The sequence below is a fragment of the Cydia pomonella genome, chromosome 21 (genome assembly GCF_033807575.1).
Source record: "Cydia pomonella isolate Wapato2018A chromosome 21, ilCydPomo1, whole genome shotgun sequence".
Taxonomy (NCBI): Eukaryota; Metazoa; Arthropoda; class Insecta; order Lepidoptera; family Tortricidae; genus Cydia; species Cydia pomonella.
The window spans coordinates 7,315,323-7,459,501 of NC_084723.1; the positions used below are offsets into that span (position 1 = coordinate 7,315,323).

Genomic DNA, 144,179 nt, shown 5'->3' on the forward strand with positions numbered 1-144,179 from the left:
TTTTTAGTAGATAGATAGATACATTATTTATTCATACCCACAACATACATGGCATTGGCATCAAAACAAACAAAAAAGAAATCAGATGATGGCGACTGTACCTACGACTACACTCTTTAAATTTCTTCCTTCCTTCCTGTGGCTGCTGTATAAAAAGATCAAAATTATTTCAGATCAAAATACAAAAAACCCATCGATTTCCCTGAAGTAAAAACAAAATAAAACTAAAAAAACTACTAAAACTAATAAAACTATACAGCAGCCACAGAAAGAAATTTCGATTTTCGTTTTCGCGATATGGCCTCCGAAATCCTATAGTAGCTATACGTATTTTCCTTAGTTCTGGCAACGCGAAGCCGAGCGCAATCGGGCTTCTGAGGAATATTAAAGTTAGAACTGCACTAAAGCGGCATTTTAAATGAGGAATAAGTTATCGCAAGTTTTTCTGTTATACGGAGAACGTGAAGCTATAAATATTGTGCAATAAAATAGGTACCTAACATGTTGTACAGTCAAGGTATTAAATATCGGCACGGACAAAGTGCCAAAAATATGTATACACGCCCTTATTGCCCATACATTAAGGTAGTGTGTACATATTTTTGGCACTTTGTCCGTATCGATATTTAATACCTTGACTGTACGGTCAGTGGCAAATTTGCAGTAAAGGCCGCACATACGTAGATTTCAACTAATTAGGCGGCCAAAACTCGCTATCCGAAAAAAAAACTAATGATAAGATAACCATTTACTCAGGTAGTAAACAGTTCCGGGAATACAATGGGCACCCCCTCCCACCCTTCGTAGATGCGCAAGAGCTTCCCTCAGGTAGTCGGAATTCGATAGTCGCTTAACGTGTACGTGTCTGTTCTCGGCGCTCCTAAACTTACAACTTTTGTAAAATTCATATTTGTTTTTTAACTACTTATTTTCGAGTGTCAGTGATGGATTGCAGTAATTCAGGTAAGAACCTATGTTTTTTAATAGTAACTTTTTTAGTTTCTACTGCCTTTGATAAACTTTTAATTTTTCAAAGATAGCTCTATCAATAAGTCAGATTTTTTGTGTTTCTTACAATTAAATATGTCTTTTAACTAACTTAAGGGTCCGTCCGAGCAATGTTTTCTTTATTTTTCTATACTTTACTTATTTTTCTATCATACCAGTAAAAAATTAGCCGCGGAAACCCGCGCGTTTCCCAAATAAGAGCATTTGAATCTTAGGGGTCGAAATTGAGAAAAATAGCACGTTAGTGCTAAATTGTATTAAATCTAATTATTTTTTGTTTTAGGTCCGTCTGGTACCTCGGGTACTAAAATAGTGACTCGGAAGTACCTGTTTCAACAGGTACAAAGACAAAATTTACCAAGTTTAAGGGAAAAACTCGATTCGTATGAAGATTTTCTTTTGATACGTTATGGAGACACCGAAAATGCTAAAAAGTGTTTGAAGCAAAGGTATTCTTATATCAAGACCGAATTCATGAAAAGATGGATGAAAGCCAGTAAACACGAAGAAGTTTTCCTAAAAAACAACCGAGATTGGTTAGAAGGAACTTTCGAGATTCCGATAGAATCGGCCTCTCGTCAAGGTAGGCCAGCAAAATCTTTCGAAGATTTAAGTAAGCGAAGCAAAAGAAGAAAAACGGAAGAAGTCCGCGCGACTTTGAAGCATGACGTCATCATCCATGCCGCACAATCTGTTTTACAAAACACTGGGCAAAGGAATGCTTCAAAAGTTCTCAAAGAAATTACTAATTCGCCGACACGAGCCAGCAAATATAGATCTGCCTATTCTAAAGTGAATAACGACGACGACATGTTACCTCCACTGACGCCTCTGCAAGCACTTCAGATGTTCGTGGAAGCTGATCTTTCAAGACGGCAATATGACATAATAAGAGCAACAAACCCAAAACATTTCCCTTGCTACGACTTGTTGCTAAAGGCGAGACAAGAATGTTATCCACCAGAAGAATCCATGAATGTCACAGATACTTCGGCTTTTATTAACATCAGACCCCCTGATCAGCTCAAGCAGACAAATCAAGAAACCTTGTCACAAAGCATTCCTACCTGAAACTATAGAAATGTTGATGGCTGCCAAACCAAATACTTCTAGAGATAGCCAATAATCTTTGAATTCTCTCAAAGTAAAATATGTGTTTAAGTAGTTTTATTTGTAATAAGTATATATTTAAGATATAGATATATATGATATTCTACCATATTTATGCTTGTAACTAATAATTCATACGACGTTTTTATTTTGTTGGTAATTTAAAAAATAATTTTTATTTTTTGTATTTTATCGATGTAAATATGTTGCATAATCAATAATTATATTTTTTTCGGATCAAGAGGAGTTTATTTTAATTTCCTATTGTACGTATAGCTATTTTCCAGAAAAAAATATTTTTGGCCGCCTAAATAATTGAAATCTACGTATGTGGGCCGCCCCAGGCCCTGTAGTATCTAAGTCCTAGTCGCCCCTTTCTCAGCACCAAGTCATTAAATTCTTTGAACACTCAAATGACTCTTTGATTTGATTTTTATCAAAGATCAGTCAAATAACCTAGTTCATTTCACGTTGATACGGCTATTGGAAAGTTAGGAAGTGGATGTTGGCACAGTATAAAAAAAGCGGCCAAGTGTGAGTCGGACTCGCGCATGAAGGGTTCCGTACCATTTGAGACGTATTAAAAAAAAATCTACTTGCTAGATCTTGTTCAACATTTTACCACTTTGGAAGTGTCTCTCGCGCAAACTATTCAGTTTAGAAAAAAATGATATTAGAAACCTAAATATCATTTTTGAAGACCTATCCATAGATACCCCACACGTATGGGTTTGATGAAAAAAATTTTTTTTTAATTTTATGACGTATTAAAAAAAACTACTCACTAGATCTCGTTCAAACCAATTTTCGGTGGAAGTTTGCATGGTAATGTATATCATATATTTTTTTTAGATTTTTCATTGTTATTTTAGAAGTTACGGGGGGGGGGGGGGGGGGGGGGGCACACATTTTACCACTTTGGAAGTGTCTCTCGCGCAAACTATTCACTTTAGAAAAAAATGATGTTAGAAACCTCAATATCATTTTTGAAGACCTATCCATAGATACCCCACACGTATGGGTTTGATGAAAAAAGATTTTTTGAGTTTCAGTTCTAAGTATGGGGAACCCCCAAAATTTATTGTTTTTTTTCTATTTTTGTGTGAACATCTTAATGCGGTTCATAGAATACATCCACTTACTAAGTTTGAACAGTATAGCTCTTATAGTTTCGGAAAAAAGTGGCTGTGACAGAATCGGACAGACAGACGGACATGACGAATCTATAAGGGTTCCGTTTTTTGCCATTTGGCTACGGAACCCTAAAAAAGTACTAAAGATAGTTTATTAATCAAGTAGGCATATTACAATGCGCTTATGAACGTCAAATAAAGCTACTAAATGTTGACTTCATATTTGATAAGTTAACAGGAAGTTGTTATCCACCTCCTGGCTCCTGTCAGGTTTTTTTTTCATGAGCCACATTATCAAATAAAACGTAGTTAATCTCGATTTAACTCACAGGCCTCACAGCCATTATTCTAAATTAAGTAATCCCAAATCTTCTCACTAGCACTAGGAATGGCTATCAATACTATTATGTATCGTAGAGTAGAACCTTTGGCCCTAACCGTGGTTATTTATAATTAGTCTGAAAGGTGAATGTGTGGGCGATGCTAGGCCGTGTATTTTGGGAAAGGGCTATTTGTGGCGGAATGACGAAAGTAGGGCGTCTTTAGAAACCATGTCATTTGATTAAGTTGGATGTAAGCAAGCATTTGCGATGTAGGTTATTATTATTACTTGCACAACGCATTGTGATACAACGAGGAAATGCCGCCAGGATCCTTGGTACAATACGTCAAGGGCCTATTTTAGATTTAAGCTAGTTATAGTAATCCTCTGTATATATCCATTATGTATATTTTTATTGTAAAAAAATACATTATTAATTTATTACTTATTACGCAAAATGCGATGATAAAAGGCTTTTGAAGTTAACTGGTGAAAAATGGTGTTTCTATTAAAAAAACAATTGGTAAAAGAGTGTTACAGTTACCCTAATAACCATAGAGAAATAAGTAACATAGAGTGCTCACTCCATACATCAGTTTTGGTACCGAAACGCTTATTATTTTCGTAGTCAACATCTATCATCGAGTAGCAGAATTATCAGTACTGAGGGCCTACCGCGAACCACGTTCGACGTGTTGCCTCCCTGTCACGCTTACGTACGTAATTTACAAGTGCGATAGAGAGGCAACACGTCGAATGTGGTTCGCGGTAGGCCCTCTGGTACCTGGAAAATTACATCCACATGTAAACGGGCCCGAGTCAGAGTATTTTTCTGTTTCACCAAATATCAGCACAATATTTGTCATGTGAAAAATACTTTGTCCATAATTGCCAAAAAGGTTCAATGTTTGATATTTTTGCATATGAACCATTTTTTACATTTTAAATATTGTTAACGATGTTCTGATATTCCGTAAAACGGAAAACGATTATCAGGCCGGAAGTCAGACCCGATTAGGCCCCATTTAGGGCCAATTACATCCACACTTCGGGATATCTGACCCGAGGTAATAATAGAAGTAGTAATTGGCCCTAAAATCCCGCATATAAAAAACAGCGCCTACGAACAGAGAACCCGACTATCGGGTCATTGGCACCGAATGTGTTAAGTATCAATAACAGGTATATCTTTGATTGTGTCAGACTTTTTTCTATCATTTATAATTATAAATACGTCGCCTAAACTACGACATTTTTAATAATAATCAAACCTCAATAAACATATTTGAGTTAGTTTTGGACTTGGGAACTTTTGAACTATATGGCCATCATCATCAGGCCTTGTACATCTTTACACATGATTTAAGCAGCATCTATGATCTAGCGACAGAGCCGCTCGTGGCTATACCGGGTGTTTCCTGTAACACGAGCAAATAATTAAACCATCTATCGTACTCCTAAAACAATATAACTTTTGAATATCAACTTTAAAAAATTATGAAATCTTTAGATTTGAACTTTTTCATACAAAAATATTATTTTCAATGTACGCTGACATCAGTGTGTTTGACGTTGCTTGTCACGCTTTAAACATAACAAAATTCGCAATACATTGCGTCTTAGAATTAACTTCAATGTATAATAAACATCAAAACAAGTTATTTTTCAAAGTTGTTGAACAAATGTTGGTCAGTTTGAGAGGTACAGCCTACAGTTTAATTTATTGCTCCTGTTACACGAAACACCCGGTATAACCCGATTCTTGAACGGCAAAATCGCCCACATTTATGACAAGTAAAATGAGAATTCGCACCGAGGCGACCCTCATCGCGCATGTGTTTTATTTCCCGTGTCTGAAAACTATAGGGACCGTGCGCGTTGGAGGGTCTGCCATCTTGTGGTCTGAATCGGAACCATAAACAGGCACATTTACACGTCAAGTGTTTTCTTGTGCATAGTAGGTTCTGCCATCTTGTGGGCTACATCGGAACAATAAACATCACATTTACGCTTCGCGCCAAAAATCTGACAGCTCCTGTGCTTCCTCCTACAGGTCATGCACGCTCCCTATAGGCAGGTAAATAAAAACTTCACTTTAGCTAATAATCTGACATTTATTATACACGATTAAAATATGTAACGGATTATCACTTACTCGTTTTGTGGTCACCGGATCATGTTATCCAATCCTATATTACAAGCTAAACAGTAAGGTACCTGAGGGTTTACTAACAATAACTTTTACAAAATTTACATACACGTAACATTACTTATACTTAATCTAACACCATTGGTTACAAAAGTGGAATAGGGTTTAAAGAGTTATGTTAAAAATATAAACGCTTTAATATTATTAAAATAGTATTTCTAACATCGCTACTTAGCCTAGGTATTTTATTGAATTCTGTTTGGGGCAGGCATTTGTGTCGTCCTGTGTAAAAAGAGACTCGCATTTATATTCCGTTAACAATGGATTTTTTTATACAGCCAGGTCCCTTTTTATCTAGCACGACAAATTTATTTGCAGTCACGTATGAAAGACTAAAACTAATGGCCGGTTGCTACCCACGTTAGAAGTGGGGCTGTAAAGTATTGAAGATATAAGTAATTAAGAGGGAAGAATAGCTTTGCGATCCAACCGAGATAACGGTACTTTTTCTATGAAATTCCATTTCGGGAGAAAACGATAACCAGATAACAGTTATCACCGTACCCAAGCTATGTGTAATACTATAACCATGATTGTTAAGAGATTTTAATGTCGAAGAAAATGCAGTGTAAAATATATCCTGTTCAAAGGTTAGGTATAAAGTCGTGTATATATTTTTTTTATGTAATAGACCGCAAACGAGCAGACGAGCCACCTGATGGGAAGCAGTCATCGCCGCCCATGGACATAAGCAACATCGGAGGAGCCACTTATGCGTTGCCAACCTTTGAGAACCCTAAATACCTGCTTCTTGAAGAACCCCATGTCATAGCGCAAGGGAAACACCTATATAAAATATTTCTGGCACTTCAATCGTGGCGATGTTTTCAAAAAAAAAAAATGTAATTAAAGGATAGATTTGAAAAATCTGCGACGCGAACTATACCGATGTAAGCAAGTGACTGCAAATAATACTGCCTAATATAGTATGAAATAGGTATAATTATGCATTGATAACAATTTTAAATATTCATTTATTAGAGAGCTACCTATTACAATGGAAAACTTTTTATAGAATCATTAAATATTTTTTGTTTATCAGTCAATATTGAAGAATTACACCTATTCATATTTAATAATTATAATCAACATAACTATATTACATATCCAACAATCTAGGAGATACTAAAATATGTATTTAAAACATAGTTTTGGAATAAACTTTGAATGTGATATAGGTAATAGTGTTCGTAATATGGTAAATAGCAACATTATGTCACTTTTGTGACATGTCACTAGCAACCTTTAGACCAGGGAGTCTATTCGACTCATTTACTTACGGTAGCAATGTTGTCACTTTGACGAGTCGAATAGACCTCAAGGCCATATTTCAACAAAGAGAATTTGAAACAGAGATGGATTGTTAAAGCAAATCTTGTAGCCACAGTAAATTAACTGCCATCTTTCGAGACATGGTTAAACCTTTTAGAACGCCATTTGACTTTGATCCTTATTTTTTCACTGACATGTGATAAATTTGTTAAATATCAAAATGTGGTGGCAACTTTTCGAGCGATCGCGCTATATCTTTGGCCCATGCTCGGCAAGATGGCGCCAATTTAACACATATCAGTGAAATAATAAGGATCAAAGTCAAATGGCGTTCCAAGTTTTAATTGTGTTTCGAAATATGGCAGTAAATTTACTGTGGCTACAAAGCTTACTTTGACAATCCACCTCTATTTCAAATTCTCTTTGACTTCACTAATGTAAAAGTGTTTCGCCGTACATTTTAAGGTCGTTAGTAGTCGAACCAGACTATGATGGACATGGTTACGATTAAACGGACACTTAGAAATGTAATAATCACGTCCATCATACCGTAGAAAAGACAAACGTTAGTGAAGAGGTTTGATATTATATCCCCGTCTATTAGGATCACTTGCAGCATAAACTGTTTTGTACAGTCAGCGTCAAATACTCTGTAGCAGTCAAAGTGGCCAAATAGTTCGGTACACCATACTAAATATATGGTGTACCGAACTATTTGGCTACTTTGGTTGCTACAAAGTATTTGACGCTGACTGTACATAAAATAGTAATGTAATCCAAGTTAGCTGATCTATCCTTTGAAATGACAGTACTGTTATACCATTTCAAATAATATTGAAATATTACATTACAATTCATTAAAGGTGTGACATTGGCTTGATCAGGTAAATGTTTTTAGGACGTAATAGTTTCTTTCAAAACAAGATGGTTATGCTCGTACAGCGAATCATGTTTTAGGTACAGAATAAATGGCCGCAAAAAAACGCAATCGTTTACGGATGGGAGTGTTGTCATTTAAAAAACCGTTGGAGTCGGAGCGCGTCTTACATGGTCAAAGGAAGTTAGACCTTATGTTTCAAGAGTTATAATTATACTATAGTATACCATATTAACATACATAAAGCCTATTTTAAGAAACATAAGGTCTAAATTCCTTTGATCACGTAAGACGCGCCCCGACTCCAACGGTTTCATGAGAATACTCGTATTGTCATGCAATCGTTCCATTTTCGACCTAAAGGCATGGATATAGGGTATGTTTCACTTCGACGCGACCTATTTATTCGGCACGTAGTTTCCATCACCGGTAGTGCGGCTGCGCGCGACGGCAGCCCTGCGCGATGGATCGGAAGCACTCCTCGCACACGCGCACGGGCTTCAGCTGCCCGAAGCGGGGGAGCGGGATGGAGTTAGAGCTGCACGATGCGCAGAATACTTTGCCTGTGGAAAAACAAAATTTGTTTGTATGGAGATTACTTCTTGTCAGTAGCAGTCTTGGGTTTGAGAGAGTCGAAAATGAGGGCTAACGCTTTTAATTTCACCGCTAGGGGCGCTAGGGTCGACGGAGGTCTTTCAAAATGTCAAATGCATAGTACTAGGGGCGCTAGCGTCGACGGAGGTCTTTCAAAATGCTGTTCTGCTTTTTGAACGAAATCTGCTGTCGCGGGGTGAGATAGCTTCATTCGGGGCGGAGTGGAACGTAGCTATTCTGTCTGAAGTATTATTACTTATTCTGTGAGTGAGTGAGAGGGGACGAGTATTAAGTAGTGATATAAATACCGCAGTTTCTGCAGTGGTGGCGGCGGCGGAAGGCGGTGAAGGGCGCGAGGCAGCGCATGCAGGCCGGCGCCGCGATGTCGGGCACCCACTCCGGCGCGCGCTCCACGCGCTCGCGGCCCGGACTTTCTGCGCGCTCCCTGCGAATAATAACATTATAAATACACTAAACTCAACACGGATCCCTTTCTTTCGCATAATTATCGAAAGTCGTAAGGGCTTGTGCACAAATTACGCGAGGTTTTTTTCGGCTACTTTTTGACCCTCCCTCCCCCTTGGTGATATTTGGTGAGGTTCTTGGCTCCCCCCCCCTCCCCCATAACCTGTCGTGTATTTTTATAGAGCAAATCTTGTTTATACTCGCTATTTTGAAGTGACAAGTGAAGATTTATGCTTAACGAAACCGAGAAAAAGTATGTACCTTCTTACTTACTTCAACTTAGTCAAAATTCCTTTTTTTTAAACCTCACACTACCGAGTCCTAAGTAGGTACCAAAAAGTGTCATCAAAAAACCTTAAATAGGTGGCGCTACAATACCTAGAATACTTAAACAAAAAAATCAAATCATAGACAGCGTACTTCACTCCGTCAATAACGCCTAGTTTCTTAGCTACTCTAGCGCTACTCTGGAGAGATTTGGAACTATTATTTATAGCTGACAGCCGGACACTTTTGCAACAATTGTACCATAAGAGATTTCACTCCCTTTAATTTCACACTCCATAATAGGCAGCTAGTTAATTTCACAATAAATATAATCCAACCTGATCGTGAGGTCCCCCGTGGACACGGAGGGGTGCAGGGCGGGCCGCTCGGCCGGCTTGTCCGTCTGTCGGTCCGCCGTGCTGCGCGGCCGTCTGTCTGAACCCTCGGAGGGCGTGTCCGATGTGCTGTCCGCGTACACCTCCTCGGCGGAGTACACGCTGTCGAATGAACTTCCTGAAATGAGATAAATATGTCTAATAATGTCATAATATTCAGGTTTTTGGGCACTTAGTAAAATACCCGTCAGCTGTGGCACCATTTCGCGAAATGGTCGTTCGAATAGATTTCGAGTATAGTACAGCAACGCGTTTCGTGCAATGTTACGGCTATCGTGGTGGTGATGGTGTAGCGTCGTGTCGCCTTTTACGCTGTACAGTCAGACTATGCAGACAGGCCAAACGAGTCATGCCTGGCGTCAATGGAAAGCTCACAAAGGCGCTCCTTCAAGAAAAAATTCGATTGAGTATGGTAACCAGTGTCATAACAGGTCATGGACTATTTAACAAACATCTTTTTAAAACAGGTGTCACAGAGGGTTCCCCGAGGATGCATGGAGACAGAAGAAACACAGCCCTCACGTGGTGCTGGATTGCGGCGGAGTGACCCCATACAGGGCTAAACATCTCGGATCCCCGAGATCCTACTCAACATCATAGGTTTGATAGGATTCCTCGAGGAGCTGGACTGGCAGGACTAGCCAACCCCTACATGTCACGCAAAATTGGCGCCAGTCGTCGAGTTGCAGAAAATCGCTCGAATACAATACAATACAACAGTCAAACTAATGAAAGAAACCGGCCAGGTGGGTGTCGGGGCATAATGCAGATCCGACACGTCCGGCGTCTGATTCATATGAAACACTTTAGTGTAAGGCCTGAGTGGACGCTCGGAGCGGAGCATCCGGCGGGGCGTGCAGCGGGGCGTGCAGCGGGGCGAGTGGCGGGGCGTGCAGCGGGGCGTGCAGCGGGGCGTGCAGCGGGGCGTGCAGCGGGGCGAGGGGCGGGGCGGGCGAGCGTGAGATAGAGCGTCCACTCAGGCCTTACACTAAGGGCCAGTTGCACCAAACCATCTGCTAACGTAAGCACAGTTCGCTAAATTTTAACGCTTACGTGGGGGTCTTAACGATTGCTAAATAAAATGCGTTGCACCAACTATAAAATAACAGAATGTCGGCGCTAATCGTGTGGCCATACTATGAACGCGTTCCTACCAAAAATTTTATGGTAGAATTATTTTTTCATATAGCAACCCAGTCATAAATGTCAAAGTTGTCAAATTTTTCAACAACGAGAAAACTTGTAGGCGCGAACTAGTTTCTTTTCAGGTTTTAAATCTAAATATTACACAATTTATACCATGCCAATCTTGAATATATTTATGATTATATTAAGAGTCCTTATTCCTACAGACGAGCGTATTTTGTAAAATGCTTCCTTTTTCATTCAAGATTACGACGTAACTATTAGTATTTATTCAAAAACTGATAACGTACTTAAATAATCGTTTCCTAAACTAGGGGCTCCAACAGTTCAAATTTTCATTTTCTCTTTTAAACCTCTTTTTTAATGAGGTTTTTTGGGAGTCTTTTCCAAATTTTGCAGTGAGATGTGGCGTTTCGGTTCTCAATTTTGCTATAAACAAGAATCATTTGGTACATGAATGACTACAATTTGATTCAACATATCTCGTACGAGGGGCTGGTTTGATTAACAATCGAAGATTCATTTGAAAAAACTGATAAAATACCTTCCGAGTTTTCTTCATTTTTTTGGCGAAAACAGGGTTTTATTATATTTTATTTCCGCAAATTGTACGCATATTTTGCTTTAAAAATAATATTATAGCAAACTGTAACTTTATGTTAACCTATAAAAAAAAAATCGTAACTATGGGACCTACATTGCCGTAAATTTATATTTTTTTAAAACACGTATAAATCACGCAGCAGCGACGCCCCGCTCTCAGTCCGCGCGGAGCGCGCTTAGAGGACGGACCTGTGCTCGATTGTCGGGCATTCGTTGCGATCGTAATCAGCTACGGAATTCCGAGAAGTGCTATATACTGCGATTAGAAAATCTTAATAAAAGTTCATTTTTTAGACTCGCTTATTGATGGATTTTCAGTGTTACTTTTTTTTTAATACTAAGTCGGTGGCAAACAAGCATACGGCCCGCATATGTACGCCTGCAACTCCAGAGGAGATACATGCGCGTTGCCGACCCTAACCCCCTCCCACCCCTCGTTGAGCTCTGGCAACCTTACTCACCGGCAGGAACACAACACTATGAGTAAGGTCTAGTGTTATTTGGCTGCGATTTTCTGAAAAACGCATTTTCACTTGAAATTACGTTAGGGTTTGCATTATTATTTTTGACCCGGATGAAGTCCAAGTTCTCATGATGGAGTCAGGAGTTGGTCACCAGAACTCCTAATCTACTAATTATAATCCCATCGTGTTTGGGCTCAAAAGATTTGCCCTGACGAACACCATCGATCTAGATGAGGTCCAGGGTCTCATGATGGAGTCAGGAGTTGGTCACTAGAACTCCTAATCTACTCATTATAATTCCATCGTGTTTGGGCTCAACAGAGTTGCCCTGATGAGCACCTTCAATCTAGATGAGGTCCAGGGTCTCATGATGGAGTCAGGAGCTGGTCACCAGAACTCCTAATCTACTCATCATAACTCCATCGTGTTTGGGTTCAATAGAGTTGCCCTGACGAGCACCATCAATCTAGATGAGGTCCAGGGTCTCATGATGGAGTCAGGAGCTGGTCACCAGAACTCCTAATCTACTCATCATAACTCCATCGTGTTTGGGCTCAATAGATTTGCCCTGATGAACACCATCTATCTAGATGAGGCCCAGGGTCTCATGATGGAGTCAGGAGTTGGTCACCAGAACTCCTAAACTACTCATCATAACCTCATCGTGTTCGGGCTCAATAGATTTGCCCTGACGAGCATCATCAATCTAGATAAAGTCCAGGGTCTCATGATGGAGTCAGAAGTTGGTCACTAGAACTCCTAATCTACTCATTATAATTCCAACGTGTTTGGGCTCAAAAGATTTGCCCTGATGAGCACCATCGATCTAGATGAGGTCCAGGGTCTCATGATGGAGTCAGGAGTTGGTCACCAGAACTCCTACTCTACTCATCATAACTCCATCGTGTTTGGGCTCAATAGAGTTGCCCTGACGAGCACCTTCAATCTAGATGAGGTCCAGGGTCTCATGATGGAGTCAGGAGCTGGTCACCAGAACTCCTAATCTACTCATCATAATTCCATCGTGTTTGGGTTCAATAGAGTTGCCCTGACGAGCACCATCAATCTAGATGAGGTCCAGGGTCTCATGATGGAGTCAGGAGCTGGTTACCAGAACTCCTAATCTACTCATCATAACTCCATCGTGTTTGGGCTCAATAGATTTGCCCTGATGAACACCATCGATCTAGATGAGGCCCAGGGTCTCATGATGGAGTCAGGAGTTGGTCACCAGAACTCCTAATCTACTCATCATAACCTCATCGTGTTCGGGCTCAATAGATTTGCCCTGACGAGCATCATCAATCTAGATAAAGTCCAGGGTCTCATGATGGAGTCAGGAGTTGGTCACTAGAACTCCTAATCTACTCATTATAATTCCAACTTGTTTGGGCTCAAAAGATTTGCCCTGATGAGCACCATCGATCTAGATGAGGTCCAGGGTCTCATGATGGAGTCAGGAGTTGGTCACCAGAACTCCTAATCTACTCATCATAACTCCATCGTGTTTGGGCTCAATAGATTTGCCCTGATGAACAACATCGATCTAGATGAGGTCCAGGGTCTCATGATGGAGTCAGGAGTTGGTCATCAGAACTCCTAAACTACTCATCATAACCTCATCGTGTTTGGGCTTAATAGATTTGCCCTGACGAGCATCATCAATCTAGATAAAGTCCAGGGTCTCATGATGGAGTCAGGAGTTGGTCACTAGAACTCCTAATCTACTCATTATAATTCCAACGTGTTTGGGCTCAAAAGATTTGCCCTGACGAGCACCATCGATCTAGATGAGGTCCAGGGTCTCATGATGGAGTCAGGAGTTGGTCACCAGAACTCCTAATCTACTCATCATAACTCCATCGTGTATGGGCTCAATAGAGTTGCCCTGACGAGCACCATCAATCTAGATCAGGTCCAGGGTCTCATGATGGACTCAGGAGTTGATCACCAGAACTCCTAGTCTATTCATCATAACTCCATCGTGTTTGGGCTCAAAAGATTTGCCCTGACGAGTACCATCGATCTAGATTAAGTCGAGGGTCTCATGATGGACTCAGTAGTTGGTCACCAGAACTCCTAATCTATTCATCATAATGGTAATTTGATGGTGCTCGTCGGAGTAAATCTATTGAGCCCAAACACGATGGAGTTATGATAAATAGATTACGAGTTCTGGTGACCAACTCCTGACTCCATCATGAGACCCTGGACTTCATCTAGATCGATGGTACTCGTCAGGGCAAATCTTTTGAGCCCAAACACGATGGAATTATAATGAGTAGATTAGGAGTTCTAGTGACCAACTCCTGACTCCATCATGAGACCCTGAACATCATCTAGATTGATGGTGCTCGTGAGGGCAAATCTATTGAGCCCAAACACGATGGAGTTATGATGAGTAGATTAGCAATTATGGTGACCAACTCCTGACTCCATCATGAGACCCTGCACTTCATCTAGATCGATGGTACTCGTCAGGGCAAATCTTTTGAGCCCAAACACGATGGAATTATAATGAGTAGATTAGGAGTTCTGGTGACCAACTCCTGACTCCATCATGAGACCCTGGACTTCATTTAGATCGATGGTACTCATCAGGGCAAATCTATTGAGCTCGAATACGATGGAATTATAATGAGTAGATTAGGAGTTCTAGTGACCTACTCCTGACTCCATCATGAGACCCTGGACTTCATCTAGATTGATGGTGCTCATCAGGGTAAATTTATTGAGCCCAAACTCGATGGAGTTATGATGAGTAGATTAGGAGTTCTGGGGAGTTCTGGTGACCAACTCCTGACTCCGTCATGAGACCCTGGACCTCATCTAGATCGATGGTGTTCGTCAGGGCAAATCTTTTGAGCCCAAGCACGATGGAATTATAATGAGTAGATTAGGAGTTCTGGTGACCAACTCCTGACTCCATCATAAGAACCTGGATGGACTTCATTCGGGTCAAAAATAATAATACAAACCCTAACGTGATTTCAAATAACACTGAAACTCTATAGCACTAATGTGCGCAAACGACTGGCATCTTGACTACGCAGCATGGGTGCGTAGCCACCATGCCAATCGATACGACAACGAAACACTATCTGTCTCTCTCTCGTACTAATATGCACAAACGATTGGCATCTTGGCTGGGCAGCATGGGTGCGTAGCCAACATGCCAAACGTTTACGATACGACAAGGAAACACTATCTGTCTCTCTATCGCACTAATATGCGCGATCGATTGGCTTCTTGGCTAGGTATCATGGGTGCGTAGCCAACATGCCAATCGTTTACGATACGACAACGAAACACTACTCTCTCTCTATCGCACTAATATACGCAAACGATTGGTATTTTGGCTAGGCACTAAGCAAGTGTGTGGCCAACATGCCAATCGTTTACGATACGACAACGAAACACTATCTGTCTCTCTATCGCACTAATATACTTTATTTATACCTGCAGTCATTTAGTAACTTCTTCATTTTCCATTGGTGTGAAAGAGACAGAATAAAGAGCAAGGGTTATAGTACACTCTGTAGTCTGTACACTTAGTAGTAGTGTACATAAAAAAAAAACTACTGTGCATATACAATAAAATAAAGAGTGCCCATATGATATCATATGACACTAAAATTAATGTTGCTTGAAATTATATTGAAAACTATCAAGATTATTCTAGTCTGCATTGAAACGCGCGTCGCGTTGCCGGCGCTCGCGTACCGAGCGCCAACGCCATCTATCGAGCGTTATTTCGTGAAATCGGAGAACGCTCCAAGGATTAAGGGCTCTTAATGGCACATTAAATTAAAGTGAAACTGCTGACTACGATTGTTCAGTGTCCAAGTGCTTTCCAAGCTGCAATACCGAATTAAACAAGGAGCTGCATTGCCCGGTAAGTTATCTTATTCGTTTAATACGTATCCCTAACTACTTTCAGAGCCCTAAGCACAAGGAATTACCTACGCTACCTACAAATACCGACAGTTGGGGCAACATTTCCAATTACATATATTGTTGACACAATAATACATAACTGTTAGTTCTGTTAGTAGCAGATATTCAAGTTACTTTTGTACTTTAATTTAAACCTGCTTGATCTAAGCATTTTCTTTTTGCCAATGGTTGAAACGGATCACAATATATTTTTATGCACAATAATTTCATGTTACTTTCTTTTCAGGTTTGATATACACCATTTGATATGGAATACAAGATGAAAGTTACACACAAGTGAATCGATTCAAGAAATCAAAGAATCATACACTAGATTAACTGGAAAAACTTGTTGCGAAAAATAAAGTATTATAAATGATATCTGAATTTAATTTTTGATAATAAAATACATTTTTAGTTACCTTATCTTACTTTATTTTCTATCTTACACTAAATCCTTTTTAGGTAGTGACTAATGGAGGTAAAAGGTTATCCGGAGAGAAATCAACAACTCATTGACATATAATATATTATTTCACAATTATATTTAAGTGCCTACTTATTATATTTTCTGTCATACTGGTGACTTCACTTGTTTATTCCAACTATTATTTATTTTTTTCTTTATTGGGGTAATCATGATATAAATCATTTATGAAACATGGATGGGCTGATGAAAAACTGGTATGGGGAAAACAAATAAAATCAATCTGAGGGCCTTTTATTATGACTGATTTTAGAGCTATTTAGGTATATTAGGTTTTAAATGATGATGAATAGGGATTGGTGGGTTAATATGTAGGTAGGGTATTGTCAGTAGTCAGTCGTGTGTATAATAAATGTGTAGTCAGGTTTAAAAATAATGGGTTTACACATTCTCTAAAGTATGTTGTAATGCTCTTTTGCAAATTAAGACCTATGGATTATATTTTTACTAATTAACTGTTATGTTATTTCCAATACATGGCTAGGGTTACATACAATTGTTACATTGTAATTTATTTATATGCGACTTCACTGTATGACTGGTTGAATACAAGTAAAATTCAGGTGACAGAAGGGAGGCCATATTATATTTTATCTAACCCAGGTATTGGCTGTTATATTTATAAATGTTATCCAGTATGAAAGGAAACAATTAAGATTGTTTATTGTTTATTCATGCAACACACAAGCTTAAGATGGGCAGCTCTTTATCATTTGTCACCATGCCTGTCATGTTCTAACAAGTATGTATGTGCAAAAGTGACAGGCATAGTGACAAGTGGATAAAAATGGAACCATGCTGCCACTGCAGGTTATACCTATTAAACTACTCAGTTGTTCTCATGTATATTCGATATTTCCAGAAGAATTACTTTATTAGGCTCGGAGGCCACTATTGTATAGACACAGTAAGAGATCCTTTGGCGTAGTATCAAGGTAAGTATGTCAGGGTATGCCGAGGCATCCCTCACACAAAAAAATGCTAAGAACATCTGGCATTTCTAAGACACTGGTAAACCTGAAAATTCCAGAGGGATACCTTGACATTCACAAGCAGAGCTCAATGTGTAGGGATGCCTCGGCAATATGCTGAAGGACGCCCTGCCATGCCATGTCGCTAACGGGTGCGGGACCCTATAATAGGTATAATGTAATAATTGAAGATAAGAGATACCCAGGTAGCCCACACTCAAAATAAATGTAGATTTTTGGAGCTCTTAATTGTTAAATCTAATTGTAACTTCGTATTCTAATAAATATTAATTTAAATATAAATATCACCATAAATAAAACTGTTTTAGTTAATTACTTGCAAAGTTGTTGTTTCTAGGGTTAATGAATAAGATATGTTGTAAAAGCAAATAAAACACAAGCAAGTATGTATGAATTGAAGTATTATAATCAGTTTTACATTAGGTACACATTTTGCCCACTTATATATAACCTATTATGCCGACTGGTCTGGAATTGTCCAATACATTTTCTTCGCACTAAAATACTTGATTTCATATGTAGCATCTTGTTTTATGTGATTTTATAGTTATAAATATAGTTCACTTCTCTTCTGGGTTACGATTTTCAGAGGCCGACTTTGTATATGTTTATAGTTGTCATCTCGCTGTTTTCGAATATCATAGTTAGTCCACTAATATTTCCAAGGGATATAACATTCTTATCTTGATTCCAATAAACAGAGAGCGTTTTAAATTGATTTTAATGACCAGTCTGTCGATAAATAGTGTTCATTACATGCCGTCGAGTTTCACTTTATGGGACGTATTTGTTAACCTGTGATAGCATCAATCTGGTCTTATCCTCAACTTAAACTCATTCTGCACTCGATTTCAATTTAAAACACACCTTTTCTTCGAATATCCGGAACAAATTAATGTATTTTATGAAACACAAGTAGTCTCGCAACTAAAATGACATTTAAAACCATTATGTCAACTATCACACGTTTTTGCGTTTAGATATTTCCACCTTTTTATTGTTATAAATATATTTTTAATAATTTACATTACTTTTTACTCAAATTATTTAATAATCAAACATAAATTCGTGAAATACGGACGATTTCCAAAAAGCGCCGCCATATTTATCGAACGACTTTGCTGTTAACCAGTGCTCTGCCACCGGTTAAGGGCAGCGTAACTTTTTAACGGACACATAGCGTGGTGCAACCCAAATATGCAGTTAGCATTCGCTAGCGCCATATTTACACATGATCAGTACATCAAATGGGCATGGTGCAACTGGCCCTAAGAGTAGCCACTCACCGTTCTGAATAACCTGGTCCTCCGTGGCCGCGTATTCGATGTCGCACTTGTCCGGCATCGCTTCGGGTTCCGGATCCGGTTCCGGCGCGTCCGGCGTCTGGTTCATGAGGAATACGGACTTCAGTATGTTCCGTAAATCCGCGGCGAAGTTCGTTTGGAGTTGGTCCGCGACGCCAGCGATGCAGACGAATAGGCGGTGGATCAGGTCTTCGCTTGATCTGGAAGATGAAAGGAATATTAGTTTTAATTATGTTGTACAGTCGCCATCAGATATATTAGAGCGGCCAAGGTGCTCAAAAATATCTGAACACACACTAACGCCTTGACAATAGAGGCTTGTTTAGATATTTGTGAGCTCCTTGGTGGCTCCAATATATCAATGAATTTTGAATGAAAACCTTAATTGTGATAATATGAAATAAAATTTAAATTTTTAAATTAATACATAGACTTTAATCTTCATACACCACCTCAGGCTTCATTTACAAATCGATCCACGGCCTCGATGCTTCGGACATGACACGTCTAGATACTCTAGAAGCTCGTACTTCACGCGGCAATTTTTTTCAGTGAGTACTTATTGAAGATGTCTGTTTATTTTTTGCGTTACCTATGTGTATGAAAACTATCTTACGTACTTGAACTTGCCCCTCGCCTGTTGTCTCGCAGCGAGCTCTTGAGCTTGTAACGCCAACGCGATCTGCTCATCGTCCGCCGTGCTGTAACAACATGACATAATATTAGATGTGGTTCACAATATAATCAATACTGCGATTCATACATCTGTACTGCCATTGTCTCAAGAAAATAACCTACATATAAGGCAAAGATAGATGAACACAGTGAGACTAGTAAAGAAAATAGGCGGCGAAATCAAAGCAAGCTGAGGTTCACCCAGCGTAACCAGTGGGCCAAGATAAGATAATCTTTATTGGTAGCGTACTGGTACAAGTCAAAAAACAATTTTGTACAACAATCATACAAATTCCACATTACAGAAATGTGGAGATAATGCCCCGGGCGACATGTTTCTCAACCACATTGTGTATTATTAATTTTCTCAAACTTGCAATGAAATGTGGACATGACTTACTTCAAATTAGGTCCGGAAATACTACATATCCAGTGCGATGAATGAAGATGATATATAAAGGAATTACATACAGCCTTACACACCAAAGCCTTGTAAAGCAACCTTCTTTGTTTGTAAACGTCAAATTGTGACACGTCAAGACGTTCAACCATCCAATGGTAGTAGATTCGTAATTTGTTTTTAGCTGTACACTTACAAATAAAACAAATTGACCACACTTTTTTCTTTTTTTTTTTTTTCATTGCAAGTTTGAGAAAAGCACTATACAAATCTCGGCGAGAAACAGCCCAACCCTTCGTTTCCCGGCCTCTATAGTAATGCACTATTAATGGAATATTCTAAACACATATTACTTTAATACAACTTATACTGACCTTTCGTCAACAAAGTGATCCAAGTTCAATCTCAGCGGGCTCTGAGCCTGCGCGGACCGGTTGTCCAAGATCACGGTCCCGGGCGACCACATTTTCTTCTTCTTCTTACTTTTACTCGTCGACTTTCTTAACCGTCTCTCTTCTTTCTTCTGCCGCGAACTACTAGGCGAAGAATTCGACATGGAATTATTGTCTTGAGTAATATTTACATCTGCCACTATGTTTCTTGCTAACTCGTTTATAACCTCCTCCGCAATTCTTAACTCTTCACATTTTGTATTTACAGCTGTATCCTCGTCACTTAACCTATCTGTATTTACATTAATCGACGATGACGCTTCGTTCTTTTGAGTATCTTGCTCTTCATATTTAATGTTAACGCTAACATCACCGTTATTTACACTGGAAAAGGAACTTTCTAATGTGTTACTAGCTTTGTCTTCTTCCGTTTTTAATACCCTGTTCTGTTGCATGAAGTGGTTTTCTTTTATTTCTTTGTTTTCTGTGTCTGGGGATCTATCTAAGCTAGTATTTTCAGTACTGACACCAGAATCCACAGGCGATTCGTGATCGCTCTCATATCCAAGCATGAACTTCACTTTATCTTCATCATTATTTTCTATGTGAGTTTTCGCTGATGTGAAACTATTATTGTCATTTGCAACTTCATTGTTATCAATGAAATTCTGTCGGAATTCTTCATTAGTTAGTAATAGTGAGCTTAGATTGGCGTTAGCTATACATATGTTAGTATTTACAATGTCAGCATCAATATTATCCGGTATAATTAAAGGGAGATCCGTCGATATTGCACTTTCTTCTTCCTGATTGAAAACTGCAGAATTATTATGTGAGAGAGAAGCTAATACTACGGGTTCGTGGCTTATAGCGTTCGGTATTAAATATCCGTGACTAGTGGAAGGCATGCAGCTTAGTTGTTCATTCTTAGGCCCGCTGAAGTAAGGCTCAGTCGGTTCGGTGGATATTAAAGTGGGGACATCGTTCGTGGAGAACGAATGTATTTGGTTATGGTCTAGTATGTCTACGTCGCTAACTATTGAGGACAATCTATCGGCTATTTCCGTGACTTGCTCGTTAAGGGAGGTCACCAGGTCGTGGTCAGGTAACTGTCGGTTGGAAGTTTCGCCCGAATTGCCCGCGTTGATGACTAACGGGTCGAACATCATGAGGCCGTTGGTGGAGAGGTTTCGTAAGGATGATAAATCACTGCTTTCCGTTCTGCTGGTTTTTCGGGTCTTAGCGTCAAGGAAGTCGTTCTGGAATGTATCTATGCTGGCGGTGTCGGCCGGGGGTGGTGGGTCGGAGGGCTGTTCGTGGGGCGGAGCGGGGTCACTGGCCGTGTCCAGTCGCCGCAGACCGTCGATGATGGGCGTCATCACTTCTATGTAGTCCGGCAGGTAGTCGCTCTCGGTGATGGTAGGCTCGGTGGAACTGTAAAAAATATTTTAAGTTTGGAATTGATTCAAACTTTAAATGATGGTTTATCAGTGTAATCACCGGATTACTTTATCCAGTAGTATGTGGGGTACAGGTAAACTCAAACCAAAAGTAATAAGTTTTTGGCAAAAATTTCATTTTATGTACAAGCTTTTATCGCTGACTGTACTTTTTTTTCCACAGGCAACTAATACTCACCGAGCAAATTCTAAAAACTCCAAACACAATTAGGTTGCGTTGTTTTATCACAGAGTTCCTATGTCCACCTCTTGTCTCCATCATCAGATCAGCTTGATGGTACCATAATATTGCATTGTCACCCGACTTACATATGTATGCAAATTTTCAGCTCAATCGGAAACCGGGAAGTGGATCAAATTTAACTTGCAAGATTTGATTACAAACAGACAATGGTCAGGTGAAAGTAAATAAAAGCTTGTAAAAAAGGTCACACTGGATAGCATTTTCCGGTTGCTGTGTCTCTTAAAACGCTTCCTCTTGGTAACTGCTATATCGATATCGATGATTTCTAAAAGGCCCAAATCATCAATGCACAAAACGGCCAAGCTAAATTGGGACTGGGATGGGTACGTCTGCCAAATCTGCACTAGGGAAAAACATTACGGAATGGGAAAACTCGAATCACGTATCAAACATATCCTGCCGGCGATGGCGGATACAACTGGAAACCTTCTGAAAGGAATGACCATTACTGAAGTGAGATAAGTAGAGAAATTGGGGAAGGCTTGGCCCAGCAGTGGCATACTATAGGCCTCAAATAATATTTTTAATCAAGTAGCGTCAACGAGACTGTTGGAATGCTGCTACATACGTCTGCGTATAGAGGTCGCGACAATGCGCGTGGTCCGCGTAGAATCGAGACACGAACTCGCCGATGTCGGGGTACTGGCATGAAGGGTCCTCCGAAGGTTCTGCACCTGTAAATATGAGGAAAACCCTGAGTAAACCGGGCATATACTTAGTAATAAAGCCTAGTTTACTGTATTGTTTAGACGTCAGAAGCCACTTAGGAGAAATTCTCATTGGTACAGAGTAACCGCTCGAGGGCTATACTATAGGCTCCCGCCGGTCTAGTGTCCACAGGAGACAACGTATCTTATGAAGGAGGTCATGCCTCCGCACTAATGACTCCGATGATGTGTTTCGTCCTTTTTTACGGGATAAAGCGTATACGTATTCAATGGAATAAAATAAAGCACTAGAAAGAAATATCATCAACTTACCATGCGGTATCTCCAACCCAGCTAAACTGGAGACATCTTCGTTGGTACAGAGTAACCGCTCGAGGGCTATAAGCTCCCGCCGGTCTAGCGTCCACAGGAGAGAGCGGATCTTGTGAAGGAGGGTGCGGAATGGACGGAACATGTCTGACATCTCCTCTGAAATACATAGAAAAGCTTTTCGTAAAATCAGTGTATTACGTCTAGGTAGGAGACAAGAACACAATTAGGTTCTATTTTCTAAGGAAAACAAATTTCCATCACTCGTATTTGGGTAAAACTGTCGTAGAATTTAAGATTTGAGGCATATCGTTGATACCAAGCAGAGTTCCCTACGCCGGATCTTCACAAAACAGAAGTTCTTTTTCTTTTCTTTACACATCGGTGCACATTTTTGACATTTTAAAGTTTATTATGACACGCCTGAATTGAACATTAACTAATTTTGACCTGGGACGTCATTCAAGTTTCAAAATAGCACAACCATTGTGAGTAATTCACATTCATTCGATATTTACCAGTCGCTTTTCGGTGAAGGAAAACATCGTGAGGAAACCGGACTGATCCCAACAAGGCCTAGTTTACCCTCTGGGTTGGAAGGTCAGATGGCAGTCGCTTTCGTAAAAACTAGTGCCTACGCCAAATCTTGGGATTAGTTGTCAAGCGGACCCCAGGCTCCCATGAGCCGTGGCAAAATGCCGGGACAACGCGAGGAAGAAGAAGACAACCATTGTGAGTAATTATATGTTACTCCATAATGTGTCATACGAAGATTAAACTTTTTTGCCAGATCATCTCACAGGCAAGTTTAGCATTTTGATTTTAGGATATCAATTCCATTAGCAGAATTGACTACCTATGCAGAATTTTCGGAACATACCTGGTGACTTGTCTATGCTCAAAGGCCCGCTCGAGTATATTAATAGCCCGCTGACGATGGCGAGCCGTGGCACGGCGAACATCAAAGCTGGGTCGTACGAGTCCACCTAAATCACACAAAATTGGGTTACTACAAAAAGTCTAAATATGTTTTCCGTTGAAATTTATTGAAAAGTTCATCCTCATGTTCTTCTCGTTTTGATAGTGAAAAAAGGGTTGTCAATGGCACCGTATCCTTTAACCTTTTGACGGGCAAACTTTAAAATAGAAGTCTGGTCTGGTCTTTAATCTGGCAAAACAGGGTTCGATTTTCCATAATTTCTGATACTCGTAAATCCATTAAAGGGTTAAAACTAACGGCAGGAAGTTTGTCTGCTTCTATACTTTTGGCCAAGCCTGTCTAGACCTTTGCGTTTACAAACCTCGTTCTAAAAATAAGACCAACCTGTTCCTGTGTAAGAAGTGACTGCTTCAAAGCTCTCCTTAGACTCTCCGAGAACAGTACGCATATGAGTTGTTGTGCTTCGAACTCGTGAGGGGTCTTCACGTTCACCATGGCGCTCACGTAGCAAAGCTCAAACTCTGCAAACAACCTGGAAAAAAGGGAAAAAAAAATGTTTAGCCAACCTATTTCATGGCCAGCATGACTGATGATATAACTGACAGCTGCGGCGGCTCTCTTAAAACTGTGACATGAGTTTCACCTAGTTATATTAAGATTCTGAATGAAAACTTTCATCAACTAATAAGCGGTGCATATTTTTGAAATATTCCAAGTCGACATGCAATTTCGGTTGTCTTGCTTGTATGGTGATAATAATTTCCTGATATACTTAGCTAACTACGAGGGCTTCGTCACCCCAAAATATTGGTGTTTTGCTCTATTTTGCACTTCGAGTCAGTTGGATATCCCAAGGCCCCCAAAGTCGAACAGATCCAGTATCTTATGGTGGTGACGATTCTCAGACAGGAGATCCAATCTCCGAAATATTTGAGGGCTACATCGCTCCAATGGTATCAAGTTCTAGGTCGACCAATGGGACGTTTACCAGGACAATCTCTTTTCACAACACAATCCGTCTACAAAGCGACACATCTCGGGGTGTCCAACGGAGACGTATGGCTTTGATTGGTATTGATGTACACACTTACTTGTCAAATATTCTAAGACTCTCATGCAGCATGTCATCCTGCTGCGACAGAGCCAGGCCTCTGGGTCGCAAGCATTGCTCTCTGAGCAACGACCGGACGGTCTCCAGGCTTCTGGTGAGAGCTTTGGCCAGGGGTCGCATCGCGGCTGATTCTTCCTCGCGATTCATTATGGATGAACCGGCGGCTAGACACTGGAAATAGAGAAATATTCAAAGTTAAAAACTGAAGTGATACTTCGACTCGTCAAGCATCTGGAGGGATAAAAGTCATCACGAGAAAGATATAAAGTAAGGAATTAGGTATGAATGCGTAGGACTTTACGAGGAAGGCAAATGAAAAGGTGGATTGTGTGTGAGACTGCACGCAGTAAGTGAATAATTCATTCATTCATTCATTCATTTCAGTTTAGCTGTGCGAGGCAGGAAGTTTCTGAAGAAACGCACAGTTGAGGACTGCCAAGTGCAAACCATCTAAGTAGTGAAGATGGGAATATTGTGTGTGTCCATGATTGATTCTCGCCACGTGCTGGTCTATGATGTGTGATCATGAGTGACCTGACTAAAAAGAGCTGTACTAACCTCCGTACCGAACCACAACTGACTAGCCAAGTTTTCCTGGAGCACGTAAGACTCGCCACGCGCTCATCACCGAGGACCGGATCTATGATCTTTGGTTATGACTGACTAAGAGAAGCTGTTACCTCTGCACCGAACCACAGCTGGCCAGCCAAATTGTCCTGGAGCACATCCTCTGGAAACTTGACGCGGAAGCCTCTCGCCACGCGCTCGTCGCCGAGGAGCTGGTCCATGATCTGGCTGATGATGTTCAACACTCGATCCTGAAACGGAAGTTTAAGAATTAATACACGTTTGTTGTTTTGGTGCATTTTTATGAATATAGAAACAACAACTACAAAATTAAAGTATGATTTTCTCACTAGATCTATTTTGGATCTACAGACTGGATCTATCAAGAATGAAGGGATATGAAGAGTCCAGACGAAACAACAGGCTTCTATTAAGAAATAACGTTTTTATGACGTTTAACCTTCTTAGATTCGTTTAAAAACGTAGGCTACAAAAACTAATAATGGACACCTCATTCAGCAAAATCGTCTCATAGTTCTGATGCTACGATTGAAAACAAGACGACACATACATAGACTGCTAAAACCCTTCCTTTTGGATTTGCCATAATCGAGTAAAATGTGCATTTATTACTTACTAAACGGCGAGGCGCGACCTCGTTAGCGAACGGGGTGGTTGGCGAAATGCCACGGCACGCACAACCTTTAGGGGTGACTTGTCCGATAAAATAACAATGCTATGGAATTTCATAAGGGGTATTTTTTGGCCGACTACTCAAGGTTTAGGTTGATGTATGGCATAAACGGTTTGACAGTGTGTATTAATATAAGAGGTATGTCAAAAAAGTAAATGGTCTTAAAAAACACTGCTAATATTTTTTATACTGTAACGAGCTATGCCTACGAATCTGCGCGGTGTCGTCCAACTTCTAAAATCTAAATAACTACCTAGCCTAAGTCTAAACCCAGGACTGAAGCGTTCGATTCAGAGGTGTCGCCGCTCATCACATTTATAATATAGTACGCATGTTGCTGTATTGTAGAGACAAGTATGTTAGTATAGGTGTAAAGGGTATTAAATACCAAGCAAATATGCAATGAAATACATTGTCAAACAAGATAGAAACAAATGTATTCATATTTTACTGTACACAATGCTCTCTGAACTAAGATACAGCACATAGTTGCCTCTATTGGCCATGAGTCATACCATTCACATAGTCGACTGAGAATAAGCCTTATTAAAAACACATAAGGCCTATGGTTATTTATTGAGTTGCCACGATAGCCACGTTCCGTACTAGCACGTGTAGTATCACAATGCCAGTCTGTATGTCAGTCGAAAAGGTATTTTGAAGTAAGTAAAACACGTCACATAAGACCTTTTTGCGCGGACGTGTGTATCAATCATATGGGACGCAATCTTAACCTCATATCTTCTAGTTAAATTCTAGCAATTTCAACTTTGTTCCGAGAAGTTAAAGTTCAATCTCCTGGTAATGGTTAAAACATGATGAGGTGTAGTAAATTAGTCTTGTTTATTATATGTAGATAACAAACAAATGTGTCGTACTTAGTAAAAAGAGACGTTAGGGCGCTTGGAGATGTTGCCATTATTAAAACCCATTTAAACGGCTCGAAAACTTGCATGCAATATTCGATACATTGCTAACTAAAGCTAACAATGCATTCAGTCGATCGGCCAAATACCGCGATGTAACAAAAATCTAAATGGAGCAAGTCTTAATGGGGCTTTAATATTTAATACAAACTCTACGCTTCTCCACGTTGGCGCCTCTTGCTCTAAGTCACTTTTTAGACTGAATCACAATAAAATATTAGCTTTGAAACAATAACATTACAATTGTATTTAAATTAACAGCATTCGTACGAAGCAATGTCAACCGAAATGTATTTATAATAAAGTCGTTTATTTTAAGTGTAAAAAAGAGTTTGTGCAAGACATAAGTGGTATAAATTAATTATAAATGTTGAATGTCAAGTACGACACACGCTACTTTTAATTGGCGACATGGTAATCGTATCATAAATAAACATAAGTAGGTATGGCAAATGCTTAGCCACTTAATTGGTTGAAATCAGGTGCTTTTCTTTTGTTTGTAAATACTGTAGTAAATAGTAATTAAAAGTGGATTAAACATTTAAAAATAATTTTAATTAACATTTCGGTTTCGGGGCGATCGTCCACTATCGTCTTAAGAAACACAGTAATGGTGGCCATGGCCATAACCTAATCAATATAAGTACTTAAAATGATCTGTAGACTTTATTATCAAGACATTAGCGAAAACCTATTTCACCACGCTGACAATATTGACACGTGACACTTTTCTGTATATTTCCGGGCGGATAAAAGAAAGACAATACGTAGAGTCAGTAGATATTTACTTATTGGACCACCATGTATGGCAAATTGGCATTGCAAGGTAACAATTGTCTCAGTGGTGAAACAGGGGCCTGGCCATACGAAGAAAAAGTGCCATAAAGGAGGTAGTTAATGACAAAGTGACTGCATTTTCTCGGATGTTTTGAAAAAAATTGGGAACGGATTCTTATTTTGCACCGAAATAATCTCCAATATCATGTGAAACTAAAAACCTTGCAACATATTTAAAGTCCTGCCAATTTTCTTCCCGGTTCCATATTGGGATATCCACCTACAATTTAGGAGGGATTTGTACTTTATTATATTTATATATAGAGTTAGAGCCGGCGTAGCTTTATGTGACGCTCATAAGCGCATTGTAATATGCCTCCTTGGAATATAGACTATCTTTGCCTTATCTTAAAACTGGAATAGTACAGTAACTATATTGGCTGCACTGGCTTTTCAATACAACTACATATATTGAAAAGCCAGTGCAAACTTTCTACCGTTTGTGTCCAACGTTCAAGTAATTGGAAAGCTGCAGAACAGGTGCGTTTTGTATTAATTCAATGTTCCATTTATCTTCAAATAGGCTCTACATTGTATAAAACAAACGACCATAAACTATATAGAGTATAGGCCCGATTCGAAGAATGATTAAGACACATTTAAGATCTTGGAAAGATCTTTAAAAAATAGATAACTAAACGACATGTCAAAATTGACGTTTATTTCGATTCCGCTGTAATCCCAATATCTATCTACGATATTTCTAACGTCAAAGTACATACGACATATAAACGATATCTAAATGAGAACTTATAAACCAGAACTTATCGTTATCGTATCTCAATCTTCGAATCGGGCCGTTAATCATAAACTTGCTTGCTTGTCTATTGTAACAAAAATTACGCGGTTTGAAAAAATAGTGACTCAACCAAACAGCTGTCTGTATCTAGTAGGGATGTTGACTGTATTTAAAATAAAACATTACACACCACGCTCGAAATAAAGCACTAGAAAATGATCGAAGAATTGTGGACCATTATTAAATAAATCAGAAAGAACTACATATAATGAATAGGTAACTTACCGTGATGTCACATGTATGTTTCATACAAACTATGGAGTAGGTATTATAGCTAATCGTTATATGACAATTCGAAATAAGAAGCTGATTTTATTTATCAGTCAAACACCCTATTTCTTATAATGGTCACCACTATAAGCTGTTTGGTATAGAATCAATGTTTTAATCTAATTCTTAATGATAATAATGATCGCCTTCCTCCCAATATTAGGAACTGTACCTATACAGACAGATGTTTATTACCGAATCACTGTTTCTTCAAGCCACGCAATGTTTAGCATGATGTTGAACAAGTTTACGTTAGGTACACCAAACTGTGTTTATGGTAACGTCTGTGTTTCGAATTCAGTCACAACTATGACTCAGGCAGTAAGAGGTATATTTTCGTACTATATTGAGATAGGATCGAAATCCTTGTGGTTGCTCTTGGTCGCTCTACCGAAAAGACAACTATATGGAGTTATGGTCGAAAGCAGGCGAAGGTTGAGCCAAATTTGGTAACATAAAGGGCCGGATGGTATAAACGCATAAGGTAGACCATAATTCTGTTGCCCAAAGATTGGTCCCTTCAACCTTATTTAAAGGTAACTTCCTTAGAAAAATCTGGGCATATGACTGTACTATAGGGAGTCATTAAATTGTTTACCATATAGCTAAAGATTTTCTACTGTTTGACACCAAGAGACGGATGCATAGTTTCGTCTTTCACAACAACGTGACTAAGATAAGTCTGGGACATAGTTAATTTGCTATTATATGATAAGAAAGTTAAGTTATTCCGCTTTCACACAACGATTCCAATATTGCTAATAAATTTTGCATATATACAGATTGCAATAGCCAAGACAAACTGAAATGAACCCTATAGAATTTAATGTTATAAATGAGTAAGTAATTAAGTGTAAAAATCCCGACCTTTGAACATGATTTAGGATCGTCTAAATAAACAGGCCCTAAGGCAAGTGTACACGCTCGTAAGGGCCTTATAGGATAAAAATAAATTATATATTATTTCCGAAATGGACTTTTTGCGAAAATTTGCGTCTTTGAGAAAGTTTGACTTAATTTAAGCTCAGGAATGCACCCTTAAAATAAACGAAATAAATCGGAAAGAAAAAGAAAAAAAAACACGATGTAGAGTGAGTAAACAGGTAAATACCAAAATAAAATACGTACAAACAGCAACACTCTAAACTGACTACCGTAGATCTTACGAATCTTTTGCAATATAATAAGATTTATTTGTGAGTTAACAGTGTGGACGATTGTACACCTGTTTAAAAAATATCATAAGAAAGCGAGGATTTGATCCCGCGACAGCCAAGACCTTTGAACGTTTTATGAGTTAACCTTAGCACAGCTTTGTCTAGATTAATCTAGTTCCAATCTAGATTTAAAAAAAAAGCGGCCAAGTGCGAGTCGGACTCGCCCAGGAACCCTTCATGGGCGAGTCCGACTCGCATGACATATAAAAAAAAACTACTTACTAGATCTCGTTCAACATTTTACCACTTTGGACACACATTTTTTCACTTTGGAGGTGTCTCTCGCGCAAACTATTCACTTTACAAAAAAATTATATTAGGAACCTAAATATCATTTTTGAAGACCTATCCATAGATACCCCACACGAAAAAAATTTTTTTTTTTTAATTTTATGACGTATTAAAAAAAACTACTCACTAGATCTCGTTCAAACCAATTTTCGTTGGAAGTTTGCATCGTAATGTATATCATATATTTTTTTTAGATTTTTCATTCTGTTATTTTAGAAGTTACAGGGGGGGGGACACACTTTTTTTCACTTTGGAAGGTTCTCTCGCGCAAACTATTCAGTTTAGAAAATAATAATATTAGAAACATTAATATCATTTTTGAAGACCTATCCATAGATACCCCACATGTATGGGTATGATGAAAAAAAAATTTTTTTTTAATTTTCATGACGTATTAAAAAAAAACTACTTACTAGATCTCGTTCAAACCAATTTTCGGTGGAAGTTTACATGGCAATGTATATCATATATTTTTTTTAGATTTTTCATTCTGTTATTTTAGAAGTTACGGGGGGGGGGGACACATTTTACCACTTTGGAAGTGTCTCTCGCGCAAACTATTCATTTTAGAAAAAAATGATATTTTAAACCTCAATATCATTTTTAAAGACCTATCCATAGATACCCCACACGTATGGGTTTGATGAAAAAAGATTTTTTGTGTTTCAGTTCTAAGTATGGGGAACCCCCAAAATTTATTGTTTTTTTTTCTATTTTTGTGTGAAAATCTTAATGCGGTTCATAGAATACATCCACTTACTAAGTTTGAACAGTACAGCTCTTATAGTTTCGGAAAAAAGTGGCTGTGACAGAATCGGACAGACAGACGGACATGACGAATCTATAAGGGTTCCGTTTTTTGCCATTTGGCTACGGAACCCTAAAAACGTGTTTTACAAAACAGGTCAGGCATACTGTAGTTGATAACTTACAATGTAAATCGACTGCCCGTTTTACTCGCGCTTTACAAAGAAATGATTAGGATCAATTAGATAAAGTTATAGAGACATATTTTTATAATTCTAAGTTGGAGAGGAAAACGAAATAACATACCAGACAGTCCATATCAAAAGGGACCTTATGACGGTCGGCGGCAGTCGGTTTCTGAATCTTAAACATTGAAGAAGAAGAAGAAGAGAAAAATTAAAATCGCTATTCTTCAAGAAAGGCATAAATAGTCTTGAGGAAATCAATATATGTTTACTTCTACAAAAGGGTATGACGTATTTCTAACCAAGAATAATGTCAGGGGTTACGGAAAATACGCGATGCGTCAATAAACAGGATTTGCTAACGTAAAATGTCTCAATAAGCGCGTAGACATGAAACGCAGTGGCGATATGAGATGACGTATTTAGACAAATATTTTGTTTATAAGTTTGTGCATTTTTTGGCAGAAGGAACGATTTTGGAAAATTCCCGGAAATCTATAACGGGACATCTTACACAAATCTACCTAGTCCCACAGTAAGCTCAACAAGGCTTGTATTGACGACGATATATATAATAGATAGATAAAGATAAATACATAGAAAACATCCATAGCTCATGAACAAATAAGTCAAGAACAAACCTCCTCCTGCTTCGTAGGCAGGATTAAGCAGGATCACTCCCGATTAGGCTACAACTGTTTTCGTCACATCTAGGTAACATGTACAGTCAGCTGTGTAGAGATAGTTAACCTCCTCTGCATACAAACTTACCGCCTGTACATTTTTTAAACGAGAAATTTGCGAAGTCGTTAACTCGCCTTAATACCCCATCAGGTCTGTAACTGACGATACCTCAGCGTGTCTCAATAACTCGAGTTTGAATGAAATCCGTCGTAACTTCAGCATGACGTCAGAGACACTGACCTCCGCAACATTCAGTTAGTAACATCAATTCGCGTACCATTCAGCGGACCAAGGATAACGAGGCCTGTTGCAACTGCAACGAATACCATCTTTATGTTAATTTGTGTTTTTTTTTTTCAACCTTAGATTCAATGACTGTACATCATGGAATGCAAGGTTTCCACTGTTTAAAGTATATGTAACGAGCAGATTTGTTAAAATATCTTAACACGCGCTCTATGGATCGTGTCATTCACGAAGACGCGTGTCTTAACTAGTAATAACATGTTATTAAAACTTAGATTAAAAGTGGATGACACGAACTGTAACACTGAATGAATGAAATTTTAACACTTCAGTCTTTTGTGACAGGGCGAATACGCCATCGTACAAAAATTATTAGAGAATCGCACAACATCAGTGTTATACATACGAGTCACACACACACACATCGTTCACATATACAGAATCAGAGTCTATACACATCATTGTGTTCCAGAGCAGTTTAAAATATATATTATTTTTTGTAACCACGGCAACGTGGTACAAGAAAAACTTGCAATTTATCCAAACTGCATACATTCATTTTGAACTTTCCGTCATATCGTTGCTAATCGAACTGAGATTCTGTCAATCTGTACTGTATTAGACAATCTAACGCCGCATGGTGAAGTGAGGTAATTTAATTCAGGGCGGAATGAAGCGTGTCTGTTCAGTGTGAAATACTATTACTTATTCGTCTGTCGACAATACAAACACGAGTGTATTTTAAACAGTTTTTTAACTAAAGTTGTCAAAACAAGTTGTGAAACGGCAAATACCATAAACTATTCGAATAACTTATTAGATCAAAAAGCAAAACAAAACAGACTCTCTTTTGCATTTAAAACATTAAAGGATGATGTCACCAGCGCTCGCCCGCACTAATTTCCATAAATGAAGCGAAAATACGCAAAACCGCTTACAGCTCTGCCGGTTCTACTTAATAAGTACATTAATACTAAGAATTAGAGAGGAAATCTATGGAGGAAACCTTTGTATTATTACTATTACTAGAATCTGCCTGCAATCTGTTGTTGTGTGATCACATTTTCAATATTAGAATGATATCATGTCTCTGTAATTTTTAGGGTTCCGTGCCCAAAGGGTAAAACGGGACCCTATTACTAAGACTCCGCTATCCGTCCGTCCGTCTGTCACCAGTTGAAATTTTCACAGATGATGTATTTCTGTTGCCGCTATAACAACAAATACTAAAAAGTACGGAACCCTCGGTGGGCGAGTCTGACTCGCACTTGTCCGGTTTTTTATATAGCTATTTTTGATACGAATTGAAGATTTTAAAAAGCTGCCAGAAGCGTCCGGCGCGTACCAATGAGTTTGGAACTTATACTGTACAAAACATCATTTGATATGAGTTGTTCTGTGAAGAAAAACTTCGTGAGGAAACTTGCATACATCTGCAAAAAAAATTACAAATGTGTGTATGTAGTTAGGGGCAAAGGCTGAGGGTCTGAGGGGTTACGGGTATTCCGAACGCCGAATTCTTTGGACATATTATTGACGAAGGGACTCTTTACGTTTTGATGATATTTCTGGTTGTTCAGTAGTAGTCAGAGAGCTCTACTAGACAACCAAAAATATAATTCAAAATGTCGAAACACTTCGTCAAAAATGTGTTCCAAGAAATTAGTGGAACGAAAATATTGACCCTGAGACGACATTCATACGATACGTAGGTTCGTAAGATTTCATTTGGTAAGATAAATTACTTCGACACACTTGAAAAACAGCAACATTCAGTCCATAGTCGCATAAATGCAATATCTGTATCATGACGTCACTCCGAACTCCATAACCGTTTAAAACGAAAATACACGAACCGCTTATGCTCAAGGATTACGAGATCGCTTGCATCAATTGTTTATTTACATCGGAGGTCGAACGCTTAGTGATGACACATTAACACCATTCAAGTGAAAAGTGGTATGGAGCTAAGTTGTGAATATTTTTGTAGAACATTGCGGTTCTGTAAAATATTAGGTTCATCTTAAAATTCTTCTGTTATTGATTTCACGGTCTTTGGTATCCTCTTTTACCATAAGTCAATGCTGTTATGTCGGTTTTCAGATTGGATGTGGATCGTGTGTGCTGCTTCGGTGTTGGAGCAGGACATCACTATTACGTGCATAATGTTGTTTCGCCTCACACACCAGAGCCGTGTGCGAATCCGCATAACCATAATTCTCCTTTTGTAAGTAATGTGGAAAAATGGAACAGATTGTGTTATATTTGACGATTTAAAAATGCAAAGTAAATTAAATGGTTAATTATCTTCCAGACAGACGTTGTTTATCATTTGGACATTAATGTCGCCACTCCTATTATATAGTTAGTGTTTCAAACACGCAATACACAAGGGTTTATTTGAATGTCGATGGCGGTACACTGTTTTGGCAAATTCTATGGCTACTTCTGCGATTGGAAAAGGTTCAAACGGGATAAAGCATCGGCCATACGTTCTCTCACGACATTGGCGCACCGTTTATGCAGCAAACAAAACAGCAACGCACAAGACAAAGCAGTGTAGTCCCGGTGGTGTCAGTCATTAACTTATTAAAGATTGCTGGGTCCGTTGAATGAGGAGAGCTCCCAGCAGAATAAGTTAACGTGCTTTACCTATTGGTTACCTGTCGTTGTAATTCACTTACCTAAGTAACATTTTACATACCGGTTTTTCACTTGGGACAAACCAGCCATTATTTAAAAACAGGGAGCAAACAAGGTCACATTCGGGCATAGCAATGAATTAATCTTGTTATACAATTTACATTTTTTAAGCAGATACCGTTAGGTTTTACCAGGTTATCTTATGGGAATTGGAAATACCATTAGGTCCAAATAAAAAAATCCCTTAATATATGGACTAGATGTTTAGTCGGTCAAGTTCATGTAGTTATTTTACTAGCCACACTCCGCGTAGTGAAATTATAGGTCATATACTGAACAACTTTTATTATGGTATCAATACCGAAATCGCGAAAAAAAATTGGCTGTTTCATACATTCCGGCTGATGTGATGCCGCTGATTTCCATGGGACAGGCCTATTTTTTTTTCGTGATTTCGGCATTGGTCCCATAATATAGTACATTACGATACAAGTGCGAAAAACAGGAAATTCGAAACGAGTGGCGATAAATTAAAACACGACCGAAGGGAGTGTTTTAAATCGACACGAGATGCGAATTACTTATTCGCACATGTATCGTACAACGTTTTACAGTACATATGGCGCTTTAAATGTTCGACACAGTAACGTAATATGCTAATTTTCGCACAAGTGCGGTAAAGTAGCACCATATGTACTGTAAAAAGTTTTTCAGTATGACCTATAAATTCACTGTGCAGAATATGGCGGGTGAAAATAAATTCAGCCTATATAAAAAGTTTTTTTAAACCACAAGGCAAAGTTTGTGGCATTATTTCTGTGTGTCATCCAATAACCATTATAGCTATTTTAGTAGTTTTGACGAATTAAAGACTTACAAAACAGAAATAGAACCTCATCACAAGGTCACGTGCCCTTTAGAACCATTTTCCTTCCAACAATAAGTCAAACATTATAAAAATTTCATATGACCTGACCAGCTAAGCCTATTTGCTTCATGCGTATTCTAAAATCGATAGGTTGTTACTTTAATTCAACCTTAGCCGTCCTTCTGCCTAATCAGCGTGTGAAACATTTTACGACTTGTTTTGAAGTGACGCATCTTTAAACAATAAAATCTAAGAATGCGGTGCTTGCTTGCTTGCTTCCCGAACTTCGCGCTCATCTTGATACTTCGCGCGTAGTCTATTTGCTTTTGTGCTACCTTATTCTATAAGTTCATATACGGCAAAACGGCTTTTACCGTTTAAAGTAAAACAACAAGAATCAATCGAAACATCGCAACTACAGAATTGAAGTGTGTGTTTAGACTAATCTACATGGAAAATTTAGAGGCTTGGATCGGTTCCATTTACCTGTAAAATGAAAATGTTTAAAAAAAAATTCTGCTTTAAAAGTTGTAACGGCAAGTACAGAAATATAGTCGATGCCATGAATAACCAATTCACCAAACAATACTTTCATAAGTTTTGTAATTGCTGAGATAAATCAAGATACCTGACGTGAAAATTTACAATGCATCATCTTAAAGGAAAACCTACATTCTAGAGCATTTCGTAAATCAATTTCCATATCGTGTCGCGTTGTTCTTGCTAACATTACATGCAAAAGTAACTTTTGGTCTGTCTGTTCTGTTATGTTCACGATGAAACCGCTGAACCTATTGAGATGCAATTCGTTAGGACATAGTTGTAGTTCCGCGGAACGACATAGTTTTCATCTCGAAAATTATAATTTTACGCAGACTCAGTGGCAGAAGCTTGTAAGTTTATAAGTATTAAATTCCCAACACTTTCAGTGCAACCTTTCTACTAACAGCCACACAGTTTAACTGACTAAGGAAACCTAGACTTTATCTCTTTGCATTAAGGTTCATGGACGGCCAGTTAACACTGTCGATGGTAGTACAGTCACCTGCAGTAAAATTATCGCGCTACAAATAAGATCGTGGCAGATATTTTTGCGGCCTTCGTTGTGTAACACATTATTGCAGGTGACTGTACTAACAGCAACACTCCAAACTGATATTACACATTATGTCGTTGACATAAGGATCCCGAACGATGAGTTAACAATGTACACTCAAGGGCAAAGTGTAAATTCTATACTAGCTATTAGAATTTCGTCGTTTTGACTAAGTAGGTACCATTTAGAATCTGTTTTATAATATTTCTTATCACAGAAGAAAGTTGGCAGCGATTTTGACAGCTTAGACAGTGCAAGTGTTATTTTAAACGTCAAACTTCTATTAAATTATGACGTTTACTTAACACTTGCACAGACTGGGCTATCACAATCGCTGCCAACTTATCTTGGTCTGACTCTAATGATCATTTGGTGGAGTTTCAAGAATACATTACTTTAATAACTCTTTTGTGTAAGTATAATACGTGACCCAGTGATGAAAAGCAGTTATTCAATGACACATTGTATTGTGAACAGTCATGCTCTATGCTGGTTCATTCATAGATTAATTAAGGAAAAAACATGGGTATGAAGAACAACAATGAGCTTTTTTCAACAAATTTCAATGAACTGTTTTTAATTGTATACACAGTCACAGTTATAATACTTATAATACATTGACAAAACAAAAATATAACGACTTACGCGCTTGACAATAAATAAAGTTCGTGCTCTCTTTTTATCCCTTTGCCCGAGTCGAAATTGTTTGACCTTGACAGTATGAAACATAAATGCGACTTTTTTTCTGTAGAGTAAATAAATGCTCATTAAAATAGATGACACCCCTCCCTGTCACCTCTTATGTTTAAAGATGTCATGAAATGGGACTGGGACAGTGACTGACTGGATGTCCTTAGATACCTCCCTAAAGGGAGGTATGAGAAGCCGTGTCCGCCTTTCGGCTATGACGGCTGTGGCGAGTCGCTATCGTCGTCGTTTTGGGGACGACTTTGCAGCTGTAGTTAGCCAGCTCTTCGCTACCGATCGTTAACGAACCCCACGACTCCTAGCCCAGTGATACCGTTTGAGCGGGGCCGGGTTCCGGGGCCGCGATGAAGGCGACCGGCAGCTTAAGCTGGCGTGTGCGGCGTGGTGGGACAGTGACGAGCACTGGGACATCTACCTAGAGCAGGGGTCGGCAAACCGCGGATCGCGAGCCGCATGCGGCTCTTTGGTTTGAACCTGCAATTGTGGCCCTTCAAGGCACCCAAACCAATTAGACCAATCAGATCAACTTTTGTGGCTCTTTGATATTCCTAAAACTGACGACTTCTACTGTGGATGGTTTCTCTTCAAAAGTCGCCGGACCTAGAGGAATGCTCTCAAATATTCCACATACGATTTTGGAGGCGTTAATCAAAGTTGATTGACAACCTTCCGTGATAGGCGAATATGCGAGAAAGAAAGTTGCTTATACAATTTCCCTCCTGACGAGTACTTTTTTGTCAATTTTTTTTAATCTTGATACAAGCTTTTATCGCTGACTGTACTTTTCTTTCAACAGAAAAGATAGTCTGTGTTTCCGCATGAGTACAATCAGGGTCTCTTCAAGCTCTAGCCTAAATAGGTAGGTATCTCATAGGTAAGCGTGCTCCACCGTAGACCGCAACATCACTTACCATCAGGTGAGATCGTGTTCAAACGCCTGCCTATCCTCCATATAAAAAAGGCAACTTATACTCATCGTGACATACTTCTACAGCTTGCCCCTTTCTCTATAGTTTCGTTGTATGAGATTTGGCTTAAAGGGCTGGCATCCAGGCCATAAAATTCAAAACTTAAAAAACCAAGAACTTGACACAGACCAGCAAATCCCATTAGGATGCGTTGTTTTATCACAGAGTTCCTATGGCCATATCATTGTCACCCAACTTCAACAACCAATCGAATAATGGAAAATGGGTCTAACTTAGCTTGCAAGATTCGACAAGAATATATATACAAAAATATCAAGTTAAATAAAAGCTTGTAAAATTAAATGTATCGGAGAGTAAAAGTAGACTGCACTTGAAACAGTTCCAAACAGATGTTTTTTCTTTACAAATCTTGGTAGCAAAGTAATACTTTTCCGCTCACGTCATAGCTTGATAAGCCATCATGCAAGGTAATCTCTATTGTAAACAAAGTATTTACGTAGTTCTGTTGAGTCTATTTATATTATTCTTTGTTCCAAAAATATGTTTAATTAATAAGCTATTACAAGTTGTCTAAATGAAAACTAAATATTTTCATAAGAATGACAATTATAATTGACACAAGTTCACCAATAAGGCAGCTGTCCTACTGCCTATGTGCCGATGATCTATTTAGTAGTAAAGGCGATTTTTTTTCTTTGCGTGTGTTTGCCTTTACTCTGTATAAGTCTACTAATTATTTCAAGCGAAGAAAAAAGTTGCGCGTTGATTTTCTAGTAGAGGGCAGCTGAATATTGCGACAAAAATTAGTTTATTTTATATATTACTTTTTTTACATCCTTCAAATAATACAAATCACCTCAGTTAAACGGTAGAGGCTTACCAATAAATTTATGCGTACTAGCTTTCATTCACACTCTCCGATCTAAATTGAATCAAGTCAAAATCAAATCCTATTCCACTAAACACGAAATATACCTACACACTAAATGGAATTTCACCTTTAAATTAGCCAAGCACGTTGATGGTATCAAAACAAAGAGATTACAATGTTTTTTTCGCATATTGACCAACAGAAATTACCCATAATAGGTACTTAGTCAGCGGCAAAACAATTAAAATAGGTATTCTTTATAACGCAACTCTGTATTATGAGTCATAAAACGTAAGTTACCCATTCAATAGCATACTAGCTGTAATCATAGCATTTTGCACTCCTTACGCTTCAAGGAATCTCATACACACAAATTTTCAAGACCGCAGTAATAAAAATAAGCGTACTTGGTGTTATGTACGTATGTTTTCACAGGTTAATTTATGTTTCCCCATATGCCTATGACCAGAACTATAGTTTTTGTGTCTGCCCCCTTTCATTTTAATGAGTAGGAGCAAGATTTTATAAGTAGGTCGTGAGGGGATCGAAAACGGAATTAGATCTTTGTATATATCGATGTGTATGTCACTGCAGAGATAACTGACCCTGCATGGAAAATTGTTTGGGGGTCACCTATATCTGCACCTGACTGTATATCGATATTTTTATACTTCCGTTACTAGTTGGAAATTGGTTAGCGAAAATGAACCTTAAAAGTCAATTGTAGTCCCAGTTTAGTTTTGATAGCTGCTGGTAAGATAAAATAGCCATCTCTGGCAAACAAACAACCCGACTGTTATAGGATTTTTCTTCATAACCTTTGTTAAAGCAAGGTTAAACGAGTGCAAGAGGAACAAATACTTCCTCTTACGCATTTGCATGATACGCACAACTCCGCTGCAAGGTTTAAGCCTTCATTCGTTTCCACTTAGGATAATCTGGCTACCGACGTTGCTTAAGAATGGGACCTAAAAACAGGCCTCAGTCGAAGTATCTGTACCGACCAGGCAAGTGAAATAGCAGCCAAGTTATAAGGATTTTACGGTTGAACTCATGAATGCTTGTCATATTAAACGACAAGCATATTAAATGAGGCTGAATAATCTTACGTACTACGCAAAATACGTAAAGCGGGCACAATTGTTTGCGGCGATGTACGTTGTATCCACCGACGCCATGCATGATGCATCAAAGGTCCACCAATTTGGTCTTAACACTCAAAAGCCGCTGAGCTTTCAAACCTCGCCAAAAACCGGGAGAAATATGCGGAATTGTGAATCTTCACTAGTTGAAGAGGCACTAGAACAGACGTCTCCAATCTTTTCTACTTGAAGGGCAAGGTCAAGCCTTTGGCTCTACTGCTTACTTTTTGCAAGCTGGATTATAGTGCCTTTAGCTTGCCCGCTTCCTTTCCGTGGGCGCTTACATCGGATCCTGTGGATAAGGAGTCCCTTACCTGAGCATGCCTCAGTTGGTTGACGAGTGTGGAGCACCTCTCCGGATCCTTCCGGCCGTCGAACGAGTCCAGCTCCGCGGCGACCATGTTGAGGGCATCGTCGGCGAAGAAGAACTGTGCGAGCAGCGACCGGTCGTCCCTCTGGAACAGGATGATTTGTTAGATCAAGAACAATATAGCTATATCGAGGTTCATGGTTCAACTTAGCATTAAAGATTTGGGGTCATTATTTTCAAAGACTGTCCGACTATCTCAGAAGGTAATATATTTTAAGGGAATACATAACTCTCTATAGTCTACACCAATTGACGGATTGCATGCAGACTGCAGTATGTGATATAGGACTATAACTCAACTCTCGTTAGTGACTGACGTTTTTTTTAGGACGACAGGAGTCAATACAGATAAAGATAAAGTAAGAGCGAATCGCCTAGCGTGGTATGGGCATGTGATGCGGAGGGATGAAAGTCATGTGACGAGAAAGGTATTACGAATGAATGGAATAGGAAAAGGTGGATGGATTATGTGAGAAATGACATGAAACGAACACGAGTGAATGATGAATACACGAACACGAGTGAACAATAAATGTCGGGTGACAGAAAGATATGGAAGAAAAAGACATGCTGCGCCGACCCCAAGGAATGGGATAAGGGCAAGCGAATGATGATGATGATGATGAGGAGTCAATACAGATACTTTTTTCCAATCGGCCAAATTTCAATGACGGTTCATTTGAAGTTATACTATGCACCTGAGCGCGTACCTGTGTTAGACGTAAATGAATTTGACACATCAGCGTCATCTATCGAAACACTGTGGCAAAGAAAGAAGTGACGGCACAATACAATTCCTACTCAACCAAGACTGTCGATAATAAGATACCTATTGATGTAAATCGTTTACAAAAACGCCAAGGTTATACTGAAAAATAATAATTGGTTCCCAGTTTTCCTACAGAATATAAACAGGTGGAAAATGGAAAGGTTTTAATAGTAATAAAGACATGAAACCAGCCTAGCGTGAAGACCTTGATCGCCATTCACTAGACACGCGTTTGGTGACTCACTAATATACATGTAACTTAAATGTTTTGAATCTGATACGGAATCGAATTGAATCGAAGATAACAAAAGCTTATAAGTAATGCAATATTTTGGTACCATCGAGCCGATCTGATGGGTGAGACACGAGGTGGCCATGGGAACTCTGTGATATATGTAATATAATTGTGTTTAGAATTTTCAGAATTGACTCGATGGGTATTAGTTGCCTGTGGTAAGAAAAGAACAGTCAGCGATAAAAGCTTGTATCAAAAATGAAATTTTTATCAAAAACTTATTTTACAGTTTAACTCACGTATTTTGGTCACTTGCACGACATATGTGTTTCGAAAGCCTATGTCTCCATTTTCAAGCATTTATCGCGCATGAGTAGCGGTCACGATGGCCGCGCGAGTGACTAAAATGTTTTAGTAAACGTTTACACACATATACACACACGCACAGATTTTTTGGTACATTAAAAATACGTGAATTAAACCGTGAAATTAGCTGAATGTTAGTATGACTCACGACAGTTTAGATTCGTTTGATAAATAATCGTTGTTTATGTAGGTATATGTAGTTTACTATGATGCATTCCATCAGTGTGTCATTTACGTGATGTGTTCTTTTGATACTTTTCAAGCTTAACTAGTCTCAAAATCAGAATAAGGTAAATTTCGCATGAAAAAATAATAAATATTCATGCAGATACAATATGCGGGAATCCCGTGAACGTAAGGTTTAAGGGCGTTGGATTTTCCTTATTGGCTGCAGACTACCTATAAAAGTGAACAAGACAACCTTTGTTGGATTTTATGTATGTTTTTACGTTTCCGTGGATGCAAAAATATTGGCGGAAACTAGTGTTTTGTAAAAGGGAATCGATTCTTAATTAGGTTAGTTATTGTAAAGGTCTGTCAGTGTCAAGCCATTTGGTATGTAGCGGGTGCCAAACAAAGTAAAAAAAACAATCAGACATATAAAGACAAACCATTTTTTAACTACGTAGCTTTTTGACTACACTTTCGCCTTGTTTATGTGCGTTAAGACCTTAAGATTACTTTAAAAATGGGCGTAAATGGTCTGGGGAGAGGCGTGTAGTTTAAAAATGGTCTATCTCTTACTTGATGTAGGTAGGTACGGTCAAGGAATTTATTTTCCTACCCATTTCGTACCTTATCACAGTGACAAACAACATGAAACTCGCTAGATACCTCATACTATTGTCACTGTGACAAGGTACGAAATGGGTAGGAAATTAAATTCTTTGACTGTACCTACATCACTTTGTCCATTGGTCGGTCTTCGCATAAAAGTCTATTCAAATTTCTTCTTGGAACTTAGAAATAATTTCGTCAACTGATTCATTTCTTGGCAAATACATACTTCAGAAACAAAACTACCTGAGTCAGACAGGATGGTAATCGCTTATTTTCGTAGTTACCGGAAGGTTCATTCAACGGTCACAATGTCCGATCGATCCAGTCTGTTTGATAACTGGGTTCAGCGATGAATAGGTCATTTAAAACATTGTGCATTATCTAATCGCTGCTAAATAACTTTCACTTGTATTAACGCGATGTACCTACAGTATGCCGCTACAAACGTAAGTATATTTTCACTTATCGCATTATTGGAGTGATCTATTGCTTTAGCTAACGCACTCTTTTAACTTTATGAAACGAGGTTAAAGTACCACCCCGCGGACTGTAACCCACCCAAACGTCCGGGGCGAAAAATGGGGACGCGTCCCATGACACTGGCAGCGTTGCCCCGTTGAATTGTCACCGAGACCTGTTGGACCAGATGCGCTCCGCAGCGAGGATCGCAACCAAATTTCTGATAAATTCCTTAGCATCCGCAACCCAAGATCCTACAGTCTGGTCTACATCGCAACTGGTATGAAGTCATACAATGGTTCTGAGGCAGAGAGTGTATGTTTCAGCTTAGCCGCATACTCTGCTGCCGAACCAGCAACACTTATAAGATGCGCCTCATAAGATGCACTGACCCGCCTACCAAGAAACCAATCAAACCATTTAACTTTTGTCAAAAGAAACGCTTTTCGGTTTGTAAAAAATATTTAATGCCAGCTATAGAATATTATTATGGAATCAATCCCAATTACACACCTAAGTCCATCTTTTAATTATTATTGACGTTAGGAAAATGTTCAAAAAGACGAAAAAAATTCAATCCGCTGAAGGAACGACCGCGAAATACGCGCACACTTGTTAGAGTCTAGTCAACACCAACCACTAGACTACCAGATCACCACCATGTTACGTGACAATTCGTAAACCTTATTGCAATGGCATAAGGTCCATCAATGATCAGTGAGTTGTTATCAGTCATAACTGTCATAAGCCTGAGTAAGTATATGTTTAGTTAAATCCTAAACGCAGATAAAGGCGTGTCCAGGAAGTCGACATTACTACGTAATAGTTACGTAGCTTACAGTTAATGCCATGCATAATAATGCACCACAGCTATAGTACGATAGACTAGATTTTGCTTGGTGCGCGGGGCCCGTGGGCCCCGCGGTGTGCATGGTGCTGTAGTTGGTATTGTTGTTTTTGTAGTTGGTGCTGTTGTTGATGTTGTTGTTGATGAGTTATTGTTGTAGGTGCCGTTGTTTGAGTGAAAAAGTTTGTTTTCCAAAGGGAAGAAGTGTTGCAGTTGTACTTTTGTTGCGCGTGCGAGCATGCACTCGGCCTTGCGTATGTTGTTATTAATATTGTTGTTTATGTGTTGTTGTTGTAGTGTTTGTTGTTGTTGCTGTTGTTTAGGTGTAAAAGTTTGTGTTTTCCAAAGGGAAAAGGTAAAGCAGTTGTACTTTTGCTTGCAAGGAATGGTCCGCGTGCGAGCACGCACTCCCGCAGCTCGGCCTTCGGCCTCGCGTGCTTGGGCGATCCAATGGGACGCTCCGGGCCTTCGGCCCTACGCGGAGCTCGGCCTTCGGCCTTCGCAATATAGTTACTTTGGGGGTTGAAGGGAAGTTGGAGCGTAAACACGACCCAATAGTAAAAGTGTCTTGACAAGCTCACGTCGGGCCTACGGCCTTCGGCCTCCGGCCCGCCGTTTCGCTTGTCTAAGACACTTTTACTATTGGGTCGTGTTTAAGCTCCAACTTCCCCGCTGGCGAACTTCGAAGGGGACGCTTCGGGCCTTCGGCCCTACGCGGAGCTCGGCCTTCGGCCTTCGCTAGCCTCGACGCTTCGCCGTCGGGCCTTCGGCCCGCCGGCTCCGCTTATTAAGACAGTTGACTTGTTGCCGGTTCGCTTTATAACTTTTCCCGTTATTTTTGTTGTTATTAATATAAAGAAGATTTGTTTTCCAAAGGGGAAAGTTAATGCGGTTGTACTTCCGCTTTGGGCCGCACTCTCGCAGCTCGGCCTTCGGCCTCGCGTGCTTGGGCGATCCAATGGGACGCTCCGTGCCTTCGGCCCTACGCGGAGCTCGGCCTTCGGCCTTCGCTGGGTTTCGAAGCTCAGCGTCGGGCCTTCGGCCCGCCGCTTCGCTTATTAAAACAGTTAACTTGTAACCGGTTCGCTCTATAAATGCATTTTTCCCGTTATTTTTAGTATAAAGAATATTTGTTTTCCAAAGGTGAAATGTAATGCGGTTGTACTTCCGCTTTGGGCCGCACTCTCGCAGCTCGGCCTTCGGCCTCGCGTGCTTGGCCGAACCAGTGGGACGCTCCGGGCCTTCGGCCCTACGCGGAGCTCGGCCTTCGGCCTTCGCTGGGTTTCGAAGCTCAGCGTCGGGCCTTCGGCCCGCCGCTTCGCTTATTAAGACACTCGGGGAGGGTTGGTTTCGCTTCGGGATTAGTGCGGGAAGTTGGAGCTTAAACACGACCCAATAGTAAAAGTGTCTTGACAAGCTCACGTCGGGCCTACGGCCTTTGGCCTTCGGCCCGCCGTTTCGCTTGTCTAAGACACTTTTCCTATTGGGTCGTGTTTAAGCTCCAACTTCCCCCTCTCAGGTGACGCTTCGGGCCTTCGGCCCTACGCGGAGCTCGGCCTTCGGCCTTCGCTGGCCTCGACGCGTCGCCGTCGGGCCGTCGGCCCGCCGGCTCCGCTTATCAAGACAGTCGACTTGGTAGAACGCTTGGGAGCACCGTACGCACGCAGCTCGGCCTTCGGCCTCGCTTTTAGTTACTGGGGGTTGCACGCTTGGGGGTCGGGGTGAAGGCTCCGGGCCTTCGGCCCTCCGCCGGGGTCGGCCTTCGGCCTCCCAGCCTGAAGCTCGCCCTTCGGGCTCGCTTAACCTACTTGGAAATTTTACTTTGCCCCTGTCCGCCGCCATTTTGGATTTTTCCAAAAAACTTTTTTTCATATGGTAATCTTGGCCCCCCAGGCTCGCCGCATGCAAAATCTCAGCGCGCCCGGACCAACATTAAAAAAAGAAAAAAAAAAGTCGGCCATTTTGAATTTTTTTTTGATGCAGTTTTATTTGTCTCGGGGCCCTCTATAACATTTGGTCGAGCACCCCCCACCTATCACGCACCGTTTGAGAGTTGCCATACAAAAGTAAACTGGCCATTTTTCCGCCATCTTGGATTTTTTCCAAAATTTTTTTTTTCCGTACGAGTCATTGGGGCTCCGAGATACCGCGACCAAAATTTCAGAGCGCTCGGACCTTTTTGAAGTTTTAGAAAAAAAAAAAGTCGGCCATTTTGAATTTTTTTTTTCTTATTCAGATTCCACTCGGAGCCCTCTATGACATTTGGTCGAGCTCCCCCGACCTATCTCTCACCGTTTAGCATGTGGGGGATTCGAAAAAAAATCCCATACAAATTTTTTTTCGAGCTAAAAAAAAAAAAAAAATTTTTTTCGAATGCGGGGGCCCATATGTACCCACATACCGGTTCTCGACGCTCTCGGACCGTTTTGAAATTTCGGCGCCATTTTGAGTCGGCCATTTTGAATTTTTTTAAATGCCATTCCATTTGTCTCGGAGTCCTCTATGACATTTGGTCGAGCACCCCCCACCTATCTGTCACCGTTTAAAAGTTGCCATACAAAATAAAAGTGGCCATGGTGTCCGCCATCTTGGATTTTTTCCAAATTTTTTTTTTCCATACCGATCTAGAGGGCCCCGAGATTCCGTGACCGAAATTTGAGCGCGCCGGGACCGACTTGAAAATCGGCCGCCATTTTGAATCCGCCATTTTGAAAAAAAAATGGCGGCCTCCGAAACTGCCCGGGGTCCTCTGTGACATTTGGTCGAGCACCCCCCCACTATCTCCCACCGTTTGGCCGGGCCGTCAAACATTTTTCTGTCCCGATCCGGTAGACCGAATGTCGGATTTTTCCGGAGGTCACCGGACCGCCCCCTGTACGACCGTACCAAACTCGAATCCCCCCCGCGCCTCCTTCCGGGAGAACAATTCGTGTCAATTAATGTTCGGGCTGCAGCTTTATATAATATAGACTAGATTTTGCTTGGTGCGCGGGGCCCGGGGGCCCCGCGGTGTGCATGGTGCTGTTGTTGGTATTGTTGCTTTTGTAGTTGGTGCTGTTGTTGATGTTGTTGTTGATGAGTTGTTGTTGTAGGTGCCGTTGTTTTAGTGAAAAAGTTTGTTTTCCAAAGGGAAAAGGTAAAGCAGTTGTACTTTTGCTTGCAAGGAATGGTCCGCGTGCGAGCACGCACTCCCGCAGCTCGGCCTTCGGCCTCGCGTGCTTGGGCGATCCAATGGGACGCTCCGGGCCTTCGGCCCTACGCGGAGCTCGGCCTTCGGCCTTCGCAATATGGTTACTTTGGGGGTTGAAGGGAAGTTAGCTTAAACACGACCCAATAGTAAAAGTGTCTTGACAAGCTCACGTCGGGCCTACGGCCTTCGGCCTCCGGCCCGCCTTTTCGCTTGTCAAGACACTTTTACTTTTGGGTCGTTTTTAAGCCCCAACTTCCCCGCTGGCGAGCCTCGAAGGGGACGCTTCGGGCCTTCGGCCCTACGCGGAGCTCGGCCTTCGGCCTTCGCTAGCCTCGACGCTTCGCCGTCGGGTCCGCTTATTAAGACAGTTAACTTGTTGCCGGTTCGCTTTATCACTTTTCCCGTTATTTTTGTTGTTATTAATATAAAGAAGATTTGTTTTCCAAAGGGGAAAGTTAATGCGGTTGTACTTCCGCTTTGGGCCGCACTCTCGCAGCTTCGCTTATTAAGACAGTTAACTTGTAATTGGTTTGCTTTATAAATGCACTTTTCCCGTTATTTTTAGTATAATGAATATTTGTTTTCCAAAGGGGAAAAGTAATGTGGTTGTACTTCCGCTTTGGGCCGTACTCTCGCAGCTCGGCCTTCGGCCTCGCGTGCTTGGCCAATCCAATGGGACGCTTCGGGCCTTCGGCCCTACGCGGAGCTCGGCCTTCGGCCTTCGCTGGATTTCGAAGCTCAGCGTCGGGCCTTCGGCCCGCCGCTTCGCTTATTAAAACAGTTAACTTCTAACCGGTTCGCTCTATAAATGCATTTTCCCGTTATTTTTAGTATAAAGAATATTTGTTTTCCAAAGGTGAAATGTAATGCGGTTGTACTTCCGCTTTGGGCCGCACTCACGCAGCTCGGCCTTCGGCCTCGCGTGCTTGGGCGATACAGTGGGACGCTCCGGGCCTTCGGCCCTACGCGGAGCTCGGCCTTCGGCCTTCGCTGGATTTCGAAGCTCAGCGTCGGGCCTTCGGCCCGCCGCTTCGCTTATTAAAACAGTTAACTTCTAACCGGTTCGCTCTATAAATGCATTTTTCCCGTTATTTTTAGTATAAAGAATATTTGTTTTCCAAAGGTGAAATGTAATGCGGTTGTACTTCCGCTTTGGGCCGCACTCTCGCAGCTCGGCCTTCGGCCTCGCGTGCTTGGGCGATCCAGTGGGACGCTCCGGGCCTTCGGCCCTACGCGGAGCTCGGCCTACGGCCTTCGCTGGGTTTCGAAACTCAGCGTCGGGCCTTCCGCCCGCCGCTTCGCTTATTAAGACACTCGGGGAGGGTTGGTTTCGCTTCGGGAGTAGTGCGGGAAGTTGGAGCTTAAACACGACCCAATAGTAAAAGTGTCTTGACAAGCTCACGTCGGGCCTACGGCCTTTGGCCTTCGGCCCGCCGTTTCGCTTGTCTAAGACACTTTTCCTATTGGGTCGTGTTTAAGCTCCAACTTCCCCCTCTCAGGTGACGCTTCGGGCCTTCGGCCCTACGCGGAGCTCGGCCTTCGGCCTTCGCTGGCCTCGACGCGTCGCCGGCGGGCCATCGGCCCGCCGGCTCCGCTTATCAAGACAGTCGACTTGGTAGAACGCTTGGGAGCACCGTACGCACGCAGCTCGGCCTTCGGCCTCGCTTTTAGTTACTGGGGGTTGCACGCTTGGGGGTCGGGGTGAAGGCTCCGGGCCTTCGGCCCTCCGCCGGGGTCGGCCTTCGGCCTCCCAGCCTGAAGCTCGCCCTTCGGGCTCGCTTAACCTACATGGAAATTTTACTTTGCCCCTGTCCGCCGCCATTTTGGATTTTTTCAAAAAACTTTTTTTCATATGGTAATCTTGGCCCCCCGGCTCGCCGCATGCAAAATCTCAGCGCGCTCGGACCAACATTAAAAAAAGAAAAAAAAAAAGTCGGCCATTTTGAATTTTTTTTTGATGCAGTTTTATTTGTCTCGGGGTCCTCTATGACATTTGGTCGAGCACCCCTCACCTATCACGCACCGTTTGAGAGTTGCCATACAAAAGTAAACTGGCCATTTTTCCGCCATCTTGGATTTTTTCCAAAATTTTTTTTTCCATAGGAGTCATTGGGGCTCCGAGATACCGCGACCAAAATTTCAGAGCGCTCGGACCTTTTTGAAGTTTTAGAAAAAAAAAAAGTCGGCCATTTTGAATTTTTTTTTTCTTATTCAGATTCCACTCGGAGCCCTCTATGACATTTGGTCGAGCGCCCCCGACCTATCTCTCACCGTTTAGCATGTGGGGGATTCGAAAAAAAATCCCATACAAATTTTTTTTCGAGCTAAAAAAAAAAAAAAAATTTTTTTCGAATGCCGGGGCCCATATGTACCCACATACCGGTTCTCGGCGCTCTCGGACCGTTTTGAAATTTCGGCGCCATTTTGAGTCGGCCATTTTGAATTTTTTTAAATGCCATTCCATTTGTCTCGGGGCCCTCTATGACATTTGGTCGAGCACCCCCCACCTATCTGTCACCGTTTAAAAGTTGCCATACAAAATAAAAGTGGCCATGGTGTCCGCCATCTTGGATTTTTTCCAAATTTTTTTTTTCCATACCGGTCTAGAGGGCCCCGAGATTCCGTGACCGAAATTTGAGCGCGCCGGGACCGACATGAAAATCGGCCGCCATTTTGAATCCGCCATTTTGAAAAAAAAATGGCGGCCTCCGAAACTGCCCAGGGTCCTCTGTGACATTTGGTCGAGCACCCCCCCACTATCTCCCACCGTTTAGCCGGGCCGTCAAACATTTTTCTGTCCCGATCCGGTAGACCGAATGTCGGATTTTTCCGGAGGTCACCGGACCGCCCTCTGTACGACCGTACCAAACTCGAATCCCCCCCGCGCCTCCTTCCGGGAAAACAATTCGTGTCAATTCATGTTCGGGCTGCAGCTTTATATAATATAGACTAGATTTTGCTTGGTGCGCGGGGCCCGTGGGCCCCGCGGTGTGCATGGTGCTGTAGTTGGTATTGTTGTTTTTGTAGTTGGTGCTGTTGTTAGTGTTGTTGTTGATGAGTTGTTGTTGTAGGTTTAGAGTAGAGGTGTAAAGTTTGTTTTCCAAAGGGAAAAGGTAAAGCAGTTAGAATTATGCTTGGTGCGCGGCGCCCGAGGGCCCCGCGGTGTGCGTGGTGCTGTTGTTGGTGTTGTTGTTAAAGTGTTGTTGTTGTTGTTGCCGTTGTTTTAGTGAAATAGTTTGTTTTCCAAAGGGAAAAGGTAAAACAGTTGTACCTTTGCTTGCAAGGAATGGTCCGCGTGCGAGCACGCACTCCCGCAGCTCGGCCTTCGGCCTCGCGTGCCTGGGCGATCCAATGGGACGCTCCGGGCCTTCGGCCCTACGCGGAGCTCGGCCTTCGGCCTTCGCAATATAGTTACTTTGGGGGTTGAAGGGAAGTTGGAGCTTAAACACGACCCAATAGTAAAAGTGTCTTGACAAGCTCACGTCGGGCCTACGGCCTTCGGCCTCCGGCCCGCCGTTTCGCTTGTCTACGACACTTTTACTATTGGGTCGTGTTTAAGCTCCAACTTCCCCGCTGGCGAGCCTCAAAGGGGACGCTTCGGGCCTTCGGCCCTACGCGGAGCTCGGCCTTCGGCCTTCGCTAGCCTCGACGCTTCGCCGTCGGGCCTTCGGCCCGTCGGCTCCGCTTATTAAGACAGTTAACTTGTTGCCGGTTCGCTTTATCACTTTTCCTATTATTTTTGTTGTTATTAATATAAAGAATATTTGTTTTCCAAAGGGGACAGGTAATGCGGTTGAACTTCCTCGTAACGCTGCGATTTTCCTGTTTATTTTCTTGTTATTAGTATAAAGAATATTTGTTTTCCAAAGGGGAAGGGTAATGCGGTTGTACTTCCGCTTTGGGCCGCACTCTCGCAGCTCGGCCTTCGGCCTCGCGTGCTTGGGCGATCCAATGGGACGCTCCGTGCCTTCGGCCCTACGCGGAGCTCGGCCTTCGGCCTTCGCTGGGATTCGAAGCTCAGCGTCGGGCCTTTGGCCCGCCGCTTCGCTTATTAAAACAGTTAACTTGTAACTGGTTTGCTCTGTAAATGCACTTTTCCCGTTATTTTTAGTATATTCAATATTTGTTTTCCAAAGGGGAAAAGTAATGCGGTTGTACTTCCGCTTGGGCCGCACTCTCGCAGCTCGGCCTTCGGCCTCGCGTGCTTGGGCGAACCAATGGGACGCTCCGGGCCTTCGGCCCTACGCGGAGCTCGGCCTTCGACCTTCGCTGGATTTCGAAGCTCAGCGTCGGGCCTTCGGCCCGCCGCGTCGCGTATTAAGACACTCGGGGAGGGTTGGTTTCGCTTCGGGGGTAGTGCGGGAAGTTGGAGCTTAAACACGACCCAATAGTAAAGTGTCTTGACAAGCTCACGTCGGGCCTACGGCCTTCGGCCTTCGGCCCGCCGTTTCGCTTGTCTAAGACACTTTTCCTATTGGGTCGTGTTTAAGCTCCAACTTCCCCCTCTCAGGTGACGCTTCGGGCCTTCGGCCCTACGCGGAGCTCGGCCTTCGGCCTTCGCTAGCCTCGACGCGTCGCCGTCGGGCCGTCGGCCCGCCCGCTCCGCTTATCAAGACAGTTGACTTGGTAGAACGCTTGGGAGCACCTTGTGCACGCAGCTCGGCCTTCGGCCTCGCTTTTAGATACTGGGGGTTGCACGCTTGGGGGTCGGGGTGAAGGCTCCGGGCCTTCGGCCCTCCGCCGGGGTCGGCCTTCGGCCTCCCAGCCTGAAGCTCGCCCTTCGGGCTCGCTTAAAACAGTTTTTATATAGGATTTCGCTTTGCTCCTCACGCCCGCAGCTCGGCCTTCGGCCTCGCCCAAAATTACTGGGAGTAGGACACGCTTGGCCACTCGGGGTGAAGCTCCGGGCCTGGTGGCCCTCCGCGGGGTCGGCCTTCGGCCTCCCAGCCTGAAGCTCGCCCTTCGGGCTCGCTTAACCTACTTGGAAATTTGACTTTGCCCCTGTCCGCCGCAATTTTGGATTTTTCCAAAAAACTTTTTTCATATGGTAATCTTGGCCCCCAGGCTCGCCGCATGCAAAATCTCAGCGCGCTCGGACCAACATTAAAAAAGAAAAAAAAAGTCGGCCATTTTGAATTTTTTTTTGATGCAGTTTTATTTGTCTTGGGGCCCTCTATGACATTTGGTCGAGCACCCCCCACCTATCACGCACCGTTTGAGAGTTGCCATACAAAAGTAAACTGGCCATTTTTCCGCCATCTTGGATTTTTTCCAAAATTTTTTTTTCCCATAGGAGTCATTGGGGCTCCGAGATACCGCGACCAAAATTTCAGAGCGCTCGGACCTTTTTGAAGTTTTAGAAAAAAAAAAAGACGGCCATTTTGAATTTTTTTTTTCTTATTCAGATTCCACTCGGAGCCCTCTATGACATTTGGTCGAGCTCCCCCGACCTATCTCTCACCGTTTAGCATGTGGGGGATTCGAAAAAAAATCCCATACAAATTTTTTTTCGAGCTAAAAAAAAAAAAAATTTTTTTTCGATAGCGGGGGCCCATATGTACCCACATACCGGTTCTCGGCGCTCTCGGACCGTTTTGAAATTTCGGCGCCATTTTGAGTCGGCCATTTTGAATTTTTTTTAATGCCATTCCATTTGTCTCGGGGCCCTCTATGACATTTGGTCGAGCACCCCCACCTATCTGTCACCGTTTAAAAGTTGCCATACAAAATAAAAGTGGCCATGGTGTCCGCCATCTTGGATTTTTTCCAAATTTTTTTTTTCCATACCGATCTAGAGGGCCCCGAGATTCCGTGACCGAAATTTGAGCGCGCCGGGACCGACTTGAAAATCGGCCGCCATTTTGAATCCGCCATTTTGAAAAAAAAATGGCGGCCTCCGAAACCGCCCAGGGTCCTCTGTGACATTTGGTCGAGCACCCCCCCACTATCTCCCACCGTTTAGCCGGGCCGTCAAACATTTTCTGTCCCGATCCGGTAGACCGAAAGTCGGATTTTTCCGGAGGTCACCGGACCGCCCCCTGTACGACCGTACCAAACTCGAATCCCCCCCGCGCCTCCTTCCGGGAGAACAATTCGTGTCGATTAACGTTCGGGCTGCAGCTTTATATAATATAGATAGGTACTCCCTTTTTTTAAGATTAGAATTATTCTAACCTCAAAAGTAATGTTAATTAACTTTTTCTCCGAAATGCTAGGGTTCTTTCAATATTTAATATTTCGGGGTACAATATATCTAAATACCCTACTTTACGGTTGTAAAATTTTTAATCTGGAAAAAACGGGGTTTATCAGTAACACTGAACATACCTAGGTGGATCTTAACCAACTTATTTATAACACATTTCAAGGAGTTCCCCTAAAAGCTCCTAATCCGGCTGTCGTAGAGCCAATTACAGATGTTAACGGGTAAACTCCCGCTTTTTTGTATAATAGGTATTTTTTATTTAATACTATTTATAATCTAATGAATTGATGATGCGTATTATAGACCTAAAAAATACAGTTGAATTGATAACCCCTTCTCTTGAAGCCAGTTAAGAATGACATTCAAGGAACGGCAAAGTCACGTGGTTTAACCCCCGACGACAAAAGAGGGGGGTTATATGTTTGACGCCAATGTCTGTGTGTCATTCTGTCTGTCGACTGTGGCATATCGTAACTCCACCGGATGAACCGATTTCAATGCGGTTTTTTTTACGTGAAGGCGAGTTTTGTTGCGGTGGCTCTTAGTTATTTCTTAGAAATCGATCCAGCAGTTTAAAGAGTATCAGTTCTTTTCCAAAATCATGTAAGGCATATTTAGCATAAAATGGATTTTGTTGGCATATTTGCGTAGTTTTTAAAAAATTTAATTTAATAGTTATGTTTCTGTACAATTTTTTTTTTTTTATGATGTCTGAAGTTTATTTGAAAATACGTATTACGTCAATTATGGCCCCCGCGACTTGTTCCCGGCGCAAAGGTGCCCATCACACTCGCTACTTTACAATTGCTTACGATCAACTCAAAAAAACTCGCACCTACTCATTAGCAGGATGGAAAGCCTGTCACCTCATGGGTGTCAGACCAATAACTAGTTCACAGCTTCTGAGCATATCCAAATTTATTTCTTTATTCATACCTAGATGAAATGTTTTCACATAAGTTGAATATGATTTATTGAAAACTTGACCTCTTTAAACAATAAAAGCAAACCTGAATGGCTTTGAATGAACACGGCCTTACCCGTCAAACTGACAATAGAATTATAAATATCATAATTACGCCAACAAGATAATTATCGGTTAAATAATTGAAGATATCAATCGCGTAGATATATAATAACAATAAAAATCACTCATAGTTATGTTATTATACATGTTTTTCCCCTATAGAATACTAGACAATGGCTATTGAATCTCAAAGGGAAGTGGATGTTTCTCTAGAGTCGAAGCCATATGAGTAGCTATACTGGGGAGCTATAGTTATCTTTCAAGTAGGTAGCCAAGTCTCATGATGTTGCACATTTCACGTTACAGTGGCGGAAAAAATCTATCATACTGCTATTTTTATGCAGGTATTCATTCGAAAAATCGTGAAATTAGACTTTATATGATATAAACAATGATTGTGTCATCATAACGACCATATGTGAGCGAAACCGGCAAAACGTCCCACTCTGTCGCTTGCCATAAAAATAAAATAAAATTCCTTTATTTCAAGCTACAAGGCTCATAATCAATTTTAAGATGTCTTAATTCTAAATCGTATAAATTTCTATATTAAAATATTGTACAAAAATATATAAACATAATCATTTAAAATTGCTCTTAATTAAAATTATCATTATTCACAATACATAAGGTTTGCTTGTATCTTTATACAAATAACCTCTCAAGGCGTACTTATCGCAAGCGACAAAGTGGGACGTTTTGCCGTTTTGTACTAACATCCCACTGCACGCAGCAACAGGCAACCATTTTAGCACAATGCGGCGAACTTTGACTTCACGGACACCAATTAATTTGTGTTATAAATATTGAATTTCTTATTCGAAAACACTCAAAAGCGAATGTAACCAACAGTAAAACCTGGATGGATCGAAGTTTCGCCCTCGTTAGCCTCTGGTATGAAAATTAAATCAAATCATTACTTTAAATGTAACACCCACCGGACTACCGCGAACACTCGGGCAAACTAATTATTTTAAAATGTACCCTAGGTTGATCGAATTGTCGTTTTTATACGTCCCTACGTACCTATACAGGATGTTTATTTAGTCATATGCAATAATTTACGGGCTGAATATATAGGTCATACTAAGCAACTTTTACTATGCAACCAACCCAGAAGTCACGAAAAAAAATTACTCTCTCATAGAAAAATGTCAAGGTCACACAGCCAAAATGTATGAAATAGACAAAAAAAAAATCGCGTTTTCGAAGTTGGTTCCATAGTAACGGTTGCTCAATATGACCTATATATTCACCCCGTAAATATTGCAGGTGACTAAATAAACACCCTATTGTAATCGTTTTTGAGAAATTACAAAAATAAAATTAAGGTACATTATTTGGCCGCTACTGTACTATAAAGTCTATAAATATAGAGCAAAATCTTTCATAAGCGAACTACCTCCAGTACAAGTGTACTTACTTCGAGTGAGTCCATTGAATGAGTTAGATTAAGCGGAGCGGCTCAAAATGTATATGAATCTGAGACCTTGGGAAGGTGACAAAAACAATTATTCGCCACCATAAACGAAGCAGTAACACGTAGTATATAACTACGAGTACCTAACCTAACCTACCTACTACTACGCGTGAACATGAGTAGTGCAAAATTTTGTAGCCCCAGTTTTGATAGCTGAAGTAGGGTAACAAAAAACCTCGTTATTCGATAATTCGACCAATAATAGTACCAATAATTACATTCGGAATTACCTACTCGTATATCTTTAGTTGAATGACCGAGTCTCGAGGTTTTCTGTTTAAGTACATTCTTCTAATATGCGAACAGAACGGACCACAGTATTATTATATATAAATTGTCCTTAAAATTCGTAATTACTTTGCAACGCGTCGAGATCACCTTTGTGAACTTCAACGTTATTGTTTTTATAGTCATTTTTTCCAGTCAAGTCAAGTAGATTTTATCGTTGTATCAACATAGTAAATAGACAAAACTTTGACCATTCATTTTCTCTCACGCCATTGAGACATAATGTTGAGAAGATTTTGTCGTGTGAAAGTAATTTATTTAAAACTAAATGGCTGCGGAACATGACACTGATTGCGGTAGTGTTTCAAAATACCATAGCGACAGTACACTTATTCACTTATAGTATCCTGAGGTTTCAATTATTAGGAATGTATTTTGTACTTTACTGTGAACGCTGTTGAACTCTTCAATAAATTATAAAAATAAAGTGTCGTCCAGATATCTAACGAACGCACCGCGAGTGCACGCATGTGTGATGTAGATTGCACGCTTTACGCCGGCCTTGAATCAGTTGCGCTTATTAGGCGCGCGACTCGCTATCTGAAGCAAACTTAAATTATTAACTCGCAAACTGCCGTGGAAGCCATAGTTCCTTAGAAAAAGACAAATGTATTGAAAAAAAAAATTAAGTTCTCATACCTACTGAACGCATTTTCCTTACTCGTGTTGTGTATAGATGGATCAATAAATAAATGGCGTTAGGTTAAATACAAAACTTTAGATTTTGCATTTTTTGTTCTGTACAATAATATCGCTATAGTCTGGCAAGCCGGCTTTGTCAGTAGAAAAAGGCGGGAAAAGTGTAAAAATCCCTGTACTGCAGTAAGTACTACTATCATCAATTAACGTGCTACCTATTAGCTAACATTACAAAAGGATGAATGACTCTCAGCTATAAGTACATTGTTTTACCCTAAGTGTCCCACTGCTAGGCAAAGATAGGATTACCATACGTCAGGATTTCCCCTGAAATGTCAGGATTTTAATGCTTTGTCAGGATTGTGGGGACTTGGCGAGTGTCCCTGACACTATTTAAGAAATCTCAACTAACCATTAGAAGTAAGCTAATGTTGGATTTTGGGCAGAGGAAAGGGAAAGTTATGCTGTAGTATTTGTAAATGTAAAGAGCACAAATGGAACAACTGCCACTCGGACCGATTTGGAGAAACGATCGCCAAGCAACTGTCAGGATTTTCAGGTTGGTCTGGATTTTTGACAGGATATTCCATTTTTCATGTGGTAACCCTAGGCAAAGGCTCTCTCCTTGATTTCCACGACTCCTGTTAATGTTCTTTTTCCGGCAAAAAGCTCAAACATACATAGGTAATTTCAAAAATCCAGCGTCTAAGAACAATTTATCTAAACGCAACAAAGGTATTTATCTAATCTCTTGACGTGCAACAGCCGCAGAGGTAAATTACAATGTTATCAATGAAATGGACGTGAGGCGATAAGTGATAAGACGGGTTGGTTTTTAGGTCCCAATGTCAGTGGCATAAAGAGTGTTCAATGAAACCTAACTATGGTTAGTTAGTTAGTTCTACTGGGCATTTTTCTCAAATTGACATCCGTTGTGCCTAATATTTTGCGTGAAAAACCGAGGTAGCGCTACTCTAACCACCCCAGCTGCTCTAGAACCTAGCAGTGTCTTCAGGTTGCTGACTGCCTCCTTTAGTGTGCACGGAGTCCCTAAGTGTCTGCACCTGTATACTTCTACCTGGTTGAAGTCTAGGAGAATGTGTTTTGTTGTTTCCTCTGCTTCCATGCACGCTCTGCACATGGGGCTGTCTGTTTTACTATGTGTAGGTGTTAGTGTGTTATGACCGAAACCTAACTACGAGTATAAACCAAGATTAAATTAAATACGTCATCATAAAGAACTATACTTATACCTAGTACGTTTTGCCATGTCATATACCAATAAGAAAGTAGTTTACCTAGGTAGGTAATGAAAAACACGGCTATCGGGACTTGTTTTAAGTAAACATTGAATTGTACGCAAATACAATGTAAAATGTAAAGCAATAATGAACTTAGAAAATTCGTAATTTATGCGTTGACACACTGAGTCATACACGTATGTACACAAATTTATGCGTTGACACACTGAGTCATACACGTATGTACACAAATTTATTTCATTTATTTATTTATACTGTATTGCACATATAATAATAAGTACAAATGGTGGACGTTATGCCTTAAGGCATTCTCTACCTAAATACTTAAATCAAATCCTCAAAAGTGAAATGGGAATTTTCAAAATCAAAAATATTTTATTGTATGGTTATGGGTTCTACAAAGGTCTTAGGTAAATGAGTCATGTTCTCCATATCCTGCCTTACAAAGGCGTACTATATTTGGTAAGGTACTTATCTTAGATCTAAATTCAATGTAAAGTACATTTATTAACAAAAACAAAGCATGATATTAATTGATATAAATTGCCATATTATGTAATTTTACTTAATAATTATTATTATATAACAACAACAACATAATATTAATTACTTATTGTCATACTATTAATTACTAACATTATTGTGATTTACCTACTAACTTAGTAACTTAACTTAGTAACTTGAACATTAATGAAAGAAGTATAAATATTTAAAGCCTGACCAGTAATATATGATCACGCGTCATATTGCGGAATCTCATTGGAACTAAATTTTTCATACTAAACTGAACACCCTATACATGAGAATAACAGCGCCCTCTTGACAATGATCATATATTTCTGGTCGGGCTTTAATAAAATAATGCTACAGTCCAAAACTACGTAGGACACCAGTTTATATTAAAAATAGTAGACGCAACTTTTTTTTTCACGTGTATACTTCCCTTAGGCCGAGTTAGGCGTTTATAACACTCACGCAGCTGCGGCAGGGATGCGTCGACTGTATGATAGCCCCCTTATACTAGCACTTTTGAAGCAAATACCTTGTAAGCAATGGAATTAGCATGCCCTGGCAACATTCGCAAAACATTTGGCATGACGGCCGAGTTTCGCTATTGGGAAAGCGACAAAAAAAGTGAAAGCTGCGAGCGAGATGGCGAGATGTTACCGATGTCGCGTCAGAGCGGGATGGTTGCATCCGAAATGGAGTTTTGATTGTCGAGGATATTAAATCGAATGAATCATGATTAACTAATATTGGTATAGGAGAAATTATGGAAAGTAAACATGATTGGGTAATAAGCCATAATAGCCAAAAGGAAAAAAAAATCAAGTACAATTTATGAAAAAAAATAACACGTAATGGATTCTCCTTTCTGGAAGTCTGTAAAAAATATACACTATACTATATCTGAGCAATAAAAACCAATCGATTAAAACCGAATTAATCAAAATTGCCTAAGTAATTTAGACGGTACGAAGATGACGAAACAGACAACAGAAACATACCCACTGTTAAACCATTGGCCCCATAGTTGTTCAGTATGACCTATATATTCACCCCTCAGTGTATGGTGGTCAAAGACAACAAAAACACCCTGTTTAGCCTGCTAAAACCATAGTAAACTTTTTTTTAATTTTAGCTTTGCCGAAAGGTAAAGGTCATAGCAATCAGCCAGATTTATATAATATACACTGTCATTTCTTTTATTTTCCTTTTGTAAGAATTCGATATATTTTCTGATAGATTTTGAGAATTTGTTATGATTTGATGTACTTACATATATTTTTTTAAATCAAATTTCTATAAAGAATACTACCTATTGTATGTAATTGCATGAATCCTATAGGAATTTAAATTTTATTTTTTCTTATTTAATGCATGCTAAATTACAAGATGTAATGTTTTGAAAAGCTGTGTCCCGCCGAGTTTCTTGCCGGTCCCATATTGGGATACCCTCCTCCAAATGAGGGGCGGATTTAAATCTTCTCGAGTCAGAGGAGGTGTAATGTTAGAGCCGACGTAGCTTTATTTGACGTTCATAAGCGCATTGCAATAAGCCCACTTGAATATCTGTTCACACACACCACTACCTATTAAACCGTTTAAAAAAAAGTACACTTAAAAATACTCATCTTCATTATCTGGCACATCATAGTCGACAGCAAAAGTCGCGTTAGGTATTAACTCAGATATGTTGTATATGGTCTGGTGGGTATATATTGTATATAGACCTTCGTATGTTGTCTAGAAATTTAAATTATCCACTTCAACAAGACTAACATTGACGGAATAAAATTTGCTTATACCAACACTCAAGTCAAGTAGATATGGTGCCTATTTCCTGTTAAATAATATTTATCATGCCTAACATAATATCTCATAATCATTTTAAATGACATAACCGCAAACAATACATTATAACATAAACAATAGAAATCGGGACGAGTCGAAAATTTATACAAAACTAATTAATAATAACGAGTCCAACAAAGTGATTAGTTGGTATGTAAACAATCGGTGGTACAAGATAAGGGGTGACGCGAAAGCGGTAGCGATAAGCGGCAGCGATAAGTGCAGAAAGAGTGTCAAGTGTCATTTAAGGTGTTCAAGGCTATGCTATACATATACAGATAAATTAATATAATATTATATACTGTAAGCTCTTATACGTACAAAGTCGCAATTCTCTTGATACGAGTAGCAACAAAATAGCAGTCTTATGGAAAAAAAAAATATTGTAGGTCGCTTTTACGTCTGCTTGATTACAATTAACAATATCGTTTTGCAAAAACCAAGTAAAAGAGCTATTCTCGTATAGTAATGATTTCCAGAATGTCTAAGTTTTAATCGCTTTAAGTTTTATGACGCACAGTTTGAAATAGATTCAAATCGATAGTTGTAATTACATTTCTTTACAAAATGTGTACAAACTGTGTATTTTTAAATATTAATTAGATGCCTTTAAAAAATTGTACAGTCACTTACAATATTATAAAGGTACAGTCGTCTTTAATTGTATGTGACACCACGAAGACCGCATAAATATGTGACGCGCTCTTATTGCGTTACAAATAAGATCGTGTCTGATATTTTTGCGACCTTTGCTGTGTAACATACAATTAGAGACAACTGTACCTGCCCTATCGTTATTTATTTTCCGCGCAACAAATGGCGATGGCTATGCTACGCGAAGCGGAAATGTGGAGCTAAACATAAAAGCTTCAAAACTCCGCTTCAGCTTATAACTCACATCAAATATTTTGATGCATTAGTGTTGAATGAACAGTGTAATGGAAATGTACTTAGAGCAATGTGTGATTCATTGATTACAGAATCTTTAACGACTACGGGATTGTCGTCATACCTTGTATTGTATGTAATTTAATAGTTTTTTTAGTCAAAGTGTAGAACTTTTTGAACATCTACTAAGTAACTTTTAGGGCCTGTTTCACAATGTCCAAGTAAAGTCCTGAATAAGTTACTTGTCACTTATTTGATGAATAAAGTCATCGTTGGCATTTCACTATCATCAAATAAGCTTAACTGGTAGATAAAATACTACGTTTTGTAGGAAGTTTTATCTGACAGTTTATTTATTTGTTAATTAGCTATCCAATACTTGGATATTCCGAAACAGGCCCTTTGCGCCGTCAATAGATTGTGTAATTTCAAACATGGACTGCATCTGAATTTGACCTAAAAATATTTATAGCGTACGTATTGAACAACCAATTTAGCTAGGACCCTAAATCGCTCAATGATCACGGAGCATGACTGTACAATATATAACTTATTTTTTTTAGATCTATCAGCAAATTAAACTGAGCACCGAGTTCATATCCCTATGTATCTCACTCTTGCCATGACCTGAGAACCCTGAGACCCGGTTAGGCGTTTGGTTTGCGGATAGTATAGGTATTAAGCCTGTCATTAGTTATATGATACATTATGTCTGTGACACAGATTTGATATAAACAGTCACTGAACTCAGCTGATGTACATCAGCAGAAAAGCATTGATAATCGAGTTTATCAGTATAGAAAATCCTTAATCGTCATTTTAAATTTTCTTGTATTGTAAGTCATAAAAGTAATAGGTAAATATCTGATGGTAAACAGGGCCTGAATTAGGCCTTGCACCGCTAGTTCCACAACTATTTCAGTTGGTTTCGGATGGTAATAATATAATGAGACGTTGGGCTGCCCAAATCTGTCTGACCCAGTATATACTTCATGTTCTTGCCATTAGAAAAAAAGTAAACAATCTTGGAGGTCTTTTTAATGAAAATTGTTGTAAAACACTTTTTAAAAATTAGTTTATATTACTTATGAAAACAAAATAATGTAAATAATCGTTTATGATTTATAATTGTTACATAAATGCTGTGACTTATTTTTCAAAAGTGTTTTTATAAAAAAAATATGTCGAGATCAACTGAACTAAGTAAAATGAACTGTATTAGACTTTTTTGAGTGAAAATTCCGAAAAACTTAAAGTCAGTTAGTTTTCTTTCTTCCTATGCTCCAGTGTAACAGAAAGTAATTAATAAAATCGCTTTTACCATGTAAGACCAAAGTGATTCCATAAGTGTTCCGTGAACAAAGTTTTATATGGAACACAAAAGTTATTAAAGGTTTAAAAGTTGTTTTGGTCTGGAAAAACAATATGCACAACAGTTTATTCCAAAATTTTTCTGAGCGTGGCAGGAAGTTTCTGGAGAAATACACAGTTCAGTACTAATGGAAATGTTATGTAGTAAGCTTGTCAGGAAAATGTGTACTTGAACATGTGACCTTGCCTTTAAGTTTCATTATTTGTGCAACAGAGATGGAAACACAGAACAACAATGTTTTTACAATGTAACTTTGTATTTCCATCTCAGATAATGATACAAATTCATGAACTTAAAGGTCACATGTTCAAGAAGTTTGCCTGCACTGTACCCATAAATTGAGCGCCATACTCATATTCTTGGAGTCAAGAACGAGGTTCTTGTAAAATAAAATTGAATGTTTTTAATTGCAATTCAAATACAGAGGACTATGTAACAGGGTTTTTTTTCTTCATTATAGTTAACTGAACTATATTATCATGATATTTTTATAAATGACATAGATCTGTACTACAATTCACCATTGAAGTTATTGACACAGTCCATGCGTCTGAAAACAGAAATAGATAGGGGAACATTGTATATGAGAACCACCACATTTGTGCCTGTGACTGAATATTTTTATTTAATGACCTATTTACATTTAAAGTTCTGAATACATATTAAAACTAGTCTATGAAGAAGACAAAAAGTCACTAGACTTAGATCGAGCAGGATATAAACCGTGATTACCTTTTATATTGTTTTTGAGCTCCCGATATTTCGACACAGTTACATGCATCTTTTCACGGGTAACTGGAGATAGCGGGTGGGTGTCAAAGTTGTGTAGACCTCGCTCGATCTACCCTCATTCATGCGCGTCAGCTGCCCGGACCGGCTATATCCCGGTTGATTTAAGTCTAGTGAAACCAACCATGAATCATACAAAACTGTTAAGACAAAACGTGCAGAAAACACCTAATAATTAAAATAAGAGAGAAATTTTGAAGAGGATTAGATCAATATTTTGATTAAAATTAATTCAGTCATTACTTATCTAGTGTGTAAACAAATAATACAAACATGCTCTTTTAATTAACTGAAACATTAACATAAACAATATTATCTTAATTGTTTATACAATATGCCCCTTAAGTTTAATGTTTTAACAACCTAACCAAATAGCTACTGTACGAAATAGGAAAATAACTACACGTTTTGCATATAAAACAACAAATACGGACTTATCTGAGGTGCGAGAGTAAACAAGATTGTTAATTTATGCTAGTTAAACGCGTAATACCTGCCTAAGATCAAGAAATGGGCAGTGCAGACGGAAAATTGTGCCAGTCAAGTACCATGACGTAAGGTTTGTAAAATACGGTTTACAACGCGTTACGAACATTTAAATACAATCTATGTGACCCAAAAGGATGTTAAATAACCCTCAAATTTACTAACAATTAGAACAATGGTCCGTAAGGATGAAATTGAAGAGAAACAACGTCTGAATCATACCCATCTGTGACAACAAAGACTAAACATTTTTATTCCATTTATTTATCTCCGTTTGTAATGCTAGCAAAAACAAAGATAAAAGTTTGGTAAGTTAAGCATAACGAATCGAACGGCATTGTTTTTAAGGCCGTTGAGACACACTGTAGGAATTAGGATAGAAAATTGTTTTGACATACCTTTGGTTTGTAGAACCATTTTCTGAGAGACTCCATTGGACCGGTTTTGTACAACAGCCGCATAAGCACAAATCACAACACGAACACACACATTATTAAAACTTATAGCACCAAAAATCACTATACGGATGCAAAACTATTAATTTTCGCCAATATTTACGTCAAACAACATAAACGGCGGACATGTTTCCACTATTCGCGTTCACGTTCACTCATGCAGACTAAACTGAACTGATTGAATGAGTCAATGAAATGAAGTGAGAAGACATTTTTGTTTCATTCATTCACACTGCAGTTTATTTTAAAGCTAGCAACACAGACATTCTTTAGCTGATGCGATGCGGCATTTTTAACAGAGTCTTAAACAGGGTCAATATGGACGCGTTCATAATTTATTAATGTCACATTATTTTATGTTTGAGTTGCGAAAAAGGCGGGAAAATTTAAAATGGTTGCGAGTTAACTGCGCGATCATAATCTATACAGAGCATTTCTCTATATTTATCGTACATTAATAGGATTGTTTCCAATTTTTTGAAACGCCTGTATTGCCCTAAAATTCAACTTTTATACTAAAAACGGCTTTAAATATGTGGAATTAACAAAATATATTTTGACAGATGCTTTCACGCACAAAAACGCTCTTTGAAAATTGTGTGACGTCACAGTTTACGGTTTGACACATAACTACATACATACGTAGAAGATACAAACTGTCAACTGACATTTGTCATTTGTTGTTTATCGCCTAACTGTCAACAGTGTCAATCTGAGAGTTGTGACGTCATCAGAATCTTCAATGACGTTTCGAGTTTGGTCACGTGATGTGTGCCAAAAGATATTTTAAATTCAATATTTACAAAAATATGGACATTACAGGTCCCCTAAATGTAGTTTAACATGTTCTTATAATCCAAAAGAATTTATTGGGATACAATTCTACCCTAAGATTTGTAGATGGAAACAACACTATTGAATTCATTCAATTAAAACTAACTTTTGAACAGGTGTTTGAGTATTTGTACCCCCGAAGGAACGGAAACGGTATACCTATAATGATGTATATATTATATACCTTTAGTTAGGGTGAGAAGTTGTTTGCTCGTTTATGTTTGAGCATACACATGTTTATACGCATGAATGTTTCCATTTACCTTCAAAATAGTTTGGCAGATTTGAATGCGATTTACGGTATGTGATGTTTACATGATACTCCGGCGATGGTTCTATTTAATGCACTAAATGGCGTTGCTATCATTAATTTGACTTGAATTTAACGAGAAATATTAAATTTAGTGTTATGCTCTTCGTCAAATCGTAAAAAAATCTTCTGGATCCAATTTGCTACAGGTGCGTGCTTACATCGAAAAACTAGATTTATTTACCTCCATATTTTTCCGTTGTTTGTTTCTACATATATTAAATAACGCCCCACCCACACGTTCAACGGGTGTTATATTCTTAGTTGAAACGCTACTATTGCCACTAACAAGATTGTTGGGGATTTTCCGAATACATACGAGCTGAATGAACACAGAACGTGTACTTAACAAGTTTCACTGATGTTTTTGCCTAGATAGAACATACTTTGTTATTGAAACAGTTGAACTGGTTTTCTTTTTTTTATGGTACAGGAGGCAAACGAGCAGACGGATCACCTGATGGTAAGCGACTACCGCCGCCCATGGACACCTGCAACACCAAATGGGTTGTAAGTGCGTTGCCGGCCTTTAAGATGGGAGTACGCTCTTTTCTTGAAGGTTTGAAGGCCGTATCGGTCCGGAAATACCGCAGGCGACAGTTCATTCCACAGTTTAGCTGTGCAAGGCAGGAAGTTTCTGGAGAAACGCACAGTTGAGGACTGCCAACCATCTAAGTGGTGAGAACACACAAAAGAGGGGCCCCCCACAATAGAGAATTCGGTAAATTTACCATTTTATTTGGAAAAAATTTGGGGCCAGGGGGCCTCCACTCCTTTATTGCCCGAGGCCTCCAGACCTCTAAATCCGGCATTGGGTGAGGATGTAAATATTGTCGCGTAGGGCGATGGCGAAAGAAAGAAAGAAGCGGCAGGGATTAATTCGAATAATTCCTCGGAGCACTCCCCATTATACATGCGATAGAAAGTGCAGAGCGAGGCCACATCTCTACGCAGCGCCAAGGAGTCAAGCCGATCCGAAATACGCTGGCAGTCGACAATTCGAATCGCTCTTCGTTGGATGCGGTCCAGAGGAAGCAGCTGGTACTGGGGAGCCCCTTGTTATTGTTATTTAAAGGATATTGTTATTTAGGATATGCATTAAGAACCTATACTTTATTAAAAGTATAGGTTCTTAATGCATATCCTTACTAAAACTTCCTCCCTCCCTCCCTCCTTCTAGCTAGCTGGACCAGTTTGTTGAGTTTATTCGACAGAAATATGCTCAGATACTTGTTGGGGCTTGAAATCCTTAGAGAAAAAATATCGTAAGGAAATCGGACTTGTAGTAGTAAAGTAGTAGTAAAACATTTTATCTACACACATATCATAAACCCTCCATGATGCCTTCAAAATCCGTAAATAATGGCCAATGAACTAACGCTTACGCATGTGTGTGCTCAAGATTAAAGCTGCAAAACTTATCTAGCTTGTTTGCTTTCTACACCCGGAGCTCGTACCTACATCAAGTAAGTGAATAAGGTGGTGAAGTACTGCGTTAATTGTTACCAAAGAGTAAAGTATTGTATATAGGAAAAGAGAGCCCTCTTGAAGCATTTTAAGGAAACTAATTTCGAAGAGCTATCTCTAATTTGCATCCGAAACAAGCTATGTATGTGTGCGTGCACATCTACATATGCATCCGTTGGTGTAGTTACTTTCGTACTACATAATATTAGGTCTACTTGGGCGGTGTACAAGTTAATTAAATTAGTAATAGACTAGGTGTTGTAAGTACTTAAATTATTCATCTTTGTGTAAAAAGCTGCATTAGCTTCGTCTTCTGTGACTTGTTTCTCAGTCTGACTTAGAACTCTTTCATGTGCGCATAACTGACTTGCCTAGTTCTCAACTGAGCGTTTTTTGTTTGACCTTTACATCCAACTGGACTTGAATTCAAGATATTCCGGAGGTAAAGTAAGGACAGGTAAAGTGCACATTAGGAGAATTCCTAGTAATTTCGTCTCGCTCTCTAGCTCCGTAAACAATTCGCTCCAGATATTCTTTAAAATAAACACATGAGTAATGATGTCATGGTTCGGGTCCTTCTTGTACTAATGAACTTCAGGCATAGGACGTATGTCTTGTCTAATGTCTACGCACGTACCTCCATAGATGCACTCTATCTCGTCTAACTTAGTGGAATCAAATTGCACAAATCTAGGCAGAGTATCCGCGGAAATTTTTGTCGTAAACAAAATTAAAATAATTATCGGTTGTTTTCATCGCTATTTGAGCGCTAAGGAGGATGGTATTTTCTTCTTACCTTCGAAAGTATCTGCACTTCCCGGCATTGCTTTGAACACTGTTAAAATTTTAAGCCTCCAGGTTTTGTAACATTGGAACTAATGGGATTCTAATTTCCCTATTTGAATTTGACTCGTGTTTAATGCTTGGTCCGATTTTACTCTGCTTTGCTCTGCAGTTTAAAATTAATAGAGAAATTATAAGTATCATAAGTATCAAATAAATGTAAACAAAAATATGATCAATCATATCTTTGTTACCTATGTTTAAATTTCCTTGACATGCAAATCATTATGTTTAAAGCTAGGTTTTGACATACGAGGTTTATGGAACCTTCTTAATGTTGTATTCATGCCTTTAAATTGTACCAATTTTATAGTGACATCTAGTAATGTAGTATGCACAATCGGTAGTCAACTTTACGCAAAAGTAGGTTATCGGACCCCATTAATAGACACCGCCGCTATCTTTACTAATGTTAACTACATTTCTAAGTGTTGCCCCCCTGGTTGTTACGCATCCCACACCAACATTACGATAAACTGTTTTGTTACAACAAATTTCTTATTTGTGATAAGTAGTTATAGCTTCATAACTACATCAAAATCGATTTGGTTATGCATTCAAATTTGGAACATCTCTGAAAAAAAAAAACAATTCGATTTGTCCTCTTCTCTATTCTAATACGAGGGTGGATTGAAAAATTGGCGGCCTGAATATTAAAAACAAAACAGAGGTTTTTTAATTTTATTTTTATTTTTCTACATAGTCCCCGTCGAGTTGAATGCACTTGTTCCATCTGGATTCCAGAGCCATTACACCACTTTTGAAGAAGCTTTCCTCGAGTCCTTCAAAAAAGGCATCCACCTCAGCTTGGACCTCGGCGTTGCTTGATTGACCCGGGTGATCTGAGCTGGGTGAACAGAGTCAACTACAGGAAAATTTCATACCACCCATATGTTTTTTTTAAATTGGGGAAAAGATGAAAGTCCGATGGTGCTAAATCGGGTGAATAGGGTGGGTGGGGCAATAATTCAAACCCACATTTGGCAATCTCCGCTATATAAAGTGATTGTATTGACGTAATACAAGTGTATTGTTGACTATTGTAATCCTTGACATGTAATTTTGTATTGTAAATAACATAACTACCTAGCTATATACTAACAGGGCAAGTGAAATAATAGCTTGTAAAAAGAGCTCAAGTTACTGCCCTATAAACTTAACGTCCGTATGTCACGAAGGTGATATGATAGTGCAAGATGCGTAATGATGCCAATATAACACAATAGAGGAACAACCACACGAGTAACTCAACGGTATTCATTTCAGTTTCTCTTTATATTCGTCGTGGGAAAGTTTGTGTTCTTAGATCTTTTTTTGTGATTATAGCTTTTGTTCTGCTGTAGATACCTGTCGTTTTTCAAAGATCTAACATAAAAAGTCAAAATCTCTATCTAATTCAAAAACACAATAGATAAAGAAACAACCACGCGAGTATCTCAACGGTATTCATTTCAGTTTCTGTTTATATTCGCATTTTTTTAAATGTAGTATTAGGTGTAGTTACAGTATCTTCCGTAATGTCAATTAGAAACACCAATACTTATCAAACAATGTACTTAATTAAAACCTCATTTCCTATGTAATTGCTAGTTCATTGACTGCCCTTTAAAAAAAAATAGAAGCAGCTTTAGTATTGTTGCTCAATTATTGTAATTCGAGGCTTTTCTCTACTCGTATAGAACTGAAATTCGTTTGAACTTTGTCAGCAGTAGGATACCTTTATGTTCTTGGTTTTAATTTATATTCCATATCATTTAATTCTACGACTTCCAAAAATGCATGAATGTTTTTATAGAGACTAGAATATGTTATAAATTTTGATCATTTTGTGACAAATCCTGTAAATTTATCCTTTCTCTCAAACATGACCAAATGTTGTTAAAACGAAACCATATAAGGCTCGCACTGTCAAAAAGTTATTAGATCTCATGTAGAGCCAAGCTTCTAACTCTGTAGAGCTAGCCTTAACTTCACAAACTCTACACCTTATGTGGCTTTGCCGTTTCATTAGTACAAGAACTAATAGAACTATTGTGTAACAAAAAAGTTATGAAAACTGAATACTGAAATTTTTCATCTTACGCCCATGTGGCGGTAGTGAAATGGAGGGCCTCGAAGCACAATGGAGCACCACGGAGCAGGAAGTACCTCCACCTTACAGAAAACCGCAGCCAAATAACACTAGACCCTACCATAGTGTTGTGTTCCTGCCGGTGGGTAAGGTTGCCAGATCTCAAAGGGGGGGGGGGGGGGGGGGTGTTTAGGGTCAGCAACGCGCATGTAACTCCTCTGGAGTTGCAGGCGTGCATAGGCTACGGAGACTGCTTACCACCAGGCGGGCCGTATGCTTGTTTGCCACCAATGTAGTATAAAAAAAATGATGGAGCGGCTCGGAGCACGATGGCGTACCTCGGCGCACGATGGAGCGCTTTGGAGCACGATGGAGCGTCACGGAGCACGATAGAGCGCCATGGAGCACTTGGGCGCAATTTTACGCAACTCCGTGGAGCGTTACGAAGCGCAGCGGCGCTTAGTGGACCGCTCAGTCACGCAGCGCGAGCGCCTCGATGCTTGATGGAGCGCCTCGGTGCGCGATGACGTGTGGTGAAGCGCTTTAGCGCGTCTACAACTTGCGACCAATCCGTCGGAGTTTCGAGCAGCTCCTGATAAAATTGCACCATATTGCGCCAAAGTGCTTCATCTCACTCCATCGCGCTCCGAGGCGCTCCATCGCGCATCGAGGCAGACTCCTGTAGTCATTCTAGTTCCTTGCATTATCTGCAGTAAAAACGAGGAGTATGATTTTGGATTGACAGTCTATATTGTTTACTCACTACTACTGTCTACTAATATTTTTATACGAATTTTCCCTCAAATCTTAAATTAGATAAATAATGGTAGAGATTTGTTACAATGCGATGATCTGTTTCACTTACATTGTTCTAGTAAATATGGATTTACATCCATTTGTTTCTCAGCAGGGGATAAAATTACAAGGTTAAGGTTCCTGAAGGTCAAAAAACGGGGAAACGCTATATTCAAACGTTATATTGACAAAAAATTACAACAACGGCCTTCTTAGATAGATAGATACATTCTTTATTCATACCCACAACATACATACATGGCATTGACATTAGAAAAAAAAAAATCTTCTTCTTCCTCGCGTTGTCCCGGCATTTTGCCACGGCTCATGGGAGCCTATGGTCCGCTTGACAACTAATCCCAAGATTTGGCGTAGGCATTAGTTTTTACGAAAGCGACTCCCATCTGACCTTCCAACCCAGAGGGTAAATTAGGCCTTGTTGGGATTAGTCCGGTTTCCTCACGATGTTTTCCTTCACCGAAAAGCGACTGGTAAATATCAAATGATATTTCGTACATAAGTTCCGAAAAACTCATTGGTACGAGCCGGGGTTTGAACCCGCGACCTCCGGATTGCAATGCAAGTCGCACGCTCTTACCGCTAGGCCACCAGCGCTAAAAAAAAAACAAAAAAAAAGTGTAAAATATAAACATGCAAACTTAATTATCGTTTATTTATTAATTAAACGTAAGTGCATGATGGTTTATAATTTTTCCCTGAAATAAGTCAGACCGCAATCGTTCCAATACACACTACTAGCCTTCATTCATAATAATTAATAAATGAAATAAAATTTTCAAATATAATGAAAACACCATATTTTACGTATTTTATTATAAAATCAAAACAACGGACTCAAACGAACAACTCAAAACAACGAACGCAAAGTAAATAATTTTACTTTTAACTCTACTATAATAACGCAATAAGTTTACGCGATTAAGTCCCGTATTCGTTTTAAAATTATGAATGAAAATCGTGTTGGTTTAATGCAATAGATCTCACTATACAAATAGTTGTATTCGCAATTCGGACCGTATTTTACAAAGTTTTTTTTTCATAAAAAAAGTTGTCGATTGAACTGTCAATTGTTGTTCGTTATTTCATTATTTCCGCATTATTTTATTGAAATTTATTTCGTTTTGATTTATTGCGGTAATTAAACTTAATTGTTAGAATACCTTGAGAGAAAACATGAGTGAAATAGTGATGAAGACGGATTATATTTTTTCAAGTTGTATTTTTACCTTGCTTTTTTTTTCAAATATTTCAATACACGAGATCAAAGTTACTTACATCTCATGCGCTACGCTCAAGATTCTAAATTAAATTCTATCTATTATATAATATTTCGCTTGCACGGGACTGAAAATAAGCACTCGAAGAAATATCAAACTTCGCTCTCTTGTTGTACAAATAACTTAAGGCAAATAACTTAATGTGTTCAACATTGTTGTTTCAGCAAAGACGTCAGAAGTCCAGTACTCAACGTATGAAACATTCCTTAATAAACGGTACTCAGACGATCAGACATTACGTCACATCTTAAGGCATGGAAAAACAAGAAAAAAATGATATTTAGACGGTAAAGTTAAGCATTTATATAGCTGCCATACAATTCAATATACTTTTATTTTAACATTTTAGAATTTAAATATATTTGACTTTTAGGTCATGTATTTTTATATACAGGGAGGGCAAATAAGAAGAATACATATTGTTTTTAAATTTTCACTATATTAAGTTCAAAGATTATAAAGTATTATTTTAAAAATATACTATTCCGGGTTGGCAAATACATGCGGAACATAATGTCTGACATACGTCCACCACTCCAGCAGGCAAATGTAAGTCCTTATCATCGCAATTCTCAGCATATTTTCGCACATTTTCGACGTTATCTTAGTAAATTTGTGTCGGATAGTCGGTTTTAACTATTTAAATTTCATCAGCTTGTTAGCATAGTCACGTAATTTTAGATAGCCCCACAGAAATAAGTCAGGAGCTGCAAAATTTGGGGAATGTGGGTGACTTTTCACTGACTGGTCACTTTTTCTCGAAATTAATCGAGCAAACAACGTGTTTTAAACGACACAAACATTTCTGAAAAAATTGCTTGCTGCTAGAGGTAGACATTTGGCAGAAATTGTCTTCCGTATACAATTTCCAACCCTGAATAATATAAAAACATATATGAAAAAATAATTTTGCACTTAATATAATTTAAAAAAAAGTGTATTACTCTTTTTTGCCCATCATGTACCTACATATTTCCATACATTTTTAGTGTCCTATTTATTGTGTTAAATTGCTTAGTTTCTATATATTTGAGTTGAATTTGTTATAAAATCAAACACGAGGAAACAACATAAAATTTGCATCAAGTTTTCTTTCTCTCATGTTTCATTTTACAACAGAATCAGTTGTTTCCTTAAAATTACCTAGGTAAACTGGGTATTAAAAATTCAAAACAAATATGAAAGCTCGATGGAATTGAGGCACTTATTAAATACGTTTTAGCCTCACAAATTTCCTAAATTTCTAGGTAAAAAACTGGCTACTGAAAATATTCAGAGTTATCCTTAACCATTTTTCTTAATGGGATCACCTGTAGGAACCATTCAAGGAAAGTGAGTACCTATACCTATATCAAATAGGTATTGCAACATTTGCAACTGAAAGAGGTCACATACACAATACAGTACTTCCTGTTTACCTACTAAGGGAGACTGGGATACTTGCCCAGGAGACTTGAACTATTTATTTAACAAGTGGATAGATAAAAGTATTTGTCTTATTCATAATCCAATGCTATATTATAAATATATAATAACATTTATTATAAAATAATGTATAGATAAACTAAATTTAAATTACAAGAATTATAACTACTTATAAAATAAACTAATATAACTAAACGTAACTAAAAAAAAAAAACTAAAATCTACCCTTATCTGTCCTTACCCGTAGCTGTATCGCAATAGCGAGCCTTTGCGCGAGAAAGGTGCCCGCGAGGGTCTCCTGTTGCCTCCCTTAATCGCTTCCCGAGCTCCTTGTGTGTTTATTTATGTCGGTGTATATTTTTTAGTCACTCATAAATTAATTTCATTCGCCTCTTTAAATTGCGTCACTTAATCTGTAATCTACGTTTATTTAAAAACTTTATTGCACAGTAAAAGTTGTACAAAAGGCCAACTTAATGCTAAAACGCATTATCTAGTAGTGAATATCCTTTACAGTACATATGGTGCTACTTTCCCGCACGCGTGCGGGAATGAGCACTTTCCGTTCATATGTCGAAACTTTAAAGAGCCATATGTACTGTAAAACGTATTATGTATTTACGATACACGTGCGAATAGGTAATTCGCGACTCATGTCGATTTAAAACACTCCCTTCGGTCGTGTTTTAATTTATCACCACTCGTTGCGAATTTCCTATTTTCTGCACTTGTATAGTAAATAACTATTATTGCACACCTCAACACAGAAAACCGAAAATTAAAAAGAGGTAAACAACAGGCGGTTTTACCGCTAAAAAGATATCTCTTCCAGACAAACTCTAGGCAGCGGAATTTAATAAATATTTACAATATTATCCCATCCTCGTCGCCAATATAGTATACGGGGGTTGCTGAGGGATGAAGAAACGGAACACAGCGTTGTTCATACGGCGTTTATTCCAGAACTGGTTTTTACATAATTACCCACATGTTATTTTCATACAGTAGTTGAGTCTACCCTAAATACATATATCACAAAGAATACCAAATATACCTCAATGTTTATCAAAAAACGGTGTCACACTCACAGTTCACAGTCCGTATAACCTCGATTCGGCCCTCTGAGGTCCTCAAAATTAAAACAACAGTCGCAATGAAATTAATTTTCATGCAAATTAAATAAAAGCCGGTCGATTGGTTAAGAAATACTTTAATGACTCAATTTAGAATTTAATTTTGTAAGTAATTTAGATTGGTACCTATTCTTTATATTTTTTGATGTTTTATGCCATTACCTTTTCAAAGGAGAAACGGAACTCTTAATAGGATCGCTTTCCCGGGTGCATTCTAAGCTACCTAAAATAAAATATTTCATTTTGGAAATTACACTCAAAAATAAAATTATATGGTAAGTAGTTTTTGAATGAAAGCTTAAAGAATCGAGCGTGAATTTAAATTTAAATTTAAAATTGAGTTAGTAAAATTGAGTTTTTTCTTTGACTTTTACCAACTTTAGTTGCAAGGGGAAAATATTAACAAGCGGTTGTAACATAAACTATAAACGTCACACAACTAGCCAGTCGTTTAAGCCTACTTAACTATTAATAAGAACGAATCCTATCTTTAACTTCTATTAATTATTAAATCCCCCTCATTCCGTACCAAAGGCCTGTCAACTGTCAAACAAAAGGACAGAATGGAAAAAATGGACGATTCTGGTAAGTTTCGGTAGGTCAGTTTGTTTAGAGCGATTGGACCCGTGTTCCAATGCGAAAAGATCGAAATTTTTCCATTTTTCCATATTTTCTTTAATTCAACATTTTGTTGTATCGTTTGCAGACGTATCGGCTTGATAAAAATGAGTTTAACTTCTATTATTTGCAAGTTATAATAAAATAAAAACCGGCCAAGAGCATGTCGGGCCACGCTCAGTGTAGGGTTCCGTAGTTACTCTTCCGTCACAATAAGCTAAACTGGAGCTTAAAGTATAGTAAATTGTTAACCAAGGGATGAAACGGTACCTTTCACCCGAGTTAAACAAATAGGCAAATTTGCATAATCAGTACCTAATTAAAGTAAGTCTTTTTACTATGAAGGGAAAACTTTTTGCGATAACTCAAAAACAGCTAAACTGATCATGTCCGCTATAGTTTTCGCGTTTATTTAATGTCTTTCTTAAGCTCTACTTCCACGATTTTTTTCATATTTTTTGGACCTATGGTTCAAAAGTTAGAGGGGGGGGGGACACATTTTTTTTTTCGGAGCGATTATCTCCGAATATATTCACTTTATCAAAAAATGTTTCTTGAAAACCCCTATTCGTTTTGAAAGACCTTTCCAACGATGCCCCACACTCTAGGGTAGAAGCGAAAACAAAATTTCACCCCCTCTTTACGTGTAGGGGAGCTACCCTAAAAAAAATTAAATTTTTAGATTTTATTATACGACTTTGTCGGCTTTATTGATTTATATATCCATGCCAAATTTCAGCTTTCTAGCACTAACGACCACGGAGCAAAGCCTCGGACAGACAGACAGACAGACGGACATGGCGAAACTATAAGGGTTCCTAGTTGACTACGGAACCTTAAAAAAGTATTTTTTTACAAAGGGAACACTAAATGCTCGTCATATTCTTTATGAAGGGTTGATTCCAACAAACGATATAAGTCAGATGCTATTCCAATAGCGTGTCGAGAGCGGGCGCGCTCCTCACTCAGGTCAACCTGTTTAATAGCTCAGTATATGATAATACAGTATGTTTATTAACTAAAACCATTTACTCAAACCCGTAAATGTTTAGGTCATACTGAGTAACTGTTACTATGGTCTCAACCCCGAAATCACGAAATAAAATTAGGCTATTTAATAAATTTTGGCTGGTCTAGCGTTGAAATTTCCTATGGGTGAGTCAATTTCTTTTTCGTGATTTCGGGGTTGTTCCTATAATTTCGGGGTTACTCAATATGACCTAAACATTTACGGGTTTGAGTAAATGGTTTTAGCTAATAAACATACTGTATTACTCGTATAAAGTAATTCAGCCTATATACGTCACTCAGTTGGGCACAGGCCGCAGCGAGAGGGCTTGAACTATAGTCCCCACACTGGCCCAATGCAGGTTGGGGATTTCACATACACCTTTGATAAGTACGATATTCGCTCCATACGTGACTGTGGCGCCAAAGTCACCAACGTGGGAGGTGTGGGACTCTTAGCTATCTGACAATCTTCGTTGACAATTGTTAAATAGTATGAAAATTGTCCCACAAAATTTCTCTTGTTTACCATCCTGTGCGTTGTAGTCGCATTTCCTCCACCAAGCACATCGCACAGAGCCAATAGTGTTTATTTGATCATTAAATTATCTGAGGTTTATTAAATTAACTGACGAAAATGACCGAGCGTCAGCGAAGGTTCCCGTTTCAGCCTGGGCAAAAATGCTTTCGTATGTCCGGATGTTCTCCTCTACAGGTCGTAATTCTCAACCGATTCTCGTGAAATGTGAGCTGATAAGACAAATAGACAAATTTTATTGTCGGTTCAGTTTTGGATTTTTATTTTTAATGACGTAGCCATGCATTTATTCAATTTTAAGTTATGCTCTCGAGGTCTACAATTCACTAGTAATATTTATGCATGAAAATATGTACTCGTATCTATATTATGATATTTTTTTACGTCAGTCAGATAATGTGTTAAATTATAAATAAATAGGTACCCATACTGAACACGTCATAATTGTTTTCATCGATATTACTTGACGCATATGTACCAATTGTATATTTGTACAGGTGACAGTTTGCTGTACGATAGTGAACGTTCTTAGATGCCCTGTAGGGCTAAGATGGTCGGCTCTTTATCATTTGTCACCATGCCTGTCACGTTCTAACAAGTATGTAAGTGCGAAAGTGACGGGCATAGCGACAAGCGATAAAAATGGAACCATCTTAGCCCTACTGGGCCTAAGATGGTCGGCTCTTTATCATTTGTCACCATACCTGTCACGTTCTAATACACCGGCATAGTGACAGGTGATAAAAATGGAACCATGCTGCCAGGGCCGCCGCTGGAACTTTGCATATACAGCAAGAAATGGAAATGGGCAGGACATATAGATAGGCTACCTTATACTTAAATACAAGGTAGACGAAGCGAACCACGCTCTGGAACGACCATCAGGCAAACGCAACCAAGGGCGACCACAGACTAGAGGATATAACAAAGCGCGTCCCGAGCAACTGGCACACCAAGTCTGAAGACAGAGAGAGTCGCAAATTGGGAGAGGCCTTTACTCACGAGGAGGTTCGCTTATTCAAACAAAAAAAAATTAATTGTATTTAAATATAATTTAAGATAAATCAATATAAGTTAGATTTAATCTTTAGATCAAAACTAAACTCCGACTCATTTCTAAACTTTAGAAATGAATCGGAATAAAAGGTTTTATTTTATTATTGATCCTTAGCTGGGTTGGAAATTAAACTCCTTAACTGTACCTTGAGTGTCGCATTTTCTGAATCAAACAGAACCTTCGAACAACACCGGCACGTCGGAAGGGAGAAGCCCAAGCGATATCTTCCCGTACAAATTATTTTGTTATTTTTGCGGGGGGAAACGTGCACACAGTCGCACTCTCACTCACTACATACAAAATCCAACCTGTAATGACGACACAAATACATAGAAAATTAAATACGTCAAAGACAAATCTTAGACACCTCGATCTCTTATTGTGTACGGACGAGTCACAACATGCACCGCCATAGGTACAGTTGTACCTATGCTTCGGCAGAGGGGAAATATTACGAATGCTTCTGTCTTCCTTCCCGGTGTTGCTCGAAGAACCGAACATTTTTTTAACCTTTACAATAAGAGTTAATAGCAAACAAAGTAGGGTTTCATTGCTAGTTAAACGCGTATTTAAATACACCTAGTATTAACTGTGTCCTTCAACCTAGGTATTAATTAGCGATCTATTCATTTTGTCTCGTCATAATCAAGGGAATGATTACAAGCTATCACTGGAGATCTTTGGCGCCTTCAGAGAGTTACATGGCTGGAAGCGCTGATATAGTTGACAAATTGAATATTGCTGATCAAAACTTTCACTACACATTAACCTTTTAATAATATAAAAAAAAAACTTTATTGTACATTAAAGAGCACGTTACATAAAGAACACAGTACACAAGATTTTGTACAAACATGACAGTGGGTGGTCAAACTTTCGACCCCTAAACTAAGTAAGCTAAGCACCTGTGCCTTAGGAGCTAGAGTTCGTCCAAATTCGATGTCGTAACAATATGTTTAGGTCGTGTAACAGCAGTCAAATAATAAATCATTGAACTTATTTTTATAAATAGTTATTTAGAAATACACTAATTATGTTAGGTAGTTGCCTTTGCCTATAATATTATAACGAGGAGATTTTCAGTCTCATTGTATGTTAAATTTTTTTGCCAGTTCTCTCGTTTAATAATGACTTCCCGCCCTGATAAGCTATATGCATTAGCATATAGTATATAGCATATAGTATAGTAGCATATAGTAGTTATATTATTTGGCTAATGATGCATTTACAGCTCTAAATTAAAATCTTTGTTTACATTGATATATACAGCTTAAATCTAATCTAAATAGGCCTACAAAGCCTCAATTTGTACCAAAAGGATGTTGGTGGCATTTTCTCGTTGTATCGAAATGCTGATACGTTGTGAGAGGAAGCCGCCAGCTCTTCGGTCACCAGCCATCTTACCTTTTAATTAATATTTACTCGTAATTTAGGTAATTTAAATTAAAGAAAAAAACCAGGCGGTTATGGCGTGTTTCGTATCAAAGGAAAGTGCTCGGTTTATATATTTATAATTTTGTTTTTAAAACCATTTTTATCATTAAAAATATAAAAATAATAATAATATAGGTATTTGACATTTAGCAAGAATGATTACGGCTCACCACAGATACAGTTTATTTCAATCTCTATGTATCCGTATAGGGCTCCCCAGATTTAGATCCATTGCCTGCTAAGTTGATGCAAGAAACTCATTCATCTTTATGGCCAACCGCAATAAGTTTACAGTTCGGGGCGAATTACTAGTTATTTAGGCGACACAATAGCATACTATATACATTAAAATAAAAGCAAATTTTAAATACAATTAAAAATAAATAGCTTAAGATTAATGAATGTCATAAATAAAGAATTATATTCAAGCTTTTCAATGTCATGCCTTATTTAGGCCACTCAACAAGCTTCGAGACAGAAAAGCTCTCTATTATAACACGATTACACAAAATACTATAACTTACTTAAATTCATTATACCTACGCAATATAATCGGTCTGCATAGTTTTTTTAACCGAAGACAATATTAAATATTTACTTATCTATTTATTTTAATTCCAAAACACCCAGTTCACTTTTTCGTATAATTAGTAAACTTGAATTAAAACCCTTCACAATTGGCCCCATCTAGTGAATTTAGTTCCCTCTGAGCAATATATAATTATGTTTAACAATAATTAAAAGGGGCGCTTATGATTGACACTTGACCTTGATATTTGGAATTTTGTTCAATTAAATGTGTCATAAATAACAGCTGACTGGATTGCTATGATATTTATGAACGCATACACCATAAAACTATGATTTAAACTTCATTTATGGAAATAAGTACACGTTGTTTTTACCCGTCACGGAAAGATGGTGTTCTTGACATTTAGGAGGCGTGCGTGGAGCCGAAGCCGACACGTAGAGAACCCTATTGACACTTTGATGAAATGTAAGTGGTACACCAAGCGGATGCTGCCCTTTCCAGTGTCATGGGACGCACGCACCGGATCCCTTTGTTTAGAATAATTATTAAAATTCATAATGTAATGATTGTCAGATTATCATTAGTCATAATTCTGAAACCGTTAACTTCTCAGGATTTTCGTAAGGTTATCCTATGGTCTTTTTTTATGAGTTTTTCGGAACTTATGTACGAAATATAATTTGATATTTACCACTAGCTTTTCGGTGAAGGAAAACATCGTGAGGAAACCTGCATACATCGGCGAAGAAATTCAAAGGTGTATGTGAAGTCCCCAATCCGCATTGGGTTAGCGTGGGGACTATAGCCCGAGCCCTCTTGCGCATGAGAGGAGGCCTGTGCCCAGCAGTGGGACGTATATAGGCTGAATTATTATTATTTTATTATTATCCTATAGATAGGGTAAGTTAGGTTTGTTTTATGGCAATCCTGAAAAGTTACGCATTTCTGAGAAATAACAAATTATGACTAACGAAAATGCATTATGACTTAAAACTTTATGGAAAACAATAGAGACCCCGCACGCATTCGCCTGTTATGGCAAAACACCGCGTACTTATTACATATTTCCTATGCAGATAAGTATTGTTTTGTCCTAACAGGGCACCGCAGAGGCAGCACCGCGGTCAGGGTGTAATGACTATCTTTGAACGTGGCTGGACACGCCACCGCGTGTCTAGATTGAGAGTTGATGGAATCCAAAACTATACTAAGCTATTGGGTGAAAGCAATGGACATAATGCCGGGCTATGGGATTACGTTTTATTATTACTCGTATTTCTATACGTTTTTATCTTTTACCTGAAGTCATTGTCAAGGACAAGAGCGCGTGAATATCATTTTGACAGTTATTTCAGCTGCTGACAGTATATTTTTTCTTCTAAACAAATTCTTTCTTTTTTTATGGCGAAGTAAAGAATGTCACTATTGCTTCTAGGACTTTATGGCTTGCGTGATAGTACATCCTTCCAGTTACGACATGGCTGCGTTACGTTCCCAAATATGTTCACGAGTGCATAAAAAGGTTGACTCACGCTACACAGGGGCAGGGCCGGGCCGGAGCTTCCGGCGCTTCGTTTTCTATGGAAAGCATTACGTCATCACCGGAGCTCTGTAGTGGCCCGGTGCGGGCTCGGAGCGGAGACTAGTCGGTCATGCTATGAGCAAAAATCGGACTTTCCGGAGCCTCCGGACCACCCGGTGACTCAATTCTTCCTTTCGGGTGAAATTCCACTAGTCTAAGATCTTTGTCCAATGTGCATTGCGTCTCACTCTCTCATTAAGCAAAATGTCAGACGCAAATACACATTGGACCAAGATATTGGAAAGATGAAAAACCAGAATACCACCCTTCGCAATGTGCATGCTCGGATGTGTCGGTATATATTTGCCAAAATAAGAAGGTTACAAAACGTCATAAATTTGTTTGTTAAATATGGATGGTATAGCCAATACATTACTTGGTCGGGTTATATTTTACTCGGCGCAGAGAGAAGTTAATTAACAATGACTGTCAGTCTCTATATGAAACCTAATTTCTGTAAATAAAGCTACACAATTATTGCCGGTTTTGTGGAAAGCAATAAAAAAATAGTACTTATATTTATTTTAGTCACGCTGGCTCCACATTTTACTTGAGATAGTTGATAGCGCCAGACAAGTTGCCTAAGAATTTGTTACCAATTTTAATAGTTCCTAGATATTAACCAGTGTGTTAATTTTGTGGGCTTAAATGAAGTGGAATAAAAAAATGTTCAGAAGAAGCAGAGCTGTTTCGTACATATTGTTGGATTATCATATTATTGACAATGAAATACATTATATAACAAAAGAATAACGTACTATAAGTATATATAAGTCGTTACGTAGCCGCCTGTTGTCTGCCTCTACATTTAATCAATTGTTTGTTTTGTCTTTTCTTTTGTATCTTTTTACTGAGGTGTTCCAATAAAGAGTATTCTATCTATACATCTATCTATCTACGCAAGGTTTATTACAAGCGACTTAGTTAAGTATTTATTTGAGCTATATATATTTCCCGAACAACGCGGTATCCGTGAAGATTCAGTCTTTATTATTTACTTTTCCATGTTAGGTGTTACTACATGAAAGTCGCAACGGTCGCAACACGGGCGACTCGGATATATACGTCAAAATTATATAAGTTGCATAATGTCTTGATTTATTTTGTGAAATACGGAGGTGTTGCGGAAATGTAATTAAGTCGGATTATATTAAATGAGATATCTAGTAATGTTACTGCTTGTAAAAATTATTCATTAATGAGCATGTAGGTTATAATTAATATAAATATACTATTTTTTTCTCATATTCCCACGTATTACTTTTCATTTCGTACGAAGTTATATATAATGAAATATCTCGTTAATAAATTTGTAGATTACGGGAAACCATTTCTTTTACTTAATTTAGAGTCCAACTGATCTTCTGTAAATCTGCCTGCAGAGAGTACGAACATCATATTTCAGTGCAGTTATTGAATTACTCATAAAGGTGTCTATATTTCATTTGCAATCTGTCGTTGGCGATATTATTGCTTACTGCTCGCGTACGATGCATTCTCCTGAAATAGATAGGCCATACATTTTTTCAGGCTGTAGAGAGCAGCACTAGCATGTATTATAAACCTGAGAGTAACTTATGCATATTATGCCTTAAACAGTTTTTTGACAAGTTTTCACCATGGCATTGATGCATCAAGGCGTTTTGGTTACAGATGGTCTAACGCGAAACGCGAAAATCGAAATTTCGTTACCTATCTGCCTCTCTGTCTATCGAATATGCAAGAATGATGGAGGCAGAAACCACAATTTAGATTTTTCCGTTTCGCGGTAGGCCCCGTGTGTGTTAGTAACGCCCTCTACGCAGAGTTTTGCGTAATATTCCCTATTTTATGCCTATTATTACTGTAACTACTGAAATAATACAATAATACTCTTCGTATGTTTTATTGTTCTTAAATTAATGATTAAGACGTGGAACGCATAATTTCGTCAGGGGGAAGCCTATGTGCCTCTCTTTCGCACAAAGATAGATCGCGCAGTGATAGAGAGGCGAATAGATGAACTAATGAAGTGTATTGCAGTATCGTAAGTGTCAGGATGTCAGGACGATGATAGCTATTTATAAGTTTTATAACGATATAAATAGCTATCATGGTCCTGACATCCTGACGTTTACTCCAAGTTTTAGTACCTTTTTTGTACTATTTGGTACATGATATCAAAAAAATTTTACCTCGCTAAAAATCGAGAAAAAATATTGAAAACAGTGTCAGCTATTCTGACGTCAGGTCGACAGGGCCAAGTCCAGCGGCGGCATCATGGTTCCATTTTTATCACTTGTCATTATGCCCGTCACTTTCGCACTTACATCCTTGTTAGAACGGGACAGGTATGGTGACAAATGATAAAGAGCCGACCATCTTAGCCTTACAGTTCTCCTAGCTGTAGGCGTTATATTGAATTCATCTTTTGGCAAAGATTTAGTACCTAATTTGTACCTTTCATGATGATTTATTTTACTTTGACTTACCAAAAAAAAGCGGTGTAGCCACTCAATGTGAACCGGGCCTTCAATACTGAACAGTTAATATTTTTGGCTAAAACAGTTATCTATTTCACGAGGGGTCCATAGTAGTTGTTTAACCAATACAAAAATGAGAAGTGGAAATCTTGAGCGTTTCGAGGGCTTTAATTTTTTTCTAACGAGTGAGACAACATTTTTTTAGTACATATGGTGCTACTTTACCGCACTAGGGCGGTAATTAGCACTTTACGCGCCTATGTCGAAAATTTAAAGTGCCATATGTACTGTAAAACGTTGTATATGTGCGAATAGACAATTGGCAACTCGTTTCGATTTAAAACACTCCTTTCGGTCGTGTTTTAATTTACTGCCACTAGTTGTGAATTATTGAACTCGTTATGAATTAATGTATAATTACCACACCAACGCGAAAAAATACTTAAACTTCAAAATCATCACAAGTCGTCGTCGTCGTTAATTTTACATTCCTAGGTGATAAAATATTTCAGAATTTGAACGAAATTACTTTGCAACTCTTGTGAATAAAATGTAACTTTCCCATCCGTTTTTAAAGAATAAAGAATGACGGCAATACATGCGAACGACCGACTATGACTGTTATCCACCTAATCCCAGCGCCATGCTTAAAACAATCCAACATTTTGAGAATAATATGGTTAGTTATAATGTTTTTCCGCCTCTCATTTCTTGAAAATATAAGTAATTATGTTGAAACTCAGTAAGAGTTGCTGGACAGATGCTATCTAGCAACCCTTACGGACTTGTACTCCCTATGTAGCTATTTTTTTAATACTCGTAAGTACAAATAAATGCAAAAAAGCAGTTACTTCTTTTACAGTGAAATATCCATTAACTATTATAACTTTTTAATATTTTGTGTTCTACGTTATATCGATATATGTGTACCAGAAGTCGATAAATGAGAACTCTCTATGACAGTTCAAGAATGCCACAATAATTCCGGTCTCTGTTAATAATAGCTGCTCTTCTGGCACTAGAATCCCTGGAGTCAAACTCGAAACTAGTCCAGAACTGTAAAACTAACCTAAATGCACTGGCTAACTCCAACAAAGTCATACTTAGATGGGTACCAGGGCACTCCGACATTATCGGAAACGAAGAAGCGGACGAACTTGCTAGAAAGGGCGCAGACACACCCCTGGTCGGCCCAGAACCGTTCTGTGGAATCACAAAACGGGATGCATATTCTCTGCTCAGCAACTTAGAAAAAACAAGAGCAATCGATTGGTGGAAATTCGTCAAAGGACAAGAACACTCGAAAGCTCTAATCAAAGGGTTCAACAACAAATTTGCTAAGGAGCTCTTAGAGCTCAAAAGACATAAAACCTGCGCGGTGACCAGAATATTGACTGGACACTGTAAGTTGAACAAACACATGTTTCAAATTGGGAAGAAACAAGACGCGACATGCAGGTTCTGCCATGAGTCAGAGGAGACTGCAATGCACATTCTCTGCTCCTGTGGACCACTAATGTCAAAAAGAAGTACCCACTTAGGGCGGCACGTATTGCAACCCTATGAGGTACAGAACATTACGGCCCAAAGAATCTGGAATTTCCTGGATTCAACGGGCATCAGTAATGAACTTTAAAGGGCTGTCACAATAGATCACTACCTGGTCGAAGTGGCACTCAAAGGCCCGAAACCCCAATAATAATAATAATAATAATAATAATAAGCCCCCTAAATCCAACCATACGTCCGGATCGACCATCAGATTCACGTGGGGGGCGGACACACGATATAATTCTACTGGCGTGGCTAACATGGCTCTGGGTACCCATTATGGAGATGAAGTTAAGGAATAAACGTTTAGGGCCGCTTCCCGAGGGTGATCGCCGGGGCACACCTGGAGCTGACGCTGGGTGTCTCAGCATGCGAACCGTCAGCGGAGGGGAGTTGAATAGGCGGGCTCCCTCCGGATCGTCCGAAAATGCTACAGCCAACCAGACAGACGACAGACTGACCGATTATGACGACATTAGTTTAAATTCAGTAGTAGAACCATATAGTCCATCAACAGTATCATATATCCCATCACCAGTATCATCCGTGGGTGCAAGCTCTTCCAGAGTACCCACGCCCGACTTAGATGTTGCGCAGGAGGCGAATGCCTTTATGCCTGCGTCCACTAAGGCTGGGAAAACGAGGGTGCGCATGAGTTGGAGCAAAGACGTTAACCTATTCATCATGCGCACCTATTATTATATCACCAAACTAGAAACAGACATGACCACTTATCGCAAACAGTTGCATGAACTTTTCTCTCGACAATACCCCACTGTTAAAGTTTCCGAACAACGCGTATCCGATCAAAAACGAGCCATTATTAGGAATAAGCTACTAAGTGACCATGAACTAGCAAGATTGAAAGACGAAGTACAAATACAGTTAAATGATTTGGATCATTTACATGATTCAAGTAGTAACACTATCATACCATCGTACAATCAAACTCAAGATACAGAACATCACTCCCAAAACACAGATATTTCATATACACAATCACACATGACCCATACGGCAACTCAGACAGAAATTATGACATTAACTCTGGAAACTGACATAGAAGTCCTAGTAGATCCCGACACAATAACTGAGCCAAACACCCAAGCAATCTTTGATAAATTTCAGGCTGCAGTTACCAAATACTCTGGAATGGACCCCGCTAGTAGACCAAAATTACCAAAACTGAAATATAGTAACAAACTCACTCAATTAGTTTATTTATTTGACCGTGAAATACTGAACCGATTTATTTCTGACGACATACAACTAATTGACATTCACACCCTTATTTATTGCACAGCGGTAGTCATCTCTGAAGAGTTGAACTACAAAATAACAGAACACACAACACACAATAAGAAAAAAAACATTAATAAACCTCCATGGCAAGTAAGATTAGAAAGAGACATTGAAAAACTTAGGGCAGATTGCGGTAGACTCACCCAATATATAAATAATAATAGGTCTCGTCAAGTAGTTAAGAGAGTAGAAGAGATATTTAGAAGTAGGATTACACACACTAGACACGAAGCAGATAATAGAAAACCTGAAGAATACTTAGATACATTAAAACAGAAATTGGCGCTTAAGGTACATAGACTTAGGAGGTACATGAAAGGGCAAAAACGTAAGAACGATAATATTTTATTTACTACGAATGAAAAAGGATTTTATAGGAACCTAAATAATCACACACAACACACAGAGACTGACGCGGACACACCCATACCGACACAGACACAACTCGAGACGTTCTGGGGTAGCATATGGGAAGAACATATACAACATAATTACCAAGCAGACTGGATAGAAACTGAAAGAAACAAGTGGGATACAATAGAAGAGATGAAATTTGAAGAGATCACGGAAACAGACATAAATAATATTACAGCGAATCTACACAATTGGAAATCACCAGGTATAGATAAAATACATAACTACTGGTATAAAAAAATAACATCACTACACAAATATATAGCAAAAAACTTGACGGACATTGTATTAGGCAAACAAAATATACCAGAGTTTATAGCAACCGGTATTACATATATGTTACCAAAAACCACTCATTCCACACATCCATCACAATACAGACCAATCACATGCTTACCCACCATATATAAAATATTAACGTCAGCAATAACTAGAAAAATCAATAGTCATATAGAACATAACCAAATCATATCGGAGGAACAGAAAGGATGTAGACGGGGCCATATGGGATGCAAGGAGCAGCTGATCATTGACTCCACCATCCACAAACACGCGACTGCTAAAAATAGGAACCTGCACTGTACATACATTGACTACAAGAAAGCCTTTGATAGCATTCCTCATTCCTGGTTACTACAGATACTAGAAATATATAAGATTGATTCGAAAATAACCCACTTTCTACGTAACATAATGTCCCACTGGAAAACCACCCTTCAGTTAACTGCCGGTAGCAAGACAGTAATTACACGCACTATCGCTATTAAGAAAGGTATTTACCAAGGTGATTCCTTGAGTCCCATGTGGTTCTGCCTTGCCTTGAACCCTTTATCACATCTACTGAACCAAAGCCGAGTCGGATACAAATTCAGGAACACTCCAACAAATACACACATATCACACCTCATATATATGGATGACATTAAATTATACACCAAGACAGAAAAAGACATGAAGAAATTAGTAGATATCACAGCACAATTTAGTAACGATATAAACATGGCATTCGGCATAGAGAAATGTAAAACAGTACACATAGTAAAAGGAAAAATACAACCAGGGGACTATAATTTAGACGACAATAACACTATAACAGCACTGGAAACAAATGACCTATACAAATATCTAGGATACAAACAGTTGAAGGGCTTGGACCATACTACAACCAAACAAACATTAAGTAGTGAATACAAAAACAGACTCAATAAAATATGCAAATCACAACTATCTGGAAAAAATTTAATTAAAGCCATAAATACTTACGCCATCCCCATCTTAACATACTCATTTGGAGTAATAAAATGGTCCAAAACTGATATAGAAGCTATAGAACGAACTACACGCACAACATTAACAAAACACAAACACTTACACCCTAAATCTGCAATAGAGAGACTCACTATTAAAAGGAACAATGGAGGTAGGGGCATGATAAACATCAGCCACCTATGGCAAAAACAAATATACAGCTTACACCTATTCTTTCACACTAAATCACACACAAGCAATATACATAAAACAATAGTCCAAAATGACCTCAACTACACCCCACTTAATCTAAACCAACTACCTGAAACGCGAAATCTCGATAAGGATCCACAAACGAAAGAGATGGACAACTGGAAGAAAAAGGTACTTCACGGACGACATCCCCACGACATAGAGCAAAACCACATAGACACTACTGCATCAAACACTTGGCTGAAAATAGGTAGTTTGTTCCCAGAAACCGAAGGCTTCATTATCGCAATTCAGGACCAAATAGTTAACACAAAAAACTACCGAAAATATATCATAAAAGACCCAACAGTTACAAATGACAAATGCCGTAGATGTCACACCCAACCGGAAACCATACAACACATAACCGGAGCATGTACAACACTTACACAGACAGACTACACACACAGACACAATCAAATTGCAAACATCATTCATCAAAATCTAGCACACAAACATAATCTTATTCAAAACAACCATACACCATACTACAAATACAACCCACAGGTAGTTCTAGAGAACACAACGCACAAATTATACTTCGACCGCGCTATACTGACAGATCGCACCATCCACTATAATAGACCAGACATCACTTTAATAGACAAAATAAAGAAGACCACTTATCTCATAGACATCTCAGTCCCTAACACACACAATATACAAAAGACCATCACAGAGAAAATAACAAAATACGCAGAACTAAAAGACGAAGTTACTAGGATATGGAGACAAGAGAAAGTGTACGTAGTTCCAATAGTTTTATCCACAACAGGCGTCATCCCAAAACACCTTCACCATAGTTTAAAATTACTAGATCTAAAATCATATATCTACACTATTCTACAAAAAGCCGCTATATTAAATACATGCCGAATTGTGAGAAAATTTATGCAACTTGACACAGAAAATAATACCCCGGAAACAACTTAAATTTAACAACCCCCGCTGCATTTACTTGGTAAATAACCCGTAAATGTAGCTGATTACCAGCCTAGAGCTGAGAAAACCAACCCTTTCGATAATAATAATAATAGTTGGCCACCTTATTGACGTGCATTTTTACATATCAAACAAATAGAATAAACATTTATTGAATTTATCCCCCTTAGACGTGGCTGCTACAGTCTTCAGGATTTTGTTTGCCGTGTGATCATCGCTTTCCGGTTGCAGCTTGGTGCCATCGAGGAACGTCCATGGTATATGAAAAAAGAAAAATGTTTATAATACCATTCTATAGAGGGCATATAATTACTACTAGAGGACACCTTTAACCTTATTTTGGCAATGTTAAATATCCTTACAATTAATGATAGTTTTCAGTAGCTCATAATTGGGTAGTTTCTCCACTTGTATCCCCCCTGCAAAGAAACTTGTTTGCTGGCCCTCCTGGTCAGTTATCTGTGTAGCTTACTGTTAGGGTATATACCTGTAGCTTGAACCTTAAAAAACTTAAAACATTTATAACAGGAGATACGATAAATACACCAATTATTTTACACTATTGAAAACTGCAACTAATTCGTTCGATACGTTTTGGAGATATTTGAGTACATTCATTTGTAAGTTCAAACATGCCTCCCATTACCCTACACCCTAAATTCATCCAACGAAATAAAATGTTCCGTAGGGTATACACGGTGGCCCACTTAGATCGTTACGAAGATCTGTTCCTAGGAATCATGCCATTGATTTTCATAACAAGAAAAACTGCATTCATACATTTGTAATATATAAAGACGGGCCAATACGAGTAACACCTGCTTTGTATCTATTGTTTTATTTTTGAAGATTCTATACCAATGTTATAATTATCACCTACTAAGTGTTGAAATTAACAAAATTAAAGCAATCTTAGTCAAACAAGCATATTGTTATACTTTCTCTTTCACACATGTAAACTATTGAATGAAAAACAACAGCCCATATGTAAGCCCATATAATACCTAAGCCCTAACTCGTAAAATACTTGTCAAGGAGAAGTTATATTCTGATCTTCATGAACACGTTCCATTTCAACAAATAGCACTGTTTAAATGCAAATATAAAAAGATACTATATGTAAAATATTTGAAGAGTTTCATCCATTCTTCCTGGAATCCATTATCAGAAATAGATCTTGACTAAAATGAAGCTTAAAAAATAACTTGCAGAACAATCGTAACGAAGAAGATATCGCCAAACGTGAAATACGCGTACACCTATATTAAAAAAAAATAACTTCCACTTAACATACCGCTGTTTCTTTGTACATATCTACTCGTACTAATCCTAATATACGAGTACGACCTCTGTTCATGGGCTCTGCTCGTTTGCCTCCTATATTTAAAAAAAGACTTCTATTTAACATAGCGCCATTTATATGTACATATCTACAAATCTTATGATACGACCTCTGTTCATGGGCTCTAATCGTTTGCCTCCTATATTTAAAAAAATAACTTCTACTTAACATAACCCCATTTCATTGTACATCTCTACAAATCTTATGATACGAGCTCTGTTCGTGGGCTCTGCTCGTTTGCCTCCTATATTTAAAAAAAATACTTCTACTTAACATAACGCCATTCCTTTGTACATCTCTACAAATCTTATAATACGACCTCTGTTCATGGGCTCTATTCGTTTGCCTCCTATATTAAAAAAAAATACTTCTACTTAACATTGACGTTGACGACCGGCTTGGCCTAGTGGGCAGTGACCCTGCCTACGAAGCTGGTGGTCCCGGGTTCAAATCCTGGTAAGGGCATGTATTCGTGTGATGAGCATGGATATTTGTTCCTGAGTCATGGGTGTTTTCTATGTATTTAAGTATTTATAAATATTTATATATTATATATGTCGTTGTCTAAGTACTCTCAACACAAGCCTTATTGAGCTTACTGTGGGACTTAGTCAATTTGTGTAATAATGTCCTATAATTTTTTTTTTTTAACATAGCGCTATTCCTTTGTACATCTCTACAAATCTTATGATACGAGCTCTGTTCATGGGCTCTGCTGGTTTGCCTCTTATATTTAAAAAAATACTTCTACTTAACATAACGCCATTCCTTTGTACATCTCTACAAATCTTATGATACGAGCTCTGTTCATGGGCTCTGCTCGTTTGCCTCCTACATTAAAAAAAAAAATACTTCTACTTAACATAGCGCCATTTCTATGTACATATCTACAAATCTTATGATACGACCTCTGTTCATGGGCTCTATTCGTTTGCCTCCTATATTAAAAAAAATACTTCTTATTAACATAGCGCCATTCCTTTGTACATCTCTACAAATCTTATGATACGAGCTCTGTTCATGGGCTCTGCTGGTTTGCCTCTTATATTAAAAAAAATACTTCTACTTAACATAACGCCATTCCTTTGTACATCTCTACAAATCTTCTGATACGAGCTCTGTTCATGGGCTCTGCTGGTTTGCCTCTTATATTTTAAAAAATACTTCTACTTAACATAACGCCATTCCTTTGTACATCTCTACAAATCTTCTGATACGAGCTCTGTTCATGGGCTTTGCTCGTTTGCCTCCTATATTTAAAAAATACTTCTACTTAACATAGCGCCATTTCTATGTACATATCTACAAATCTTATCATACGAGCTCTGTTCGTAGGCTCTGCTCATTTGCCTCCTATATTTAAAAAACTAAATTCTACTTAACATAGCGCCATTTCTTTGTACATCTCTACAAATCTTATGATACGAGTACGACCTCTGTTCATGGGCTCTGCTCGTTTGCGTACCATATAAAAAAAAAACTTCTACTTAACATACCGCTGTTTCTTTGTACATATCTACTTATCCTATGATAAGACCTCTGTTCATAAGCTCTGCTCATTTGCCTCCTATATTTAAAAAAATAAATTCCACTTAACATAGCGCCAGTTCTATGTACATATCTACAAATCTTATGATACGACCTCTGTTCGTGGGCTCTGCTCGTTTGCCTCCTATATAAAAAAATTACTTCCACTTAACATAGCGCCATTTCTTTGTAAATATCTATTTATCCTATGATAAGACCTCTGTTCATGGGCTCTGCTCGTTTGCCTCCTATATAAAAAAAATAACTTCTACTTAACATAGCGCCATTTCTATGTACATCTCTACAAATCTTCTGATACGAGCTCTGTTCATGGGCTTTGTACCCGAGTGTTCCTAGGGAGTTCTGTCATTCGAAGGGGGGTGGGTGGGACAGGATTCTCTGCTTCTGGGTTGCCTTGGCCGGCCGGCCAGAGTGGAGTCGTTAGAGCTATAAGTTCCAGGGGTGAAAGTGCAAGACGCGAGTTGGCACAGTGGCTGTTACAGCCACTGGGTTGAAAGCGGTGCACGCCTCTCGATACCCCTGAGCCGCTCACACCAGTGTTACTCTTGAGCCATCCCAATTGTCGCTTTTTGTGTCGTCTGCCGGAAATAAAATTGTATACCGTTTTATTAGGCAGGCGTCTGGTTTTTATCCCATAGCTCAGTATTTAGCCCATCGCTTTCACACAATAACCTAGTTTATTTTAGATTCCAACAACTCTCAATAGTCCTTACACCCTGTCGGGCCTGCCTCTGCGTGCGTCTCGTTGTACATCTTACATTTCATGAACGTGTCAAAAGGGCCTCTACGTTAGGTTAGGGCTCGGCGCACGCTTCTCAAAGGTCCGGAATACCATTGTTCCGTGATGGGAAAGACATACGTACAAATTAAAATAATAATAATCGTTAATGCAATGCAGTGCTCTATTTGTCAAAGAAAATAAAATTGTTTCACACTCACAAAACATTCATTCTTATTTTTGCTTATTTTTTCATACATTAAGTATCTTTCTGTAAATAAGATCACTATTTTCTCTCTTGTCATATTTATCTTACTATTTGAATAACATGACAGCGTCAAATGTAAAAAGTATACAAGTAAAAAGGTTTAAGAAAAGAGTCCGCAACATATTATTTATTAGACCTATTAGCAAAGAATATCCTATTAGTACTTATAAGCTAAGCCTAAAGTGCCATGGCAATTAATGCAAGCTTACGAATAAATACAAAAACCGGACAAGGGCGAGTCGAACTCGCCCAACGTGATTCCGTACTTTTTAGTATTTGTTTTTTTATATACTACGTTGGTGGCAAACAAGCATACGGCCCACCTGATGGTAAGCAGTCTCCATAGCCTATGTACGCCTGCAACTCCAGAGGAATTATATGCGCGTTGCCGACCCTAACAATCCTCCCTCCCCTCGTTGAGCTCTGGCAACCTTACTCACCGGCAGGAACACAAGACTATGTTGTTATAGTGGCAACAGAAATACGTCATCTGTGAAAATTTCAACTGTCTATCACGGTTCATGAGATACAGCCTGGTGACAGACGGACGGACGGACGGACGGACGGACAGCGGAGTCTTAGTAATAGGGTCCCGTTTGGGTACGGAACCCTAAAGATGAAAACTGCTGCCATGTTACTATACATTTAAGAAACACAGGAAATCTGGAATTGACATATTGAAAAAATTATATTATTATCTTCTTCTGCACGACTTTTTAGTATGAGGAAGCTACTTAGGTACGTAAGGCTACCCTCGATTCATTTGTTATGAGGGGGCCCTCGGCCTTAGAGTACGCATAGCATAAGGGCTACGCCCGACTTTCTCAATATGAGGCCGCCGCTGTAGCCCGACGTCAGAGCGTTCATAACATTTCGGGCTAGCATGTCGGGCTACGCAAGACTTCCTTTGCCATCTCACTTACTTAAAAAAAAAATCTTAAATTTAATACTCTTTTACTTGAGTAACCTTTTCACTTTTAGTTACATGTATGGCGTGCCTAAAAATTATATTTTTATACATTTGAACTTCTAAACTAAGTAGTAGCTTACCATCAGGCGGGCCACCAACGTAGTATAAAAAAATACCTACTTTCCACTTTTCTCTTTTGGTTATCTTATAGTTTTTGAGTAAAATAGCTGTGACATACGGACAGACAGATAGACAGACAGATGGACATGACGAAACTGTAAGGGTTTTTGCCATTTTGGCTACGGAACCATAAAATGCACACTGTAAATTTCAACTACCTAACCCACTCGTATTATAGATCAAAAATTCCTTTTTCGCAAGAAGTAAGTAAGCCAGTAAGTAGTTTATTTTTTGTACTTGTTAGACAATTCTATCTTAGTGTACCGAACTTAACAGTTATTTTTTTTACTTTGAGAGCGCACCACCGACATACCTTAAGCAGAGAACACGGTGGCTTCGAAAGAGTCTCGGGTCATGTGGAAATAAAGCTCTTCACATAATGTTGTGTAATTCTCCTTTTTCCGAAAGTGTCCGCGAAACGTCCAAATGCACAATTGCCCAAAGTATGCAGTATTCTCTTCATCAGCTATTATGGCAGCCAGGGCCAATATTTTGATTTTATTATTTATTTCTATAGCGACTTGCTGCCCATCGAACCAATTTTTTCAATATGATTGACATTTGTGACATTTGTCATGAACAGTCCGTTGCTTGGACGGCTCGGTGAGCTCGGACAGCCCGGCCCGGCCTGTCTCGCGCTCGGAGACTCAACGATAGTGTCAACGCATAGAGATACTATAATATAGAGATGATGGCCCGGTCGCCCCGGCCCTGGAACGGTCCGGCGACGGTGGCGCTCCTGAAAGTCCGTGTGACGGCTCGCTCCGGTCCGCCCCGGCCCGGCCCTGGCACTGTGTAGCGTGAGTCATCCTTAAACCTTTTATCCTGTGTGCTCAGAAATGTTTATCTTATTGTAACAAAAATAGTATGAAAAGTTATTCATTATGGGCTCTTGAATAATAAAATTAAAACGAAAATATAGTACAAAAATCCATACCGTATTGATATTAAACCTCTTAAAAACATGTATCGACTAAGAAAAAGCAATGCAAACTATCAATTAAATTAAAGCCAACATGAATCGGTACAGCTATGATTTCGAGCTATAGAAGAGAGTGAGATAGGGAGATCTCTTTCAAAGTCGACATTAAACTCCCGAACCCCGCACCGGAACGGTCGCACAACCGAAAACTGTGTCGTCAAAATGATTTTTAGATTTTAAGATTTTTATTATTGTATGCAAGTTAGTTTGTAAGGTATGAATATATGGGCCTTAGAAGCCTGAAAATAAATGATATTTAATTTATTTAATTTTTAATTCAAAGTATTTTTGTCTTTAGCCTGCCTACACTAAACTTGACATAAGGGGGCTTACCGCGAATATCGAAATTCGCAAATTGCGGGTCTCTTTCTCTTTTACTCTCACTAAGACGTAATTAGAGTGACCGAGAAAAATGCCCGCAATTGACGAACTACGATTTTCGCGATAATAGCCAAGGTGTTCTGAAAAGCTTTTAATTTCTACTAGCTACAGTAGCTACCTATACACTAGCTACGAGCTACATACGCTACGCCGTAGCTCATAGTGTAACGTGTACGCATAAAAAAATGCAAATCGATGTACAGTTTAGCCGTTTTGCACACGCATACTAGAGGTCAAAACTAAAATGTATGACCCGCAGTTCCTAAAAAAAGTTCCCTTAGGACGGAGTATTTTTTTGTATAAATAAAAAACTTTTCAGAAACCTATCGTGTGTGGTATCATATGAAAGGGCTTTTTGAGTCGATTCTAAAAATATACCTCATCATTGCATTTCAGTCATTTTTTTAATAAAACAAAAATCATTTTCAATACAGCCCAAACTTGGTCTCCTCCAAATACGATAAGGCTGTTTTTTTGTACAATATACCACAAATGATACAGGGTATCCTCATATCTAACCCCAAGAAAGCAATTTTGAAAATTAATTCATTTCGTTTTTTTTTTATTCAATATTACAAAGTGACACAGTTCTACTTCAGTACCTATTCTAAGAGACTTATGGAACTGTACTGCAGATTTGCCAACAGCGAATACCTCATTAACCCTTTTACGATTCATATAATATGTACCGTATCTGCAGTAAAGTTCCATAAGTCTATTAAAATAGGTACTGAAGTAGAAGTGTGTCACTTTGTAATACAGAGAAAAAAAATTCAAAATTGCTTTCTTGGGATTGGATAGGAGGATATCCCGTATCATTTGTAGTATTTTGTACAGAAAAAATTGGCATATCGTATCTGGAAGAGCTCGACATTGGTATGTTGTGAATTTTTTTTTAATTTTAATTCAAAGAAAATGCCTGAAATGTGATAATGTGGTATGGTATAAAAATAAAAATAAACAAAGTTTATATTTAAAGTTATAATTGTTTTAATGTAGAATACTATCTCTTAAATTATTAGTAACTAATTTGTTGTCGATATTTTCAGACGTGACTGTACCTATATAGTATAAGGATACTATATAGGTACAGTCACGTCTGAAAATATCGATACGAAAAATGTGCCAAAAATAAGTATACACTACCTTAATATATGGGCAATAAAGTCGTGTATACATATTTTTGCACTTTTTTCGTATCGATATTTTCAGACGTGAACGTACTATGGCTGAAAAGAAATTATATTTATTCGATTTGATTCGAAATTTTTCCATCAAGTAAAAAAACATTCGTTTATCTTAGTAAAAAAAATATTTTGAATTAAACGGGCCTTTTATGCTATTTCTCTTGAATACTCGTGCACGCAACGTTGTACAAAACTAGTACCTACTCGTACCCTTTTTTTAATTATTTTCTTGAGCATGCATCGCTTTCCAATTATCGAATGCCCAAGGAATCTACACACGGAATACGAAGTACACTTTTCAGCTAATTGCTTTCGTTTCATCTATTACCTATGCAATAGCTATAATGAAGGTATTTCATAGCAAAATGAACTCTAATGCCTTATAATAACACTGGTATGGATCAAAATTGCTTGGCTGACGGTTCGCAAAATGGTTGGAATATGTTTCGTTGTATAAAATTCAATGTTACTAAATAGGCCAAGTTGAACCAAACAGTTAAACGTCGATTAAATGAAAAGTCAGCGAACGTTTGAATTAGAACAAGATGCATCCAAAATTATTGACAATTGATTCAATTTCGATGTTGTTTTTAAATGTACAGTAAGTATTCGACTTTTCATTGTCTCACATCGGGAGCAGGATGTTAGTAATCAAAAATAATGAAAGCTTGTTATACAATTCATTTAAACTATCTTGTTTATCCGATCTTTACCCCAACATACCTAACTCTTCAATGTTACTTTCTAACAACACTGCAATAATACGTTCAAAATACACAAAAGTATTTTAACGTCTAAATTTGCCGTTTTTAAACCTGTGTAACTTTGCATTCTTTTTAGTTGTAACTTTTTTAAATCACTAACATTTATTGAACAATAAAAAATAATATGGAATAAAAATAAAATTTAAGAATATCAAATTGCAACGTTTAACCAACGTTTAACCAGAGTTTATTCCTCGGTCCACTAGCCCTCCGCTCTGCGTGGGAACCCGTGGGGCATCCACAATGCTGTCTAACTCGTTTAATATAAAATATGACAATATTAAATTCGCGTTTTATAAACGTGACAAAAATGTCAATGCTTAACAGATTGGTTAGCAAAACAAAACAAACACAAAGGTCTAACCTTAATTAACAATTTTTTTTATTGTACGATTTGCATATTAGGTACATTTTTTTTTAATTTCGCAGTGCGCAATTTGTACGTTTGTTTTTATCATTTATTGGCATAAGTAAAACATATATACTGTATGTACTCTGACACAGCCATATTGTCAGTAGAAAAAGGCGAAACTGTAAACGCGAAGGGTTGATCTCCCGTCAACAGTTTGAATACCGCGCCTTTTCTTACTTACTAATTGGGTGTGTTTGAGTATACTAATAAAAGTTTATACGAGTACTGGAAAGGCGCTATTATTTATTAATTAGGACGATTTTCGCTAGTTTCTGATCCCATCCCAGCCCTATGTAAGAAAAAATAAAAACAGGGTGACCCCCTATTTAATATTTATTACGTAAAAATCTAAGGGGAAAAATTAATACACGTTTAGATTGTTTTCAATTTTATTTTTCAAAGAAACAATTTTTAGGAACTTTTATTGCTAGCTACAAATTTGTACTAGTAATTTTTTTTGATAATTTTTCTTTATCATTCACATAAGATTTTGACCAGTCCGCATTTTCAAAGTATAATCTTAACTTTGCGCATTTTTGTTATCTTACGACTAAAAATCCCACCCCCTTAGAAGGAATGACGGGTGACCCCCTATTTAATATTTATTGCGTAAAAATCTAAGGGGAAAAATGAATACACGTTTAGATTGTTTTCAATTTTATTTTTCAAAGAAACAATTTTTAGGAACTTTTATTGCTAGCTACAAATTTGTACTAGTAATTTTTTTTGATAATTTTGACCATTCCGCATTTTCAAAGTATAATCTTAACTTTGCGCATTTTTAGGGTTCCGTAGCCAAATGGCAAAAAACGGAACCCTTATAGATTCGTCATGTCCGTCTGTCTGTCCGATTCTGTCACAGCCACTTTTTTCCGAAACTATAAAAGCTATACTGTTCAAACTTGGTAAGTAGATGTATTCTATGAACCGCATTATGATGTTTACACAAAAATAGAAAAAAAAAACAATAAATTTTGGGGGTTCCCCATACTTAGAACTGAAACTCAAAAAATCTTTTTTCATCAAACCCATACGTGTGGGGTATCTATTTATGGATAGGTCTTTAAAAATGATATTGAGGTTTCTAATATCATTTTTTTCTAAACTGAATAGTTTGCGCGAGAGACACTTCCAAAGTGGTAAAAAGTGTGTCCCCCCCCCCCCCCCTGTAACTTCTAAAATAACAGAATGAAAAATCTAAAAAAAATATATGATATACATTACCATGCAAAATTCCACCGAAAATTGGTTTGAACCAGATCTAGTAAGTAGTTTTTTTTTAATACGTCATAAATGGTACGGGACCCTTCATGGGCGAGTCCGACTCGCACTTGGCCGCTTTTTGTTATCTTACGACTAAAAATCCCACCCCCTTAGAAGGAAAAATAAGACATGGTCAAACCCTCTCCCTCCCTAAATCGTCTTACGTAATAAATAAACTGCAGCAAAGTACATTAAAGGTTTCAAAACATCGGGATAAAAATAGGTAATTTTACATTATGCGTGATATAAAAACCACTTAAATAGTTTTTTCATTATTATTAAAGTTTTTTTTGTTAAAATCCTATGGTGTAAAAATATTTGGTCTTAGTATTTAAAAAAAACCTAGTTATAACGATTTGCGTTATTTCTGTTTACTCAGAATAATAAGCTCTTCCGAACCGAATGGTTGAACACTAAAGAAAACTAGGTAAAAAATCAATGTATTTTTTTCTTCCCGTCATGTGACGTGACCGTCATACAAATGTCTAGGAAAAATGGTAATAAATTAGGAACATTAAATTAGGATACTTTTTTTAAATTTAAATGCTCGTATCCCGATTCTCTGACACCACTGTATAACGCCCACGTCCCTAATATAAAAGGGAGCGAATCCATCCTGACTCCACAGTCTCAACCGCCGTGCTAAACCAAACACTTCCAAATTTGAATCTGTTCCAATTTTGAATCCTTTGCTTTTAATTTTTGGCCAGTGATCGGATTTTCGGATTTTTGAGAGGTAAGTTTATTTTGAATTTTGGATATATGAATACACTCTAATAACTTATTTAGGACTCTGTTTCAAATTGTTTTTTTTTTTAATTATATTTAGATTAGAAGAGGCAATGAAAATTCCAAAATAAGAATTAACAATTTATTTTAGAATAAACTATTGAGCAAATAATCTTAAGATTTGAAAAAAAAAACCACTAGGAATGACCTATATATATTGTAAAACATAAAATCAATGAAAAAGGTAAATTACTATTTTTTTTCTTTTTTATAAAACAAATGTTCGAAATATAAGAAGGCAATAGGGTTGTTTCCAATTTTTTGAACCTCTTGTTTTACTTTCTATAGTTGCCCTAAAATTTAACTTTTACCCTAAAAACGGCTTTAAATATGTTAAATTAACAAAAAATATTATGACCCATGCTTTCGCGGCCAAAACGCTCTTTGAAATTTGTATGACGTCACAGTTTACGGTTTGACACATAACTATGTACATACCAAAGAGTAAAATAAGAATATAGGTACTACATACACACGTAACACCAAGGCGATTTATTCAAATGGCTAATGGCTGAGAACAGTGAGAACTGACAACGGGGGCCTACCGCAAAAACCGAAAATCGCATATTGTGGGGATCTAGCTCTTTTACTTTTACTAAGACGTAATTAGAATGACAGAGAAAAATGCCCGCAATGACGAACTTCGATTCTCGCGGTTATAGCCCAGTGTCAAACCGTGAGTTATGACGTCATCAGAATCTTCTGTCGTTTCGACTTGGGTCACGTGACGTGTGTTAAAAGATATTTTAAATTTGATATTTACAAAAATATGCTCATTAGAGGTCCACTAAAGGTAGTTTAACATGTTCTTATAATCCATAAGAATTTATTGGGATATTATTCTGCCCTAAGATTTGTAGATGAAACAAACTACCCTATTCAAACATGACACGCGCAAAGCAAATAAGGGAATATTATTCTTTTGCTGTAGTTTTATTGTTCAACTGAATTTGATCAAATTTAGAGGATATATATATTACCCTATTCTGTACAATAATATAAATAAGATCGTTGTATAAGTACCTACCGCGCGGCAGACGGTGCGAGCGCGCGGGCTAATACTGATTTTTCATTACTCATGCACTGAAAGAGGGTCATTGTTGTTTTAAAAAGTGTAGAGAAAATATAACGTTTCTGCGCTAGAGCATGTTACTTTCCAAGTAAAACTTTTTCGCAAAATACTGGTTCTCTTTGCTGGTTCCATACGTAGTAATAAAAGTTCAATAATTTGTTAATAAATAATGTATTCAAAAAAAGGCTTCATGCCCCATATTCATAGGAGGTTAAACGTCTTAGCACATTGTTACAACTCAACAGCCACTCGACTGAAAATTAAATATTGAAATTAAAGCCTTATCTTGTATGTCCTATAGTACAATATTTAAAATTTAGGTAACTGTCGGGTGGTCTACTCGTCGTCCACTCGTCGTCCACTAAGGTGAACCAAAAGTGAGTTGAGTTGGTGTGGAATTGGTATAGTGTGCGAAGACCTAAATGCGTGCAGTAAAAATAAAATTTCGTATTTTGGTGTACATTCTGATGAAAGAAGTAATCTAAGGGCTTATAAGAGGTGACCCAGTTCAGTATGTGGGCGTTTAAAAAAATTGTAGATTTACTTTTTTATTCCGAAATAAATAAATTTTACTTGGTGAAAATGCAATAACAATATTTTCTGATGAAGCTCAAGGAGCCAAATCTAAATTCGAATATACCTGTAAAAACATATTAGTTTTTCTGTTTTTCCGTTACCGAATATGCCCCTAAGCGGATACCCACTATTTTTGTTAAAGTCTGTTCGGAACGAGAAGGGTCGTGGAATGTATCAGGGGGCCTACCGCGAAAACCGAAATTCGCAAATTGCGGGGATCTTTCTCTTTTACTCGCACTAAGACGTAATTAGAGGGACAGAGAAAAATGCCCGCAATTGACGAACTTCGATTTTCGTGGTTATAGCCCTGGTGTGCTAACGTGTGAAAGGTTCCATTCGCTAGGAGGCGAAGGCAACGACCACGTAATGAGTTGTCGGGAACAAAAAAGGTAGTCGTCTTCGCCACCAAGTCCAAGCATCAGTCTTTTAATATTCGAGATGTAGCAAATTCATTCATTCATTCGTGTTCCACTATATGCTATAGTCCGTTTTTAGGGTTCCGTATTGACGGGTTGAATTTGATTTGCTTTGATTTTGTCTGATATTTTACAGTTAGTATTTTCCTTGCGTTGGTGCGATAAAAAAAATTGTGTTTCACTCGGTGGAAAAATTTGTTTAACCCTCGTGCCTTAAAACCGCAACACTCACGATTCCACTTTTCAATTTTGGAATATTTTTCGCTAGCTCGGGTATCAATATTAGCACGAAATAATATAATAATAAAAATAATAATTCAGCCTATATTATACGTCCCACTACTGGGCACAGGCCTCCTCTCATGCGCGAGAGGGCTCGGGCTATAGTCCCCACGCTAGCCCAATGCGGATTGGGGACTTCACATACACCTTTGAATTTCTTCGCAGATGTATGCAGATGTTTCCTCACGATGTTTTCCTTCACCGAAAAGCTGGTGGTAAATATCAAATGACATTTCGTACATAAGTTCCGAGAAACTCATTGGTATATTAGCACGAAAGGTTAATAAACAACTTTGCTCCCTTGTAAAACAAACTAGTGATGCAAACATTTCATTCAGTGTTCCATCAGACTAGTTGCAAGCTAAGAAGTTCTATAAGTAATCTTATCTTTTGTAATACACCACCCAGGATCAGGATCAGGATCAGAATCAAACTGGATTATCATAAACTTCTAAATGGTTCCTTAAAAAGGGACCTTACGATGCGACATCCTCGTCCTTTATTTGACTTTAAATTGGTATTAACTATACTTAATCGAAGGTCAGAATTATTTTGGTTTGCTAAACAGCTAGCAAGACTTTGGAAATGCGGTGCGTAGGCGTCCGGGTTCATAAGTGATCTACCGTTTGGACTAATAAATGCATATGAGGGCCAGATAAAAACAGATTTTGAGATGTAGGTATTTAGTTTAGTAGGTAGCTTTTCTTGGTTATTCAAACATTTGTAAGATAAGGGCAGTGTTGGCCGATCGTTAATTAGAATTGACCATATTGAAAATGAACCATTACAAATTGAACCGTAAACCGTAACGGACGGTAACAATTTACGGTTCAATTTGTAATGGTTCATTTTCAATATGGTCAATTCTAATTAACGTTCGGCCAACACTGGATGAGGGCTTTTGGGCAATACGCTTCATAGAATACTTGAACTAATCAGAGATTTTTTGAAAAAAATAGTAATTTTTTAAGACGGACTAGGCTCTGCTTAGAAAAAAAAATTGCAATAGTGTCAGACCAAGCTAACTCTTAATTAATTAATTTTATAGGACATTATTACACAAATTGACTAAGTCCCACAGTAACCTCAATAGGGCTTGTGTTGAGGGTCCTTAGACAACGATATATCTTCTTCTTCTTCCTCGCGTTGTCCCGGCATTTTACCACGGCTCATGGGAGCCTGGGGTCCGCTTGACAACTAATCCCAAGATTTGGCAACTTAGACAACGATATATATAATATATAAATACTTAAATAAATAGAAAATAACCATGACTCAGGAACAAATATCCATGCACATCCACGAATAAATGCCCTTACCAGGATTTGAACCCGGGACCATCAGCTTCGTAGGCAGGGTCACTAGTACTAGGCCAAACCGGTCGTCAAACTCAAAACTATGGAAGGCATTTTGAAGAAATTTGGTAATTTTCGCATTTTATTATCTTTATTATACTCGTTGTTAAACATAAGCTTGTCTCTTTCTCATTCGGTGTGTGGAAGCTCTTTAGCACATGCACATTTCTTGCCTGCCGAGGCGCGACTAAAAGCAATTTGTAGAATTTGTACAAGGTAAGCGCTTCAATTTTGGAACGCCTATAACCTATCGAGTTATAATATCATTGTCTACTGTTCATAGTTTTTAAAATGTTGCTACCCTCTAGTAGGGTCCATGTCTGTACTGATTACTTAATTATAAGTAAGAACATCTTGCAAAACCATGGTTGCAACGAATAAATATGAAATATGAAATATGCCCGGGAAGCGTTCAGAATTTGGATTCACACAGACAACAGAGCTTTTAAACAGCATAATGGTTTCCGCTCCCCATGGACTAGCGGTCTGGTGAAATATGCAACTCTTACTAACTCTAATTAAAAGTACGATGTAAGAACATGAAACATTATGAAACGCGATACGTATTACATATTTAATTATTTAACCTTTCATACCAAATCCGTAGTCACCTAAAAACCTTTATAGTTTCACCATGTCCGTCTGTCCGCCCGTCCGATGCTTTGCTCCGTGATACCTGTTGGATAGGTCTTTCAAAACGAATATATAATATAATATTTTTTTAAACCATTTTTTGATAAAGTTAATATTTTCGGAAATAATCGCTCCGAAAGGAAACAGAAATTTGGACCTCCCCCTCTTTTCTATCTTTTGTACCATGGGTCCAAAAATAGGAAAAAAAGTATTTAAGCTTTTCTTTCACGTTTTTTTTACGTACGTCTTTTTTGTATACGTCTTTTTACTCATACTAACTACTTGAGTTATTGCAAAAAGTTTTCTCTTCTTAGTACGAGTAAAAAGACGTACAAAGCGCTGCAAAGGTGATCTCTTATGCTTGTAATGTACATGATATCTTACTAATAGCCCCCCGTTTGGCCTATTTTGATAAAATAGTAACAACGAAATCCTACACTGAGCATGGCCCGACATGCTATTGGTTGATTTTTTATATATTTTTGAATTGTATCAATGAGTATTAGTAGTGTGGTAAGAAAAATACAGCCCGTGATAAAAGTTTGTACCAAAAATGTAATTCTAGCAACAACCATATTCTTTTTAAATAAATCGTAAAAAGCAAAGTTAAGCCCCCAGGCGGCATTCTACTGTTGAAGTCAAAGTTTAATTGATCGATTTGAAGACTACGACTAAAGATGATGTATACCGCCCAGGGCGACCAAAGAGAACAAGCAGGAATCATCCGATGAAAAATATTTTGTTTTCTTAGAATATCTATTGATTTTTGAGGGTAAAAGGTAAATATTAATTGAATATTTAATTTGACAATAAAGTATTTGGCATCGAAACAACCGTGGGGTAAAGGAGGACGTGAGCTTCTCAAGGAGCTCGGGAAGCGGTTGAGGGAGGCAAAAGGGGACTCTCGCGCCGGCAGCTTTCTCGCTCAAAGGATTGCTACATAGGCTACGGATACTGCTTACCATCAGGCAGGCCGTATGCTTGTTTGCCATCGATGTAGTATAAAAAAAAAATTGTCATCGCCTCCCGTTTGATACTTTGTCAAATGATAGTTCAGATGCTGTTGTTAATTAAAAAAACATCAAGATAAGAACATAAGATGAGATCATCAGCTGGTCGCATAAAATGTAAAAAATAAGCCTTTTATGATAGCAAAAACAAATCATAAAACTTTACGCAATTTACACATAACGCATACTTTGACGCACATAAAGTGGTAGGCGTATATTATTTACATGTTCATTTTACAGTTGACGGTCATTCTACCGCGATAGAACCGGCTGACGGTTTTTTAAGTTTAAAACAGCATCTAAACTATCATCTGACAAAGTATCAGCCGGGAGGCGATTCCTGACGAAATATGCTCCTGGCCCGCGGTCTAGAACGTTATTTAGAATTGAACATGTCGCCAATAGCAACGAAAAAAGTCAAGTGAGTGTAACGGTGGTGTTTAAATGTTTTAGAATATGCCTCACGAAAGTTTAATTTCGATTAGAATTGAAAATATTGAAAAGTAACAATTACAAATTGAACCGTAAACCGTAACGGACGGTTGCTGTCACTACTATTATCAGTTCTAATTAATGTTCGGCCAACACTGCGTGATGGGCACTTTGCCGAGAGGCCATGGCTTAGAATGTATGTTTTAGGTATTTTTATTTTGGCTTAATATTTTTTTTTTTTGAACCTAGTAGTTCTGATAATGTATTTTATATATAAAAAAGAATTGAATTAAGTATAGAACGTCACACGTCATTATCCAGAGCAACTTTATAACATGTTATTACAATCGAAATGTGACTCCAGGAGAATTTATTCGTGTTCTTCTCTCTCTGACAATGAGTGTAAGCGTGAGCGAGATAGAAGTGCATGCCCGGGAGCGCGGATATCATGTTTTTTTTTATACGTTGAAGTAAATAAAAAAGTAATCGATACGTTCCCTCAAACATGATATTGCCGATTTTTAGAAGCAATTTTCACATTTTACATTTTTGTGCATAATTTGGTACAATTTTGCAGTGCATTTTAGACCTATTTTCGTTTTTTTTCCTATGGAGGGAAAGTCAAAAACTCAGGATTCTAATCGATACAAGCCTTCGAGAAAGACCTCAAGATTGCTAATTAAATTTATGGCAGCCGTATTGTGACAAAAAAAGCGCAACGACTTTTTTAAATCCGTTTTCTGAACCTAGTGCACCTTAACCGACCTTTGCTACCTCCATTAACATTGTAAATCTGTTATTGTATTTGTATTTATTTATTTGCATAATCAGGTGCAATACAAAGATGTTATTTATAAAGTAGGAGGTACAAGACACCCTGTCAGGGCATCGCAAAATCGGATCCCTTTGTTTCGCATGATTATTGGAAGTCAGAATGTAATGATATAGTCATATTATCATTAGTCATAACTCTGAAACCATTAACTTTTCAGGAATTTCCTTTAAATTATGGCTAACGAAAATGCGGACAAACAATACATTATGACTCAAAACTTTATGGGAAACAATAGAGACCGTTGCAAAATTCTGAAATATTAAATTTTAAGTGAGTAACAGAATTATGATATCATGCATAGAAGGATTTTTTTCTAAACAATGTTATTGTTGTGTAGGGTCATATCATTTTGAAAACTACGTCAAATGATATTGAATTTTATAAAAAAAGAAAAAAATCGTTTGTGGTGCAATAAAGTGTAATTACTTACTTACTTAATACGTTTATTATAAATACTTATAGTCAGTAGCAATATATCTAATTATCAATGTACGGTCAGCTACAGAGAGAGGTGCCCCCCCCTCCCCCCCTGCTGCATACAATCAGTCTATCTAACTGTACATTTGTATTCGCTGCACCCACGCCAATTTATCTCACTAATTATTCTATGAAGGTGTTAAATTAATTTAATCTTTCAATTGGAGGGTTCCGTTTTTTTTATTTCAAGTAGAGACACTACTATATAAATTATAAACTGGAATAAATGTCATATACTAAGAAAAAGTGACCAAGGCCTCCAGTGCCCCAGGCTGGAATCGAACCAGCGTCCTCTGCTATCGCTATTTTTTTTAGTATATGACATTTATTTCATTTTATAACCTGTACGGTTGGTGACTGTACGAATTCCTACGTTTTCTTTGATTTTTACTTCTTGCTAACAATATCTAACTTTGTAAATTTAATAAATGTCGACACTGTCATTAATCGTTAAGACTAAGACCTCTAATAAGATGGACCGACGAACCTCAAATAATACAATTGTTGAGATTGAGGAGGTCTTTGGAGGCCTTTATTTTTAGTGGGAATAAAAATACGATCAATCGAAGGCACGGTAGTGCCCCGCCCCAGTTCAACGAAAATTAACATTATAATATAGCAAAGGGCATAGCTCTTATTCTACGTACCTACTTGTTACAGAACGCGAAATGAACCAACAGCCTTTATTGAAGCAGGAAAGCATAGTTCTCGCGCATCCCTAGAAACTTAATTGAGCACGTACTGGCCCCTTAATACGGAACCCTAAAAAGGGTGTACAATTGAATTGCTAATATTCGTCTTGACGTCTCGTTTAATGCTGTATGATATTTTTAGACTACCTGATCCACATTGGGTATACCTACCTAAATAAACGAATAATTGACGGGTTTTTCTCGAAACTGATGATATCGCTATACTTCCGGCATATACAGTGTGTAAATCCAACAAGGGCAAAATAAATTAAATCAGATATAGAATTTATCAGTGTAAACATTAATTAAGAAGATTTTTTAAGTTACACTTAATTATGACCCAGTAATTAATTTTTGAAAATTTTCCGAGCAGCACTGTACTACAAACATTACGAGACAGTCGAGACAACATGAATGAGATACGATTTTTTTTTATAGTTATTAATTTATTAATGTTAATCTTTTCATTGTATTTCTATTTCTACCCAATTATTTTCTAAATATAATTCTTATGTCAAATGCTAACCATCGTTTAAGGGCTGATTACATACGAGTTTCATTACATTGCGGTATTTGAACGGTCGGTCGGCCGAATTGGTTGTAACCTCAATAGTCCACAATGTAACTAAAATCGCATGCGAGTTCGCGTGCCGTCTAAATCAGCCCTAAATATTCGCCCGTATTGGATTTACACACTATATAATTCGGAATCAATAAATATTTTTTCATAATAATTTCATACCTATGTTAAGGGTTTATATGATGTTTGGAAATAGCACGTCACTTTTCATAGCATTTGTCATTCCTATACATTTTTTCTTTACGTTTTGGCGTTTGTCGAAGTACGATTGTGGTCTTGGACCCCAGATGTCACTTACAAATGCTATGGGAGTCCTGAGGGCCTACCGCGAACCACGTTCGACGTGTTGCCTCCCTGTCACACTTAGCTACGAATTTACAAGTGCCATAGAGAGGCAACACGTCGAACGTGGTTCGCGGTAGGCCCTCTGCTACTAACCGTAGTGACAAAAGACAGGTATGGGCACTGTGAATATCATCTCGCTTTGTGTGGTAGGGCACACCACAACGAATGTCATTCCAGATCTAGAGCAGAGCCCAACTGGGGAAGTATCTCCACCTTCCCCCATACCCATACCTAGTGTTGTGTTCCTGCCGGTGAGTAAGGTTACCAGAGCTCAACGAGGGTGCGTGCGGAGTGTTAGGGTCGGCAAGTAGCTCCTCTGGAGTTGCAGGCGTTTATAGGCTACGGAGACTGCTTACCATCAGGCGGGCCGTATGCTTGTTTGCCACCAACGTAGTATAAAAAAAAAACGTCTTTATGAGCGTAATATTTGATGTTTGTGTTGCGTATATTACCCACCCCATAAAAGTTTGGAGGCCATCTTGAATTACGACATGACAGTTTGATTCGGTATCCGGTCGGCCCGTACATTACACTGCATATTATTACGTTGCACGCATTTTTATATAACGGTGGTTGTAAGTTGTAAACAAGCGAAGTGAGCTTTACAGATGATGATTTAAAGCTTATGGGAAAACTGTTGCTAAAGTGTTCAGCTGGCAGCTGTAAATAATAGTTCGCAATCTCTTCGGTGGCGCTAGGGTAGCTCAAGGAAATCACATGAAGTTAGACTTTAGTGACGGAGTTAAGTGCGCTGTCAGTGATTTGACAATTTTCATCAAAGTCTAAAATTATTTAAGAAATTTTGATGGACACTTCATACACATAGATTGTTCTCCTTACTTCTACCCTCCATAGTAATGAGATTTTACTATTGACATTAGAATAATTCTGGCTCAGTTTTCTTTATATAGTTAGAAAGAGAGCGCTTTAGGTGTGAAGTTAGGCACGTATCGAAAACTACACGAACAATAAAGTAAAAACGTTAGTATCAAATCAAATATCAAATATTTATTCAGCAAATAGGCCACAGGGGCACTTTTAAATGTCCATTTTACAAATAATAAAAATTACAAAAAACAATTACAAATATGGAATCGATGAAATAATAAATACTTTATTAGAGATGTATACTGTCTCTAAATATCAAATTACACAAAAAATGACAAATTACACTATGTTAAAAAAATAAAACCAACAAATACTAAAATTGTTTAGAGATGTGTGTCTCTAAGTGTCAGAGATAAAATAAAAAAAAAGATATTAAATTATCCTTAGAGATGTAGAGGGTCTCCAAGGCTTGAATTCTTATATAAATAAATTAAAAGACAAAAAATTTAATCAGACAAGAACCGAATAGTGACTCATGGTACCACTTAAAATTTTTAGTACCATAATGTAACCGCTTGGAGCTCTGTACACTTTCTCCATACGTTTTCCGTAACGTTCTCGATATCAAGTAACGTATTCCGATCTCATGGTAGCCATAAAGTAGTCTTCTTTTTTGTTACCCTCTGAAGTTAGTTTCGAGATCTGACGTTTGAATATATTTTTAATAAAAAACCGCACTGTCTACACAACACACACGTTCAGCAGTAACGCAGCTGGAGACTTTCGAATGATCCACGGAGAATGGCGGGTCGTGATCCAGACATAATTTTATATTTTCTTTTTTGCATTCTGCTGTTTAATGTCTAAATTTGATAGGATATTATGCAGTGAATGGCAAACGTGACGGTTGCAGTTAATGCAGAATTCTTCTCGAAATGCGAATAACCAATTCTATGGACATCATTCGGCAGTTCTTGGCCTCCATGATGACCACTCCTGGTCTCTTCCATCATTGTGCTTTGTACTGCTCCAGCCATCCTTCAGCGCATCGTGAAGGCCTCGACGGTTGACTGAGTATCGACGACTCTGACTAATTACCCTACACCATGCATTAATACTTTGTATTGTATAGTGTTTTACTTCTAATCTACGCTTCCTGTGTTTTGGCAAAGGTGAGGCGAGGTGAGGGTGCTACTTAATCCAACAAATAAATCAGCAACGCACCTTTTCTCATGTTTTTATTTTCATATTCCCAGGTTTTTTTCTTTTGATTCAAGTAACTAAACGTAAAACGCCTTGAAATGCAGGGGTGACTTTGAAATTCAAGTTTTTAACGTTACCGCCAAGCAATCTATAACTACAACCCATATGCAAATGGGAATTAACTAAATACGAAAATTAATATGCATCACTAAACTCCTTTTAGAAATGCTCTAAAATACATGTCATCCCAACAAACCCACGCATTAAAAAGCTTTGCACTCATTTATCAAATAACAAAGTCAACCCCACCCTGCATCTCGGGTAAAAAGACCGGCCATTACGTCCATAATTATAGGAACTACGAACTAACAGGGTCTCCTAATTACTTAATTATCTGTCGACTTCGATTGTCATTTTGGTCGAAAATGCCAGTGTGTTTTTAAAGTATTTTTATTTCTTTGAAGGGGACTTGAAAGGTAAACTGATAGAATTTTGGTGTTGATTTGGTTACTTTCGTTGATTGTTTCGAACGGTTGACCTCTTTTTTATACCTAGATGTATAATCTTGCTTGAAGATACTGTTTACTAAGGAAAGAGCGATTTAAATGTTTTTATCCGTATTTATTTGGTTCATGGATTTTTATTTGTGGCGTGGACTTTTATGTTACTATATAAGTACAGCAGCTATAGGTACTAAATAGCACAAATTGTTATAATTGCTCTTCCATGACGTCGATCTTCCATCTAATTAAATGTCGAATATGTATAATTGCCATTATGTTTTATCACTCGTACTTAAGCCAAAACAAATAGATTTAAAGGAAATAAGAAATGACATAAAAATGAAGGCTCAGGAATAAATAGCAAAGATAGCGTAGAACATTATACAGTAAGAAAGGTATAAGTATACGAGCAGAAGAGGTTTTTCGTTTTGACATGGTAAAAAAGTGTTTATTCTCTTTTCCAGCCAACCATGGGGTCAAACATCAAAGCCTCAACTCTCCTCCTGATCTTCGTAACCTTCACTACCGTGGCTGCGCAGACCTTCCAGTACTCCCGGGGCTGGACCAATGGGAAGCGGGCACATAAGAGGGACGAAGGAAACCTGGCAGGGAACCTGGAGAAGATCCTGAGCCCGTGCCAGATGAGCAAGCTGAAGTATGTGCTGGAAGGAAAGCCAGCGAGTGAGCGAGTGAGTTTTTAGACAGAATATTCCTTTAAATTTCTTCTTTCCCTAGTCACTTACTGCAAAAAGTCCTCTAGCACTCCCAGGGTCGATCTAATAATCTGATGGTAAGAGGGCTCATAAGAGCGACGAAGGCAGACGAAGGAAACCTAGCAGGGAATCTTGAGAAAATCCTGAGCCCATACCAGATGAGCAAGCTGAAGTGTGTGCTGGAAGAGATGCCACCGAGTGAGCGTGTAAGTTTTTAGACAGGATATTCCTTTATCTTTCTTCTTATCCTAGTCACTTATTGCTAAAAGTCGTCTTACACTCTCAAGGTAGACCTAATGGTAAGAGGGTTCATAAGAGGGACGAAGGAAACCTGGCAGAGAATCTGGAGAAAATCCTAAGCCTATGCCAGATGAGCAAGCTGAAGTATGTGCTAGAAGGGAAGCCACCATGTTAGCGAGTAAGTTTTTAGGCCGATAATTTCCTCTCCATTTTGAGTTTAACACAAAGTTTCTTCCTGGTTAGTCACAATAAATAGCAGATTTATTTAAATGAGTTTGAGTTTCACCATATTATTTCTTCATGGCATGTATGTTAAAGAAGTTTTGATGGAGCAGAACTTACTAAAGCTAAATGATAAGCACGTACAAATTTTTATTTTTATAACAAAGTCCAATAACAGTGTCCAATTCTCACGTCTCACGTAGGACTAAGCAAACGAGGAAAAATATAAAAAATGGTTGCTTAAAAAGGCAGCCCTTTTATACCTTATCCATCGCCACACGTTCGAACTGTAAACACAACGTACAGTCAGGCTAAAATAGATAATGACGGCCAAAGTAGCTAAATAGTACTGTAGAAATATATATATTATTTATGATGCTATCTGTATCCAGTGGAGCCCTAATTTGCTCAAAATAATGTATAACCTAGGAGTAGAGGCTCAAAAGTTTTTGTATTTCATTGTAATTTGAATCTTTTTCAGATGAATTAAAATTTAATTTTTATTGTCACAATGACTATAATAGCCATTTCAGTGCACCTGTTTGGATGTCATTTTGGTGACACTGTGTCCAGCGAATTGCCAAGTTAATAAGAAATTATCTACATTACACAATTGCGTACCTATCTGTTTATGCTGTGCTTCATAAGCAGCATATATAATACTATTACATTATTTTTCTAAAACCTTATTATTTCCCGCAGCTACTCCTTCCCTGTGACTATTCCGAAGACGACGAAGTCCCCAAACGTTACAAGAACGAACGCCAAGATCCGCTATTAGACAATTTTCTTTGAAGATCCAACACAGGGAAATTTGCATGGAGACGACAGCTATGATAATGTTAAATTTTGTAAGCTCAGGATTAGTTAATACGTCGGTCGCGAAATATCTATTGTACCTGTCGAATTTTAATAGACGTCTGCCAAGTAGGTATCGTCCTAAATGCATGCAATCGAATCATTTATAATAATTGAAATATAATGTCTGTTGTAAACTTTTTATAAAAGATCACGTTACTTTACCTTGTTTAAAGTGCTACATGCAAAATAAATTTAAATACGTATATCGATGTTTTTGTGTTTAAAAACGTGTACAAAGAAATCTACTTAAATCTCCAAGTTGTTAATAGCAAGTTAGTATACTTATGTTTTTACCCATCAGGGAACAATTGTGTTCCGGACATTTGGGAGGCGTGGGCGGAGCCGAAACTAACACGTAGAAGCCCTTTTGATATTTCATGTGATGTAAAGGGTAATTAATGTATTATTAAATATTGTAATGGCTGATATAGCTTTATCGAGAACGATCGTAAAGCTTATAAGGCATCATGAGCTTGGCTTATACACTACCGTGTCCCTAAGATCTCAAATTTGATTCTATAAAATATATTTGTAGGTACCTAATATTTATAAGATTTTATAGCATCCCATGTAAGGCTGGATATGTGGATGCTATTTACGTTTATTAGATCTAAGAAAAATAAAATTGTTGTGTTGTTATTATGTTGAAAATACTCCACGTTTGTATTTTATTGGATAAATGTCATTATAATTAAAAGAAAATTAAAAAGAGATAATTATTATGAAACTTAATGAAGGTAAATGTATATTTTAAAAGTGTTGACAACAATATTTCACATTAAAATGTGTTAATAATCTGGTATTTTGTTTTATCCTATTATAAAAGTTCTCTTCTTTCCTTTCGTCTTTGAAAATGTACAAAAATAAAATAATTACTAATAATCCAAATTCGAAAGTGTGTCTGTATGTTAGCTCTTCACGCTTAAACCGCTGAACCGATTTAGATGAAATTTGGTATAGAGATATTCAAAGGCGAATTCGCGAACAGAAGCTAGTAATTAATATTTTTTTAGAGGGTCAGTCGGGATAAGTGGGCGCACATAGGGGGAAATTGTGCATATTCTAGCAACACTGTAATTACAGGGTTGACTGGTTTGAGACACTTCTACAGTGAAAAAACTTTTCCTTTCCTACTGGGAAAGTGTGGTCACATTCACCGACCACCCATTTCTAACTCTTTATTCACAGTTTTAGCTATAAGTATGTAATAACAGAATTGACAGATGCTTTTCTTTTGGCAGTAAAGGCCAGCGTATTCTTGATAAAAACAATCTGCGCCTAAAATAGTATATTATTATATATATAGTAGATTAGTCGGGCCAAATGTGCTCATATATGTATAGGCAACTAGAGTCAGACCAAGACAAGTCTGCAACAGTTTTGATTGCACTTGCACTGCGTGTTCTAGGCGCAGATTGTTTTTATCAAGAATACACTAATAAAATAAAACTGAGCAAAAATCATTCTGTTGTTAATTACGTTATCATACAATATTTCAATAAAATTTTGCGACTCAGCTCAATCTCTGCTTGAGAATCATCGAGGTAAGGGGGTTTCACTGTTGCGTAGCCTAACTTTCGCAGACAGTCGAGACAGACACGTGCATAAAATATTTTAATAAAAGCGCCCTCTATCCAATAAATGATAAACTAAACGGTAACCTACCATACTATAGAATCAGTAAAGTTCAAAATGTTATCTTCTATACTATGCTTTCTAGCGCTACTGCTACTCAGCAACAGAGGGCGCTGATATCAAAATTTAGTTCAGTTTCTTGCATTGTCGAAAGATGGCAGTGTATGCAAATACATTCTATTGCTTTTGAGTTTTAATCCGGAAGTACTATTTATTTATGTAATCCTGTCCTGCGATGCTTTTTTTATTGAAAATGAAAACGTATTACATCCACTCTTGTGTTATTAATTAAGTATAGCTGAAAAGCAAACTATTTTTGTTTTTAAGGATAGTTATGTGACAAAAAATTGTATAGGTAAGCAATCTTAACAATTTTATTGATATTTTCCAACCAAATTATTTTAATTGCTTGTTATTATTATTGGTAGCTAATAAAAATAGCCTGTATTAGACGATTACCATCAACATTATACACAAACTATTAATTCCCGCAGTTGTAAACTTTAACTCATCCCCTTAATGTTGACCAAATGTACTGAAACTAAGAAGACCGATACAAACACTGAGCGAAATTGCTCCAACAGTCTTAAACGACGATCGCGAACGACCCGAGACTCAGCATCGTTTAGTAACTTTGCTCGGGTTCTGCTCGTATCAAATTAACTTGCTAGGGATGGGGCGGTATCGATTAGAATGATATCGATATTATTCGATTCGATATACATATTTTTAATTAAGTACCTACTCTTGTTTCAGTTTTCTTCATGTCAGTTTGATTTCTAAGAATTATTGTAGTCTTTGTGAAACATCTTTATTGGGACTGGGTCTGGAATTTATTTCTTTGAGGTGTCGATGCAAACGTATGCTACCTTATCAGCTTAAAGTTTACTTAAAGCTTACTCCATACATAAGTTTCCTTATTTAATAAATAATAGGTTATATAGGAGGTATGGTAACACATGTTATTAATAAGTTTTAAACTCGCTTAAAACTTATTATTAAATAGTTTTATCTATGTAATTGTGTGGAGAGAGCACTCTAAGCTTACTGTTTTCTCTATGTCTACGCGTAATACCTGTATGAAAAAGCAAAATCATTTATTATATTAATCTTTAAGACAAGTGGATATAGATGATTAATACTGCTTAAAAAAAATAGGTTTGACTTTGTAGTATTTCAGTAATTCTAGAGCTCATTATTTACATAAATGTTGCGAAACACTTGTATTAATCCCTCAAGGAGTTACGACTGTCCATGTGCGAATGTGTCCGCTTAGTAATAGCCTGCTATCTTAATAAAATAAAGCCAAATCAATATAATCAACATAAAAGGAAAAAATATTTAAAGTGATATGTTGTGAATGTTGATTCAAAATTGGGCTCACTGACCAACTGCAGGCTATCCAAATCTAATGCCTACATTAATAATAAACGATATATCAGCAGCTAGGTATGTTGCAAGAAGTAGGCAGGAGGAATCCGTCAAATTCTAAAAGAAAATCACGAACGCAAAATTTCGGTTCACTGCCGCTTGGAAATATAACAAAAACAGTATTTTATTTATTTAGGAACTGAGGAAATCAAGGTTGTTAGTCATATATAAAATAATTTGTAGATAGACAGCACAGGTAACAATTCCCATGACTACAGAGCTTTTTAAATATAATCAATATCGATATTATCATATTATATTCATATTATCGATACCATTCAGAAAAAATCCCGAACGTCCCTTTACCACAGAAAGAATGAGATGCCCTAAACTTGTTCAAATCCGTTTCCCGCCATCGCGCAATCTGTACGACGCAACCAACCAATCAGAGGGCAGGAGGGCGGCGCGCGGCGGCCAATCGGACCCCCTCATTGGCCAAAACGTTCAACGGGGTTGCCCATAATAAAAAAAAACATCAACGCGTAAACCTTACAATTGAGTGCCATTTTTTGTTCGTGTTAAATTGATGAAAAAAAAAGACTTGGAAAAATTGGTACCGAGATGAAAATAAAAATGATTTATTACGTGAGTCGCTTAACTTTTTAACTTATTGGACGTTAATGACTTTTGATTTTGCACGGCGTTTTTAAATTCGGAGTTTTTATTTTTATAAATGTGTTGCCTGTTTTAGTAATCTTCGTATTGAGTCGACAGGATAGATTGACTTTTATTGTTTTGCGAAATATAAATTGATAGGGAAGACGAATACAATTGGAATTATTGCGATTTGCTTTTATATTTTCGTGCTGCAAGCCTCGCTTGTGCTATTTTTGTTTTATTCGATTATCATTCAGGCGTTAGTGTATATTTTGTCTGTCAGTCAAATTACCTTCGTTTCCACGTTGATATTCAGGCTTATAGGTACTTCTTATTTGTTTCAATAGTGCAGCAAACCCGATTTACAAAATAAGAAAACTTTTTTATTTACACAATATTTAAAGGGAGACACGAAAGATATAGTCACCAGTAAATAAATTGCTACCATGGACTGCTTACTGCATTTGGCGGAACATTAGTAAGTTTGACAGGTTATTGTTTTGATTTAGCTAGAAAACTAGAAGTACTTGTTCTAATGCTCTTTGTAGTGCGTGATAAGTAGGCTTATGCGAATGGCGAAAATGGCGTATGCGAGTTTGTGACTTCCACAGCTCACGGAGCCACTTTATTTTTATCTATAGTAATGCAAAAAAGCACAAGCAGACACACAATAGGAACATGACAGTGTCAACATTATAGTTAGCTATGAGCAGTACATCAGCTGCCCACGCGCAGTTGTTTTACTTTGCTGATAGCGAGCTTCGCTGGACGGGCGACTTGATTCTACTGAGGTTGAGATACACCAGAACCATATGATTATTCGTATAACCTTCTTGGAAGTCCATTTTAAAAGCTTAAAGGCAATATTGATATTAGTTCTTGGTCCAATCGTTTTGAAAGTCAACAAGTATCTAAAAATCAGGTTCTTGAAATGAATCCGATGTGAATGTTGTAAGAAACTTCCGCCAAGAAATTTATTCTCGGTCCGGTCATGTTGGAAAGCGATATCTGATGTGAGTAAATAGAATCGTATTATTACTAGTGTTAATAATATGAACATTTGAAATAGAAACATATGGCGTTAACTTTACAGTTAGCTATGAGAAGTACATCAGCTGCCTCGCGTCGTATTCCTCAACATTAAGGGGCGTGACCTCCCTTTTGTACTACTTTCTTTCTTATCATCTACTCCATCTGTTTCTGTCTCTGGAGGTGTGGAGAGCCTTGTGAACTGATGTGGAGTCAAGAGCTGTGCGGATCTGGTCAGACCAACGTATTGGACTGCGTCCGCGTCCAGGCCTTTTCCCATCCACTTTGCCGGTCACAATGGGCTTTTCGAGATTGCCACCGTCTTTTCTTGCAATATTGCCGTTATTTACTTATTTATTTATCTACAAAAGATCTTACATTGAATAAAACAGAAAAGTGCCTTGAAACCCTATCGGGTTTGTATCGACACTGCATTCGTAGATACAGTTTACTTTGCCTAGCTGATTGGACGATTTGATCCATATTATTGTTTGTATAGATTTAGAACCTCGTTTTTGGAAGTCGGTTTAAAAAGTACCAAGAGCCAAAAGGCAATACTGATTGAAAACCGATATACGTGAGGACGCTTGATATGAATCTAAAGTCAAAATTATACAAAACAGTCGCTTCGCTTCCTGATTTTTTTCGTTTTTGGTCCGATTTTTTTTTTATACTACGTCGGTGGCAAACAAGCATACGGCCTGCCTGATGGTAAGCAGTATCCGTAGCCTATGTACGCCTGCAACTCCAGAGGAGTTACATGCGCGTTGCCGACCCTAACCCCCTCCTACCCTCGTTGACCTCTGGCAACCTTACTCACCAGCAGGAACACAACACTATGAGTTGGGTCTAGTGTTATTTGGCTGCGATTTTCTGTAAGGTGGAGGTACTTCCCCAGTTGGGCTCTGCTCTAGATCTGGAATGACATCCGCTGTGTTGTGCCCTACCACACAGAGCGAGATGACATTCACAATGCCCATACCTCTCTTGTGGACGTAGTTTAAGGACATACCCGGGTCCAAAAACGTTGTGTTGAACATGAGCATGGTATCTAAAAATTGTAGAATACCTTGAAATTAATATTGTCAACAACTACTTAAAGTTGTTTATTATAATTAACTATGTACAATAACATCCGTTGCCTATGAACGATTTGAGCCTACTGTGGTGAGGAAACACGAGTATTTTTTTTGGGTTGCCTATTTTTTTGTCCCACTGCCGGGTCTCCCCCGTTGTTCCATTCTGTTCTATCCAATTTTTGATGATGCTCTAATCAACCTCCTGCACTATTACTTCAGAAAGTTTATTACATTTTGTATTCCCTATGGCTATTGTTGTGAGGGTCGTAGGCGCATACGGTTACGATATCGTGCCGACTTTATGCAACACTGACCAGTGTTCACGTATGGTGTGATCTTTCTTATATCTCAACCACGGAACGCACGCTCCGAGTGTTATGAGCGTGCACTCTTACCGATCGCCATACATTTATGGCGTCAGCGTCGAGCGTGCACGCTTCTGACGCTCTGAGCATGCGACCATGTACGAAATGCATGTCCATGCGATGCAAGGCATGGAAATGTGGCCCTCGGGAAAGATGCTGCATGTGGCAACGGGCGATGTCATTGTCAATTTCCTCGATAATCATAATTATTGAGAAACAATATATTGCATTACGTATTTGCGGCCTGTGTGTCCCAGCCCCACGCGACTAAGTCGTCGCGGGCCCGTCGTAGGCGCACGATATCGTGACGACTTTATTCCGACGCGCCGATTTATGCGTGCGCTTGCGATTGCGATTTCAAGGTTTTGTTACTTATGTGGCTATCTGAAGGCACAATAATAAAGTTAAAGTTACTATGTTTGCTACGTTCACGGGCCAAAGGTACTTCTTAAATATATACTGAAACTAGATTGCAAATAGGTTGCATTAAGAAAACTAGGAGCCCGATTCAGACTAAACATGTTAAGGTTTTGATCTTATTTTGATATGCCCTTAAGATTGCTCACGCTATTTAGTGCATACGAAATGAAGTGAATGTCGTGCGTGATGTTCCACGATGATTGACAAGGTCGTGTCAAAACCAGTTCAAAACCATAACAAATTATTAAATCAACTTTTTTTTTATTATCCATTAAATATAATATGTAATTTACATTATTTAAGTTATACAACTTATTTATAAATATACTAAAAACTAAACTACACAACTTAAAATCTAGATCTAAAAATAAATAAAAATAGACTTAAAATAAAATAAAACTATCCCCCTGCGGCATGGTGCCGTAGATGCTAGCAGCATTTCCTCGCTGTATCGCAAGACTAATTCTTTGAGCGAGGAAGCTGCCAGCTCTGCGGTCACCGGTGACCTCTCTAATCCTTTTCGAAAGTTCCTTAAAGAGGTTAAAGGCGCTCGGACCCCACGGACCAAGGGTCTCGACACCAAATGGTACGAAATTATATTCGGTGCCGAGACCCCTATATTTAGTCTTTTTTAATTTTTCGGCCGCCTCTGCCGCCGCGCCAGCCTTAGCAGAAGTGCCGTGGAGATGAGACGGGGCTAGGGTGTCTACACAGGTGGCGTCCCACACCAGCACCCGTCCCAACTTCCACGGAATTAGTGTCATTCCATCCGGTCTCTTGCCATCATCTCTTATAATGCCGGGGGGCTCGAGTAGCTGGCACATTGACGCTGGCAAGAGACCGGCGGAGAATATCGTTGAGCGCGGCGTGTCTAGAGAAGCGGCCGGCGCTCCTTTGGCAGGAGAGTCCGTGGTGTCCGAGGACGTCGACGTCAGTGCCGGAGGGGCACCTATGTGGAGCGCAAACCCGGACGCCGAGACGCAGACAGGCAGCAACGCGCAGAGTGTGCGGTTCCAGGAAGGTTCCGGTATGTACCGACGGGAAGGCGTGCAGCCAGGCGCCGGACTCCCTGGAACCTGCTGCTAGCAGTCTGGCGCGTGCTGAACCTGTGCTGCGGCTTAAGAGAGCGTCGTAAATTATTTTACATTGAATGTCGTCCCAGGTCTTTTGTGAATTTAGATTTTCGGGAAAATCCTTACCCGGGCAGGCAATGGCTGAATGGACCAGGCGTTTTTAGACTCCGTTAAGCCAGCAATCTCATAGTTTGGAGGGAATAGACTTAGGGTTTATTTCGCTTCCTCAGATCTTGTGCACGAACATCAGTATGTTATAGATATTCATCCGTAAAAGTACGGTTAGACATAAAATCACCTGTAAAAGAATGTGCAGTGAGCTAAGCACACCTGCATAAAATATATATATATATATATATATATATATATATATATATATATATATATATATATGTAGTCCTCCATGTCGTGTCCGACAACGGCGTCCTTTACAATTTTCTCTGATGAGCACGTATATGGCTCGCAAAACCGAAGTTAATCTTAAATGTCCGGTCGCACTGTGCACACAAATATGTAGGCAGGGGTGCTAAGCTAATAATTTGCTGACGATATAGATGTAAGTACACATGCTGTCCACAAAAACCTTCCTACAAGTTTTAGCACACAGGGTGGGCGGGTAGAGCGGGCCAAGTCCGCGGCGTGTCGAACATCGCCCAGACGTTCATTAATACGGCCTTATCGCGCTTTCATTTAAATGCCTTCGTCTTGTAAACTACGGCGAAGGGCGCGACGCGACCAGCGAAAGTACGGCACTGTAGCTAAAGATGTAGTGAACAATCCTATGCCATCGTCTTTTCTCGGAAACGTTCGTATTTGTCATCATACTTCAGTCAACCTAATACTTTTTGTACTAAGACTTATTTTTGCATTTGTTTAAATTGCATATTATGCCAACATTTTTAAGGATATGTTTTTGATATAATTTTATTTATTTGTTTAGAAATGTTTGGTGCATAAATCGTAGATTTGTGTTGAAGTCCGTTCTATTCCTTTGTGAAGATTATCTAACACATATTTTTGATGTAGGCACCTCGGTTTATCTTTAGCCTAAGAAGCTTATAATTATGTAAAAGCTGCATGACAAACAATAGGAAAACCTTGAATTATTTAGATTTTATATACATAGTAGGGTAGGCCCTATGTATATAAAATCTATGCTTTTCGCTGATGACATTGTGTTTGTGCGTGAAGACGGACTCGAGGTACAGAGCAGACTTGAGGAATGGCGGCGGAAACTGGAGAATGTTAGCCTGAAGATCAGCAGATCTAAAACTGAACACGTTTTTTATAATTTTTCTCCCGAATATTACATAGAATGCTAAACTGAGACAGCAAATTACGTTAAATTATGTTGTAAGTAATTTAGCATTAAATGCGCTTCAACACCATATAAACGAATATTAAGGAATCTGTACCTATAATTCTATATCCGAAAAATCTTTGTAAAAGAACTTATGACCTACCTATGTATAATTGTATATAACAAGGTGCAACATGACTATTATGAATACTAAGTATTATCACCCTGTAAAAGGAGACACCAAATAGTGAGTGACACATTTCGTTCGAAGTCTATTTATTTATTAGTCACTGATCAGCAATTGACTCTAGTCTCGTAGTGGAAAGCGACGACAGAGCCTCAAATGTAGCTCACTGATTCAATAACAGCCTATTTCATTGCCTCGAATTATTTGCAAGATAGGTTTGTTTTAAGTAAATTATTGGTACAGTTGGTAAAAGGCTAAACTTTAGCTAAATTTCTTGGTACAGTTGGTAAAAGGCTAAACTTTAGCTAAAATTCTTGGTACAGTTGCTAAAAGGCTAAGCTTTGTACTTTCCACAGACCCGTGCCCGGTCCAGTAATAAAGTTTGAACAGAACATAATATTAAATAGCTTTTAACATTCCTGGCGCTATCTTGCCGTCGAGACATTTATATTTAGCCCATACGTGTCCAATGTTTACCTTTCTGCTCTTTATCGGTTTTTTACCGTGCCCCTTTTTAGAGCTCCGTGAGACATTAGTTGAATTAGTTCGTTAAAACTACATTTTTAGACCTAGGTTATATTTTTGCGAATTACTATGGGTACCTAATACCAACATATGTTTTATGTTAATACTTATTTACCTAAGTATACTTTGATTCAAAATGTTACAATTATAAATGACATTGGAGTTCTAAGTATTTTTATTTAAAAAAAATTCGTTTATTCTACTTTTTGGCGACTTAAAAGAAGTAAATAGAAATAAGACCTTTAGAAATTACTATAACACAATAAAACACGAAATATGTGTCCTTTTCAACCAAAAGGGTTATTGACGGATGGCAATAAGACGTTATTTCCATAAAGCTTCAATTTGAAACGAACATACAATGACAACAGACAATGTGGTACCTTTTAGTTGAAAACGTTATATAAAAGGTATGCTCAGAGTTGTAATATTTCTATGTATGGGACAGCAAATTTTTTTCGTGGTTTTGTGTTAAAAGTAAACCTTCAAATGCCGTAAATGTCGTATGATTTAGGTACGTTCTTGGAGAGTTCTTATACCCTCTAGCCTACACGTCAAAACTTGCCAAGACAAATGTAATTTTGTTTTGTCAGATTAAGATTCAAAATAGAATGGAATGATACCTTTTTAAAGGTATCTGGGTTGCTACAGGATAAAGCTAAGCGTTAATATACATTTCCGTGTCTGCATATACAAGGTGGCCAAAAAATATGTGCATTCCCGTTGCCAGGAAGGTTTTGTAATGATACTGAGCAACTTTTACCACCAACCCCGAAATCGCGAAAAAATTTTTTACCTTCCCATAGAAAATGGACTAGCTAAAATGTATGAAACAGCCAGATTTTTTTTCGCGATTTTGGGGTTGGTGCCATAGTAAAAGTTGCTCAGTATAAGTCCAAAAACTCCCTGGCAACGGGAATGCACATATTTTTTGACCACCTTGTATATGAAATTATAAACATAATTCAAGCCTAAAACATACTGAACCCAAAATAACCCAGACGCCAGTTTTTAATCTTCCCTCGTGATTTGTGTATATTCGCCTCTTGCCCTAAAACCTCTTAGTCTCAAGCGGGCGATAAGACGGCATAAAGTGATAATTAATCGACCGTATTAATACTACCTTCCTCTCCGAACTAACTGTCGTAAGTGCATATGAACTTCATAGGCGGTTACGTCTTTTTAAACTGGAATTGTGGTTTATACTTATTCGTGACATATGATTTACGTTAAGAGGTTTGGTAATTGAACATAAAAAACACGACTGTTTACAAGATGTCTTTAATGATGACTTAAGTATGCCTTTTAAATAGGGCTTTTCTCAATGGTTTCAAAGTAAAGATAAGCCCATGCATACAATTCCGACCGAACATTCTCGCTCAGCGAAACACAGCGCCATCTGTTGTATACTGCGTTAACTACGTGACCGATGATCAGAGCAAAGGTACAATCAATTTTCTTTGGTCAGAGACATACATTAAAGTAGACTACACTGCACTCTCGTCTCCAAAAAACGTGTCTAGAAAAATAACTCGAGAGAGACCTTAGTCCCTTTCTTTCTTTAGGGCGACAATGAAGTGACAATTGAATAATTGTTATCATTGTTGCCATAGCTAAACAAGCCATGCTACTATTTTTATAAATGACATTAATATAGATTTTGCCGTGCTAGTTTATTTTTACTTTTCTCTAATAGTTTCTACACAATTTCACGACACAATTAGGCATTAAAAAAAATTGGAAATGGCATTAAGTGACGCCTTTCCACTGCGCAATTTGCCACACGACTAAGCGCAGGGGTGTTATAAATGCGATATTGAAACCCATGCATTGGCCTCATTCGTAGTGCTCGTAAGGCCTGTCTTTACGAAGACACACCTATGTAAGATAATGATATAAGATGTGTCTATGGCTTTTCTGCAATTAATGGCGCTAGGGTACTAAAATATAATCTGGTTTAAATTATTTTATCACGAGTAGGGTCAGCTAAGGCAATTGCAACTATGGGCCAAATGCAACTTCTTACAAATTACAAGTGATTCTAGAGCTATAAGTAGATCAACTTATACCATGGGTCTCTTTTATAACTGGCGATTAGCTACTTACAGATCTTTCCCAAATCTACATCTATTAGCATTAAGAGGAAAGAAGACGGCCGGTTTTCCATACAAACGTACTTCCCATTTTCCTCTGGATATTGACATTAGGAAAATATTTTTACATTATTTGATGTATATTCACCATAGCTATGCCCCTACATGACTTGACTTTTTTCAATTATTTATTATTATACAAATTAGGAGCGAAAGACAGATTTCATACAATTTGAAATTCAAATGCTACTAACACCTGTAATAATGTTTAGCCTTTTAGAGTCCTAGTTAAATCGGTTGTGTAATATTTACGCTATAAAATTACTAATTTAGCTGGAACCCTATATGGCATAACAGTCACGGAGCCGTGACAGTACCTATCCCTTCCGGACTCCAAATCTATTAGCACTGGGAATACTAGGATTCCAAGACCTTACGAGACAACTAACCAAATATTTCCTTAACTCCCCCGCCGCATTTAGAGGACCATACATTACAATCTAGCATATGGCATAATAATCATGGACCGTGACTGTATCTATCTATACTTACAATCGCTTCCGGACTCCAAATCTATTAGCCCTGGGAATACTAGGATTCCAAGACCTTACGAGACAACTAACCAAATATTTCCTTAACTCCCCCGCCGCATTTCGAGGACCATACAGTACAATCTATCATATGGCATAATAATCACGGACCGTGACTGTATCTATCTATACTTACAATCGCTTCCGGACTCCAAATCTATTAGCCCTGGGAATACTAGGATTCCAAGACCTTACGAGACAACTAACCAAATATTTCCTTAACTCCCCCGCCGCATTTCGAGGACCATACATTCTTGTAAAGATCGTAGATTCTTGTGAAAGCATCGGCGAATGCAGACACGTATCCAATCGAAATCACTGCAGCCATCAATGTTTCAGGCGGACATCATGCGAATATCAAACATGGGGATGGTTGATAGGTTAGGGAGACGGTTCACTGGTCGGACGAGTTAGAGCCGTTCGGAGGCAGGAATAATATCATCAGATAAAATCATTAATTTAATTCAGCATTTATAAGGACCTAATTTATCCTATCAAATATCCAAATATCAAAAATATAGACGTGAAATGAGAGCCATGTTCATTATTAAGAATATGCGTAGTTGTTGACTTCGCCGGCAAAAGGATTGAGATCCATATGGGTGCAGAGTTCTAGTTCACTTGGGATGTTAAAGTTCAGGACTTGTCTTGGCTAGTTTTTATAACAAGAAACTACATTTTAGAAAGACAAATATATTATGGTCTGTACGTAAAAACTAGGCAAGTCAAATCCTGAGCTTAAATTACATCCTGTGAACTAGAACTTAGATCTCAAGTCTTGCGGCGAGGTCAATAACGGACGCATATTTTTAATATTGAGCTGGGCTCTCAATTCACATTTATGTTTTTGATGGGATATCTGCTCACAATAAATTATCCCACTATCTCTGTATCCATAGGTGGCTTCTTAAGAAGTTGAGGGTAGATGTAAACATCACATGATCAAATAATGTAGGTTAAAGTCAGTTCGTTCAGTGACAGATCCAGGCGGTTTTGTATTTGGTTGGTTAACCAATAAATGTTATGACTACCCGAAAATGTACAAATTGTTTGTTTACTTCTATTTAAATACCTAAAGATACAGAGTATACAAACACTACTAACCCAGTGCACACTCTCCTCAAAACCCCTCCACGAAGTATGGTCACCGCAGCGTCGTAAACGTCCCCTTCGAATTACATAACAATAACAAGAGGTGTAGGGTGAGCACACGTTCCTGCAAACTGGGCACGTCCCAATAACGTTTTTGGCTGAAACTCGGATCGTGGAAGGTGGAGCGAGGTGTTTTGGTACTTGATAAAAATTACCAAAGACATTATGAATTAAGACAACTTATTGAAGCTGTGTTAATTTATTAACTGTAACAGAGGCATTCTCGGAAAAGTGCCGATATTTGGCATGATAACGACTGATAACTCAACTTTAAGTTTAATGGTATATAGGGTAAAATGGATAAAATAAGAATTTTATTTATTTGTTCACACAATTCAAGTAAACCAAATAACATTAGTTGTGATCTATTTCATTTTATATTTAGCAGTGAAAATTTACTTGGATTGTGTGAATATTAAACAGAATCCTTTTTTGTATAAGGTGGCCTGTTATTGGAAGGTGGCCAGTAAATAAACGGTTTACCATACTAATACAGATTTTTGCAGGTTATTAAGGTAGCTGCTATACGTGTCACGTCTTAGACCTTCTTATGGAATGCTCCAATGAATCCCTATGAGTACGTAAGGAGTTTTATGTTTACATTAATTTCGTATTTTCTCCTAAATGTATGTAGAACAGATAAAGATTACTCTGAGTGCGTCAACATGTTTACTTAATGAGCAGCAAAAAAATTATTGACATCTTTGAATTTCGGAAAAAAAGAAATATATAGATGATCTCTTTGTTACCGTCTGATGAGGTTTACAAACTACGCTGGTCCGCAGAAAGGAAAAGGAGCGCAGAAAGGAAAAGGAACAGACGAAGGTTTCGCCAGTGATAGCGACCAAGCTAAATTTATTGGTAGTGCAGTGTGGCCCCTGGGTCTGGCTTGAGCCTTGACCGCTCAGGTATATCTGATGTCGACTAAACGTACCATGTCGTAGGTAGGCACACTTCAAGTATCAAATCGTTGAAAGCGAAGTAGGACAAAATGGAAGATCTCATAAAAATTATATTATATCGCTGTGTTATATTTACGTGTGTCATATCGTACGTCTATGGACGGACTAATAACAATGATACAGATGGCTTCTAATATAATATAAATGGCAGCCGAGTGGTTCAGATATAGGGTTAAGTTGGAGGAGGTCGTGGGTTCGGATTTGGATCTATACACGCACCAAAGAGGTTAGATACGTTTTTGAATGTATTTTTAATAAAAAGTGCCTCTTGAAAATAAACCAATTTTTAATATTTTCTGTGGGCTATATTTAAATCTGAATTTGAAAGAGGATGAGATTTTGTTTCGCGAAACAACGTAGCTGGGTCAAAATTTTGAGACAGCTTGCATTTGGTTGTTATATTAAAGAAACACAAAGGGAAATTAAAAGGAAAGTTGTGAAATCTTCAGGCTATAGTGCCATCCTGCGTTGACGCGTATGACGTTTACTTACCTACGCAAAAACGTTGTCCAGTACCCCTAGTGTAAATTTTATCGACATCATAACGTGACGAACGCGTTTGCGTTAAGTCTCATTTTGTACGATAGGATTTTGAGTTTCCAAAACGTCCCACTTGGCGCGCTCTTTCTAAATCCAATACAAAATGAGACTAAACGCAAACGCGTAGGTACGTCACGTTTCAAAATCGAATTTATTTACACTAAGGGTACAGAAAAGATCGCTTATTAGTTTATTAGCGATAGTACTCGTACCGCCTGTTGCTTAGCTAGTTTGCTAGTTTTGAACATGTATTTCATTTTCTGTTATGTTTAGTTCTATACTTAGAATATAGAATATTTACTTAATAAAACTAATTAATTAAAAATAAAATAAAAAACACGTCAGCAGAGCGGGCTGAAATTGAAATGAATTTGTAGATTTCTAGGTAATTTTATGCAATGAAAAACTGTGGAAGTAATCAACTTTTCACTTTCCACTAAAATTACGTTTATTATGGTATTTTCACTTCAAAGTTAGTGTAGAATAAACTTGATCCTACTATATTATGCCAAGCGTAAGTTAACTTACAGAATTTTGATACAGAATGCGATTACAAAACGGACCCGTTTCATTTTAGTGAAGTGATCCTTAATCAATTTAAACTACAATTAATATCTCCCTGGCGAATTAACCATTGCCTTAATCACTCAAATGCTAATAATATTAACTTGCTTCTGTTGGAAAGATTGTAAAATCAATAGGGCTAATCGCGTTAGGGCGGCTGCAAACTTAACGGGTCGCGGCTGATTGTATAATGCGGCACCTCAATAATGAGTGCTACTATAGGGACCGTGCGCGTTGGAGGGTCTGCCATCTTGTGGTCTGAATCGGAACCATAAACAGGCACATTTACACGTCAACTGTTTTCTTGTGCATAGTAGGTTCTGCCATCTTGTGGGCTACATCGGAACAATAAACATCGCATTTACGCCTCGCGCCATAAATCTGACAGCTCCTGTGCTGCCTCCTACAGTTCATGCACGCTCCCTATTATAATTTATAACTCAGTAGGGCTAAGATGGTAGGCTCTTTGTCATTGTCACCATACCTGTCACGTTCTAACAAGTATATAAGCGCGAAAGTGACGGGCATAGTGACAAGTGATAAAAATGGATCCATGCTGCCACCGGTGTTGTATGTATCGTCCACAGTGTGAATTAAATTTTTTTATACCTTATTGCAGAGATAGGTCGAGTCAGACCAAGATAACTTGGCAGCGATTTTGATAAGTCAGACAGCGCCAATTCATACAAACGTAGTCCTCATTTTCCTCTCTGGATATTCACATCATTTAAAATATTTTGACACTATTTGTTGTATATCAACCACAGCTATGCCACAGTGTTTGATTTTTTTCGATTTTTTTATTATTATATAAGGTAGAAGCATTTAAGATTTTGTATGAAAGCGGTTTTTGGCTCCTAATTTTTATAATAATACAAAAAGTCAAACGTAGAGGCATAGCTATGGTTAATATATATCAAATTATGTAATAATATTTTGCAAAATGTCAATATCCAAAATGGAAAATGGTGACTACGTTTGTAAGGAGAATCGGCCGTCCTGTTTCCTCTTAACACTTGCACAGGCTGGGCTATAATAATCGCTGCCAACTTAGCTTGGTCTGACTCTATGAGGTATAAATAAGGCCCAACAACAGCTAGTTAGGAATACCTACGGCTTATCAGCAGTACTATCGTACCGCGAAAAGAATGTTTTGCTTTGATTTTTTCATATATTTTGTTTTCCTGCACTATAAGAGATCACCAGAGAGATCGCCTTGTAGCGATAAGGCAGCCTGTTGTTTACCTCTATCTTCATGTATTATATGTGTTTCCATGTACATTTATTTTGAGGTGGTGCGATAAAGAGGTTTGTGTGAAAAAATGTCGTACCTAAATCGACTTCTTCCGATTCAATCACATTTTTGTCTCATAAACCTAACTTCAATCAGATTCAAGCAACACCGGGAAGGGGGTCGGCATTCGCACTATATCTCCTCTGCCGCAGCACATGCCTAACTGGGCATAGCATGTTGTGATTGTCACAACTGTCACAACACGCACCACAATTGTGACACTTGTCATTGTGACTCGTCCGTACATAAAAAGATACGGAAGGTGGAGATAAGGAATGGAATCTCCATATACCAAAAAGTGTCATCAAAAAACCTTAAATAGGTGGCGCTACAATACCTAGAATACTTGAAAAAAAAATCAAATCATAGACAGCGCACTTCACTCCGTCAATAACGCCTAGGTTCTTAGCTACTCTAGCGCTACTCTGGAGAGATTTGGAACTATTATTTATAGCTGACCACTGGACACTTTTGCATAAGTTCTGCCTATGGAGATTGCGTTCCTTAACCTTCCATATAAAAAGAGATCGAGGTGTTTACGATTTGTCTTTGACGTGTGTCATTTTCTTTGGATTTGTGTCGTTATGTATCTCTTAATGTTTCCAATACTACTAATGTTTGCTGCTCGATAATTTATAAGGTCATAAATAACGGTACGTAGTGTACCTAACTTAAAAAAAATCTTAAGTAACGATTACACGGTTAAATTTTATATCTGGTTCAATTTATCGTCCGTGGATTTATACACTGTAGAGTGAGAAAGCCAGGCTAGATGCCGAGTATTAAGTAGTCCAGTTACACGGACAAATTTAATAGATCTATTAATAGACCACTATGGATAATTACTGACGCTACGCCATCGCCATTGCGGGATGAATGGTTACTGCCGTTCATCTTGTCTTACGGGGGGGGGGGGGGGGGGGGGGACACAACGTATTGGGAGAAGCTCAACTGAAGTAAGTTCGTAATATTTATTTTGCTACTTTATAATAATTACTCTGGGTACGAGTATTAACAGTATGGAAAATGTTTTTACACAATTTGATGGATATTAACCATATATATGCTTGTTTGTTCGGTTTATATTTGATTTTTTTGAATATTATGAGAGTTAGGAGTGAAGAAATTCCATACATTTATGGAAAGCTTAAAAAATCGATTAATGATGTAAGAAATTAAACGAAGGGCTAAAAAAGAGCTACGACTAACATACCTACAACAATAGTGTACTTTTTTATAACATTTATATCTTGAGCAGCATTTCCTTTTTAGGACGGTAAAGAAGTGGGCCCCGAATTTGGCAGTTTTTGTTAGGTGGGTCCTCAACTTTGGGAACCACTGATCTAGAGAGTACCTAAAATGTGAACTAGGAGGAGATAGTATTTACGTTTAGTAGCATATGTACACACTCGTACTAAACACTTATCAATATGTAAACGGGCCCTAAGGCAAGTGTATACGCTCGTAAGGGCCTTATAAGATAAAAATAAATTATAGATTATCACCGAAATGGAGTTAATTAGAATACCGGTGTCTTTGAGAAAGTTACTTAATTTAAACTATAGAATGCACTCTTGAAATTAACGGAAATTAAAAAAAAAGTGTATAAACAAATATAAGATCTTGCTTCTTAGCTTCACTTTAACCTATAAACATAGGTATGTTACATGCCGCCTATACATGCCGCTCTTTTAAATCTACCATTTATCCGTTAATAGCCAACCGATCATAGTTAATCAATGAAGCATGTATCGCGAATAATGATGGCTAATACGATGACGTGTACGTGGTAATTAGCTAAGCGTATTCCGATACAGACCCGAGGAACTACCACGAACACCGAAATTCTCAAATTGCAGACATTTTTCTATTTTACTCTTATTAAGAGGAAAGAGGACGGCCGATTCTCCATACAAACGCAGTCACCATTTTCCTCTCTGGATAAAATGGAAAATATTTTTACACAATTTGATGTATATTAACCATAACTATCCCCCTACGTTTGACTTTTTTAGATTTTCTTTTTACTATAAAAATTAGGAGCGAAAAACGGATTTCATTCAAAATTTTAAATGCTTCTATTTCGAAAAAATCAAGCGTTGGGACATAGCTGTGATTGGTATACAACAAATTATCAAAATATTTTCAATAATGTCAATATCCAGAGACTAGGTTTATATGAAGAAGCGGCCGTCCCCACTCTTAAGGCGTAATTAGAGTGACAAAGAAAGATGCCCGCAATTTGCGAACTTCGGTGTTCGCCGGCCCTCCGATTTCCGCATGTATTGGTACTTACCTCTGCATGCTATTTATTGTGCATACTATACCATGTTACAGGCATGTCATGTATATACCCCGGGGTTTTGGATGCGGGTATTTATAACTTTGATTATTGTAAAATAGTTACCAAACCATAAACACACCATGAATTAAAAATAGGGAGTAGGTAATAGCAGTAAGCTCTAAATGTGCTTAGAAATGCTAAAATAGTTTTTTTACAATTTTACCTATTTTTTGACGAACGTCAAACATTCCAGCACCAAAAACCCTGGGTATTGTCATGCGTATTCCGTCCTTTAGGTGAGCGAGCGCCACCCTAGTTGAACGTCAGCGACGATCATTACAATAGACATTTTAAGGTCGCGTGTCGCTGACAACTTTGACAAATCACCGATGAAGAATGCTGGTTGGAATCAAATTATAACGTCCCGAGACTGACGTGACGGGACATTATTCGCAAACTTGTCTGTAACTACTTCAACTTTAAAAAGAAAGTTCTAAATGTTAAAAAGTACAATGAAAGCTTATAAATATGTATTTTATGACAATTTTATTTGTTTATTGTACTGGTTTGTGTATATTCTGAGCTAGATTTATTTCAGTACATCTGGAACACCTATTGACATGACATAAATTCATCAATTTCCCTAAAGTGCCGTTTCGAAGAGAGAAATAGAAATAGTTTTTTTTTATTCAACTCACACATATCAATTAACATACATATAGGAAAAATATAAAAAGTATTAAGTGACACAAAATGGCCTCATCTCAGCATGTTGCTGGCGAGATGGCGACTTCAAGCGCTGCTCATCCGATGAGACCGTTGAGTGAGAAAAATGACGGAAGGATAGCAGACAAAAAGAAAAGTTTTGTGTACCTCTTTTTAAGTAGCTGTATTGTTTTCTGTATTGAGGTGTACAATAAAGAGTATTTGTATTGTATTGTATTATAATTTAGACTTATTTAAAAGCTACAGTACTAATACCAACAGTATCTAGTAATATAGGTACATTATTCATAAAACAAGGCTCGAACTAAAAGCCGAGCGATATTTAAATAATAAATAAATAAGTATTATAGGGATATTCCTACACAAATTGACTAAGTACCACGGTAAGCTGCAGAAGGCTTGTGTTGTGGGTATTCAGACAACGATATATATAATATACAAATACTTAAATACATAGAAAACATCCATGACTAGGAACAAATGTCTGTGCTCATCACACAAATAAATGCCCTTACCGGGATTCGAATCCAGGACCATCGGCTTCATAAGCAGCATCACTACCCACGTTCCCTGACCGGTCGTCAAACGATATTTAAACTAAAATAGCGTGACTATCCTGTTAAAAATAATCGGACAGACAGACGGACATGACGAATCTGTAAGGGTTCCGTTTTTTGCCATTTGGCTACGGAACCCTAAAAATAGTAAAAAATTTAAAGAAAGGAGAAAAATAATGGTCATATCAAAAAGTAGTAGTAGCCCAAACTCCATTTATGAGCTCTCTTCGGAATGTACGACTAGTATCAGCGTATTGACAGCTCAAATTAATGCACGTCATATCGGCGTGTCGTACTGATTAATTAACTAGCTGAACGATGTTCCACTGTTTCATTTAAAACTACTTACGAGTATATTATAATTGTAGGCGTATTGTGTTCGCTATGGTATATTTGGCTCTAGATCCTGGTTTACTTGAATTTGCTTCTACAGATATGCAAGCCGGGGAAAATATGAATAAAGTTCCCGGAAATTTCAGGAAACTTTCACAGGAAAAAAAGGAAACTTTCATTTTGGAAATGTAAAATTTCGATTCCTATATTATAAATATGACAAGTTTCTGAATTTATTCCAAGTGTAAGTTTTGCAATTTTGGAACTTTCCAACTAGAAATCAGTATTACCACATTTTAAATAATTTAAAATTATAAGAAGTGTAAAAAGTTGAAGTGAAATAGGCAACAAGTCAAAATCTAGATAATTTGGGTGCTTTGTAGAATAATTTAGTACTTAAAGTAGAAATGCATGATCATGGCTAGGCTACTATAGGCTAGCTAGACTAAGGCTTGCATGGGACCCAGTATTTCAGCAGTTAAAATCAAAATATCCGAGTAATAAACCCTATCGCCAGCATCTAATAGTCGCGTGCCATTTTTCGCAACTGGAACCAAACTGGTCACCCTTCAGAACCGAATCAATGTGGCCCTAATCATAACCGTCCCCTTTTTAATTCGTCAAACGCGCCCTTTCCAGTAACTCGATTAAATACCAATACGAGTGAATGTTTATTGCCTTATGGATGCGACTAAATTATTATCTCGTCTGTTTGGAGATTAAAAGCAAAAGGTTGGGGAGATTTTCAATTTAAATAGGTATTTAACAGTAAGTATTAGACCAGCAGGGCTATTATGGTCGATTTTATAAATGATATGGCTGTATAAATGATAATATAACTAACATTTTATCCAGTTTTTATTGATTTGACCTCTTTTCCACTTTTGACAGCGATAGATGTTAAATAATTTACTGCATAACATGGTCGGTGGATAATTTGTCATTTGTCTAAATTTCTAACTTAAACTTAGTTGATAAGTGGATAAGTTAAATGATATAAATGACACTTGTCTAGATTTATACCGTTTTATAGCATTTATACCGTTTTATCTACTTTTGACAGCGATAAACGGTAAATGGCAACGTTTGTTGAATAATTAAATATATAGTCGAGTTTTGACGGCTAGACTTTGATTATTTTATCCTAGTGCTCACTGGGCCACGATAAGTGCTCTTGTGCTATATAAATAGTGCAAAATACAAATTTTTGGAGTTAAATATCAGTAAGTATCTGTTTTTTTCATTATATATACAATCAAACTCATTTATTTACATATAACATTATCAATACATTTTTCGGCAAGATATCATTTCTTCTTGGCAGCTGCTGCTATCGAAGAAAAACAAGACAGAAAACTTCAACGCCGGGCCATAAGGGATGCATGCAACCCGTTTGATAAGCCCGACGAGGAGTTTCGGCGCATATATAGGGTGCGGAAAGAATTAGCACTCTATGTGTGCTGAACTTGACGCCGACCTCAAAGCTCAACATGGCGATGGATTGCCGGCACATCTTAAAGTAAAGATATAATGTTGCACTATTCCTCAAATCATTCCCGTTACCTTTACCACCTTGATCATAATTTCATAATGATATACCTACTTACAAGTCTTTGTTTTAGGTTTTAACATCACTGCACCTATTGGCTGGCGGTAGTTACTAACGGGGAACTGGACAAGACCATGGCTTGTCCATTGCTCAGTCTACCGTCAGCCGGTACTTGGATCAATTTGTAATTGCGGTGAATAGAAGGTATGTCCATTTTGGTACAGAATACCACTGACACCGGAGATAAGAAGGTAAAAAAATACGAGTATGGATGTGCAGTGAGATTTTTCTATAATGATGTTCCTTGTATACAGCGTAATCAGTATGATCACATATGAAGGCAAAAAGACGCAGTCAGTAACAAAATATTTATATTTATTTTCTTACGTAGATTTTTAGGGACCATGAAGTACAAATGAGGCTTGTGGATTTTTGTAAATTTGGTATTTGTATTTGAAGTGTTTCTACCTAAATATTTCAATGCAGAATCATACCTTATTTTTGTTATTATATGCAACTTCTTTACCACTCTTACATATGTATTTATGTAAGTACCTATTATTCAATGTTAGCTACGTGTAGCTAAAGTACCAAATCATGAAAGTGTTGGATTGTTTACAGACTCAAGGACACATGGATAGGCTTCCCAGGAAATGAGAGGTGTTCAGGAGGCATATGGGGTTGCTAACATTTTAGGCACAGTCTACTAGCACCCAAGTAAAAATATTTCCATAACCTTTACCGCATGGCGTACAGTTTCTAAACAGAAAAGGAATTCATTCGCTAAACGTTCAGTTGGTATGTAATAACTGCAAAATCATAATTAGAAATTTTAGAATAAATCGAATGCATTTTATTTTCTTGTAAACCGTAAGATCGCCAAACTAATCCCTGACAACACCAATGGGGATTACTTTGAATCGGGATTAGTACGTTTTGTTACAACTCATCTATCATTCATTCTGCTAAACGAATACAAATAGGTAATCAAATACTATTTTGTAATTTCTAAGATATTAAGAGATACATATAACCGTTGTTATAATATTTTAAGTATAAATATTTATGATATGTTTGACGTTTTCCGCGATTAGGTACATAGATACCCAGAGTCGTTCCATGCAAGTCACCTGTTAGTTTTACGTGATGTATCTGCAATATTGCATGGATATTGCACACTTCATGAATAAATTAAATTTAGGTTTACCTACCATGTTTAGGGCTCCACTCCTCAAATTTTCTCTGCGGTGACCGAACACATACCCATGTACATGGATTTTTTGAAATGGGGGACTGGGGGCAGCTGCCTACCACATCCATTGAAAAAGTATTGTACCTACGTTGGTTGATCTTAAAGACTAAGAATTGTTATTAGAGAAAAGTGGTTTACAATAGTATTTTATGCAACAGTTGTATAAGAAGGGTCAAAAAAGGCGAGTGGCGTGAGTTACAATGTGAGCCGGAGCCGAAGGAGTAGGCGAACATTGTAAAGGAATACGGCACGAGAATTTTTTGACCTACTTATACAACGTTGCATACAATATTTTTCCTACGAGTCAACAAAAATAAATCTTAATTTAGGTAAACAAATTACAGCAAAAGTATATAGCCAAGACGCGCGAGCATACCTTGTTACGCGCCCGGCCCGCCCCGGGCCGCGGCCGGCCGCTCGGCGACACCTCCTCGTAACTCATGAGGCCCTGGTACTTGCTACTTGCTAAATTAATTTTTTGGACAGTTTTTTCTCAATTTTGGCCACCGTAGCCTACGGAGACTAACAAACGCTAAGCGGTCTTCGTAGTCTATGGGTGTTGCTATATTACGGGTGTCACATGCGTGTTTCTGACTTATGAAGTAATTATTTTTACTATGCAACCAAATGAATATTTTGTAAGTTGGCAGCAATGCACTTAGTTTAATACTGTATTCGTTTTGGTTTTGTTAGGTTGGTAGCCTTTAATCGCAGTAACATTATATCTTATAAAAGCACAAGAGCTTTTATGAGGAATAGACAATATAGACTTTTCTTGAAATCTTTTATATATGTTCTTATATTCGTGTTAATGAATGCATAAATGACAGATAACAGTAGAGGAGTAGGAAATAGTATTTTATGCAACAGTTGTATAAGAAGGGTCAAAAAAGGCGAGTGGCGTGAGTTACAATGTGAGCCGGAGCCGAAGGCGTAGGCGAACATTGTAAAGGAATACGCCACGAGAATTTTTTGACCTACTTATACAACGTTGCATACAATATTTTTCCTACGAGTCAACAAAAATAAATCTTAATTTAGGTAAACAAATTACAGCAAAAGTATATAGCCAAGACGCGCGAGCATACCTTGTTCCGCGCCCGGCCCGCCCCGGGCCGCGGCCGGCCGGTCGGCGACACCTCCTCGTAACTCATGAGGCCCTGGTACTTGCTACTTGCTAAATTAATTTTTTGGACAGTTTTTTCTCAATTTTGGCCACCGTAGCCTACGGAGACTAACAAGCAACGCTAAGCGGTCTTCGTAGTCTATGGGTGTTGCTATATTACGGGTGTCACATGCGTGTTTCTGACTTATGAAGTAATTATTTTTACTATGCAACCAAATTAATATTTTGTAAGTTGGCATGAATGCACTTAGTTTAAAACTGTATTCGTTTTGGTTTTGTTAGGTTGGTAGCCATTAATCGCAGTAACATTATAGCTTATAAAAGCACAAGAGCTTTTATGAGGAATAGACAATATAGACTTTTCTTGAAATCTTTTATGTATGTTCTTATATTCGTGTTAATGAATGCATAAATGACAGATAACAGTAGAGGAGTAGGAAAATACCTTAACTAGGATTCCTTGTGTTTCAGGCAGAAATTGACAATATGAATATTTTTTTAACTATTCACTTAATTATAAAATCTTAACGTCATAATGTGTTGAGAAAATAACTTGTGAGACTTCTAATTGTTTTTGCTGCAATTACCTTATATCTTGCGATTAGCATGGATATTGCATACTTCATGAATAAATTAAATTTAGGTTTACCTACCATGTTTAGGGCTCCACTCCTCAAAATATGGAAGTAGTTTTAATGCAACAATATGATATTATGATAAGAAATTTTAATATAAACTGACGATAAGGCACCGACTTCAAAGATATTAGTTGGTAATGCATATACTTAAAAAAGTATAATATTTTATTTTATCCTTTTTGAAGTCGGTTTACTTTTTTTGTAAAATGTTTTTTTGATTATTTTACTTTATAGGTATAATAGGTTTTTCTTTTTTCCAGAAATCTTCCAATAAAAGGCGAAACTGAAGCGGAAATGGAAGGGGGCGCTGCTCGAGGGATGCATTACATGCAGAGAAGCGTGCCCTATTAATAAATAATTATTTCGCCTAGTATTATTTTATTTTGTTATGTTCATTAACACTACCTTCCTGAAAACATTCTGAGGAAACCGGACTAGCCCCAAAAGGTCATCCATTAATTAGATCACACGTTAAGGGGGAGAGAGGGGGTCAAGAAAATGTGACATGTTGTGACAAGAGGGAGGGGAAGTCATAAACTTTGTGACGTCATTTATTTACGAAATATAATACCTTACATCAGGGACTGAAAAGGTACCCTTAAAAACGGTTTTGACCGGTCTTTTTAAAGGGTACCCGACCGTTAAACTAGCATTTCGGTACCGATATCAACGCTTTGGGTATCCAAATAAGCTTCCGTCCAAACGGTACCCTTAAATAAAAGTACCTTTAAACCAATTTTGAAACGGTACCCGACCGTTGAAATAGCATTACGGAAGCGGTATCAATACTTTAGGTATCCAAACAAGCTTCCGTTCAAACGGTACCCTTAGACTTCAAAACAATTTTGAAAGGGTACCCGACCGTTAAAATAGCATTCCGGAAGCGATATCAATACTTTGGGTATCCAAACAAGCTTCCGTCCAAACGGTACCCTTAAGTAAAAGTATCTTGCCACGCGATCGGATACCCCAATACAAACCGGTTACTCAATTTGAATGATCGCCCGCCATTTGGATTTGGCCATTTAAGCTCAGATTAAGATGAAAACTCAATATCTGAGGATCCCAGAGGATCTTTATTATGATTCTGAGGTCAAATTTTTAGAAAACGCACGCCATTTTAAATTTCAGCGTTTAAGCTCAGATTAAGATGAAAATCGATATCTGAGGATCCCAGATGATCTTTATTATGATTCTGAGGTAAAATTTTTAGAAAACGCACGCCATTTTTGATTTCGGCATTTAAGCTCAGATTGAGATGAAAATCGATATCTGAGGATCCCAGAGGACCTATATTATGAATATAACATAACTTACTTATACTTTTCACTTTATCTAAATCCACGAATTCCATGGTGAATGTCTTGCACTCGCGTTTCGACTCTGGCGTTGTCGGTGTCAGTCTTCCTCATGGGGCGACACTTAGAAATGTAGTTAACATTAGTTAAGATGGAGGCGATTTATATTAATTGAATCGAGACATCTCTAACTTTTGCTTAAAGTCGACTTCCGATTATGCAAACTACGCCACCAGATGTCACTATAAAATTGATACAATTTAAATATGGAAGTCGGGCGTAAGGAATACAATCTCCATGTACCTACCAAAAAATGACCGTCCGTCCGTCACTAGTTAGGTGACAAAACGGCGCACGGTGGGCTGAAAATCCGCCTTCATAGAAATAGAACCCGAAGTCTTAAATTTGAACTTTTTTTATTGGAATAGCTTTTGTTGGGCTTTATTATGTCCCAAAATTAATCTATCGTAAGTAGCGTCTAAGAATATATTATTCAAAAATAAAAAATAAAAACTACATTCAAATATACCTTAAACAAAACTACGTAAAGCTAAAAAGGAAATAGATTCAAAACTAAAACTACAACTAAAGTTATAAGTAAAAAATTGGCTCCAGCTGGGTGCCTTGTGGGAAGGTGCCTAGAAGGCTGGCGGCATTGCCGCGCTGGACAGCAATGCCAATGCGTTGTGCGAGGTAAGAGCCAGCCCTCTTGTCACCCGTTGCCTACACGAGGCGCTTCGAAAGCTCTTTAAAAATGTTGTGAGCGCCAGGTCCCCACGGCCTAAGGGTTTCCACCCCAAAAAGCTCAAACATATAGCTCAAATCTTAGCTAATTTGGTTGGAAGAATAATTAGTTATATTTTTTTTTTCAAAATCTTTCTATGGCGCGTATCAGAAAAATCGAGTTTTCTTCGAAAATAAAATTTAACCGTCAAAAATCAAGAATAATTGGTTTTAAAATCATCTGTCAGGATATTACGGTTAAATTTTATTTTCGGAGAAAACTCGATTTTTCTGATACCCGCCATACAAAGATTTTGAAAAAAAATATATTATTAATTATTTTTCCAACCAAATTAGCCAAGATTAATTTTTGGACATAATAAAACCCAACAAAAGCTATTCCAATAAAAAAAGTTCAAAATTAATACTTCGGTTTCTATTTCTATGAAGGCCGATTTTCAGCCCACCGTGCGGCCGCCATCTTGGATTCCAAAATGGTCATCATTTTAGAAATCTGCACTCCCTAAAACCTATAAAACGATATCCATGACGACTTTTATGACAGAGTGCACGGCCGCCATCTTGGATTGCAAAATGGTCATCAGATTCGAAATATGCACTCCCTAAAACCTATAAAACGATATCCATGACGACTTTTATGACAGAGTGCACGGCCGCCATCTTGGATTGCAAAATGGTCATCAGTTTCGAAATCTGCACTCCCTAAAACCTATAAAACGATATCCATGACGACTTTTTTGACAGAGTGCACGGCCACCATATTGGATTCCAAAATGGTCATCAATTTCGAAATCTGCACTCCCTAAAACCTATAAAACAATATCCATGACGACTTTTACGACAGAGTGCACGGCCGCCATCCTGGATTCCAAAACGGTGATCAATTTCGAAATCTGCACTCCCTAAAACCTATGAAACGATATCTATGACGACTTTTATGACATAGTGCACCGCCGCCATCTTGGATTCTAGAATGGTCATCAGTTTCTAAATCTGCACTCCCTAAAACCTATAAAACGATATCCATGACGAATTTTATGACAGAATGCACGGCCGCCATCTTGGATTCCAAAATGGTCATCATTTTCGAAATCTGCACTCCCTAAAACCTATAAAACGATATCCATGACGACTTTTATGACAGAGTGCACGGCCGCCATCTTGGATTCCAAAATGGTCATAATTTTCGAAATCTGCACTCCCTAAAACCTATAAAACGATATCCATGACGACTTTTATGACATAGTGCACGGCCGCCATCTTGGATTCCAAAATGGTCATCATTTTCGAAATCTGCACTCCCTAAAACCTATAAAACGATATCCATGACGACTTTTATGACGAGTGCACGGCCGCCATCTTGGATTCCAAAGTAGAAGTCTACTTGAAACGGTACCGTACGGTACCCTTTCAACTGTAGCGGTACCGTTTGAAAAATGTACCTATTACATTTTATTTATTCGGGTACCCTTATAGTTATATAGTTTTTCAATTGATACCCTTAGTTTAGGTATCGGTCTTGTGCGATTTTATTCGGGTACCGTTAGCTTTGAAATTAGAAATTAGAAATTAGAAATTAGAAATTAGAAATTAGAAATGTTTATTTGCCAGAATACGTTACAATAAGGTCTTAAAACAGTTTTAGCATCAGTATTCAGTCGACATAAAGCCAACATGTAAAATGTTTGTAATTTACATTTACTAGTAGAGTACATCAGGTACATGCATAAAATTTTAATAATCCTAATAAAAAACAATGACATAATGCAAATAAAAATAAATGAGATTAAAATAGAAATACTAAGCTAAACTAAAATAGATTCGTAGGTATGTCAAAGTTATGTCATAATATGATAATGAAAAATTAAAAATTACAATTTGAAATTTAAATAGTCCTTAACAGTATAAAAGCAATTGTCTTGTAGCCATTTAGTCAGTTTTATCCTAAATTCATTTCCACGCAACATTCTCAATTCATGAGGGAGCTTATTATACAAAACAATACACATGTTATACGCATTTTTCCTATAGATATCGCTCTTACATGCTGGCTGGTATATCATATTTTTATACTGGGCTCGTAGCTCTCTTGCAAACATGTCTTCTCGCTTTTTAAAATATCCTGGGTGGCTTTTAGTAAATAGGCATGCCTTTAAAATGTACATACAGGCTAAGGGGAGAATTTTAAACTTTTGGAATAGAGGTCTGCAACTATCGTCAAATCTAACCCCACCTAATTCACGCAAACATTTTTTCTGAATTATAAATGCCCTCTGAACGTCAACAGAATTGCCCCAGAGTAAGAGTCCGTAATTGAGAGTGGACGACACATACCCATGATACGCAGTTAACGCGGCCCGAATAGAAATTGAATTTCTTAGACTTCTTAAGGCAAAAACAAACCTCGATAGCTTGGAACATACCAGGTTAACATGATCTTTCCAATTTAAATGTTGATCGATAATTAAACCTAAGAATTTAGAAGTTTGAGTTTCTTCGATAGGAGTATTATTAAGGTTAACATTTATATGTACTGGATTTGAGTTATATGAATGGAATTGTAGTAATGAAGTCTTGTTTATATTAATTTTAAGGTCATTATTTTCTATCCATGTGTTAACGTCGGTCAGTGCATTATTTACGCTCGACTCATACATGGTTTTGTCAGTTCCTTTTATTATTAATGTTGTGTCGTCTGCGAAAAGTATACACCTTTGCGATGTTGCTTGCGGAAGATCATTGATGTATAGCAAGAACAATAAAGGGCCTAAATTACTCCCTTGTGGTACCCCTGACCTATTGACACGACCCTGAGACCTGAACTTCTCCCTTATAAGTTTGTTGTCCTTAGTAACCGTTCTTGAGATTTCAGTACATTGGATTCGGTTGGCTAAGTAACTTCTTATCCAATCAAGGGCATTACCCCTAATGCCATA

At 38.2% G+C, this 144,179-nt stretch overlaps 2 protein-coding genes and 1 long non-coding RNA gene across 3 annotated transcripts; 2 read left to right on the plus strand and 1 right to left on the minus strand.

Annotated features, from left to right (window-relative positions):
- Positions 1–5,667: 5,667 nt before the first annotated feature.
- LOC133529839 (lateral signaling target protein 2 homolog) lies at positions 5,668–64,941 on the minus strand. Its single transcript, XM_061867649.1, has 14 exons — positions 64,709–64,941; positions 40,818–40,958; positions 25,464–25,601; positions 24,764–24,954; positions 24,057–24,204; positions 23,613–23,718; positions 22,736–22,891; positions 22,324–22,429; positions 20,034–21,485; positions 19,205–19,285; positions 18,567–18,784; positions 9,596–9,770; positions 8,834–8,970; positions 5,668–8,494 (listed from the first exon to the last, which is right to left on the minus strand). Exons 1-14 carry the CDS (start codon positions 64,769–64,771, stop codon positions 8,355–8,357), a joined length of 3,252 nt encoding a protein of 1,083 aa, XP_061723633.1. The 5' UTR covers positions 64,772–64,941; the 3' UTR covers positions 5,668–8,354.
- Positions 15,662–16,227, plus strand: LOC133529841 (uncharacterized). Its single transcript, XR_009801228.1, has 2 exons — positions 15,662–15,760; positions 16,049–16,227. It is a non-coding gene; the product is annotated as an uncharacterized LOC133529841 (long non-coding RNA).
- Positions 64,942–99,927: 34,986 nt separating the features above from the next.
- On the plus strand, positions 99,928–113,959 carry LOC133529804 (pro-corazonin-like). The gene is made up of 3 exons (XM_061867616.1): positions 99,928–100,572; positions 112,329–112,553; positions 113,742–113,959. Exons 2-3 carry the CDS (start codon positions 112,335–112,337, stop codon positions 113,832–113,834), a joined length of 312 nt encoding a protein of 103 aa, XP_061723600.1. The 5' UTR covers positions 99,928–100,572; positions 112,329–112,334; the 3' UTR covers positions 113,835–113,959.
- The last annotated feature ends 30,220 nt before the right edge of the window (positions 113,960–144,179 follow it).

What these genes read in the sequence shown, in the direction of transcription:
- LOC133529839 (XM_061867649.1), bottom strand. Translation starts at nt 64,771, where the DNA reads ATGCGGCTGTTGTACAAAACCGGTCCAATGGAGTCTCTCAGAAAATGG. An exon ending in CACTTCTTACACAGGAACAG is followed by an intron (nt 23,719 to 24,056) that starts GTTGGTCTTATT and finishes TGTGTGATTTAG; the next exon opens with GTGGACTCGTACGACCCAGC. An exon ending in GGACCAGGTTATTCAGAACG is followed by an intron (nt 9,771 to 18,566) that starts GTGAGTGGCTAC and finishes ATCTCATTTCAG; the next exon opens with GAAGTTCATTCGACAGCGTG.
- LOC133529804 (XM_061867616.1), top strand. Translation starts at nt 112,335, where the DNA reads ATGGGGTCAAACATCAAAGCCTCAACTCTCCTCCTGATCTTCGTAACC. An exon ending in GAAAGCCAGCGAGTGAGCGA is followed by an intron (nt 112,554 to 113,741) that starts GTGAGTTTTTAG and finishes TATTTCCCGCAG; the next exon opens with CTACTCCTTCCCTGTGACTA.